This window comes from Thunnus thynnus, chromosome 17 (genome assembly GCF_963924715.1).
Source record: "Thunnus thynnus chromosome 17, fThuThy2.1, whole genome shotgun sequence".
In the NCBI taxonomy this organism is placed as follows: Eukaryota; Metazoa; Chordata; class Actinopteri; order Scombriformes; family Scombridae; genus Thunnus; species Thunnus thynnus.
In genome coordinates, this window is record NC_089533.1 from 5,818,514 (window position 1) to 5,943,635 (window position 125,122).

The following is a 125,122-nucleotide window of genomic DNA, read 5'->3' on the forward strand; positions in this document are numbered from 1 at the left end:
CCATGGAGTTCTGAAAGGGTTTCACAAGCACAAAGGGGCTGTAGAGTATTCTCAGCGCAAATAGAAAAATGTAATCACTCCACTGATGTTTCAAAACTGGAGTTACAAGGTTTTCACATGACGACACTGATATCCTCCTTTATAAAGCATTCATGAGAAGCTCTGTGTTAAGCAGTGCTCCGGCTTTACTATTCCCATTAATCGGTACTTTACAATTACATGGGTTGTGAGCGTGTCCCATTTTACTGTTTCAGTGACTGTGTGGATTTTTCTCAGTTTTCTTCGGAGCTGCCGCTCAGAGGCCCGCTGACCCACAGCCGAGTGACACAGAGGAGATAGTCATCTGGGATGAGACACCATTCATCACTCTCACGTCACAGCCCACACACGTTGACAAGCTACCTCCGACTCCACATAGCTCAAAGCTCGCCAGAGATGACCAAAACGGACATCTTGTGACCAAGGACATGGTTACCAAGGCAACAAAGGAAATAAGCCATGTGCTAATGTCTCGGCCATTCTCAAATTAAGGACACCTTCACAGGATATAAAGCAAACGAACTGAACCGAAGTGAAGCAGCGGTTGAGAGGTTTGCGTTAACCTCCACTGCACTCAGTTACAAATTGTTTAAGAAAGCCCCACCTCGATCAATAAATCACTCAGTCAGTCTGTGTGTGTGTGTGTGTGTGTGTCTTGCATGTGCACATGTCTATGTGAGTGTTCAGGTTTGATAGTGATGACAAAGAAAAACATTTGTGTGTATCTCGTCTCAAACTCCAGCAGAAGCAACATTGGAGTGTAAAAAAAAAAAAAAAAAAAAAAGAAAAAGCTCTCCATCATCTCATAACATGACTGACCAGAGTGACCCGGACATCTAGAAACTAGTACCATCAAATCTGCCTCAGACCAGTGTGACGGTGATGAAACCAGCCCCTCGCTGCCAACCGTCCAGGCACAGCGAAGCTTAGCGAGACAGGGCTGTTGCTGGAGGATGGAGGATGGAGGATAGGGGTAGTGGGGGTGGCGGGGGCCCTCGCTGACACAGTGGCACACAAAACACTGCTGCACTTAACAGAATCTCAGCTGCCATCATGTGAGGAGACAAGCTGCAACGTTTGCCTCAGCTCTTGCTTGGACCACCTTGACGGCCACGTGAAAAATAATAGCAATAACGATGCATATAAATTACAGCGGTTTGATGCTTTTGGCCTCTGCAACGGAGAGGAAATTAGCGCTGGTGCTTAAGCACATGCATCATTGACACCATGTGTATCAATAATGCATTGAGCTCTGCTGTCACTTCACTGCTATTTTTAAAGGGGGGGGGGGGGGGGTGACAAGAAAAGAAATTAAGCAGTGTGGCACTCGCACGGGGGCTTGTAGTGCTGAGGTTAACATGTGTGCAACACCGCCCTCGGGGACTGGCACGAGTGTGGCCGTGCTTTTCTAACTCCGCCGGCCACAGTGAGCAGCAGACTGAACCTGGAACATCCTCATATCTGTGATTACACAAACCTCACCCACCCATAAGAGAGCAGCCCCGAATCATTTCATCCGCATCGTTATGATTATGACTAAAAGTCAGATCATCGTCGAGGCGATTAACCATAAATACGGCCACTGAAAATGCACATTAAAAATCACTTACAGCCTCACCAACAGGTGTTCCTCTCATATACAGCTGAGCCAGGGCAAAACAATAAAAAACAAATGGCACGATCCAAAATGGAAATGCTAACCTTGATTAGCTGGTTAAAGACTTGATAAGACTTGACCCTAAAATCTCAACTCTTAAAAGAAGAAGGGAAATGTTCTACTGAAAGCAGAGACTGGACTGTTTGAAAAGACCTTTCATCAGTTGGGTTTATCCTAATATGCAGAGAGAGAGAGAGAAAGAGAGAGAGAGAGAGGGAGAGAGAAAAGGAGTGAACTGCTTAACAAAAAGAATAGAAACATGTTTTTACTTTAAGTGTCAGTGAGAGGATCATAAAAGTAGCCTGAAGCAGAGGGAGACAGACAGAGCTGGTTTAAACTGGGGATTTAAAATGGAGGTCTGACCGCCCCTCCTCCTCCTCCCTCTTTTCCTCCTTACACAACCTAGCTAGCGTAAGCCCACCTGAACACGCACACATGTGCACACACACACACACACACACACACACACACACACACAAACAGAGCAGCAGTATTGCATCAACAATGGTGAATCGTCTTTTGCCATAAACAGCGTACCGCTTCCAATGTCCTGATTTCTTTGCCTTATACAACAGTACAACAGGCATTTTATAATCCAGAGCTGCACACACAAAAAACACTCTCACACACACACATATACACACACGCACATATTTTCTGGTGTTTTTCACCTATTCCCTGAATGGGTGAACAAGCGGGTCCCTTCCTGCACAGTAAACACAGCATTTCCATTAGAGTGTTGGGAGTGTGTTCAGTGCTCTGTGACTCAGACACTGCAGCACTGTGACTGTGTGTCTCTCCAGCTCAAACGCTGCTCTCTCTAACACCGAGCCTCAATAACATGGCCTCTGGTTTGTGCCACTTAGGAGCTATAGGGGCTACACAATGCTTTCCAAAGTGATGAGCTACTACAGGCGATAGGCAGGGCATGCAGTTTCTGAGGAATTAGGGGGTAAATAGCTTTTGTAACAGTCCTTGCTTTCAGCCACTGATGTACACAATACTGACACATACACACACACACACACACACATAGCACTCGTACCCACAAGCATGCGAACATGATAATTTCTGTTATTTGCACACAAAGAGGCAGATGAATATGTAAATAACTTGTGAGGAGAATATGGATCCCTTGTGCTGGGAAAGGAATATGTTAATGACTGATGCAGGGTATGAGTGTTAATCACAAGTGTAGGGTGCATAAATGCGTTTAGCAATGGTGTGGGGCCTATGCAAATTAAATGCATAGGGGAAAGTGGCGTCTAAACCGCATGATTCACCGACAGAAAGTCAGTGGTGTAAGAAATATAGTCGCTGGTGTAAACAAATCAAAAACATTAACGAGGAACATTATGGCAAGAATTACCTGGCAGAAAAGGGGGGGGGGGGGGGGGGATGGATGTACGTGCACACACGGAGGAAATTCTATACTGTCTGCTCCCGTCAATTTAGCATTCGAAACCCAAATCAAGATGCTGTGATAAGGGCTGTCGCAGCGGCAACAGTTGCCAGGGAAACCTGATGGCAGGATGCTGAGGGTTGGAGAAGGAGGGGGGGGGGGGGGGGGGGGGGGGGGGGGGCGCTCAGGTTGATTTGCTACCATTGAAAGAACACTGGCCGGCTCGTCGAGATATGGCACCTCTGAGGAACGTGACTGACAAGGGGTGCGTTAGTCTGAAGCCCGTTTCACATGTGTACTGCAACCCTGAAGTTATCCGGATATTAGCCGGAGGAGCTGTAGGTAGGTGTAGTACGCGTCACCAGTAGGTGAGAACACGTCCGACGTGAACAATCTCCTGTTGTGTGCTACATATGTGAAAGGGCAACTCCAGACAACGTCCGGCACCTGGTTCTCCGGACATTGTCCAGAGTTCATATGTGAAAACGGCTTGAGTGTGTAGTCATGGCAACGAGGTGTTGACATAGCGCAACCGAGCACTGTGATGGTGATGACATTCAGGAAAGCACAGAAAGAGAGAGAGAGAGAGTGTGAGTGAGCTTGTAAACCAGAGCAGGGCCTTTCCTGTCCCCCTGTGCAGAAAAAAAAGGACCCAGTGCTGACCATTTCACATTCGCTATGTCTCATCTCAAGCAGAGCCAAAGGGATACAAACAGTGATACTACAATTAAAGTTGATTATAACAAAAAAAAAAACTAAAAAAAAAAGAAGAAGAAAAAAAAAATAGCCACCAAATTTCACAGACTTCAACTGCCATTTTATGTGCCAGGTTTTTTAATTTTCAAAGTGACCTCTGCTAACAGAACATCTCTCATAATTATAACCAGTGTAATTAGCTAATTATAATAACAATAACAATATTACAATAAAGATAACACTTGATTTTAAAAAAACAGAAAATAATCAAACTAGATAAAAACCCAAAATAAAAGACACTTATCATAATAGTTTTGTTTTTTAAAAGAGATCTATAAGGTTCTATATTTTTTCATTTAATTGTCTTTTTCTTTAGAAAAAAATTCACCCACCACTGTATACTGTACTGTATGTCACCTAAGTCTTTCTACTTCACTTGAACGAGCTTCGCTTACCTTTAAAAACGCTTGGCAATGCCTGTCGTCCATTTGCAGCTCCCTGCTGCCATGAAATCCACTCAAACACGATAACACTGAGATACAGTTGTGAAATAATCCTCTGCAAAGGAGCAGTCTTCATCAAAGGTTCATGTCCTGTCTTTAATGCGTGATAACATGAGGGGGGTCCTGACTGCCCGAGACATCAGAGCAGATGAGTCAGTGAGGGCTGGACTGAGGAAGCCATTTTGAGGGGCCAGGTTATTTCCCGCTGATGCATTTGGAGTTCACTTAGTGGCGAGATTGAGTCCATCCCGCCGCCGTTCAATCGCCAACAGGATCAGTCATAAAACAACTTCAGTGTCATATACAAATGAAAAAAAAAAAAGATGTACTTCTCAGCTATTTGTAGGCACAAGTAGTAATAATAATAGTCATATGAATAATAATAATGATAACACAAGAACAATAACATCATGATTGTGATCTTATATCATGTTGAAACCGAATATTTCTTAGAGCATGCTAAACTAGCAGCTTTTTAGGAATATGTGCAGTAAAATATCATTGATCATTTAAAGTTATAACTGTTAAATAACCTTTATGACAAATAAACACTTGTTATCATTATTACCATTATGATCATTATTATTAATACTATAGCTATACTGTATACCAAATGCTGACGAGCCGTAGTCGTATTTCATATTTTCGCAGTAGAGCATGAAGGTCTCCCTCCTCCCATGACCCTGTTTATGTGAATGCGACAGGGGAGGGAAAAACACTTTGTGTGGCTACAAAAAAAGTCAAGACCAAAATAAATTCACTCAAACACTTTGCCAGGTTTTTGTTTTAGCTCCTGCTTAAACTGATGCCACTCTTTCAAATGTGACCTTATGCAGCACAGTCGGAGCGGCCATCTTGTTCCGAGTTAAGAAAAGTTGTAAGGGAGGGCCGCTACAACAATTGTGTGTGTGTTTCTTTTTTAAATATATTCTTCAGATGTTGTAGTTCTCAGTCAGAAGCTTGTTAAAGATTCTTTATAATTTATTTCTTTGAATGAAAATATATTTACGGTATATATAATATGTACTTTCAGTCCTTTTTAGATCTCTCATTGTCCATTACGCCACAGGATTTTTCTTCTCCCGTGATAACTCACTCCGTGTCTTTCCTCCTTCAAGAAGACAGTAGCCAGGAAGGTGTGAAAGGGAAAAAAGTGAGAAAGTGAGAGTGAAACCACTCTGAAAAAACAATTGTTGTTGTTCTGTCTCCCTGCAAAGTACTAGTACTAGACGTGTGTCCTGGACAGAATCGCCGCACTGCTCTAATTTTGCTTTCTCTGTTCTGTTTTAGTGCTTCCTGGAAACCTGGGACCGTAGCGCTCACCCAAACCATTGTTTGTTATTCAATGTCTCTGCCAAACACTAATCTGACAACATGTTCAATGGCCAATATTATGTCTCCCTCCAAATATATACACTGAAATGTGTCTGGAAATATACGAAGCAATCTGTATAAAACCTGCACATGTATATTCATAGCTTTCCACTCTAATTGTGGACGCAAATGTAAAGAGTTGGCGTGATCTCGGACTTTGGCAAAGACTATAGCAGGTTGCACAGGCAACAGAATGATTCTGATGTTTGTGGTTTACATTTTAAGTGTCTGATTTAGTTGAAAAGTATGTGCAGATGCTACTGGTGGGACTAGTGCTGATCAGATATCGTACTCTGTCTTCTACAGTCTTCCTATCTGCTTCTCTCTGTCAACAGATTGACAACGCAAAGCAGTGACTATGTGAAATTTCATTGTCCACGAGGACGGTAGGCTACAATCAGTCTCATGTACTTGGTCACAGGCTCCTTCTGTCTCTATCCAGCATCCCCTTCCTCTTACCTCTTACTTTCACTCTCACTGTTACTCAGATTTGAGTCTCTTGCACATTTTCCTTGGAGCCGCTTTTAAAAAGCAGGGGCTCATTCTGGCCTTTACCCATTAGGCCTTTCAGAGAACTGTGGAGACCCAACTGGGGCAGGGGCACAGGGGAGGGAAGGGTGCCACCTGTGGGCGTTCCCCCACTGGTGGACGTTGGAACCTGGGAACAGGATATGGACATGTTCTGAGAGCAAGGCGACGGGTTGTTGTTGTTGTTGAGGCCCACACCAGAACCCGTGCCCACGCCTAAGCCCATCATGTTGTTGTTGAAGTGATGGGTTTTATAGTAGTGGTTGAGGTGCTCCGATCGGGCCAGGTTCGGCAGGTTGACTATCTCCGGGTGGTGCAACCTGAGGCTCTGGCCCCCTCCTATTCCACTGCTTCCGGTCTGCGTCACGGTGGAGCCTCCTGAGATACCGCTGCCCCGACCGCTGGCACCGGCACCCAGCTCATCCTCCACATTGATGATCTCGATGGCACGAGCGGGGCCGTGGTGTTTATGCAGCTGGTGTTGCTTCCTCAGCTTGTAGAACACCACCAGCATCACTGCTGCCATGAAGGTAATGGCTACGAAGCAGCCGATGATGATCTTGGTGGTCTTCATCACATCATCCAGGCCCGAGAAGCCCGGTTCAGTGATGGGCACAGTGAAGGTGGGTCGGGTGGCCCGAGGAGAGGAGGAGGACCAGCTGGCTGACAGAGAAGAGGCTGTGGTAGGAAAACCTTCTGACCAAAGGTGGCCCGAGGGAGTGGGACCAGGATGAACACGAATGGTGGTCTCATTGATGGCAACCCGTGCGGATTCTTCATTTCCTGGCGGCTCAACTGTTTCCACGGTGACTGTTGTAAAGTAGGTGTAGTTGACGCTGGCATCAGCAGCAGTGACGTTGAGGACAGCGGTTGCTGTGGTATTGCCAGCAGCGTTGGTGACCATGCAGGTGTACTGGCCTGTGTCTCGCAGGGTGACATTCGTGAAGTTGAGCGTGCCATCATGCAGGACGGATATCCGCACCCGGTAAGAGCCGTGGGTCATCAGAGTGCCGTTAGGGGTGATCCAGTTGACAGATGTTGTGGAGGTGCTTGTGCGACACTTGAGCTCAGCAGCCATACCCTCAGTGACGTTGAGGTCTGTAGGTGGTTCCACGATGACAGGCGCGTAGCAGGTGAAGTGGCTCTGGTCAAGTTCTCCGATGTACTTGCCCTTTAAGAATGGGGGAGCATGGCAGCGGGCGCAGCAGGTGGTGTTGCTAGGCACCGTCTCTTTCAACCACCAACTAAGCCAAAGCACATCACAGTTGCAGACCCAGGGGTTGTGGTTCAGGTGCACCCTCTCCAGCTGGTGAAGGGGTGTGAAGAGGTCATGGGGCAAAGAGTGTAGGGAGTTATGGGACAGGTTGAGCTCCTCCAGGTTTTTCAGGTCGTCAAAGGCGTTGCGCTCAATGACGGACACCTGTGAATGCATGAGCCACAGCTTGCGGAGAGACACCAGGCCCTGGAAGGAACCGGGTCGGATGATCTCCAGCCGGTTTCCTGACAGCTCCAGCTCCTCCAAACGCACAAGGGCAGTCAGTTTGGGAATGTCCTTCAGCCCGCACATGCCCAAGTTCAGGTACCGTAGATTGATGAGGCCCACAAAGGCTGCGTCAGAGATGAAATCCAACTTCTTGAGCTCACCGAGGTCCAGGCGACGCAGGGAGGGCACACGGTGGAAGGCATAGCCTGGCAAAGTCTCAATAGGGTTGTTGCGCAGCCACAGCTCCCGCAGCTTGCTGAGGTACTCAAAGGCATGTGATGGCACCAGTGTGAGGCGGTTGTCGAAGAGCTCCAGCGTGTTGAGGTTGGGGAGGCCATTGAATGCTCCTACTTCAATCTGACGGATCTGATTCTTGGAGAGCTGGAGGATCTCGAGGTGCCTCAAGTGCTTGAAAGTGTCTGACTTGATAACCTGGAGGGACAGATAAGGATAAAGTAACTGTACAAGAAGTAGAAGTATTACTGTAGAATACAAACAAAAGTGTCTTTAATGACAACTTGTGTGAAGGTTTTAGTTGAGGTAGAAAAAGTGGCGTCCACAAATAGAATCCTTCTTATGATAAAATATTTTTGACAAACTCAGGGACACATATCTTCTAACGTTTGCTCTCTTTCAACTTCCTCTTCTTAATCATTAATTTTCTCTTCTTAAACAACAACATTATGTTATTTTACATTATCTATATAACATACATGTTTTTATATATATATATATATATATATATATATATTAAACCAAGAGATGTATAGATGTGCAGAACATTATAAAAAAAAAAAAATCTTTTTTTTGAAACACCCAAAACATTATAAATGAATAATTCAATGGCATAAATATGGTTAAACAATGTCTATAAAATATAAATCACTTCTTTTATGTGCTCATATTTGTAACAGCTGACCCTTCCGTCTCAGTGACTGTTGCCGCTGTCTGCAGGGGAAGATGGGTTTTTCAGACACAGGACAGACACAGACTCCCACTGACTACTGACAGCAATGTGACCCGGCTCCGCAGGCCACCTTGGCCTCCCTGCTGGAGTCTCCTTGTTATTGATAAAACAACATGCATCGGGCGATGGACTGAGAGTGCACCGTTCCGCTAAAAAAGGCTGAAAATATGGGTGCAGTGTAAAAACCCAAATCCCTAACCCTAGCCTGCTAAGGAGTTGTTAGCAGGCTAAGGTTGTCTTGTTTTAAGGCTTCCTTAGCTCAGATTTAGTACTAAAATAAACAGCAAGAGTCAGAGAACTGTATAAACATGATGCTATGACACGGCATAACTTGGTGAGGTACTGATGGTAAAAGAAGGGCAAAAAATGATCACTTGATTTGAATTTCAACGCTGATAATCAGGTAACTATCGTGACAAAAAGCAGGTATTTTTGTTCTATCTCTAAGCACTGTGGTAAAGTCAGTCCTGTTCCTAATCCTGACCTTATTTCATTGCGCGCACCAGACACTGAAGTGCTTTTCACAGTGGGAAAAGTGAGACTCAGGGGGCTGACACATTATAATCCCTTGATAATAAGCTGATTATCAGTGTTGGACTATTCACATAAAGTGTCACTACAAATCACCACATCTTGTTTTTAAGATGTTTTTTTTTATGTGAAGCAACTGTCTAGCACCGTGTCTAACGCTTCCCATGTTTTTGTGATGTTTTTTTTTATTTTTTTTTTTATGTGAAGCAACAGACCGTAACACTGTGCCCAAGACGAATTTCCCCTCGGGGACAATAAAGTTTCCTCAACTCAACTGAAGACAAAACTATGAAGCTAAATTAATACACTTCTAAAGATTTCTAAATATTCCGTGTGACATTTTTAAAAAAAGCCCCTTTTTTTGCAAATGTGCAACCAGAAAGAGATGTTTTCCTGCATGAAGACATGATTCTGAAAAAAAAAACATTGGTGCCATGTGCCCTGGACAGCACACACTAGTATCGGTGCAGTCCAACTGGAGCTCGTTTGGCAAGAAGTCAAAGACACACAGCTAGCGAGCGCGACTAAAAGCCCCTTAAATCTCTGACTGTTTGAGATATGTGTGGCCAAAGCCCTCTGTGAGACACACAGAGACTCCTGGAGTCAGGCCATTGCCTCTTCTGTATGTAGAGCAGGAAGGGGGGGGGGGGTGGTAGGCAAAAAGGAGGGAGAGAGAGAGAGAAGGAGGGGTGGGGATGTTAAGAGGGGGTGGGAGCTGTCAAGGCTTTACTCTCAGGGTACTCAGTGAAGGAAAAAATAAGCCAGAGAATCTAGGATGCCTTCAGGTGTTAAAACATTTTTAGATTTTTAATCATTTCAAGTGGGGCTGCAGGATACAACAAACCGAATCGGAATTTGTAGGCTAAAAACGCAATGAATATTGTTATTATTTCTTTATATTTTATTTTCCCTCATGTGAACAGTATCTCTTAAATCCTCACATACAAAATCATGTGTCCCATTTATGCGGCGTTAATGTCCCCCATAATGTTTAAAAAGATGTTTTCTCCGAGAAGTAGGGAGATATGAAACTGCTCTGCCCGTCGTACGGAGCAGTTTGACATGATAAGAGGTGCATCGCAACGACTTTAACAATGTTTAGCAAAGTCGTTGCTTTTTCATTTGGAGGAGATAAAATGTAGTTCAAAAATCACAAAAAAGAACAAAGCACTGTCAGCAACATGAGGAGGGATCCAATTACTTCAAATGCTGCCGCAAATAGTAAAATCAAGCCGCTCTGTTTATAAATGTAGAGATTAATGCGCTTTGTATCGATGGTCTGCGGTTAAATGATCTTCCCTTGCAGCTGTAAAGCCACAAAACGCTGTCTAGGGACTCTAGATAAATTGGTAATGCATACAAAAGGCAGCACAGTGTCATGGAAATATGCCTTGCTTTCAATTCATAAAATATTCCTTCAGTTGAGCAGAGGTTTAGCAGAGGTGCCTTTTTCTATCATTATCACTGCTTACTTACTTACTTTCTCTCAGAACTTAAGTTTCCACAAGAAAAACTGTACCGAGAAGTTAATCCTGAGATCCACAACTAGCTGCAAAAGCAAAATTTCTGAGCAAAACAATGAAATACACAACTGTTACAGACACATAAATATATGAATCCATATAGTATGGGTGTACTCTGAAGGAGAAAATCCTCAATCTATTACACAGGATTTGTCTTTTCTATCAATAACTATATAAATAGCAAGAATTTGAATAAATGAAATCGATAACTGTATTAAGACGTGTCAATAAAGCTTTGTGCTGAAAAAGAATCTTTAAACTAGAAACACTGACTTGGTGAAAATGATACGATGTGCGTTTTTATCTGCGTGATTTATGCCGTGATGTGATTGTAAATAAAAATGAGAGTGAACCATGACCTCCAGTCGGTCATCATGATATGAGAAACTACACCAGCAGTAAAAAAAAAAAGACAACTATTAAATTAAATCACTTGATATGACTTACAGCAATAAATAAAGGGAATTTATTTATATTAGATATTAAAAGATGGGTTTTTATTATCTTTTCTCTCATGTAAAGTGTCCTGTTTGAAATGCACAATACAAATCAAGTTTAACATGACTCGATTTGAGCTGGAGCGACTTCCTGCGGCCGATACTTTACCTGTATCGAGTTCTCCTGCAGGTTGAGGTATCGCGTGTTGACTGATATGCTTTCGGGCACCTCCTCCAGGTTCTGCCTGGTGCAGATGACTCGGCTGGCCTGGTTGGAGCAGGTGCACAGGGAGGGGCAAGAGGAAGCGGCTCCCACCAACTCCGGCCCAGGGAGGAGGAGCCGCAGTAGCAGCTGGGCCAATAGAAAGAGGAAGGGGGAAGGGCCGGGAAGGCAGGTCAGCGTGGCGATGCGCATGGCAACTGGGACATGACCCTGCTCTTTAATCCGAAGGTACAGGTGAGGTGACTCCACGCTGGTGGATTTGCGAGAAAAGGTTTATTTTCCCTTTGGTCCTCCAGTGGCAATTTGTTCTTTCTAATTCCGCATCCTCGGAGATGTTTTCCGTCCTCTGTCGATCTCTGTGTTTTTTCCTCTTGTGTTTTGAACATAGAAATATGCAGATAAACAGATGTTATTCCCTTTTTTTTTCTCGTTGTCGTCTGGGGATTCGAGTGAGGCTTTTTGTGAAGTGAGACAAACCCAGGAGTTACTGCGGAAGAACAAAAAGAGAGAGAGACAAAGAGAAAGAGGGAGAGAGAGCAGATATTAAAGACAGAACACAGACTGCGCCTCGTGTTTTCACCAACAGAGAACGAATAGAACAAATAATAGGTAGACATCTACAGTATAGCCTATCATGGGAGGGATTGTCAAAAAATCTTTGAGAAGCATTAGAACTTGTGTGTCACTGCTCATATCAAATCCCACATAATCCCTGAGCAGACATTTTGTCAGAAATCAAATCCTTGCACCAAGGGCAGGTGGAAGCGGATTTCTGTAATTAACGGTTCAAGGAGGTGGTACAGAAATATGGAAACATGCAACCTAAAGTAGGACAACACGGTATTTCTGTCTTTTACGGGACCGCATTTAAAATGTTGACATGAATAAATCAGTAAAAGACATTAATTTTTGAAACATTGGTACAACTGTTGTAAACAAATGAGCTGTATCACAATCACACTGCGACGTTCAAGCAGTCGTGTGTTGTTTTTTTTTCTGGACCAACTCAGAAATCACTGTAGCACTAATCTGGGTCAATTAATCATTTAGTCAGTCAAGTGACTACAGGAGAAGTGATCCTTAGATACCTGTATCATACTTTGAATATATATACTGTATGTTTTAGTGACAAAGATTGATTAAAATGTAGCTATTCAATAAATTTATCATGTGTGTTGACAGCGTGTGACAGTTTTTGTTAAAAAGACTCAATAAAATGTCTAAACATTATGACAAATATCCATCAGAAGTTACACGACGCCAATGCGGTTCTTGTTTTGTCATATCGAGAGTCAAAAAACAACAAAAATAAAAGTATTTTCAATTTATGTGAGTAGCAAATCATCACATTCGTAAAGTTGTACCAGGAAACGTTCAGTATTTTAACTTCATGAATTACCAAATAGCCGCAGACTGAATGAATCTACGTTCAAAACCAATAATCGGCTCATCGTTTCAGCTTCAATTAAGTTTATGAAAGTTAAAGCAATTTATGCAACTTATACCTGACAGGAAGCAACAGGCTTTAAGAGACGAGTGGTCTCTTAAAGCCTGGTTTTTTTTATAGCCATTAATAATAACGCCGGTGTGAGATAGATGCTTCCAGTCATCTCTGGTTTGTTAACGCTAATTATAAAAAGGTACAACAATTAACACGACAATGATATATTGATTCTGGAACATATATCCTTTAATTAAACTCATACTTATATTAAAGCGATTAACAAGAAGAGACTGAATCCAGTAAGCAGCACCACTTTTTTTTTTTTTTTTTTTTTACAGCAGCATAGACATAGTGGTGGGACTAAAATGCTAATTCCAGTCCTGTATGAGCCCAGCATTGCATGCTCTGGGGACTGGAGAATGGTAGCGAATGGTGCAGTCTATATTAACACTAATAGATGGCCAGCTCAAGTCAGGCTCCACCGGTCGGGAGAAGCAGAGAGAGAGAGAGAGACTTTCCTCCCCTTCTGCAGGTTATTTAGACCTGAATAACCTTAAATAAGGGCATCGAGCAATCTAGATACGGTTATTAATGATGATGGTTGTAATGATGGGACTTTGACACGCAAACTCATTTGACACGCCGAGCATCCTCACTTGGCACAGTGAGAAAGGAGACGAGGAGGGAGAGAGAGAGAGAGACAGAGAATGAGAATGAGAGAGGGATTATTAATCTGATAGATGACTGTATGGCTGCAGGCAGAGAAGGGAATTATCAACACTACAGTAATAGATGAATACTGAGCAGCTGCAGAGAGCGGGCTGGTGAGAGAAAGAAAGAAAAAGACAAGAAAAGAAAAGAAAAAGAAAGAAAGAAAGAAAGAAAAAGTGAGAGAGGAAGTAGAGATGGAGACAGATGAAGGTAAGGTTGAGTGAAAGGGATGATGAGGGATAAATACCCGGAGAGAGAGGTATAAATAGTGGGAAGAGCAGAGAAGAGATCAGTAGTAAAACAAAGATAAAAAAAAAAAAAAAAAGTGGAAGAGGGGAAAATAAGGAGGGAGAGAAGAGGAGACACATTAATATTAATAATCTCTCTCTCAGTGAGAGAGGGGGGGTGGGGGTGGGGGGGGGGGGGGGGGTGTGGGGGTGGGATGGAGGGAGGGGGGGGCTCAATAGAGAGATGAATATAAAACAGACAGAGATGGAGGGAGGGGAATGACAACACAGAGACGCATATAAAGCAGAGAGACGACGGAGAGATGGAGGCAAAAGACAATACAGAGGGATGAATATGAAACAGGTGGAGAGAGAGAGAGAGAGAGAGAGAGAGAGAGAGAGAGAGGTTTCTCTTGAGTGAGTGGGGTTGGATGGGGGTGTGGGAGGGGAGGGGAGGGGGGGGCAAGATTGATCAATAATGCGCACACAGTAGTTCAATGACATTAAAACACACACACAAGGACACTATGATAAATCATATCGGCAGCAGCATCTGTGGTCATGCGGGCCGATGTGAGGCAGAGCGGGACGGGACACCGGTGGTCGCGGGACGGGCGGCTGCGACTGCAACACCCCGGCAACGACGCAACAGTCGTCAGGGGACGTCAGGGTCCCGCTGCCCTGCAACCACCGCTCATCGTCATCCGTATCCCGACACACACACACACACAGCGGTGGATAAAGAGGCACTCAAGTGTTATTTTTGGAATCGACTCTCACCTTTTTTTTTTACGTATTTTAATTTCCAGCCACCTTTTTTCTTTTCTTTTTTTTTCAGCTGGTGAGAACTAAGTGTCAGAGCTATTTCAGGTAGACAGCGTCTGAGCTGAGACGTAAGGTGCAAAAAAAAAAAAAGGTTAAGATGGTAGCTCAGATGTTGTGAGGGGGGTGAGAGAGTGTTGGGGGGGTGGGAGGGGGGTGGGGGGAGGAGGAGGTGGTGTTGAGCGAGAGTCCATAGAGGAGACTGAGACTAGTTGGAGCTGACAGCTGGTTAGAGGCTGGTTGATTGTGTTCTGCCTCACTGCTGTCACTATCCACATGTTACAATAGTCTCTACCTGTAACTCTCCCTCCTCATCCTCCCTCTTCTTCCTTTCTCTATATCCCTTGATATCTTCCTCCTCCTATCTCCCATCTCCTTCTATAAAAGTAGGAACACTCTCTTCCTCTCTGCGAACTCATTCAACTCCCCCCCCCCCTCCTCCTCTTCTCCCAGCTGCCTTACACCTCCTTCCTCACCGCTACTACATATTTCCTGGACCTCCCTCCCTCCTCCCCCCCCTATGTGTGGTGCACTGTAGTGTCCAGTGGTAGAAGGGGGGGAGGTGGAGGGGGGTAAACACTGCACTGACCTCGCAGTTTGATGAAAGATTAACCTGCTACAGTGATGCATATTAACCCTTAACCCCCCCTACACACACTCCCCCCCCCCACCCCCCACCCCCTTTCGTTCTCTTTCCGCCGCACACAAACACACACTGCAGCTTCCTTTCCCCCTTTTGCTCTCTCACTCTCTCTGCATTCAAATCTTAGCCAACAGGGTTACCATGGTTACCTATTCACCACAGTCTCCCACTCCGTCCAGCTGTATCCCACCGATTTCCACATCCACCCCGCTCCTCCTCCTCCTCCCTCCTCCTCCTCCCTCATTAGCACCCTATACACTCTCCTATACAAATGGCACCACGGACCAAACATGAGTGCGTTGAATGACATCAACACTCCAAAAAAGCATGAGGCTGCATTACAGCCGGCCGCATTACTGTTTTTAGCACCGCCAATGACGCTTGCTGTGATTTACAGTGAGGCAGAATACACTTTCATTTTGTCCACAGCGTCGCCACAAATGACAAGCGACCGCGGATAACGAGTGCAAAGATCAGGAGCATTTTTCCCTCTGAGTGATGATGTAGTGGTTTAAAAGGGAAGTAAACTGACATTATCGCAAGTTTAAAAAAGAACAAAACAGTGAATTAATACAAAAAAATTAAAGGACTACGCCTGCGAACATCATTTCACATGAGAGACATCTGTATTCGTGCTCATGTCTTTGCTTTTCTCACTGATTTGAAGTGGACGAAGCTCAGTTTGGTAAAAGGTGATGTCACATATTTAACTCATGTTTAGCTCTTAAAGGGGACGTATCATGCACATTTCTAGATCTATATCTTTTAGTCTGTGGCTCTACTGGAATATCTATGCATGATATACAGTTAAAAACTCCTTATTTATCTTATACTGGCTCTTTATGCAGCCCCTCAGTTCAGCCTCTGTCTGAAACAGGCTGTTTTAGCTCCTGTCTCTTTAAGGCCCGCTCCCCCCTCCTAATGAGCCCACTCTGCTCTGATTGGCCGGCTCCCAGAAGCAACAAATTACAGCAGCAGGATTTCACTTTTTCTTTTCATTCTTTACTTAAAACATTAACTTTTCGAATGGACAACGCCAACGACCTGTAGAGCAACCTTAGCAACACAGGCTATGGAACGGACGGCCACTCATTTGTGAGCATGCTCAAACGATCTGATGTCATCACTAGGAGGAAGTAGAAGTAACTTTGCAAATTAAGTGTCCAGAGCAGGTTGAAGCCCTGGCTTTTGACTTGCAGGGAGCATTTTTCACCATCTGTTCACCTCAAGTTTTGGAACTTTGACCATGTTTAACATCGACATCCAACATTATAACAGTATAAAGATAACAGAAAAACACAAAAATCATGACATGTCCCCTTTAATAAATAGTACCTTCAGATGCTTTAAGTCTTCTTCCACCAAAAAATGTGTGTGACACTCAAATTCATCTGCTGAAAGAGAAAAGTTACATACGAGGATGATTTTGTGACATCACAACTAGTTTGGAGGCCAGTGGTGGATCAGTGTTTCCCACTATAACATGCAACATATAAAAGTCAGTTTTGTGTTGATGTTGAAACGTATTGTTTATTTGTTTATTTTGGAGTTCATTTCATAAGTTTAATTAGATTTTATTTATATTTTGCATTGTTAATAGTTTAGTTTGAAGCAAACTGTCACAAATCTAGTGTTTATTTGTGGTTAATTCTGTTATTGTGATTTGTCCTCGTTTGGCCACTACATATGTGTCTCTCATCCGTCGTTAGGTCAGTTTGAGTTCTTATATTGAGTTAAGTTCTGCTTTGTTGACCTCTTTTAGGACCTAAGTTAGTTATTAATCACTTCTACATTGCTCTGTGTCATTTTTCGGTAAACAAAAACCCATTTTTTGAATCCTGCATCCTGTGACTTGCTGCTCGGTAACTAACCAGAGTTGCTTTTTGAGACACAAATATTTAATGTTACAGAGACATTTTCAGGAGATTTAATTACATTATGCATACTTTTCAACCATTTTTCAGTGAAAGCTATGCAGTTTAAAACTTTTTAATGACTTTTTTTTTTTGCTACAGTTCCGGGAAGCCATTGTTTTTCATTAATTTCTGTTTGAAAATTCAATTATCGGGCTGAAATTACCTTATTTTGTGCGCTCCATCAAGTCTCCATTAATTTTTTGCCGGTTACAGTATTGTGAATTGGTAATGTAATTTAAGTTCAGATTGTTTTGAAAAGTCTGAGCTGCATTAACTCACAACAAAAATGAAAATTAATGCAGAACATATGTTCAATGTGATGGATTGGATTCTTGTAACGAGAGACAAAATCCAAATGGTTAGTTTGGATGTAACGTATCAGTACTTGGTAGCAGATGGATTAAAACATGAAAAACTACTGGTTTGGTCCTTTAAACGTAATGGCAGGGGGGAAAAAAAGCTTCCCCCCTTTAATCATCAACACTTAAACTTAACAGTATTTCTCTTAAATTTTCCCTGGAGTGCCTTCAAAGTCAAAGAAAACATTTCCTCCCCAAACTGTTAGACAACATTACATTTACAGTATATTCTCTGTTCTATAAAATATTCAGGAGCATTTTTTTTTTTTTTTTAGCTGCACGATTACATCAAATGAAAAATTGTGGATGTCCTGTGCATCGTTTTACACATACAGTATTTCCCTGTAATTCAGCCTGACATATCTGATATCTTTCAGATCCTGACAAGAATTTAAAATAAACTTTTGTGCATCTGAGCAATGCTCGGTTTCCCGGTATGAATTTTTAATGCTTGACTTGCCAGAGGCTCCGCAGGGTTGAAAAGGTTAAAAGACCCCTATCTTCACGTTTTTGATCCGAGCTGCAATGATGTATCCTGCGAATTTTATTTCATAAAGATTTATGTCAGCCTCTAAAGGTTGGGTAATTGAGTTTGGGTAATTTTACCCTCCGCTACATCTCTGCCTGTGACCACAGAACCATAATGTAACAGTGGAGGGTTGGGAAAAGAAGCAGAATAAAAAGCTTTCTTTCTCCACCAGCCAAAAAAAAAAAGCAGCAGGTAGCAGAAGCAAGCGATCATCAGAGGAGTATACCGGCCTTGAGTGTGGACTGTAAACTTTTCTAATTGATGGAAAGATTGAGAGACGGGCGGAGAAACAACCAGAAAGACACGCTGACAGTCGACCGGGGCGGCGAGCTGAACAGACAGGAATACGCTCCTTCTCCTCAGTGTCCTGTCTGCAGAACAGCATAAAGGCCCATCAATAATGACTCGACACACACACACCAAGATGGCAGCTCAAGCAGCTACGAGAGAAAAAAAAAAAAAAACAGATGAGAAAAGCTCATCATGTTGGTTGCAGCGTGCGTCGGGAACGGAGCCATGACCTTTCCTCATCGCGATGACATCTCGGCAATCTGGGGTTGTGTCTGTGAGGCTTTGCTGACAGTCGCACGAGGAAGTAATTTTAAAATAATAACGTACAATAACAGCAACAGAGAGCATGTTTTATCTGCTGTCCCAAAGCTGCTGATACTTCTGTTCAACCGGGGACGGTATGTCTCATGGCAGCTGCTGATTCAGTCAATTTACTGAATCAATGCAATCAATTAGCTTTTTATTAAAAATTCAGTTAGCGGTGGTTCATGTCTGATATGATGGATTTGATAACGTATTTCTGATCAATATCAGTGTCGATTAACTACACTGTTACCTTACTGTACCTCCTGTTCATACTGACCATTAGATCCCTTCATAATGCACTTACTTTGTTAGTGATGGAAGACAAAATCTACCTCATTTTGAGCAAAAATGTATTTTAAAGTTTTCCTGAAGATAATATGAAGCTTCTGTCATCTGTGTTAGTCAGATAAAGTGGAAATCTTCCATAGTTACAGTCTTGTTAGTAAAAAAATACCCTCTTTGTGTCTGGTTGAACAGTGTTTTCCTGTTCAGCTGCAGAGGAAAGATCGAACAAAAAGAGAGAATTTTGAAACATATAGTCTTGATTTGGACGGTTTGGACTGTGGATTTTGTCCCCCATCATTTACATTGTAAGTGCATTATTATCTTAATGGTCAGCATGAACAGCAGGAGCGATTACAGGAAGAAAAACATGTGCCGATGTTCATTTGAGCTCCTGCCTATTGCTTTAAGACAGACTTGAAAAAATTGTGAACTTGTCCTTTAATCTGAACTGAATTTAAAGCAAGAGTCTCCGAAGAAAGCAGCAGTCAGGTTTTTTTTTGTTGTCATCTTGCATTTCAGAGCAGACTTTTAGTGCTCCGTGCTCTACAGTAACTGCTGTTTCAGAGGCTTTAGCACCCTGAGAAAAATAAAATTCTGAGGGAAATTGGCTGCTTCGATCTAAACGGCATCAATATCGGCCTTAACAGCCCACATGACAGATACCAATAAAAAACTATCCAGAAACAATCTTGCAGAAATTCGCTGCACACGAGATGTCTGTAAACAAGGACAATGTTTGTGTTCTAATTGCTTACGACTGGCAGGGAGTTCGTGTGGAGGGGTAAAACGGAGGGCAAGTGTAAAAAAACCCCAGATCCAACTCCTGCCTTGTTTCTTCCAACCCTTCTGTCTCCCACTTCAGTATGAATGCCAACAGCGACGAGTGGATGTCTCCTCACAAACTGACACAGTCTTGGCACCTCGAGGCATCGCTAGGGGGCGAAGTCTCTTGGGGGGGGAAAGTGGAGTCCTTGTGTCGAACAGAGGATCATCCATTCTCTCCCTTCTTGGTGGGGATTCTGAAGATGCTCCAGCTCCGTCTTTAATGGACTATAACACATTACTGGGTGCTTGTCCCAATGGTAAACTTACACTGAAATCATCCGTGTGTCCCACTTAAAAACACTTTGCTATGAGTGTAAGAAGGAGAGCAGCAGTAACTAATTTTAAATGCATTTGGTGATACATCAAATGCGATTAGAATATTTCCAGGTAGGAGGCTGCAGAGGTTGATGCAGATTCATTGCAACGTTTTTTTTTAAAGATATATAAAAATACTCTGCTTAGAATAATAACATGTTTGATTGTGGGTGGATTTTTTTCCACAAATAAAGTCCAAATACCTCATTAAAATCCTTCAAAAATACATCTCCACCTTCTCTCTCATTGAAAAATCCAGAATCTGTGAAAATGCAGATATTTTTCATTTCCTTCCTCTGTGTATGTACGCTGGAGGCTTTAAGTTGCCACATAACACCTGTGTAAGTTGCATACCGGACCATGATTGGCTCCACACTGGTTGTGATGTCAGATCAATCAAATCATGCTCCTAGGGACACGGCTTTAACTCGGATTGAAGGTGAGCACAGAGAAACTTTCCACTTTCAGCAGATGAATGTGAAAACAAACTCTATACATAAATCATTCTGCACAGTGAAGCTTAAACATCCAAGTGAGGTAACAGTAAGCAAAGCACATTTTGGAGTGGTGGGGGAGACTTTAAGTTTCAAAATTTGTGACTAATCAATGAAAAGCTCAGTCTTCTCAATTTGTATAAAAGCTAATGCAGAATACAGTCGTCTAGTGAACGCTTAAACCTGCGTTGATTCGTTTTTTGGTGACGTGGAAGCAGCGGAAACACAACACTGACATATCATCACCCTATAAGTTCATATATGGCGAAGGTGTTGCCTATTTCCACATCTAGCAGTTACAAAGCAACATTATTGTTCATTTGGAGTCGTGTTTTTGTCCTGTATTAACTCTCTTTTAGCTCTGTTTTTGGTCTCCACCACCTCCTGAGGGAAATATCTGGCTCTCTAGCTGCTAAATGCTCCACTATTTTCACCAGCTAACTGTGCCTGTTTGCTGTTTGGTGCTGATCAGGTAGTATACTGTGGGGCTTTTAGAGCTTTTTCTCTGATAACAGCTGCCTGCTGCAGCCAAAAACGATGCTACGAGAGCAATGAGAGTGAACCAAAACAGTAAAGTTGCAGCCAGACAGTTAAACAACAAGCTGAAACTCACTATAAAGCTCCGTAGAGCTGCAGAGTCGCTGATAATTCTCTTTAGATTCACCACTATGAGCCACATCTCTAATATTACACATTGTTATTTCGTACGTTGCTATTATTCAAAAAATGATGACAGGGGCTTTTAAAATATAATTGCATCATAAACATTAAACATCCAACACTCTGCCGGAGACACGTGACTGTTTGCAGATTTCTCATCATTGAAACGTCACCAGCAGACAAACGTCCTCTAAATACCAGACCGGCTCAATCATGATATTTTTTTTTTTTAAAAAGTGATTCAGATTTCCGAAGAGGCCGTCCACCTCCAGCGGAACAGCGTTTGAACACAAAGCGCCAAACCAAATCAGTCTCATCTCACTGCTTCTTATTAGAAGGGAATATGACGGACCACAATACAATCAAGTAAGAGGCTGCAGCGAGGTCTTTCACTTTCCCAGACGTTAATTTCTCCGGGCCTTCCCGGGGCCGAGACGGAGCTGCTGCTGCTGCTGCTGCTGCTCTATCGCAAGTGTGATCTCCGCGCTGCACAGCTCATAAGGAGCAGACAAATTTAGGATATGATAAATCAGCTCTAATATGATTACCCTCAGTGTCTGCTGGTTAACATAAAACAACCACTAAATTTTCACTTAGCAGGCGCTCCTCACTCAGCCTGCAATCTCTTGTTTGTCTCATCCGGGGAGAGAAAAAGCAGCTCATGCGGAATAACACACACACACACACACACAGAGGCCAAACTAAATATAAACCCTGCCACCTTAGCTTAAAAAAAAGTGCAATCTGAATTTAAAATATACAATATTTCACGTATCATTTGTTTCCATAGTCATGTCAGATGATAATCCTGCCACGGACACAGTTTCATCATAATCAGCCCATTATAATCCCATCCAGACTTTCCACAGTCTGCTACCGACCAGCATTAATTTTTAGCCCAGTCTGCTCATCTACCCTCATTTTTCCTTCACACTCAGCCCCGTCCTGGTCCCAGGGTAGTCTATCACACTTAAAGCTTACACTCTTCACAAGCACTTATAAACATTTAAAGCATTTGACTAACCGCCAGGCAAAATTGACTTTGGGATGAAAGACCGTGGGGCTTTTAAAAAAATGAAGAAAAAAAAGGGGGAAATTCTGCATCAGGACACAGAAGACCTGATTTAATGGAAAACAAAAAAAAAGTAAAAAAATAAAAAAAAGCAAGTCTTATTCAGCAGAAGTAGACGAGTCACACACACAGGGGTTTTCTCTTTTTAATGATGGAGGAGGTGCTTGTGAATGGTTTTTAAATGGGGAGTGGTGGCGGTGGCGGTTGTATGGAGGGGTGGGGGAGGGAATCGGGGAGGGGAAAGGGGGGAGGACGCCGCTGTGTTGCATTGTGCTGGATGGGAGAGAGGAAGCCCCGCACTCCCTCACTTTCTTCCCTCTGTCTCCTCTCATGGCCTCCTCCGCTGTGTTTACCCTCCCACCCCCCTGGCACTGAAAGAAAGCTGGACGAGCGTTGGCCTTGCTGGTGAATGAAGCCCTGACGTCACTTGCCCACACACACACACACACACACACACTGTAAGCAGTGTGACTAATAGCGTACTAATGTCCTTTGTGTTGCCTCAGTTATACCTGATTCATGTCTGGCTCCCAGGGGAAGGAGCCCCCCCCCCCCCCCCCCCCAAGTTATTGAAGTATTCAGAGACGTTAGATGTTAGTGCAGGTGAATCAATGATGCCAGTCGATAACCCCCCCGCCCCCCACGCCACCCCTCCACCCCGACAGGGATTTAAGGACAGGGGTGTGTTATGCCAACACTCTACCAGATTCAGGTGAAAACACCACCATTGTACTTGATATTGATTTTTTTTTCTCTCCCTGATATTGTTCGCAATGATTTCCCTCCCACGAGTATAAGTTTATGTAGAAACATATTTGAGTCTGTCTATTGACTCGATATGTGTTTGATAGCTGATATCGTTTAATGGCTGGTATGTTGTAATGGGACAAACTGGTGGAGGGAGAGATGGGCGAGTTTGGTTTCAAGTGTGGAAACAAGACCTGAAGACTGTAATGTTCTCATATAAGACACACACACACTCTGTCCTCTGCACAGATATGCAGTCTTATCAATCCTTATTAAGTGGAGAGCTGAAATGATTAGTCAATTAATCAATTAGTTGATTGGCTGAAGATAGCTTAAAATTCATGCTTCTCAGATGTAAACATTTGTTTGTTTTTCTTGCTTCTCTATGATATGAAACTAAATATATCTGCTGTCAGTGGGACAAAACAAGAACATTAAATTGTGTCAACTTTCCAGTCGGATCTATAAATTTGCTTACTGGGGAATCTTACAACCAATTAGTGCACAATTAAAGAACTTTCTAGAACAGGTTTTACATATAACTTTATCTCGGAAGTGTACAGTAATGACGTGAGAGTCTGATTCTCAGCTCCTCGTAGCTGGAGGAGTTTTTGGAGATGAACGGTTGTATTCTACCTGAAAAGATCAAACGTCTTCTCAGAAATCAATACGACACCTTTCTAAAGATTCTGCAATCATATTTGACCTATATGGACACCTCGCCAACGCCTGTATCAGACTCGATATGAAAATATGTATCAGGACTGATACGATCTATTAGTCCTCTATGTTTGCATTGTCTCATTTATTCTATGTTGTATGTATTTATATATATTTATATATATATTTATATAGCTATCTGCTGCTCATTCAGGTCATTTTTCAGTTTGTATGAGGGAGGAGATCTGGAGTCATGTTGGTGTATGTATGTATATGTGTGATGATGTTAAAGGCATTTTTTAAAATAATTTATGGACAAAACAACTAATCAAAAAATAATCGTTCATTGCTACACAATGAAATTCATGTCGAAGGACTTCTTACCTTTGTGATACCTAACAGTCACAAAAAAACAATCATTATCATGCTATCTTATGATAATTTATTCCAATATAACAATAAAAGTTTTATTTCTACATCAAAACCTGGAAACTTAAGATTTTTACCTCAATATTTTTTTCTGTTCTATTTATTTTATTTTAAGTCTACTAGAAAGAGCAAATGGTTAAAGAACAAGTGATGGACTGTTGATGTAAATCCAGACGGATTCAGGCATTTTTAACATTTTATAAAGGATATTTTTTTAATATGAACTTCTAACGAGCTTCATACTCATGTTTGTCACTGAGTGGTTTATGATGCGTCTCCCAGATGAGAAATTAACATTTCTACAGATACATATGTCTGACTTATACATAATTTATATATATAATTTAATTTACATATTTTAAATGTATATACAATTTATATTAAACGATGTAAATGATACGTTAAATATACATATTTTAAATTATTCAAAGCCTTGGCAGAGACATGCGCTGTCTGGTTAGTGGTTACTAGAAGACGCACCAGTAGGTGTCACATCTATATTCATCATTAACATTCAATTTTAAAAGGAAATGTGTCAAACTGCATAAACAAGATGCTCTAAAAGTCCAGTTTACTTGGAAAATTTGTCTAAATACCTGCAGATGAAATTGCATTAGGATGGATTACATGAAGATAAAACACTCATTAATATTCCCTTAAAATAAAATCATCATATAAAACAACATTAGATGGCTGCAATGATTTCTCCTATAAAACAGAACAAATTAAGAATTTAAAAAAAAAAAAGCAACTTTACTTTCAAAGCACTTTTCCAAACAGAATTACAAAGTGCTTTACATGAGAAACTCCAAGATAAAAAAAATTAAATAAATAAATACAATAAAAATCAGGCCACAGAATGAATAAAATACCCAACAATGAAATGAATGAACTGAACAGAACATATTAGAACAAAAAAAAAAAAAAGAAACATGTGGGTGAAAATTAATTAAAGGCTTGTTTTAAAAAAGAAAATGAAAGAAGTGATTTACAAGATGTTACTGATTCTGTTCAGACGGAGCTGAAAGGCCTCGACCGCAGAAGTCCAGACTTATCTTTTCTTTTCTTACATCGTTTTCATTCTATCATGCTCCACTTATAATAAATATAACATATTCCTAATGTGCTAAATGCACTTTTAATGTCTCATAATGCCTTGTTACCTCTTGAGCTAATCTGTCATTTTGTACTTCCTCAGCTAAACGTACAGAAGGTCAATTGAGCTTATGAGTGTACGATAAACTATTAATTAGACAGAAACTCCTCCCCGTTTCCTCCCTGTTTACTTATTAAGCTCTTTAATGTGATCTCATGGCAGGACATGCGGCCTCGGATACTCTTCAACTCCACGTTTTATGTCTGTTTTTTTGCTACAAACAAACTGTTCGGTTCTGATTATTGGAGCAACGTTACAATACGTGCTTATTTTTGGAAAAAAAATGATGAGGTTTCTTAAACCCCCTGAATTCAGCGTTCCACATTTTAATCACCACTCATCCTTGTCAAATAGGATATACTGCAGCCCCCCTCTGCACCGGATCCGTCTTCTACCTCGCCCTCCCACTCAAAATGTCCAAAGACACGCCGTTGCTCTCATTAGGATGCAGGATGCGGAGAGAAGCCCTGATCTATTCAGAATTGCTCCTACAGGAGCGGGGACCTCCTCCTCCTCCTCCTCCCCCCCCCCCACCCCCGCCCCCCTTCGGTGGGGGCCAAGAGAGCTGCAGATTAAAAGTCACTGTGTTCATCACCCTGCTAAAGCACTTCCATTAACAGACATTACATTACCTACCACACATGTTCAAATCCCTAACTGGGGGGGGTGGGGGGGGGGCTTCATACCACTTGTCATTACATGCTGGGATAAAAGTCTTTTAAGTGTTAACATCTTCAACGTTCACGACGCCAGCTCTCAACTTCAAATGAAATCCAGTTATTACTGTCCGTTCTGTGGCGCCGCCTGGTCGGAACGCTGATTTCTCGAACAATTAATCCGTATTTAAGGTTGTTAAGTGTGTGGATACACTCGGTTCCCGCATGCTGAGGTGGGGGTAGGGGGTTGGGGGGGGTTGGGGGGGGGGGTGGGAAGCGAAAGCCAGCAGCTAATCAAAATGTCTCTCAGCCATTTGCAGAGCAATGTAAACTGCACAGTTTTTTTGGGTTGCTCTAAAACCTTTTTTTTCCCAGTGTTTCTCGGCTGAGCATTCGTCGCTCCGAGCTGTTTTGGAGAGGAGAGCTTGCTTTTTGCATTTCAGTGTTTCAAGCTGCCCTCACTCTCCTTTCTTTTTTTATTTTTTTTCCTCTCAGGAGAAAGCATGTGAGTGTGTGTGAGTGTGTGTGTGTGTGTGTGTGATGCTTTTTGGGGGGTCAAACTATGGCGTGTATACTCTGACTCCATGTGATTGTTTGCGTGTGTGTTTGGTGACATTTCTGTGATGGGGGTCAGTCTACGCTGCCTTCACTGTGTGTACTTTGTGATAAAATAGTTTTAAGAGTACAAAATTCTTTTTTTTATTTTTTTTTTTTAGGTGTGTGTTCATGAGCAGGGATGGGTGGGTTTAAAAATGTTCTGCTTAACACTTACAGTCATCCAAACTAAAAGAATACAAGGTTCAGGCTCAAATGTAAATGTAAGGAAAGATGCATTTAAGCGTCATTTTCTGAAGTAACGTATAGATTTTTCACATGTATCTTCATTTGCATGATATTGCTTTTCTGGTAACGGGAAGCATTTATTCGGACTGGAGACGATTGTTTGTTTTTCTTTCGTTGACACTTCTTGGATTATTGATGCATTAGAGTGATTGTTCTGCGATCATGCGTGATAATACTGAAGCATAACAGCAGTATAACAACGGTCGGCTGTCAAATTGACATTATGCTTTTAACAAAATAAATGTTCGCTTCTTCTGCTTCATCTAGGACAGAGTTTCTTACTGTTGCTTGTGAATGCAGCAGGACATGTGATCTCACATTTTGGAAAGTCTCAGCAGCATTTGAACGCACCATAAGTCTATATATAAGTATATGTTTCATGAGAGTCGACACTGAATTACCTGCAATCCCTTAAACTGGTCTTAAATTATTTCACATTATTTAACATCATCTTTAGTAATTTATTCCTTGCTTTGATACAAAGTTGCATCTAATATAGTGTATTTAAATATTGTTTACTTGTTGTTTTTGTGACGTATGATGTCATATCTGAAGACAAATTTGTACTTTTTTGCAACAAAGGTGGACAATAAAGTTGTTTTAATTTTGATTATTATAAAACAATAATATATTCACTGTTATGGTTTACCTTTGGTACATTTGTGCAACTCTGAATAAGCAGATTTTTATATTATATAATGAACTGAGTGGAAGCTAATATAGACAATGTATCACGGTAGCACAGAGAATATTGAGTTTGGCAATTACAAATAATATTCAGCAACATTTTCAAATACAGTTAAAGTTTTTTGAGACTCTCTGGAGAAACATCTAAAGGATTTCGCTCCTCTATAAACATCATCTTCTGCATCTTCTTTTTTCATTTATTCATGTGGAACACACTTTAACATTTGCGCTGCTGATTTATATGCACTATTTAGGTGGTGCAAAGCCCTAGAGTGTGTATTCTTACTATTAAATATAAATCTAAGAGTTGGTGGAGGCTGGTGCGCTGCGCATCTACATACCAGTACACAGCTCGCTGGTTCTCTAATTGGAGTGGGGAAATCACTTACTTTCAACAACACCGTGCAACAGCAGCACTTTGGAATTAAGAGGTGCACTTTTTTTTTAAGTCAACATGAAGTCTCGCTCACTTCCGTCGTACGCAGCAGTCACTCCACCTGAGCACCTTTAAACGCACTCGTTCGCAATCTGAAAAAGTCGTCTCGTTACAAATACTCCTTTACTACTCAAGGTCAAGGTCAAGGTCATCGATACATGCTTCACATCTTAGAAAAGGAAATAAAAATAAAGAGCAAGAAGCTGTGAAGAATAAAGAATATTAACAAATCAAAAACTAGCGTGCTACTCTGTAAATATAAAGGGAACACATACTGAATACAGATATGACAACAATGCTGCTGGCTACAGTTATCAGGATGTATATATAGTACACAACTGTATATTTAGAGCAAAAAAAGAGGGATAATGCAAAGAATACACTTCAAGAATATAATAAAATAAATGCCATAATAGTCTGACAGCATCACAATGAATCAGAAACATCTTGTGTCATATTGCACCGAACAGACAAGATAACGTTGAAAATATGCAGAAGAAAAACAGGAGTTGTGCAACATCAGCAGTGCTCTGCAGTGTACAGCCGCAGATTTTACAGTGTAACGGGGGCTCGGTGTTTAATTAGGATTTCAGAGGTGAAAAAAAAAAAAAAGGAAATAAACAGACAGTGTGGCGCAACATGTGGAGCAGAGGTGGATACGCTTTGATTATGTTTCCATCTGTCTGTGCATCTCCACTTCCATGAGATCTTACCTTTTACTGTATAAATGACTGTCTTTTTCCAAACAAACAAACAAACAGCGTGTGCATGCATGCATGACAACAACACTCTCTTGCCCCCCCCCCCAATCCATTCAGGCCTCGCCCCAGCATTCCCTATGAGTGACACGCTGACTAATACACAGACAGATAAACACTCACACTGACAAACACGATAAGGCTTTGCCCAAGAAACACTGACACGGACTGACTGATGGACGTCTCCATGGAGACCAGTCACCAAGACTGACACAATGTCTCTTGCAGCCTAAGCACTGTGCCAACTAAATCAGAGAGGTGAGGGAGAGAAAAGAAAAGAAATGAGAGGGGGGAGAGAGAGAGGAGAGATAAAGAGTGGAAACACACTGAGCACCGGCAGAATGATTACAAAGCAGCGTTGAAATATTCCAGCGTGTGCTCGGATGCAGTGCAGATCTGGTCTAACAGGCCACGTGATCGTCTTCCCTGCCCTCCGATCTGCTCCTCTCACACCTCAGTCTCACCCCCCCCCCCCCCCCCCCCCCCCCCCGCCCCTCCCCACCGCTCACACCTCTCCATCACTTTTTTTTTCTCCTTTCCACTCCTCTCCTCTCATAACCTCTCCATCCCACCTTTCTCCTCCGCGTCTGCTCCCCTCTGCTCGCCCTCTTTTTTCCTTTGCTACACCTAAGGCATGTTTATTTCCACACCTCACCTCCTCTGCTGATTTCTCCACCCTTCTCTTCTCTGCGGGTTCTTCTCTCCACCCCTCTCTCTCTCTCTCTCCCTCTCTCCCACGCTGTGCGAAATGGAAGCTCTCACAGAGACCTGAGGTTGCCATAGTAACCTGCCATAGTAACCACTCACCATCTTGCGTGTCTCCGACACGTCGGCGGGGGCTCGGGGCGTCCGTGGCCCTGCTCTGCAGCTCCCAAAGCGGGCTGTCGGTTCAGTACACCCTGCAGTGTGATGGGGAGGGACCCATGACTGATAACTGACAGAATTATTGTTATCATCAGGTCACTTTGACTTATCATTAGACATTTTCACCAAAACGGGTGACAAATTGAAGGAAAAACCAACATAAAGTGTCTTAGTAAGGTGTTGGGCCGCCACGTGCACCTTTGCATTGATTCTACAAGTCTCTGAACTCTTCTGGAGGGATGAACGCCATCCTTCAAAAACATATTCCCTCATTTTTTTAATGACGGTGGCTAACACGTCGATCCTAAATCTCCCATAAGTGTTCAGCTGGGTTGAGATCTGGTGACTGTGAGGGTCATAGCATAAGATTCACATCATTTTCATGCTCATCAAAGCATTCAGTGACCCCTCCTGCCCTGTGCTTTGGGGCATTGTCATCCTGGAAGAGACCATCAGGATAGAAATGTTTCATCATGAGATAAAGGTGATCACTCAGAACATCTTCCTATTGATCTGCAGTGACCCTTCCCTCTAAGGGCACAAGTGGACCCGAACCATGCCAGCAAAACGCCCCCCCCACAGCATAACAAAGCAACCGGATCCCCTCACTGTAGGGGTCAAGCATTCAGACCTGTACCGTTCTCTTGGTGTACGCCACACACACACACACACACACACTCGCCCACTTGTCGAGAATATGGTGAAGGATGACTCATCTGACCATATCAGCTTTTTCCACATTTCTGTAGACCGGGTGCCTATGGTTTTTTTTTTGCACCACTGAACTCTCAAATGTGCATTCATCTTCTATAATGAGGGGTTTAAGCACTGCAACCCTACTATAATATCCCTTTCTGTGTAATTGTCGACGGACTGTTCTTGCTGACACGGTCTGATCACATCACGCATAATATCTGCAAATGAATGTGGAATCTATGGACAATGGGACAAGATTCTGGTACTGGAAGTGTTCTGGTTTCTGTTTGTAGTCTGAGTAGTATTGACCAATCAGGCTTCGGTTGCATGCAGGTAAACAGTCCATGTGGAGGGCAAAAGAGCTGAAATGCAATCTCAGAACCCATCAGCTATCGTCATAATTTAGCTTTTTATTAGCTTTTTTTTTAAAAATGTATCTGTATTATATGCATATATCTAGCTGCAATGTCTTCTGGAACACCTCAAGTTGGTAATCGGACTGTAAACAATGACCAGCTCATGGAAGAGGAAGTCTTGGGCAGGATGTCCGTTATCTGGATATCCACTGACTACACCAGGACCCCCGATATATTGGCCGTCGCCTCCAGAGGCTAAATGGTCGACTCTTGGTCAACTCTTCTGTTTTTCCTAACATATCGCACTAATGCACAAGCTTCACGCTCATCAAATGTGCGCTGTCGACCACGATTTCTGACCCTGTTTACTGATGTCTTTCCCATAGATCTAAATGCAGATGTCACTTTAGTCAGTGTTCCTACTGAGACACCAGCCAGCTGAGCTTTCTTTGTCTTTGTCCCAACAATAAACCCTCTTCCAAAGCCACTTACATCTTTTCCTGTTGCCATCTTGATACAATATCAGAGTCAACTGGCCCCGCACAGCTTTTTTTATACATGCCACATGAGTGTGATTGGATGTTAATTGCTTAATTGTAACATGCGGTGCACCTGTGTCGAAGCATCTGCATTCGTTATGTTTCTCCACTCATTTATCCAGGTATTTCCTTTCATTTATCACCCGGCTGTATGTCACCAGAGGCACACAGCTGAGAGGAAAAACTGGCTATGAGTGCGCCTGATAGGCCTTTATAGTTGTGATCTTTGCTCTCTGACCTATAAGATTAAATTCAGACAAATATTACACCTTAACTTCTCAATTAATGCCCATTGTTTCAACGGTCCACACAGGGAAATTTGAGCCTCAAGGCCTCCGCGTTGCACCACCCAATCCTACCACAAGAGAAAAATGCAAGGGGGCAAAATATATAAATAAACTAGTACAACTGAGTCAACACTCTACATATATCACAGAGAGTCCGGGGAGTTGGAAAACAAACAGTAAAAGCATGTACACGGGTTCACATGATGGCACTGAGAGTAATCGTCCTAACCATACGGCTGAATCTGTGATTTATCACAGCGATGGTGCGTAGCTTCACTAACTACCTCCTCTGTGTCTCTTAGCGGCCTCCAGGGAACACTGCTGGCATGTCTCATCGCCCTCCTCTGGAGGAACCTCACTGTGACATCAGCACCCCCCCGCCCCCCCCCTCTTTGCTTTACTGCCCCTGAAAATATGACAACCTCCAACCAGATCCAAAAAGGACGTTTGATTACGTGTCATCTTGCGCGACAGCGCACCCACGCTTCTCTCCAGGCGTCTCATCGTGATCTCTCAGAGTGCTGTGGAAACCAAACCTGTCTGTGTCAGGGTTGAATCACAAGGGGTGAAAAAAAAGACAACAACAACAACAACAAGGAGAAAAGTGTTAAACATCACACTTCGGTCATCAGGGTTATCATTTCATGTTTACTGCGCTCATGCACTATCTGTTTCTTGCCATTTACATCATCAATATTTATACTGTCATCATCATCAGCATCAGTATGCCACTACAGTTGTGCCTCCAGCCAGCGCAGCCAGTCAGTGAGGCAGACAGAGGAAAGGCCCCAGCCTGACTCTGCAATGCTGTATTGAGCTCTTATGCCGTCACTGACCCGAAACAAACTCCCTCAAGACTCTGTGCCTGGATGCAGCCAAGCCGGCAGTAGCTGCAAAGCATGAGGGTCACTGAGGCCTGACCGCCTTCATTACCCAATCACATTTACTAATACTTAATCTAACCAGAAGAAGATAATATCTCTTCTCTTTGCCAAACTCAATATCAGACACGCAGGGCTGACTGCTCTCTCTGGCCGCTTCATTTCAAACGGCATGAACTGAACTGCCTCCCGACTGTTCCTCGAGTGACCGCCGCACAACACCCCGAGCGAGCGGCCACTTTCTGACCACCTCTACCACCGCACATGATAAGATATTTGGCTGAGTCCCCGCCAGTGAGCTCTCCCAAGGCACATTCACAAACTCATGAGGAGGGAGGGAAAAGAAAATCGCCTCAGTCCATTTTTCAGGCATCCCTCTCCACTTCAGGTCATGATGAGAATATATTCCTCGGGGGAAATCTCACCATTTCTAATTATGTCAATTCAATGGATTATAGCATTCATTTTATGTCATTAACCATTGCCATTCTTCCATCTATTATTCAATAATTAATGCCTGGACAGTGATCATGATCCCCGAAGGGCCCAACACCCAGGCCTGGACGGGAGACTCAATCAAACCAATCACGGCTAATTATATCCACCCCGTCATCATAGGCGCCTTAGCATTTCTGCTGTGGATGGGTCAGTGCTCATGTACTCTCCCGGCCCTCTGGTTACTGAGATTCAAATTGTGCCATATCATGCGCAAAAAAACAGCATCTCAGATCTCCGTCCACGGGTTCAGGCATGGCGTGAGCACGTGGAGACTGGCAGCGACATGTGTGATATGATCCCAGCGTCTCAGATAGGAGGGGGGTGAGGAGGGTGGGGGGGGCCTCGTAGTGCTGCATTATTAAGGGACAGCCGGAGGTTGTTCCCACAATTTTCAGCCTCTCATGGCTGATCAGCGACTCTCTCTTCACCCTTCAACCTGTGTACATCAGCAAATCGCGCAGCCATCAATCAATGACACCCTCGCCCTATGAAGAGATCAGCGACCAGCTTGCCCTGATTAGAGCAGTTTCAGTGTCATCTATAATCTCCGTCTCTCTCTCTCTCTCTCTTGCTCTCTGCCATATGCACGGAAACGAGCGTATGTGCCTAGACACACATGTATGCACGAACGCACACCCTCGCAGACACCAAATTTAGGGCAACAGTTACTCTTTTTGCATCCTAATGTAGCAGCGGAGGAGACGTCCCTCAGAATTAATGCGGTCCTTTGTCCTTTTAGGTTACAGTAAGGGGACGAGGGAAAGGCAAACTACACTTTAACCAGATTGAAAGTATCCTGGCTTCATTTGAGAGGAAGCACAAATCTTTTGACATTGCGTAATATTTTAGGGGGTAATCTTTCATACGCCGGACTCCTCTCATGCCCTTTCCCCTCCCATCCCGTGTGTTTGTTATAGAAGGATTTGCTGTGACTTTTTTCCCCCCCAACATCTCCTCTGGAAATAATCTGCAACGTCTCCTCGGTTCCTACGGCGTCGGAGCGATAGGGGGCTGAGCATTATCTCAAAGTCACACCTTCCCTCTAGGCCAGGTGTGCCGGTGTAATTTACAGTGTCCCTGTTAACCTGCTTGCTTGTTTTCATCAAGCTCATCGGCCATGCATAAGCGGTGCGCCTCGGAAATTAAAGAGCAGCCTGGCCTGATTCCTCAAATGACTGAAATCGCTCAGCTGGTGCTTAATTTGTGACACAGGAAGGATCCGGCACTCGGGTTTTTGTGGGATAGTGTTCGCCTAATTTAACTGTTAACCTTAAATTAACGGTTAACAGTTAGAATTAGTAAGATGACCACGTGTTATATCAGGTTTGACGTCATCAGGCAGGTGAAAAAAGCTCAGGATCGCTTCGCTTTATTGTTTTTTTTGTTCTTTAGCTAATGAGAGATGAGGTATAACAAATGGATTCGCTGTATGAAAAGCTAAAAGAATGCTGGATAATTGCAGCTTTCATACTGTACAAACAACATACATACAAGAGTCAAAATGTCTTTCCTTTGATCAAGCATGATGAAGAGCTTGAAGCCAGACAGTCTACATGTGGAGCCTGTTACAAGTGCAGAATCCTTACATGGGGGGGATAAACTGAATAAAACATTCAACCTGCATCCCCATTAAGTAATCTGTGTTAACCTTTCCTTGTGATTCACGACATTGTTTCATTTTAATAACATGCATATTAGGTCAAGAGGTGTCATGACTTTGCACCTTCAGGACTTAAAAGGAGATTCAGCCCTAAGTTGGTGCGATGGATTCGCTCTACTTCCAGATCTTTTACTAATTCAGCACGCTGCATCCCTGGATTTCTTCGCCACAAAACTCCCCAAGAATGAGGCTTTTAAGAATTTATTAAACCACATCACACACGCTAGATACAGCAGACCGCTTTGTTGTTTTTCCTTTAGACGGGCCGCATCATAAATGGCTCTGCCTCTTAGTAACCTGGCCCACTTTGAATTCATTTCAGCTTAGGGTAACGCTTTGGTTTGGGGAGTAGGAGGAAGGGCAGCGACAAAGTTCAGGACGAACGGATTCCGCTGACATTTTGGCCTTGCTTTTGGAGCGGCGAGATGTCTTGATATTTTTGAAGCTCTGCCCTGAGCTGGAGGACCTTGCCTTTAAATGTGATATCATGTGACAAGCCTCTCATGAAGCCGGGGCCTCGCGGTGACTGGTGCTGTTGCATCCGGCTCTCTCTCTCTCTCTCGGATGGGCTGTGAAAGAAGACTTTCTTCTTCCTCACTGAAAGCCCCCCCCCCACGCGATACAAGTGGATAAAATACATACTTTTACAGGCGACATAAAAACTTACCATCCTCCTAAAGTTTTACGTCTGTAGACCTATTTTGGACCTAATGGAAATAATATGCAGTGAAGCGGGGGCTCGTAAATGGTATGTGTCATGGTCATTCGTTTGACGGTTTAGCTGCGATGGTGTAGAAGTTTACAGGTACTCTAACAAGCATTAAATCCAATATGGGTGAATGAATAAAAATTGCAAGACGTAAAACGCAAGCAGCAAAAACAGTGTTTCATAATCAGCCTGTGAGGATAAAAAGAGTCTATATGACACCAACCACAGTCCAGTAACTTCCCCATAACGTCCTTTAAATTCTCTTTCACCTCCTCTTCCTTCCTCACATGCAAATCTGCTAAAACTCACAGTGTTGAAGGGGACTTTCAATGCATATCCCATACACACAGCCCCCCCTTACCCCCACCCCTCTCTTGTCTAATCCTGCCCCAGTGCCCCACTTCACCTCCCAACACCCCATTAATAACTTATTCTCTCTATCATAAAACTCAGGAGATCATCCAGCTGGTCCACAGCACACACACACTGCCAACAATCTCCTCCCGCCAGTCCCAGCCCGCTCGGATTTCTCTGAAACACTGCACATTAGCATTTAAATCCTCTCATAACCGTATCATTGTGTTGCAGATAGAGGCAGTAGATCTTCATTCATCAGTCCTAATCTATCTGCTCCTTGTTCTCAGCCGGAGGGGCCCCAGGCTCTGACTCAGAGCTTAACCCACCGCGCATAAAACCACAAGGTGCCTGCGTATTTTTTTTTTTTCTTCCTCCAAATCTGGGGTCATCAGCGGGGGCCAGCGAGGGTAACTGAACCCCAAATACACGAATTAACACTGTAAACTGTTCCGATTAGGGAGGTTTAATTGAGTATATTTGAATGAAAGCTGCGCGTTAGCCGGATCAAACATTAAGCCCTGTCAACAGCTCGTGCTACACTGGATGCTCCTCTTATCGCCAAGGTTAGATTAACTTGTGTTGACAAATACGTCAAATAATAATAATAATAATAAACAAATAAACAAACAAAAAGAGAAAAGAAAAGTTGAGAATGAAAGCAAAGTTTGAATTGTGTATACGGATTAATCCCAATAATCCAAATCCATTTAATTTCCAGATGTTTCCCTTCACATATACATGTCTGTCTCGTCATACATGTAATTCCTGGATAACAGCCGCGCGGGCCTGAACCGGATCACACACGCGCGCACACACACACACACACACACACACACACACATGAGGACACTTCACACACATCATATCAGGTCATGAATGCGGATTTCCATCCATTCCGACGCTTTAGTAGTTTGTTGCGCGTGGAGCGAAAAAAAAAAAAGCACAAACTGCCCGAGACGCGCGCGCGCGCGCACACGCCACTCTCATACACACACGCGCGCGCGCACACGCACACACAATCAGACAGACAGACAGACAGACAGCTCATGAATCTGCATCTCGACTATATGAATGTCATCGACAGAGCAGAAGCAGTGATGGCAGACTCACCTTATAGATGCTGCGATCAAGTCCTGAAACACATCTCGCTCCAACACGCGCTTGCCGGTACTCCGAGAGCTCTCACCTTCCCTCAAATAACAACGTATTCCACTGCAGAGCCGCCGCCGAGGCTGTCTTCTCCCCCCCCCTCTCTCTCTCTCTCTCCCTCTCTCTCACTCCCTCTTCCTCTCTCTCTCTCTCTCTCAGATTGATTCACCCTTTCCAAGTGCTGCGCTGCCACGGCTGGTAATGAGAATTGTCACCGAAATCTTCAGGTGGATGGAACCGCTGTCCGTCGGTATAAAGGGATGGATGTTACACGGCTGCTGCTGCTGTTGGGACGTTTAACATACAACTTTGCTTATTTATTTATTTTCTTACATATATATATATATATTAAATGCAATATTGCAATAATACCGTTGCAATCTGCAGACTTATCACCATGCACGTGGCACGCAAGACCCAGACAGCCCCCTTGGCGAAAGCTTCAATTTTTAATAACCAGAAATTAGATGAAATGATAAACAAACACGTTTTTTTTTTAATAATTGTAATTAATGCTATTAGTTTTATGAACTCCTCAACAAAACACTGTTGAATTTTTGATTGTTAAAATTCACTCATGAGACATCCACACACACACACACACACACACACGTGTCCATACGGTCATATATCTCTATAATATGATGATGGTGGTGTTTACAGCTTGTTACAGGGAACATTTGCTGCTTGGCCGGTTCCCTAGGCAACGCTCAAGCACACACATACACACAAACACACACACACACACAGTGCTGAGCCCCACCTGTATAGCACTGCCTCATCGGACTTGCCTGCCATTGCGGCTCCCATCGTATATAAATAAATATATATAGCATGTATACAGGTATATTGATTGACATGCTGAGATGGAGAGAGAGGAGAGATTGAATATGTGTGTGTGTGTGTGTGTGTGTGTTTCTCCCTTAAAGAATGTGAGATTGATCTCATGTGAGAGCAGTTTATCAGGCGCTCTCTTGGGATAAAGGGAGGTTTACATCATTAAAAGGGGGGGTGAGGAGGTGGGGAGGGGGTGGGGGTGGGGGTCCGGGTTAGGTTTAAGGTCAGGTTAAGGTTACAGGTCTGGTCAGGGTTGAGTTGTCAATCATCTCAGCAGGATATTAACATGAGGACGTATGTGAGAGAGTGGGTGGGCGGTTGAGTGTGTCCATCAGATAGCAGAAGGGAAGAAGGAGGGAGGTAGAGAGCAGTGTGTGTGTGTGTGTGTGTGTTGGGGAGGGGGGGTGTTGGGGGCTGGGGGTGTTCAGACGGGTGATTAGTGCTGGATTGATAACGTTCTATATCGTGACTCAGAGGATCGCTCTTTCTCACATCCCATCCTTGCACCTCAACGCCAGCTCTCCATCAGAGGCACGTGTTCTCACACACACACACATACACACACGTGTCTTCCTTTCAGCTCCACTCCGTCACACACACACACACACAAACACACACACACACACACACACACACACAGAGGCGTGATTTAGATGGGGAACAAGGCATTGACTGACCCCTACATATTCAGTCTGGATGCAGCAACACGGTGGCCACCTGTTTCTCTCTTATTTATCATTTCACACTGCACACTCCGCATGGCCTTGGCCGCCCTTTTCCACTGTATGCACAATATGTAATCGCTCACTTGACCCCCCCCTCCCTCTTACCCCCCCCCCACCCCCCCCTTACATCCCCACAGTCTGCAGTGAGGGTCACACAGTGTCCACCAGCCTGTCCCAGTACTCTGTAATTCCAACAACAACGGCTTTCGCTCAGTGCTTTTGCATTGCATCGCCTCTTCCTCTCTCTCTCTCTCTCTCTCCTCTCTCCTCACCCTCCCCTGCTGCCTTCCTGCCTCCCTCCCTCTCTCTCTCTATTAAATTTCCAGTCACACAACAGTGCAGTGGATATCCCTCCCTCTCTCTAACTCTCACACACTCTCCACCACCTCATCCCTCCCCTCCCCTCCCCTCCCTCTCTCTCTCTCTCTCACACATACATACCTCAGTAGTCTGTGGAGGTGTTGTCTCGTCCTGAATCTCTCCCTATCGCTCGCTCTTGATATTGACTGTTCTCTCCCTCCTTTACTTTGAACCTCTCAATCTCACTCACTCTTGATACAAGGCTGCTCTCTCTTTTCACCTCCAGTTGTCTCATCTCCCCCTTTTCTCCTCCCCTCTTTGCCTCATTATTTAAAAGAGCCCCCTCACATTTCCTCCTCTTCCTCCCCAACCCACTCTGTTTGTATCTCTGTGCTGCAGTGTCTGCTCAGGCTATATGGTGTGGAGTATAACCTCCCCTCCCTCCCCTCTTTCTCTCCCTCTCTCTCTCTCTCCCTCACTGTGGTGGGTGTGCAGGGCTCGCTCCATCAGGCCAGCCTTTAACTGACTGATTGAGTGGACACCACAGGCCGATAAATGAATAAAGATGGGAGCCACTGTGAGGATTAATGCGCCGCATATGAAGACAGAAAGCTTGCCATCTAGTATTTCTGCCTCTGCCTTGCGGACCGGGCTGCTCTCTCCTCCTCCTGTGCTCTGCCTCGTGTCGCTGTGTGTTATGCCGGCATATTGGTTTAGAGACATGCAGGTGCATCCCTTTGCCCCCGGGTTATGTTCAAGGCCCGCGGCCTCGGCGGCGGTCGCTGCGCTGGGGGTGAAACCTCTGCCATGGCCGAGCTGTACTGTACCTGTGTGGTGAGAGGAAGTGGGAAGCAGATACACCGGTGGCGTTGAGAACATACCACCTGCCGTTTTTTCTGCATCTTTCCCCTCCCTCCCTTCCTTCCCTCCTTCCTTCCTCACGCGCTATCTCAAGACCGAACTCTCCACATCCTCTGAGGCCCTCACTGAGCCCTGATCCGTATCTGATGGTGAAACAGCACGCGGCGGCTGCAGAGATTCTAACCTGTGTGATACCAAATTGAACATTTGGGCCGTCGTGACTAGCAAGTAAGGCTTGAACGCTCTGACGCTCATGCTTGTGTACACCCTGAAAACACAGTTTTCACCCAGAGAGAAGGAAGAATCTCTTTTTAAACACAGAGGTAACCAAGCTTGTATCTCCACCGCTAAAGCCAATACTCCTTTCCTTATCAGAAACAGCCCTATCTGGCAACTGCATCCATTAGGGCCGATAGCGCCATTGATCTTCCCACACCCAGGCCAAGTGGACCTCAACCACAAGGCCCCTGAAGACAAATCCAATTTTAGGTGTTATATGCTCCTCCATCCTGCTGCACCCTCCTCCTCCTCCTCCTCCTCGTGCAGGCTGAACTCATCCACCACCACGACCATCACAACACATTCGCCGTCTGCGTGGTGGCGAGGCTTAATAATAAGACTGTCTCTCCTGCTCCTCCATCGCTCGCTCCTGTCAACACCTCCTCCGGCTGGGCGTAAAACAAACTCTGCCCCCGAGCCTATAAACCCCATTATGCTGAGCAGCACTTCTGCCACCAGGCTGTATAATCTTCATCTCTAGCTCATAGCCTCCTCTAACCGGCCTCCTTTAAACTGGTCCACTGCCTTCTCTCATGGTGGCAACAGGGACAGACAACAAGGAAAATGCCACACAGCCTCACACGTAGGAGGAACGTTTTAATTTTAGGCCAGCGCTGCTCTGACCCGAACCGCTTTGCAGTAAAGAGCAGTCAAGCTCAGACTCGGGTCGTATGTGGTGATGTGTTCAGTGATGTAATGGGTGAGGTTAAGTGCACTTAATGTGTTTGATCAGGTTCTTTTAATGCAAATGTCATAAATCTATATGAGGCATATTAAAAGGAATTATCCATACCCTGATGCTTTATATTGAGTTTTTAGGTGAATTATGAGAGTTATTATGTGAAACCTGCATCTTTTACTACTTTTTTTTTTAGTTAGCGGTTTTCATTTCTGTGTCTGAATTTCACAGTTTATAACAATACTTTAAAGTGTTGCCAACTACAGCTTTTGGCAGTTAGTATACAGCAAAAAAATAATGTGTTTTTTTTTTATTTTGTGCAAACGTAAACTGAAGCCTACAAGGGGAGAGATGATGGTTGTCAGTTTAACTGCAACTTAAGAGCATCTTGTTCAGCTTTAAATTTAAAGACTACTGAAAAAAAATGTCATCCAAAGTGTTTCACTGATTTATTTATTACTGAGCTTTTTTACCAGCACCATCACATTACAGTCCATTAAATATTTCAATCATAAGTAGGTCCATCATGTATGCATAGTGCTAATACTGTCTATGAACACCACATTAAAAGGGATGTGGCTGCTGATTTTCTATATTTTTCTTATTATTAACAAATCTCATGTGCAGACAAACCAACAAAGAATTGAATGAATGTGTGTGTATCTAAGCTCTGATGTATCTTATTCCTCTGTGCCGTCGACCTCCGCTGTTGTCCAAAAACTATTAAAAACACGTCAATGAGCCACATGGTTGCACTGGGTGACAGTCAAAGTCAAGAGGTTGTGTTAAACTCTTCATGATGAAGGAAAATGTCACCCAGTGCAACAATGTGGCTCATTGAGGTGTTTTTAATAGTTACGGAGGAATAAGATGATTCAGCCTTTGGATACACACATAATACTTGTAAGTAGACCAGTTCATTACTGGTTTGGCTCTGCATATGAGATTTGTTGACAGTAAGATAAATACAGAAAATCAGCAGCCATAAGAGGATGCCTGAATTTTTAAGTATACTTTAGCAATTAGCCATTTGTCCAGCAGTGTGAACTTTCTATATATGCAAAAATGTGGCTGGAATTACAGTTTACTGTACGTGGAACATTTAGCAGAACATCCCTGAACCTGTTGCATTCAGCTGCGGGGGAGGGGGGGGGGGGTTAGCATTCGAAATAGTCAGTAAGAACAGAAGAATGTTTGCTTTACTGCAATTTGGTCTCAGAGATGAAAATATCAGGTAGAATTGGTCACTATAAAAGGACTTTGGTCATAAATTTGACATCAGTATTTCAACCCTACGATGCAGATGCAGACAGAATAAGCTTTGGTAGCCAAGTTTCCACATGAATCTGCTCTTTAAAGATTAACTTGACCATATGAGGAAATGATGAGAAACTTGACAAAGTGCAGCGTATGTCTGAAAGTCTCAAAACATTCATGGCACACTTAAAATGTCCACAGTGAGCTGTGAAATATCTGATGTTTTCTTCTAAACTAACTTAAAAATGTACTTTAGTCCAAACATATCTCTTATTAGTTTAAATAGTTTGTTTTGTTTGTATTATTTGTCCTATCATGAAAAATGTAAATTTGTTTAAAATTACTGAACTCATTAGAATTGCACTTCCATAAAGTTAGGGGACTCTGAGACGTATCTTAAAAAAGACTGGTCAAAATGGAAGCAGCAGAGATCGAGATATCCTGACTTTTACTCCCCAGTATCCCAAACATGCCGGATCCTACACTCCCCATAATGCAACTGAATAGCATCTTTACATTAGCCCAATTTTAGCCTGACCCTGCTAACATCACCTGTTGAATTTAGCAACACTCCACCAGCCTAAAACGACATTATTCAACAGTTTTCACAGGCTGAGAGGTATTCCACGAGACAGATTGAACTTCATGTGTGAATTTGTTGAAGTGCCCCTTTAAGGTTCTCCTCTCAGGAAAAGCAGCACTTGCAGCTCAACTGCTTTTTCTGCTGAACTCTCAACATTAAAGGGACGCTGTTCTCACAATTCAGATTTTTAAAAATTAAGTTTGAAATAAAAAGGTCTCCTATTTGTGAGAGAGAGAGACCGCTTACAACGTTGACACAATGGCGCTTTCTGTGGGTGTACGAGGCCCAGATGGCTCATATCAACAGGCACGAGTCCCCGTATTCCCACTGTAACCTCCAAATGACACCAGAGGAGACATAATCTCAAGTCCAGTTGGATTCATTTTCTCCAGTCAACCCCATGAAGAGGGAAAAATGACTCTAGAAATGGGAGTTGAAACCCTCCTGGACCCTTGTCCATCAGACCTGATCCAACTCACCAGCAGGGTCGACCAGTTAACAGCTCTGCTCCTCTGTCCACTCAATCTTTGGCTAAAGGTGTTCTGGTACCAGCTACACCTCATTCTTGCACATGACGTTCATAAATCAGTGATTATAGCTCAGAAATCCCAAACCCTCCACCTCAAGGCTTCTCCATTGTCGCCCCTATGAGTGTTGGAAGTTCCCCAAGCAGAACTATGGAGACTTCATGTGGCTCCAAGAACGTCAAGTACTTCAAACTGCTGCCCTGTGCAAAAAGCCACACAAAAAACATTTTCCTCTCAACAACACAAAGTCACATTGGGGCAACCTCCTCTTTATCCGTGGAAAACATCCAACTCAGCGGTGTTCAGCCAGGGGCTTGTGAGTATTCCCACACTCGCCCGGCGCCAAGCACCTTCATGTCTCTGCCGGAAAACGGTGGATTGTGCCCTTTGGGTTTGGAGCGAGCTGCTGCCCGAAATTAAGAGGAGTTCAGGTATTCTTTCTTTACAGTTTTCTTTACAAGTGAAAGTAAAATGAGTTTGATGGTAGTTTGAGATTGAGATTACATACTCAACCAGGGCCTGAGATTTCCTCTTTATGTCTCAGGAGGACACAACCTTGCTTAACCTGCACTTTTTCATTGAACAGAATGGGAAGGTGTGTCCAAACTTTTGATTGGTGCTGTATTTTAGGGGAATTTTATGCCTTTATTGGATAGTGACAGTTGAGATATGACAGGAAACAAGAGGGAGAGAGACAGACGGGGGAACGACATGCAATAAAAGTCTACTGCCGGAAGCAAACCGTCGTCGCTTTTATGTGATGCGTGTTAACCAGCAGGCGACCGTGGGCTGTCGAGTTTCAGCCGAAGAAGGCTACTGGTTGAGGAGTTGACATCCCGTCCTGTAGTGATTCCTTCATGTAGATCGAGTACAAGAGTTCAGCATCGATCGGAAGTCCTAGCTTCAAAGAAGGCCTTGTTCTTTGATTTTAAGAGGCTGACTTGAAAACCACACATCGAGGTGTTGATCTCCATTGTGGTTGACGTTATGTCCCATTAAACAGCACATATATACAGTACTGTGCAGATGTTTTAGGCACTGAAAGGCAAAATAATGGCATGAATAACTTTTATTTATCAATTCACATTTATACAAAGTTCAGTAAACAGACAGATAATGGATAAGAGTCTAAAGTGCCTAAAACTTTTGCACAATACTGCATATACAACACTGCCAACTAAGGTAATAACTGATCTAATGTACTACTTAGGGAATATTTCTTTTTCAACGTACATACCCAATGGGTTTTATTAAAATGAACTGAATTTTAAAAACATTAAAGATTTCTACTAGTTTTCAGAAAATCTGATTTCCTTCTTTAATATGCAAATGTATGCAGCAAGGCCCCTTAAAAAATCTAATCAGATCACCGCACTTTGGTGGAACCGCAGGTTGTATTTATGGAGTTTCCAAGTTGTATTTTCTGCAGTAGAGAAATGTGGAAATGAGAAGAAACGTGGACACACACACACGCAGTATCACCATGATGACAACATCTACCACGGTGGAGAAAGAAAACAGATCCATGTTTCTGGAGTGAGTGTCATAAAAAGCATCAAATTGATGATTTAAAGGAAAAAAAAAGATAAAATATTGAGTTTTTAAAGTGACTATTATGGTAGATATTTGCTAAATGACCATAATAATTAAAAGGTCAGTTTATTCACCACTACAGCTCCCTCGTACGGACCTGTGAACTAAAAGAGATACTGAAAAACTTGTGAGCTCAGACAGGCGCTAATAGCTCGATGGTGAGATAGCGAGAGAGACGGAGAGAGAGAGACGGAGAGAGAAAGAGGAAGATAACTGAAGCTAAGCCGGGGCTCCGAGGGCCGGCCAGTGATTAAGGGATGGGAGGGATGAACACCAGCCACTGAGGGACTAGTGTCTATCTGTGTGAGTCCATGTGAAAGCGGGGCTGAGGAAAAAAAAAGCTCAGAAACAAGAACCCACTGTCACGGTATCTTAGCAACCGTCTCTGTCTCCCAGGTGACAGGGACTGACATCACTTCCTGTTGGTATGTGTGTGTATGTGTGTGTGTGTGAGTGTTTGTCGGTGTGCAGGGTTTGAACTGGCATGCGTCGCCGTGTATGTGCATGCGAGGGGGGGGGGGGATGCATTTTTCGAAAGCAGACCGCGGGCATGTACGCGGACTCCGTGCCATGTGCGCATGCGGTCAGCCTGATTGTGTGTTATGCCAGCGGAAACACGGCCAACTGATACCATCTGGTAGGACTACTTGGCACGAGGGGCGACTCTCTATGGTTCCACGACATATTGGAGTAGTTAAAATTAACACTGTGACACTATTTGGCAGAAAGAGACACTGAACTATCTATTACTGTTTCTATTTCAGTCTCACCTTAAGGGTCCGAGCTGCGTTCACACGGGGGTGGAGGTAGGACCCGCCGAGACTCTGGCTGACCATCATCATCATCATCATCATCATCAAAAACAAAACCTCTCGACAATGACGAACAACTTAAATTAATTCTCCTTCGTTTTATTTTATCCTCATAAAACAACTTTATCAATAATTAAAAAAAGAAAAAACTAACAGCAGAAAGTAAAATCTTATTTAAAATGGAAAAAAAACAACTATTTCAGATTACAATGATAAAATATAAAACTTATTTAAGTGTAGAGTTGCGTGACGTGTAACATAATTCGAGTGTTTCCACTGGTTTGGCTTCATCCAGTGTGTAGCATTTCTATGAGAAACTAATGCTCGCTTCGTCTGCCCCTGATTAACTTCAGCTGCTCACTCCAATATTACAAAACAAAAAAAAACTACTCATGATTTGTTCCTTAATTATGTTGAACATCTGTAGCAGTGAAGCAACAACAAAGTGAATGTAAAGTGTCCAAACTGGCGAATAGTCGCCGAGACTCGACTAGAAATCTCCGTTCGTGAGTCCACAACGAGCTCGATCAGATCAGGTCCATGAGGATCTCATCCTCCATGACGCTGGAGACTTGAGGCATCCCGGGCTGAGGGACGGCTCCTCTCTGACCTCCGGACATCAGCATCTGACCTGCACACGGGTTCGGGAGGGGAAGAGAGAGAAGAAGAGAGATTTAGAAGAGGGATTTTCTTTATGTCTTTAAGAATAATGTTAATATCAGTTTTAAAGTATTTTAAAGCAGTGAAAGTCAGTTTTTTTGTTTTTGTAAAATGTTTTGTGCTGTTTTCTGAATGTTGAGTATTTTCTATTTATGACTTCTGGAGTTTTAAGTCATTTTGACTCTTCGTCTGGACTCATTCTTCACTAGAAACTTTACTTTTTTCACGTGTTTTCTTTTTTAAACTCCAAAGCAGACATCTGCATCCATTCATTAAGTGAGGAAGATCAACTTAGAGGAAATATGATTAACACAAGTAAACATCAAGTTACCTGACTGTTGTGTTGATATGTTTATGTCAACTATGAAACAATCTGTGTGACTGTGCTGAAGATCAAACCTGAACAACAAACAATTAGCAAACAGACGTAGGATAATGTGAACGTGGATAAATTATGATCCAGTATAAATAATGGATGGATGGATGTTTCTTTCTTTGGTTTGGCCCACCTCACACCAGTTGAATGATACCACTGGTAGTGTTCGGGGGGGGGAGGGGGGTTATCAAAAGGAAATACATTTTTTCAGTGATGAAATCTTACTATTCAGAGTTGAAATCAATATAAATATAATATATATGCACCAGAAGTTCTGCAAACTTTTTCAATGAATGCATAAAATAAAGTAATATAAATATAAATATAAATTTGAGCAGTTTACTTTAAAAAGTGCAGTGTGCTTTAGAAAACAGTCAACTGTAATGTAAAGCTTGCTGTGTAGTTAATAGGATAAAATAACAAGACTTGGTCAGAACCTCATATATGGTTGGAACGTGGATGATAATGGGCTTTTAATTAGAAACCGATACAGGAAGTGGCGGCACTGGGTCGACCAACGGTGTAACTTCATCAGTCAGTCAGTGGATTTAGCGTTTACAGGCCGCGCCCCGCTGTTACAGTCCAGCCAAAAACATAATCTGATCAAACAGTTGTGTTGAGCCAAAAAGAAACCATCTCCAATAACTTAGTCAGATTCTATCAACAATTTTTGTTTTTGAAGTCTTTTTTATTTCCTTAAGACATCAATTTTATGACTCTTCTATGAGTAATGTAGTGCAGGTCTTTATACTAAAACTTTCATGTCTACTTGAGTCAAATGTCTCTGGACTCTTTCCACCTCTAGTCAGGAGGTTCTTACTGACCTGTCAATGGCTGCCTCCACTGGCCCTGCATTTGAGCCCCCCCTCCTGGTGCCGGGTGGACCAACTGCTGCCCTAAACCCTGATGAGACATCATGCCTTGCATGTGAGACACGCCGCCCTGCTGAGAGGACACAAGACACACAGAAGACACACATGTTAACCTCTGCAGAGACTTCCAGAAGAGCAGTTAAGGTTAAACTTTTTTGTTGCGCTCTTACTGGTTGCTGTTGACTGAGGAGGAGACTGCGAAGCTGTGGATTGGCTCCCGGGTTTGAGAGGCGGAGTATGGGACCTTGGGGTTGGGCTTGTCCGCCCTGTGCGATCTGGTTGGGTGGAGCTCCGCTGACCGGCGGCTGTTGGTTGGTCGGTCCGGCTGCTCTCATCGTCATCTGAGGGAATACCGCACGGTTTAAGAGCTTCTATAACTCAACTCTATCCTTCACCTCATGCTCACAAACAGTTTCTATTCAAGATATACAGACGTACGCATGCATGTTATCAATGACACATGTTTTTGTGTGTGTGTGTGTGTGTGTGTATTAATGGCATGCTACAAGAGAAGCATTCAACAAAAACTGAGAAGACATGCTGATAGAAGATTATCTGTCCACTGGTCTGATGCTGAGCAGTGGGAGTGAAAGTGTGTCAACAATACTCGGATGTCCACAAGTTTCACAAGGACGGAAATTTAATGTATCTGATCTCATTAAAAATAAATAAACAAAGCAGCTTATGACTTATTTCTTCCACTGTAAGTGTGCAACATAAAAGCAAGAACAGCATGAAATTAAATGATGTTGGAAAATGAACATTATGTTGATAAATCTATGTGTGTTTCACTATGTAGTTCGATGCATAGTGATGATTTAACACCTCAAAGCCTTTAAAATTTCAAATACCTGTGGACACCCTGAACATATGTTGCTTGAATATTAAAGAGGGCTACTGCAGGTCTCACCATGTTGTTCTGCCTCTGCTGCTCCTCCATCATAGTGACCTGACTAACAGGGGGCATGCCCACCACCACAGACTGGACACAGGAGAGATCAAGAGAGAAAGGAGGAGGAGGAGGAAGAGGAGGAGGAGGAGGGAGAGTGGTGGAGGTGTAAAACAAAACAAACAAAACAAAAAAAAAAGGACAGTGGAGGAAAGGGTTACCAGTAAGGCATGCAGAAATCAGCGGGCACCGGGGGAAGTAAAGGTGTCAACATACAGGCAAGTGAGAGAGAGGAACATGCCAGCGCAGAGGGGGTTAATATACCTGCTGCTGGACGTTGCCATGGGAGACAGGAATGGGGCCAGGAGGCCTGTTGAGGAAGTTCTGGTTCGGTGGGACTTGACCGGGTTGCATCGGACCCCCTGCTCCACCCAACTGCTGCACGGAAAACACAGACAGCAGTGAGTGTATTTTTATAAAAGTGTCACATGGGATGACAGAAAATATTTTCACCTTTATTTAGCGACTCAGTGTGCAGACTCTTCCCCAGCACCGCTCTGCATCACCTCATACTCATTAACACCTCACGGTTGCCCAGAACAAACTATTTCTTCTTCTGTTTTTTTTTATTATTTTGCTATGTTAAGGTTAAGGACTAAAATTGAGCGTGGCATCTCAACTGTACTTAAAAAAGGGGAGAGCATCCAGGTCAAGGTGTACTTAACAAAAAGGAAAATAAACACAGAACAACATTTACAAAAAAAAAAAAGACAGTTTAGTCAAAACCTGAGAAAAATATATAATAGTCTCATCTCTGCAGGAAGTGAGTTCAGACTCCCTGACACCAGAGGTGATACAGTCAAAACATAGATTCTTAAAGGGGACGTAACATGCCTTTTGTGATTCTCTGTTATTTATATACTGTTATGATGTCAGAGGTCGGCTCTGAACTGACGTCAGATTGTTCAAACACGCCCACAGACGGCCTTCTACTCCGTAGTCTTTGTTGCTAAGGTTTTTCTACGGGTTGTTCAGGTCGTCCACTCGCGTATTTCAGATCAGATTTCAGCTCCGACAAGTTGCGGATGTGTTTGAGAAGTTGACATTTTGAGTAAAGAGCGAGAAGAAGAAGTGAAATCAAACTACGACTGAGGTCTTAAAGAGACAGGAGCTAAAACGGCCTGTTTCAGAGGAGGAGCTGCATAAAGAGCCAGTAGAAGATAAATAAGGAGTTCTTTGAACTACAAATCAATGAAAGATATTCCAGTAGAGCCCCGAGTATAAAATAGAAATATAAAAAATAAGACACGTACATTCACATTATGTCCTCTTTAATTTAAAGGTTCATACTTGTTTTAATAAGCTGAACTAACGACCCTCTGAGAAGTGGACTTGTCCAAAATAAGTAAAATTCCATGACATGTGCTGATATTTGACTATTTTTGCATTGTCATAACGAATCCATCATCTATATTTAGTATTAGATATATTTGTGGCCGTATTAACGTTGCTGAGAGAGTTCATGAGTGTGCTGATGGAAAACAAACATGGAGGATAACGATATTTCAAGTACTATCAAGCTATTCTAGATTGCACGCTTTAAAACAGACTGAAGCTTAGCCAGTAAAGCTGTTAGCGAAGTCTGGAACAGCGGAAGTCATATATAATATGCATTAGGAGTCGTGCAGGAAGAAAGGAAGGCACCTGTTGCTTACACACCAAGAGATTATAGAAACTCACCTGTTTAGTGAGTTCTGATTACTCAGAAACACACTTTAAACTCTGAAGATACACAAACTCTATTATCAAAATGTATTTGTACAGTCCTGCACTGAAAAAAATCACAATATGAGACAAGTGATAAATGCTTAAAAAGGTAGAATTTGCAACTCAGCAGTGCTATGGAGTTAGCTGAGCTCTGCATGTTGTGTGCTTCTACGCTGAGGGAGAAACAAGCAGCGACGAAGGGTGTTTCATCCCGACTCTGAGCACAAATTATTAACTACACACTCTGGGTGTGATGGAAAACATCTTCATCCATCCGTCTTGCTGAATCTGAACAAATTATCCCGGGTTTTCGCGCTAACGCGTGGTGTGTTTTTTCTGACCAACGATAATAGCGCAAAACACACACATCTTCAGGTCTTTTGAAGGAACACAGTTATCTGATTTATCTCCTGTCTTTAACCCAGTAACCTGTAAAATCCTGGATAAAGATTTAAAGTCTGCATCGCTTTTAAAAAAAAAAAAGGGGAAAATATTCAATTTTGTCTGGCAGTGAACAGAACAAACTGCAATCTCATTCCTGAAGAATGCTACTCCAGGGCTTTGCACAGAGAGAAACCTTAACTGCTGGTCCAAATTGAAATTTTAATTACGTTAAGATTGCTGTAGCGCTTCCCTATTAGCAATGCAGCACTGAATATGTGATGATACACAAGAGGCAGCAGAAAAAAAAAAAAAAAAAAAAAAACCTTCATTATAATTTCATGTCTTCTGCCTTCTCTAAATGCCCTGATGCACACACACACACACACACACACAGCTTCAAGTTACATATAGGACCTCACGCACCTTAACATAAAATTAGCAGGGTGAGTAAACAAGCCGTTGATGATGAGAGCAGACGGCGAGGAGAAATGTAATCTAACTCATGTAAAAACTCTCGACATCTTCTTCTTCTTCTTCTTCTTTTTTTTTTAAAGCAGACATGCTGCTTCTCTGTGACTGCATGCTGCATTGTTTCTAGAGTTACGCAGCACCTCTCCTCCTCGCTGAACGCAATAAGCTGGAAGTGGGAACCCTGACGGAGAAGACGGCTAATCCAGAGGACACATTTTAAATCATCCTGTCTCCGGGGAAGGAGGAGGAGGAGGGGAGGAGGAGGGGGATGAAGATGAGCAATGAGTGAAATTGAAATTTCCGTGTCGTGTGGACGAGGAGGCGGCGGTGGCGGCGTTCGTAACCTGTAACGACCTCAGGAAGTGGTCTCTACCTTTAGCGAGGGAGGAAGGAAGGAGGAGGCCTTGATTTCCTTCTTCTGTCCCTAAAGATCTGTACACAGCGCTGCCACTCCGTCTCCTACAGAGTGTCTCATGTAATGTTAACATCTGAGCCGCCTGCACTGCATAATTAATACCCATCTGAGCTTTGTTTAAAGCCGAATCTCATAACTTTCATCCAGTTCTAACTATAGCAAAGATGACGGAGAGACTAGTGTACATATTTAGTTTTTATAACGTTCTTTGCAGAGCAGCAACGAGCTATTGAGTAATTCATTGCCAACTATTCTGATAATCAATTATTTTTTTACTTTTATTTTGAAAAAATGCTTATATTCTCTGGTTCCAGCTTCTTAAATGTGAATGTTTTCTTGTTTATTTAGTCTTCTGTGACACTAAACTAAATATATTTGTGTTGTGAACTGCTGGTCGGGACTAAACGAGACATTTAAAGTTGTATCTCAGGCTTTAAGGAACATTAATTGATATTTTGGACCATTTTCTGACACTTTAAAGACCAAACAACTAATCAGTTAATTGAGAAAATAATTGACAGATGACTTGATAATGAAATTGTTAGTTGCAGCTCTGGTTCTGTGATGTGTGTGTGTTCTGTGACAACTAAAAATGATTATCGATAAATCTGCACTTTATTTTTTGATTAATTGGTTAATCATTTATTGTATCTGCCCATTTTTTCTGAGCGACAATATAAAATCTAAAGATATTTAGTATCTAAATCTGAAGCTGGAACCCACAAATTTTGACATTTTTGCTTAAAAATATGACTTGACAGATGAATCAATTATCAAAATTATTAATCTGTAGTTTGACTAAATGATTGTTTCGGCTCTAAACAGGACAAACTCACCGACGCTTCTCAGTATGAAAAGTGTCTCATCACATTCCACCACACACACTGGTGTCATCATTATATTACATAAACCAGTTATAATGAAAGCTTAAATATTTGCTTTCGGTGCTGTAATTCAAACACTTTCACTTCAGTTGATATTTGAACTGTTTTATCATTATGAAACAGTGTATAAACAGTGTTGAGGACGCCATTAATCTGACATGCATTGCACCTATGTTTCCATCACTTAAGCGGAGAGATAATGAGGTGGGGAGTGCAACAGTTAACTAACGTTGCTGCAGGACTTTAGCTAACGCTAGCCCTTATTAGCCTTTAGTGAGAGTGAGAGGCGTTAGTGGCTGCTGTGTAGATACTGGGCTTGCTAAATGAAATGTCAATAACAATGCAGCTTTAATGCCTTAAACAATGCACCTCAATTCCCCCCCGGTGCTCCTCTATAATGCCTTCCTCGTTATCACCTCCTTTTAGTCCCCCCCCCTCCTACTCCGCAAACCCCCTTCCTCTCTTCCCACAAAGCTCCTCTCCCTCGTTACCCACTCACCGCTCTGTGCTGCTGGACCTGCTTGTGGTTAGTGATGACTTGCCGGATGCCGTTGACGAAGCCGCTCTGGTCGTTGGGGATGAGGCCCATGAATATTCTCTTCTTGGATGAGTAGAGCAGCATCAGCACCCGCACTTCACAGGGCGACGTGGTGTGGGGGAAGTGGACGCAGCCAGCCTGCAGAGGGGGGGGGGGGGTTCACAGGGGCAGATTAAGACCCTGACATAGGGAGCCTGTCATAATTACTGGACGGGCTTTGGGGGCTCCTGTGCCTGATCAAACATATCAGTTTTATAAATTGAATGGTATCAAGTTAATTCATACTGTCCTTTCCCTGAGCTGTAAATCAAATTCAGGCGAAGAGGCAGAGCTCAGCCGGACTGAATGCTATTAATGGCTCTGCTATTTCTTAATGGTATTACCTGATTAACAATGCACCACACTGACAAAACCCCTATCATTATGCTAGCCTTCTGGAACTGAATCAAAACTAAACAATTAATTTTTTTCTTCTTCTTCTCTCCCCCTGAACTGATGGCAAAGCATGTTTAAAATCCTATTATCTAGCTTGAAAGCAGGCTAAATGTATGGCCTGGAACCCCCTCTAGAGTCTTTACCGCGACACTGCAGCTTCATTTTCAGTCCCATCTGCTGGACGGAGACGAGACCTGCACTCATGGAAAATGTATTGAGGGGGGTGGGGGCACTGAATGATAGATAACACTTGGGACATGACGGAGGGGCAGGGAGAGTTTAAGAGTGAAAAACTTACGAAACCGTTGGCCATTATGCGGTAGAGGCCTTTCAGCGACTCCACGTCTTTATTGGTGAAGAGGAACTGAACCATTCGAGAGTTTCTGAAGAGGTGACCTAAGGTTGTCTGAGGAAAGAGAGAAGGGCTGAGTTATGCATCATTCACAGACAGAAAGTCACTGCTACGAAACACAAGTAGTCTCACCAATAGCTGCTGCGGGATCAACTGCATGATGAGCTTCTGCGGCCACTGTTCTGTGTTTCTGTTTGGAGACACAAACGGTGTAGAAATGTCAAATTATGTGTGTTAAAACAAACCATGTGTGTGTGTGCTACAGATGAGTTGTCGGCTACTCACAGGTTTTCTCCTTGGTTGACGTGCACTTGACACGGCAGAGAACGTGTGAGTTTGGTGGTTGAGTCCATTGATGAGGCTTTAGGCTTCTGTGGTAATTAATACAGCAGAGGGGGACGGGATGGGAGGGGAGGAGGGGGAAGAGGACACAAAACACAGAAGAAGAAAGAAGTTTAGGACGAACATCTTGAGAAGCTACATGGCAAATACTTTATATACTGAAGTTCTCAGGGAGCTTGATTTAAAAAAAAAGGGACACGCTGGTCTGGGAACAGTTGGAGGAAAAGGACATGTGGGGCTGCCGGGCTCACCGCTTTACCACTGTGACACATACAAGCAATTAAAAAGTGGACAGAAAGATGGAAAAAGACCTGCAATTAACCTGTTGCATTACTTTAGGTGTTCAGCACATCTCAGAAAGCCAGATTTAAAAGGTACCCTATCAATTTAAAGGTGCCCTGTCGAATTTAAAGGTGCCCCGTCAATTTAAAGGTGCCCTATAATTTTTTATTTTTTATTTATTTATTTTTTTTAAACACAGGTGTCCCCTACAGCAGTGGAAAAAACAGCTGCTGGCAAATAAACATGGATCTTAACAATTCCAGGTATCAAACTTTTAAGAAAAATCAGTTTTACAAATGTGTTATATTTCTTGAATGTATTATGGAAAATAATACATTCAAGACTACACACAGTGAGTTTTTTTGGTGAGTAACACTGAATATCAACAGTTTGTTTTTTAGGAAAACTCTACAGGGCACTTTTAAGACTTTAAGATATCTGAAACCCTGAACAAACCCTATGAGCAAACAAAAAAAAAAAGACGACTCGAGCGTTAGAACCACTACGCTTTTAAATCGCAATGTCATCGAATTTCTGGAACGTTTCATGGGGAATTTAGAGATTGTGTTTAGTAGTAATGATGTTTTACTGAGCCTGTTCAGCATTCATTTTACATTGGACATGTGGTTCAAAAGACACATTGTGCTGCATTATGAGAAAACAAACTGTACTGCTTTTAACACCATATTTTTAACTCTAAAGTGGACTAGATGTCGTGTTCCAGCTGCATTATGCAAAAGGTACAGGAAATGAGACTCCAAACAACTATCAAAACGTGAGATTCAAGGAGGTGATCAAGATTTTTTACTCCATCACAAATCACTGAAAGCGATATGGGAATGTTCTATTCACAACTGCAGAGCTGCTGCCGGATTATGACATGCACGAGTTGCTGTCGTGATCCATTTGTATCCATCACACCTTCAGCCGGAGACGCGTTCACATTCTTAGCGCTAACTGAAGCACGTTTAGCCGTGAGCGCTGGACTCCAACGAGGAGTGTGATCTGTCACCTCCCCTTGTTTTTAATATTCATGGGGCAGGATACCGAGGTGCCGCTAGCGTCTGGTGACATTGGAGCTGCACTTCTGCTATTTCTAGTTGATTTTTGTCATGACATTCACTGTTCGCTGGAGCCTTCTGGAGGAGGAACAGCACCTGCAAGTCTTGACATCCTGGTTCTCTACAGGGATAAGCTTGATTTCTCACTCTAGGCGAAGAAAGGGGAGGGGGGGCGGCTATCACAAGTGAAAAAGGACAGGTAGTCCGATTCACTAGTGGCTAGTCTATGGCTAAATGAGTGGTGCAGCTACAGATGCGTCCTGTTTGCCTGTTTTCGGAGGAGCTCTGGGAATGGCAGGAGACACCAGGGAACGGTTGGAGAATACTGCCGAGGAAAACGACATGCGGGCTCCCCGCTCGCCCCTTTTGCCACCGTGACCTCGATCGGGACAGGCAATTAAAAATGGATGGATAGATGGACTTTTAAAGACACGGTTCCTCGGGAGGAAAACGTCAAGAATGAAAGAAAAGAAGAACGGCGTTCTCTTAGCACATCAATGAGCAGATCCCACTGGGAAAACCGCCAACACTCTTCATCTTCAGGACATCAATACGGGATCAATGATGAAAATCAATCACATATTAGTCAAACCTACTGTAGTCACTCTGCTGTCTATTACAAATGTACCGTGCAGGGCGTTCTCTGCAGATTAATGAGTTATTTATTGCTAAAGCAGAAAAAGAAAAAGGAGCCTGACATGTGGACAGAAACAAAAAAAAGCCAAAATAAAAACACATCTACCTTAATTTAGTGGCGGATTTTTAAAAAAAAAAAGATGTTAGCTAACCCATTCTGGAAAGTTACCCTACATTTTTGATGACAAAAGCTTTCAGGAAATAAAAGATTGAAATTCAGCCAAAAACAGAACGTTCCATATTGATAACAACGAGCTGCAGCCAAGTGTGTTGGCATCCGCTGCGAGATTTTTTTTTTTTTTTTTTTGTATCAACAACTATTTCTTCAAATGAGTTTTCGTGTCTGTGGTGTAAATTTTTTTTCCTCAACGTTACAGATGACTCCAGAGAAGAAGAAGAAGAATCACTTATTGCAGAGCTGAAAGTCTAACGAGTGAACCGGAGGAGGAGGAAATAGCAGATTAAGAGCAATCGTTCACGCTCTTAATCTGTCCACCGCAGCTCTACGTTTTCATAGATGAGATTTAGAGTTCTTCCAACTCTTATTCCTGTCCGTTTAACTCACTCAGATAATTCTGACAAACAGAGGAGAGGAGGACGAGACTATAGTCGATAGAGGAAATTGATCCGTGTCCGTCCACCGAACGCAAACACTTGAGGGCCCCGTGAGTGTCGCATAAAGCCATTAACATCCGTTTTCCTGGCTCAGCACTGCAACTGTAAACTAAATCGATTTGACCTTGAGCTAAACCGATAGTACTAGGACGGTAAAATGATGTGCTATTAATCATATTGTAGTTCAGTGACAGGTGGTTATTAAGACTTACCACAGTGATAGTTCCCAGACAGCGGCAGGAAAGTGTTTCCTAACTCCAGACTCTCAGAGCTGTGTTTTTTTTTTTTTTTTTTATTCCAGCTGTCTAATACAGGCTGATTTACTGCTGGAACATCAGGCCAGCAAAGTTAACCAACTTCTGCCCTCTGTGAGTCTGAAAGACTGAAGATGGGAAGCGCTGAGCTTTCACCTCAGCCAAGTTTTACTCTGAAATGCTGGTTTATCCAGAAAAAACAGACCATTTAACAGCTGTCAGCAGTGTAAGTGGTTCTAATTAAAGTGCAGTCAGAGAGCTAAACAACACTTTCACTTTAACTATTCCTAACCTCACTTTATATTACAACAGAGCACAAACCGCTCTGTCAGAGTAGGAAGTCATTCATTTCCAAAAGGATATTAATTAAAAAACAAAACAACAACAGACTTTTTACTGTGTGTTACCTCTTGCCACTCCAGAACGCCGGTCCACGCTACGATCTTATTGGCCACACCTTGCTGCTGTCCGATCGGATTTGCGTTTCCTTGAGCTCCGGATACACCAGGCTGTCCAGGAAACAGAAGAAGAGGAGGGATTACATGTGGCGTACTGGTACAGATCCTTTACCAGTCAGAGATAAAAGTGCATTTGTTAATTCAAAGCGGGGAAAAAAACTCCTAAATAATAATATAAATAACTGCAGATTGGATTAAATTGCAACATCATTAAAAATTAAATCTGACTAATATTAACAAATATGTTCATTTCTATTTGTCCAAAGACAAAATAAGATTCACAAGTACGTTCTAGTAACAAGAAGAATTAATAGATGAATGAGAAAACATCACTGGCTGTACTCACAATGAGAAAAAAGGGAAGATCGTCTGGGTTTTTTTTGATCTGATAGCAGCGCTAACATTTAAAATTAATTTTGATATTAGACATCAGACGCCGTGTTACTCTGCAAACTCAGCTCTAGGGCTGCTGGTGGTACAGCACCACAGATTAAAGTCTCGGTTTCTCCCAGTTCTGACTTTGAAAAAGGGCCACTTACATTTCGCAAATACCAATATGATTTAAACATTGATAATGTTTATAAGTCTTCATCCCAGCGCCGTGAGACAGTTCAGCTCCTACGCAGAATGTAGACGAACTTACGACAAACATCCTCTCTAGACAGTTTATCTAAAAACGTGGATAAACACACGATACCACTTTTATACTGACAAGATGAGCCAAACGGAGCAGTAACCTGTACTAGCTCGTTAGTAAGTAAATGAAAACCCCTTAAGTGGGATAAAAAGGTTTTTCAAAGAACGAATTTCAATATCATGTCAAATAACAGCAGTTAATAAAATATCTAATCAACACAAGCTGAATATCTGCAGAAAATGTAAATTAAACATAAAGTGCATGTTGGGATTTTAACGACATTTACTGTAATTCTGTTCCTGATGCTAAATGCTAAAATGATTCCAGCTTCTTACATGTGAATATTATATTAGTTTCTTTCGTCCTCTATGGCAGTAAACTGAGTATCTTTGGGTTGTTGAGGACGTCACCTTGGGCTTTGGGAGACAGTGATCAACATTTTTCACCATTTACTGACATTTTATAGACCAAAAAACTGATCGTTTAATTGAGAAAGTAATAAACAGATTAATCGATAATGAAAATAATCGTTAGATGAAGCTCTAGCTCTTTTCCACAACAGGAACTTAACAACCTGTAACCAGGAGCGTCTTGTGTTTCTACTGTGTTTTACAAACCAGAACGTTTTAAATATGTCAGTAAGATACAAACTATCTACAGTGTACAAGGACAAATACATACAGACAGTGTCAGATAGAATCAGAACATTACCTGTATACTGAAACACACTATTTGGTATCATGAAATTTAGATTAGTAGTAACGCCGGCGGAGTACAGTGGAGAAAAAAAAGAAGAAGAACTTGTGACGATTTCTGCACATTAAGTTACGGGTCGTTAAGTGGAAAAGGCCTTCAAGTTTTGCTTTAATCTCATGAAATGGAAGAAAACCAGTAAAGGTATTATTGGTTGGTTGGATTCTGACTTAACATCCTTGCTGCTGCTGCTTCTTGACACTGTGGACCACAGCGTACTTCTAGACCGCTTGGAGAAGCATATTGGTATCCAGGGGACGGTGCTTTCATGGTTTCAATCATATTTATCAAATAGAACGTAACGTGTATTTTTACAACAACACAATCTCTGTATTTTCTGAAGTAAAGTTTGGTGTACCCCAGGGATCCATCCTTGGCCCCATGCTTTTTTGCTATCTACATGTTTCGCCTTGGTGACATCATTTGCAAATATAGTATTAATTTTCATTGTTACGCTGATGACACGCTGCTATATGTACCTGTAAAGCCAAATGACCTTTCCCAGCTCCTAAATTTACAGGCATGTCTATCAGAAATAAAAAAAAATGGATGGATATGAACTTTTTGCTGTTAAATGCTGATAAAACAGAGTTATTAGTTAGTTAGACCAGCAAAACATGAGCATCAGCATGAGAACCTGACTGTATTATCTCTGAAAGCTCGACCGTCAAAAACCTCGGAGTGATTTTTGATTCTCGTCTCACATTCCAGTCTCATATCAAGGCTTTTACTGAAACAGCATTCTTCCATCTTAGTAATATTACCAAAATCAGACCTATTCTATGACTGCATGATGCTGAAATCTTAATCCATGCATTTGTATCTTCCAGACTTGATTATTGTAATGTCCTTTTATTCTGGTCTTCCAGAAGAATCCAGAAAATTTGACCATATCACACCTATTCTGGCCTCTCTTCACTGGTTACCGGTGCAAGCTAGAGCTGATTTTAAGGTTCTTCTTTTAACTTATAAGGCCTTGCATGGACTTGCACCACCTTTCCTATCAGAGCTAATTACTCCATATACACCAGCACGCCCTCTGTGCTCTCTAAATGCTGGTCTCCTGGTCGTTCCTTCATTTAACAAAAAAACCAGTTGGCTTCAGAGCATTTTCCTACCGTGCTCCATATCTCTGGAATGGCCTACCTTTTAATATCTATTTAACATTGATGTTTTTAATGTGGTTGTTCCACTTTTAATTGTTATTATTGTTAACTGATTGCTGTATGTTGTTCTTTTTAACTGTAAAGTGTGTTGGGACTGAATCAGTTTTATCATAATCACCATGTTGGGCTGTGCTGAAGGCGCTGTAGGCTGACTCGCCGTGGGCTGCTGCTGAGGCGGCTGCTGCGGTTGCTGATTGGGCGCCGGTTGTCCCGGAGGTGGGACCGGCTGCTGCTGATTGGGAGCGACTTGTTGCTGCGGCATCATGGGCTGCGGGGCTGTGGTGACCGTCGATATGCTGGGCTGACTGAGCTTCACTCCGGGGACTGACGGGATGGTTGACTGACTGGTGAACGGAGGGCCTTGGTTGACCATTCCTGGGACTGGAGGAGGGAGACGGAACACGACAACGGAAATGTGACGAATCCAGAACAGGTGCCGACGATGCAACACAACTTTTATTGACAGTTAACGCTAAAATTCATTTTGCATTGTGATAAAAATCTTCTATTCTGTACACTGTGGTCTCAAGTGGAAGATTACTGTATTATTATTATTAAATTACTATAAAATGTTCTCTTGTATAATACCACAACTGGCGAGAAAATCATATATGTGCAAGTTAGGTAACAAAGCAACGGCTGCAGAGTAGCATATAATGATTCAGCATGATTTCAGGGCATCTGCACCCGTTTATCATACAAAACTGGTTTGAACCGAACTCACAGGATGTTTACCTTATGTTATAAAGTATGTAAGTGTGTATGTTTGAGTGTGTATCCAATAATCTTTTTGCAAAAGACTACAATAAAAACTGTCTGACACCAAACAGAAGTCTATTCTTGAGGGTTTTTGTTTACTAATCTAAAAGATGTCAGTATCGTAGGCCGCTCCAGGAGAGAGCATCTACTAAACACCAAAAAAGTTTAGAAAAGAACAACAACACTGTCTTTGGAAAGCTTCTTTTCTAGAAAAAAAAAAGTGAGAATAAACTTTACCGTATAAGACGTACAGACACACATACAGTATGCAGACGGCTAAAAAGCTTGGCTAACATAAAAAGGCCCCTACAGAGTCCACTGGTAACTCACAGCGACTCTTCTGGTTGTTGGCTGCCTCCACGGCCATCTGTGCAGCCACCTGAGCAGCAGTCATGGGGGTTGGATTCTGTCAGCAAGCAGATTAAAAAGGAAGACAATGCTGGGTAAAAAAAAAAAACGTTTTAGGGAAAAGAACATAAACACCGCCGCTGTCTGAAACGGAGCCAAAAACAGGCGATAGGAATTTAGTCTCCAGACAGCCTTACGCTGTGCGGCTGTGTCGTAATAAATCTTTAGACCTCGGTTGGCAGATGTTCAAAAAAAATCAGCTCAAGAAAAAAAAAAAAACTTTGGTGTCCAAAAAAAAAGAATCATCAGGAGTCAGAGTTCAGAGCGGCGAAGGAGAGCAGGTTACAGTGCACCGTAAGGTTCACCGAACTCACTCTGCTCCTTCTTTGATACTGTTTGGTTCGCATAGGTGAGACGCCTTTTGTCCAACCTCTTCTTATTAGCCAATTACACCATTAGAAACCCTTTACATCAGCTGTTGTGAGGCTGGAATCCTAAAAATAGGCCTGAGCGTGTTCTGTTCACCCAGACGTGGTTGTTCAGGTTTATTTTTACACCATTATTTCCAAATTCTCAAGTTATTCTTGCCAATTTTTCACCCTTATTTCTTGATTCTGTCTTGAGGTTATACAGACATGCTTACAATGTCATCTTCAGCTTTCTCATACTAATAACAATTAAACATACTTATGCTTAAAACTTATATTGACAATCATCCGTTTCTTTCTTTCAGCACATAATAAGTCTTGTAAAATGACACCACAGCTGCTCGCCGTTACCTGATAAGGGTGGGTTGTGTTGATGGTCGGAGGGGGCTGCGGAGCGACAAGAGGCTGACTGACAGGCAGCGACTGAGGAGGGAGGACAGGTTTCAGCGGTCCGGGTCCTCCACCTGAGGAAACTGGAGACAGACAGTAAGAGGAGGTTTTAAGTTATTCGTTAAAAGTGAAGATAAGCGCTCACTACTCGCAGAAAAATGTAGGCGTTACCTTTAAAAAGCAGCTCAAAACGAACTTAAGAGCGAATCACATCAGCGCTCGGAGAGAAATATCTTTTCTCACAGGTCTGATCCGCCGATAACATAAATAAATTCCCTAATCGATTTCTGTGATGTGATGTTCAGCTTTTATGATTTAAATTATATAGTGAGATTAGTGTGAAAACTAGTAGCTTACAACCATATTACTGAAGATGGAATTACAGGAAACTGGCCGAAATGAAATAAAAAGTAAATCAGAACCCGGAGCTCGGGAGGAAAGTCTGTGCATCTGTTAGAAGAGGAAGCAGCTCAGAGGAAAAAACAAATAATAAAAAAAGGGAGCAATTTAGTAGCAGAGACAAAAAAAAGATGCATGGAAAGAGATTATAAACAACATTAACGCCAGCTTTACTCTTGTCAGTCGCAGCCCTGAGGAAGCGGTGTAACATCCTATCAAAAGTGTGTCTGGAGATAAGAAGCTTACAAAAAAAGGCAGCTGCTACAACTGGGAAACCACCAAACTAACCTACTCTGCATATTGCTACAGATAACACCGCCATGAACAATACTACGCTGTGTGTGTGTGTGTGTGTTTGTCTCCGTCTTGACATTAAGGCTCGTCCGCTTGTTTGGGATAAGTGGATTTTTTTTTTTTTTTTTTTTTGTAGGACGAGTGGAAGAGAAATTTACTTTCCCCGCCAGATGAGTTAAAAGTCATAAAGAAAAACAATTAAAATACAGTGTTTCTTCAGGTTATATCATTAATCAGCTGTTTAGTTAAATGAATACACTCAGAATTAAAGTGAAGGAGGTTAAACCTGAAGTTAACAACCTAAATCGGACCAGTTATTCTCATCTTAGTGACAATCTGAGCTGCTTAAACAGAGAACAGAGTAATGTTGAGTCTGTGCTGGGTGTTGCTCAGCATCCCTACGCTGCATTTCCTCCTCCAGTCATTGTAACTGTAAGTGAGTCTGGCACACGTTCATCAATAAAAGCCCTCATGCAACCAGACAGTCAATAACTACTATAGATGCACATTTTACACAATCTGCTTTAACCAATAAATAATTATCACATTTACATTTTTTTTTTCAGAGCTAGCACATAAGAATCCTCACTGTAATATCACATTTATATTTCCTGTTTAACCTTGATCAATGTCGACGTCTAACAATAATATATAATATAATAATAAAAGAGCGAAGTCGGAGCAGCCTCCTCCGCCGCTCAGCTGACAGCGCTGTCAGCAGCCGGGCAGCAGCAACACTGTGTGCTGCATTTAGATTTTATAACTGAACTAACAGCAGGACGCAGGACTTTTTATTTCTCTGTGTGGAAATCTGATGTTCTCACATCACAGATGTTGAACAAAAGCATTAAAGTCCCAGTGAAACAGAAGTCAGAGCGTCTTTAGCTTCTGTACTGTGTCGTTTTTACACAGACAAGTGATTTTTGTGCCTTGATAAGTGAACGGTGAATTTAAATGTCCTGAATGCTGTAAATAATGTCAAGATTTATTTACAACAGATTTCTGCATTTACTGTAGATATCTAGGATCATAACCAGCTACTCCTAACTAACTTCAAAGACTTCTGCAGCTCTAAAAGTTAAACATAATTCAGATAGAACTCAGTCAAAAGACTTATGATGAATAGCTTCTGTATTTATGTTGCACAGATTGATTTTTTTTTGTGCCACTTGCAACTTGGAAGAAAAATTCCACAACAAGCCGCAGACTTGTTAGACTTTAAATAAGCCACTTTTAATGAATGCTCAGCTCTTAGTCTAATACTTTTAAATGAGAGCATGTCTTGTCTTCTACTTGTTTTCTTCTTTTAACACTGTTTTCCTGCAGCTCTGTTGTTGTTCTGCATCACTTCTTTTTGCCAATTTGTGCCTTTAAAAGCATCGTATAAATAAACTGTATGATTATTATCAGATTTTACATATTATCTCCTGATAAAGTTAAGATTAACCCGCTGGCGTTCAGTTGGAATCATGTTTCTGTTGAACCAACAAATATAAATCTAATTGTTACACCCAGTTTAGTACTGGTTTGGTCTCCATCAACTCCTGTGATCTGTTAGATCTTCCACATCCTTCACCAGCTGGTCACTAACTAAGTGCCTGGAGATCAGTAAAGATTGCATAATGGCTGAACCACAAAACTGCTTATTCACATAAACTGATTAAAACAAACATCTATCATACAATAAATATTCTTAACTTGTCCTCACAGTCGAGTATAATCCCTTTTCTTTAAACTGATTTTGGGTAAACTGGTCAGAGCGTCATGGCTGCCACACAGTTAAACAAACATTTCTCACCAGGAAGTGAAATGCCCCTGACCAGGACCATGTGGAAGGGGTCCTGACTGTAGTCTGGATGGGGTTCAACCGCCCCTCCAACAGGAGAGGCTCGTTCAAACAAAGCCCTCAGAGCGGGCAGTTTCCTGGGAGCCACCACAGAGAAGTGAATTCCTCTCTAAGAAATAAGAAAATGAAATATATTTAATGAAATACATAAAAGTAGCTTTTTACCAATTGAATACAGTAAATCAAATAATCACAACAACAATTCAATTTGTCTTACAAGCGCCTGATGGAGAAAATATCAGCGTTAACTTACATCTCTGATGATTTTGACCAAGTTGTCCGCGGTGCAGCCGGTGTAGCTCACACTCTCCACGGCAGGAAGCAGGTATGGAGGAGAGTTACACAGCAGCACGCACACCTTGTGGGTTTGACCTCTGGCGACGGCAGAAAGACAGAAAGCTGAATGATTTTTATGACTACCAGCAGGCCGTTAAGAGTAAAACTTGTTGTTCTATACAGGTAAAATGTGTAGAGACTGTTCCTATGAGTTGCAGTTCCTTACATTTGCTCCCTCATCTTCTTAAAGTCATCAAAGAGCTGCAAGGCCACCGAGAGGCCCTCCGCAATTAGACTACAGCTTTCTGCTCCACCTCCCATGAATCTGTGTGGAAAAACAGGCGAATACTTGACATTTACACATTCACACTGTCTGGTTTAGACATGAGACCATCAGATTCATAATAATGGAATAAATCATCTTAAAACAAGTTACTGGATGCTGTCGATCCACGAAACAAACTCAAAGGCGGAGCTGGTTGGTGCGTGGCACTGGACGTATGACTCAGGTGCACAATCCACTGTGTTGAACACCACAAGGCCATACTGTGTTCCTCCATACTAGAAGGACAAAAAGGCAGGAATGATCATTTCTATCAGCAATAATAACAAAATCTTTTCTTAGTAATAACCCACTGAAAGCGCGGGCACAGAATGTAAATGGAAACATTGGTGAAATAAAGGAGAAACACTCACATCTCCACCAAAATCTGTTTCTGCTGGAGGCCCTCCATTGAAATATCTATGGTGAAAAGAATAAAATACAAAACATCAGTATTTAGTTGTGACTACGTTAGAGAATTAACTTAGCAGGAGGAGGAGTTTCTTCATTTACTTACTCAATAGCTGGAAGGATGTAATTTTTCCTCAGAGACTCAAAGTAGGGTCCCAGGTTCGCCGTCCCCTCGATGACAAACACCACATCAGCCACCTGGTTGGTCCCAGGCTTAGTGGACGGTTCCATAAGTGCCGAACTTGCCACCGTGGATCTGGACAATGAAGGAGGGTCAGATTAATTAAGCCTTTAACGAGACTCATCTCTGGCATTAGATCCATTATGTTTTTAACTACAACAAAGCAACACAACAACAGGTAGAAATGAGCAGCATCACCGAGGCCTGACTGCATTAACAACCTGCAGTCAAACAGTCAGATGTCACAATAATTCCTCCTGTTCATACTGACCATCAGAAGATCCCTTCATAACGCACTTATAATGTAAGTGATGGGGGACAAAATCCACAAAACTCCTTCTGTGCAAAAATGTATTTATAAGTTTATCTGAAGCTAATATGAAGCTTCAGAATAAAGTTCAACTTTGACAATACAAACTCCACTTATTCCTACAATCTTCAGCGAGCAACAGCAAATACTCACCACTTAGAAAAGTTGAAATGTTATTATAGTAAGTGCTGTTTATTGAATTAGAGGACAGGTTCACATTTCTTTCAAGTCAGGAGCCAAAATAAAATTGAAATAGGTTTTTCTTGCTGTAATCATTCCTCCTGTTCATACTGACCATTAGAAGATCCCTTCATAATGCACTTATAATATATGTGATGGGGGACATAAACCTAGTTTTGAGCAAAAATATATTTAAAAGTTTATCTGAAGATAATATGAAGCGTCAGCTGTCAAAATGAGTCAAATAAAGTGGATATCTTCATCCATTCCATTATTACAGTCTTTTAAGTAATGACAGTGTTTCCCTGTTGAGCTGCGGTGGAAGTGTAATAGCAATAAGAGGGACTTTGGCACTAAAAAGCCTGCAACGCTGAAAGATTTGACTGAAGCTTCATATGAACTTTTAAATACATTTTTACACAGAAGGAGGACTGTGGATTTTGTCCTCCATCTCTTTTATTATAAATGCATTATGAAGGGATTTTCTAATAGTCAGTATGACCAGGAGGAGTGATTACAGCAAGAAAAACGTGTTTCAATATTCATTTGGGACTGTTTTGTTTTAAAGCAGACTTGAAACATTGTGAACCTACTGATGAGCATCTTTCTGTTGCAGAGAAAAGTTAGCTTCGATAAGTTAGCTATAATTACTGTGCACTGGGTTTATCCTGGCTAACAAGCTAATATTATCCAACCCAACACTCTCAACATGTCTTTCATCCTTGAGTCATACTGTTAACCCTTTACACTGCCATCAGGGGGTTAGAAACCAAAGAAACGAAAGCAAAAGCAGCCTGCACGGTGAAACTGTGCAGCGCATTTCATTGACGATAGCTCGGAAGGTAAACGTCAGTGAGCTATTTAAGCTAGCACAGTTCAATTATCCTCGACTAGCAAGCCACCGTCTGGCTAGAAAATGATGCAAACTGACCTGATGTTGTTCGTCTGCCAGTCGAATAACCGTTTATACAGTTAAACCAAAATATAAAGTAAAATCCTTTTAAATTGGGTCCGGGCACACAGCATAGCTAGCATAACCATTTGTGGTATTTTTGACGGAAGTGACGCAACGCCCCGCCCACAAACAGCGACTTCTTCTTCGTCTATTTTTCTATCTCAGTTGCTGCCCTCCGCAGGTCAATCTTTAAACAAGCTGGATTCTCACATCTCACAGCGTATTCAACACTCATAGCAGTCAAAGAAATGAAAAACAAATCTTCCTCACAAGGTCATGATTGTTATGTCTCGAGCAAGATAAGGCACATTTATTTGTATAGCACCTTTCAAAACCAAGGCATCTCTAACAACTCTGCTTTACATAAGATACAAAGCATATAAAAGAAACAAAAGGTGATATAAAAAAAGGCATATAAATAGGATAGAATAGATAAAACTAAATAAACAGAGGTATAAAGAGTGCAGTGCAGTGCGAGATATGTTTAAAAGAGTTTAAAAGAACTGAAAGTTGAAGCATACCTCAAATTTGTTCAAGATATGATGTGATGGAAACCTCGAAGAATAGACTTTACTTTGGTCTCAGACAGAGTTTCATTGTAGTCTCTTGCAAGAGGATCATTCAATACATGCTCAAAGCATTCAGAGAAGCGATAGAAAGGAGCGAATGAGCCACTTCTAGCATGGAGTGAACAAATCAGTTCTGTGAGATAAGTGAACACCGATAACCTTGAGTTTGTTTTTTTTCTGTCATACGTCTAACAGAGATAACTCTCCTGCAGCTGCTATTGCCTTAATTATCTGGCACACACACAAATATGATTTTTCTTGCTAAATATGGTCTTGTGCAATAGGTTTGAGGAACATCTGTAATTTTCCACTCAAGCGGAGAGACTCGGACGGTTCATATCACAGCAGCAGATCGGAAATGTATTTTGGCCCTAAACTGTTCAGTGTTTTATGAACTGATAGCAGTATCCTTGACACACATGCAGCCAGTGAAAAATCCTCAGAATTGGAGTGATATGTTTTACTTTCTCGGTCTGACAATCACAGTTAAATCAAACTGTCTAGATTGTTCTTAGTTGGGTCTCCAGCAGCTGCATAAGCTGCAGTTTACTGATTGACATTTTAGGGAGACTTGTTAAGACACTAAAGGTAAAAATTTGTGGGTGAGGAGAAGGATTTTAAACTCTATTCTGGATTTTACAGGGAACCTGAGCAGAGAAGCTAAAATGGGAGAAATATGATCTTTTTTTTTTCTAGTTTTTGTCAGTACATGTGCATATTCCACAGCATAAACTGGAGGCTTTCAATTTATTCTTGTGCGGCCGCTGTTTGCATTCACTTTATCCCAGTTGCATATCTATCAAGCTACCTACTTACTATAAATACTTGGAGGCATAAGGTCATCGCTGAATATTATCTTGGCTTAAACCTCTAAACCTCACTCTTTGCAAGTGCTCTGCTTGTGGCACTTCTCGTGAGAAAGGTCATCTGTTATTATATCCGCCTCATATCCATCTGAGGGGCATCCTAAGGTGGATAGAGCAACAGGGACAACAGAGTCTTCTTCAACAGTAAAGTCGAGAATCTCCTGACCTATAGGAAGACGCTTTACAAGACTTTTAAAATCCTAACTGACTGTGAAAAGACTTAGCATCACGTCGTTAACAGCAGACTTTTACAGATTACATTAACACAGACACATTTAGGACAGCAACTAATGATTATTTTCAATATCAATTAATATGCAGATTATTTTCTTTATGAATCAATGAAATGTTAAAGATAGTGAAAAAATCACATTCACTATTTCTTCGATTTGCTTGTTTTGTCAGTGCAAACCTTTAAGATGTTGAATTCTCTCATATATGACAAAGAAAAACAGTAAATCATCTCATATGAGAAACTGGAAGCAGAAGCTTTTTGAGCATTATTGCTTGAAAAATGATGCTCTGTTGACCAGCTTGTGATCATGTTCACATTTGTCCACACTGTAGTTATAAAAATCTAATTTGTCTGATGTAACTGTGATGCTCAGACAAGTCAGTCAAGCGGAAAGATTTGAATCATAAACCTGAACACGTTCTCCCGACAGCAGAATTGATGAATGCTATCGCAAGACCCGCTGGACCGTTGACTGTTTACTCTTTGACTCAACAAATCTGTGACATCTGAAACATTCATTCATTTAACAGTTGGCTCATTCTAGGTTAATCTTTTTGTAAAAGTTTTGCAAGGACCTTGATAAAATCCTGCAAGATGTGTCCAAAAGTACAGTTTAGACTCCCAGGAAACGTGAAGACATGAAGCTTCTGACGGATGTTTGTCCTGGAACTTCATGGGAGTGTTTTTCTCCAGAATACTACTAATAAACAGAAGTACTTCCAGGGTAAGTGATCATATAAGTCTTTTATTGTGTGATCATCTCTGTGATGACATTATAGCCATGTTTTAGGCTAAACTTCCCACGACAGACTGAGCGTATTGCTCTTTTATATTTGAACTAGAGCTCTCTGCAGGAACGCTGGGAGATTTCTAAGTGCTGTTGAGCCAGATCTCCAGGAGATGTCAGCAAATATCTACAGTAAAGTAAAGCAGATGGCTTTTATTTAACAGAGAGACAAGGTTACAGATTGTAACTTCAAGGGCCTTTTTCTCACTGAGAGCCAGAAAGCCTTGAGATGGTGAATCCACTGTATGTATATATTAAACTGTAGTTACATAAGAGAAAAGCTCCAAGGGAAATAGAAAAGTCTTCCTATGGGTACTATGTCCTTCAGGCCTGATATTAATGAAATATGAAATTTAAATGATATTTAAATGAACATAACATGTTTTTGATTTGATACTTGTAACATTGAACCTGGTTGTCAGGCTTAACTGGTTTTCAGGTTTTTTTCTATCCAAGTTCTTCCCCCTCCAGAACCCAAAATACTGAAAACAAATGCATATAATTAGGTCCTTACTACAGCAGCTACAGTATAGGCATACTAAACTGCTGTCAGATCAGTACAATACACCAGCGGCTAACCTGTAGTTGTAACACATCAGCACACTGTGTTCTGTGTGTCCAACAATAGCATCTACTCCCCTGAGGCAACGCCAGCCAGTCAGCTCAGCGCAGCGTTCAGCAAAGGGCTTCAGAGCTCATCAAACTCAAAACCTCCCACAGAAACAATGATCCATATCAGTTTAACCCAAATTCTTAGGGAGGGCAACAAGCAGATTTTCCTCGTGGGCTTCCAATGACGTAAGAGAATTTCATCGGGTGGGGGGGGGGGGGGGGGGGGGGAGGTGGAGAGGAGGGTTTTCTGCCCAAGGCTACCCTCTAGATGCAGACATTAAAATCCCGCCACAGAGCTTTTTATTCTGACTGAGCAACATGGCCAAATTAAACTGACAGAACGGATAGTGGATTTCTTTTTTTCTGTGCATGTATGTGTGTGTGTGTTTGTGTGTGTGTGTGTGTGAATGTGCATGCGTAGGCACCCCTTTTACTTTGCAACTCTGATGCTTTGTGCTTCTCAGAGGGATATACTGCGTGTCTCGCTGCTTTGAACTTCAACACACACAGTACCAGCAGTTGCCAAGCAATTACAGAAAGCCTGCTCTCGGGGTGTGCCTTTGGAAAACCAGACAATATTTTCTTTTTTTTTTTTTCCCCTGTTTTGTTTTTTTTTATATATTTGGTCAGAGGATGACATAATAAAATATGAATGAGAAATATGTTTGGTGCCTCGGCGCTCCACGTCTGCGAGGTCCAGGTGGTGTGGTAAAGACAATCCGTCTCCTGACCGTGGTACCCAGCTGGGATGCTGAGGGCCAGATGGTCTGCTCACAACAGGTAATCACAGCCAGCATGCTGATACACTGACATCCACACAAATGGGTTACCAGAACTACCCAATGCATTTGGGATGCCGGTCTCTGGGGATTTTTCTATTGAGTCTGGCACCGGTGCCGTTCGGTACAAGTAGTGAATAATGAAAGGAGCTTAGATATGGATTGTTACTTCCTGAAATGTTAAGCTTCCTGCTAGCATTCCTAATGATAACAGAGATGTAATGAAAAAGGATGTTGCAAAGAAGTTTCTGTTTGTAAAGGTGAATATCATCAAGTTTTACCATGGAAGTAAGTTATAAAGAAGGTCAGCTCCAGGGGCCCTGCTCTTATATTAATACACTGTTCCCCCGCAGAGTCGAGCTCCTTTAATATTCCTACCGGTTGAGGTTTCCACTTACATGCATTCTTTGAATTCATTATTTTTGAAAGGTTTCGGGTATTATTTATAGTGTAAATGTTAAAAACTGTATACGTGGCATAATAAGTGGTCCTTTAAAAAGGTCGGAGTCCCTTTGCGCAGCGCTTTCAAGATGAGAAAAAACAAAGAGTTTGGAGTCCCCGGTCATGAGGAGTGTAGGTGGTGTGCAGGTGATGTCGTGGCATTGAGTGAATTTAAACATGTTACATAAAGATGTAGATTTTGGCTACGTGCAGATGGTGCTGTCAAGAATTGTAAAAACCAAAGTATCACCCAAAGCTACTGCATTCATCTTTAATGATGCGAGGGAATTCATTATCATTATGCATAATAATCAGATATATTAGCAATAAGGGCTAATGCCTCGCTGTCAGCTTACTTTAGATAAATCCCTCCAGTGTGATACAAACAGCTTTATATTGCACACCTCCCCCAGTCTCTAACTTGCTCCCCCCCACCTCCCTCTCTGCCTCTTTCAGCTCACTGAACTGAGTGAAATGTCTTTCCGACTAAATGATTTTTTTTTTTTTTTTTGCACGGTGGGAACGTTGCCATGGAGACAGCAGTACCCCCCCCCCCCCCCTTTCCCATCACCCCTCCCTTCATCCCTCCCCTCCACCCCCAACCCCTCCTCCCCTCCCACGTTTCTCTCTCAACAGTCTACAGCATTAAAGCTTTGCTAACTGGTGCGTTGTCACGTGTGTGTGTGTGTGTGTGTGTGTGTGTGTGTGTGTGTGTGTTTCGCTGTTCTTGAACTGTTAACTGTCAGTTTGCTGCAGGTGCCCCATGATGAGTGTGTCTATATACAGAACTATCCTCCTCCACCTACTGTCTCCGCTTCTACACACAACCATACACATCCCGCATCTCCTCTCCAGGTTTTCCCATTTGTGTCCTCCTCCTCCTCCTCTTCTTCCTCCTCCTCCTCACTGGCATTCTCCCTCTCTTCATCCTCCTTCATTTGTTTAATCCTCTCCTACTCCTCCTTCTCTGTCATCCCCCTGCACATCTGAGCTGGGTCTTCCTCCTCTCTCTCTCTCTCTCTCTCTCTCTCTCTCTCTGCTCTCTGGTTTACAGCAGCCCAGGAGTTGCAGATTGCTACCGGTGGGCATCTTCGCTTTAACGGGAGATAATAACCACATGACAAATAATATGAGTGTTTTAAAAATAAAGCGAGACAAAATAGAAGTAAGGAGGCCAGATGGAGGAAAGCACACACAGGGCAAGCAGCCGTGCTCCATTTTGCATTTAGGCAAAATGCGGCCACAATAAAGAATTCATGACAAAGTGGCTGAATAATTACACACGACTTAATGTACTTTCTGCACAGGAGAAAGTCAAGAGAGCTTGGTGATAAAAAAAAAAAAAAAAAAAAAAGTTGGGTTCAGGCTTCCTCTGTCCAGGTAGAGTGTCTTACCTTCCATGCCTGAGTCAAATATAGACTGTGTATATGTGAAATGCTCAGGGCTTTCCATTTTATATATAGCATACCGCCTGGCAGTGTGTGACAGTAGCTTCCTGCCTCCCAACCCAGCGGATTCAAAGAAGTCAGAGACACACAATACTGGATGATACATATCCTTTATTTCCATTATCATTGCTTCAGTCACACTGTTACTTACACATTCACCGACATCCTGCGACCTGGTTACAGCTGTCCTGACTGAAACAATCGCCCTGACTTGAACCTCTCACTCAAATTCTCAGTGTTAACCAATAAAAAAGTAAACCTCTTGAATAAATTATATATAAAAAAAAAACCAAAAAAAAAAAACAACCCAAAATCAAAAAGAAATACCAATTCGAGAAAGATAAATACAGCATAAACAATGTTATTTCATCATTGTTGTTTTTGACCACAGAGATAAAACAATTGCTAGGTCTCCATTGAGTCATCATTAGTAGTATTAGTATCAAGTTCATTGTCAGATTTTGCTTAAAGCATCACTTATATAATTTTTCATTGCATCAAGTTGACATCATTCATGTTAATATAAGCATGCAAACATGTTTCCCCATGACCATTCAGAACTGCACTAACACGAGAAGACAGCGAGAGATAGAGAGAGAATAGAGAGGAAGGAAGGAAGGAAGGAAGGAGGAAGGGGGTGTCATACGTAAAAAAAAAAAAAAAGAAAGAAAGAATAAAAAAAAAGAGGGCAAGATGGAGGGATGTGAGATAGAAGGGGAGTTAGAGCAGTAGGAAAGGTAAGGATTGCTAGAGGAGAGAATGAGTAATCAGACGGTAATCAGACAGACAGAAACAGAGAGAGTGAGAGAGGAGGAGGAGGAGGAGGAGGAGGAGGGAGGGAGGGTGGAAGAAAAACAGGGAATGTGCTGGTTCCACTATGAGTTTTGTAATCTATCACCAGGCAGTAACACAAGGGCTAAATAGGGTAGAGAGAGAGAGAAAGAGAGGGAAAGAGAGAGAGAATTATGGGGCTTCGAGACCAATGGCTCAATACCATATCTACTTATAAAAGCTGATCAATAATCCCCCCCCGACGCTGGCAAACCACACAGAATACTTGCAGGTATAATACGGGATTGTGTGTCACCTCCCGTACATATATATATATATATATATATATATATATATATATATATATATATATATATACCCGATTAAGTACACCGGTAAGTCTCACTGCACTTCCACGGTCCAAAAGGTAAAGAGAAAGAAACTAGATCCCTCTACACAACTACACACACACACACACACACACACACACACACAAACACTCCTCCGTTAAAAGGTGAGCGTGTGTGTGTGTGTGTGTGTGTGTAATGTGTGTGTGCGTGTGAGGAGAGGATGAGAGGGAAATGGCGACGATAGCAATACAAGTAGCTGTAGTGAGGTGTTGTACTGTTGTTTTGCTGAGGTTACAGTAGTAGTCGTAGTAGCGGTGACAGACATGGCTTTATAAGTCTGTATATCAGGTTTTACACAGGAAGTGCAGAAATCCCAGGCGCTTGTTTTTCTCACAACACCTCCTCCTTTGTTTTCTTGCTTTTTAAGGGGATCTAAATTTGTCCTGATCTGTAGGCCGTTAACAAATGAGCCTCAGATGGTTTTTTTTTTCTTCTTCTTTTTCTTTTTTTTTGTGTTTCTTCCCTTAAATTTAATCAAAACACACCCAACGATTTAATTTTCAATCACTGTGCCATCTGGTTTTTTTTTTTTTTGTTGTTTTTTTTTTCTTCCCTCGGACATACAGTACACAAATTACTGAAAGAAGTACACAATCAACACAGTTACTTACATCAGGCAAAGGGTTAGAGAGGAGGGCGGAATGATTGGCAGCTGATTTCAGAGACGACATAGACAATACAAACTAATGTCTATGATAAGACAGTGTTTCCCCACCTAGTGCAATGAGGCACGTATAGTACACACACATTCTCACACACCACACACACACGCACACACACACGCACACACACACACACAATGGCTCCTTGTAAAGACACGTAGACAGAAGACACGTTTGGCTCCGAGACGAGCGTTTTTAGTCTGTGGATGCCTGGGATTTTGGGGAGCGAGGGAGGAGAAGAAGACAGAAACGTGTCACACACAAGGTCACAAGTGACACACAGGCATACACACAGGCATACACACACACACACACACACACACAGACGCACACGAATACAAAACAAACACACACCCACAAACACGGAAACACACACTAATAAAAGCGACAACGGACGTGTGTGTCCTTCTAAAGTCTCGTCAGGGACATGATGGTGGAACGATTTTTCTCAGTCGAAGCCGGACGATGATCTTCTTGAGAAAAGAAAAACAAACAAAAAAAAAAAAGTCCCGGAATGATAGAAAAATAAAACAGAACGGTGGATATCCTTCCCGTCGGGATACATCCTCCAGCGAGTGCGCTCCAAACAGATGCTGGTCCGATTCCTAAACACAGGTTTCAACCCGTGTCGTCCTATATATTAGGAAAAGTCTTCCAGTTTGGCCAGTAAGCCAGGGACGATCCAATAGTCTATGTCTCTCGCACCATCTCATCCTCAGTGGAATTTAAAAAAAAAATGGCAACTCTTTTCCTGATAGTTATATGTATGATGTATCACACAAAACGACAGAGCAAAAATAATCTGGAAAAAATTAAAAAAACTCGGATGAGCACCATGAGAATCGTGACGAAAAAGCATGAGGAAGAGGGACACATTTCAAGGTTGCGTAACATGCTTAGACTAGTGAGTCTGTCCTCATTTTTCCCGCTCCTCTGACATCAATAAAGACCACCGGACGCTTCGTCGTCTTTCCTCTGGAGAAAAATAAGCCTGATAAGTCTAAAAACCAGAGGGGGTACGGAGCCTGGAGAAGGTGGTCCAAAATGGCCAGGAGAATCCGCCATGGATGTTTTTGTCCTGCTAAATACTACATGAGATGTTTTCCTATACAGTACGGTTTATACTGTACACCAGAGTTGCAAAGAAAAATATCGACATAGTGATTTTCTTCTTTTATAGTCTGTACAAGGGCATGAACCTTTGGTCCTGGTTGAAATGACCATTCTCAGATGGCTTTCTTTTTTTTTTTATGTTTTCTTTTTTTTTTTTGTTTGTTTCTTTTCAAGAGATAAAAGTTTATCACATCACACTCCTCCTAGATGAAATACTACACTACTCTGAAGCACACATGGACTACACACATACTACAAACTCTGTGTGTGTTAGTGCGTTTGTGTGTGTGTGTGTGTGTGTGTATATGTCTGTGTGTGTGTGTGTGTGTGTGTGAGTTATATGTATGTGTCACTTGCCAGAATCCAAATTTACACCCGATATCCGTCCTGCTGTTTCGTTTAGTGTCGGCATGTGTTTGTAAATGTGTAGTCTGATGCTCAAAGTGTAGCTTGTGATGGATATTTTTAAATTTTTTTCGTAATGAATTAATTTTAACCCTGGCTCGGTAACGGCAGCAGAGGACTTGGAGGATTCATTAGCAGGAGCAAAACAGCACTAGCAGTTGGACACTAGCAGTGTCTCCGCGTCTCTCGTTTCTTTGATGGTGAGAATTATTCACAGATGAGAGGAAAGAAAGGAAAAGTCTGGAGCTGGAGAGATGATAATGACCTGAGGAAAGAGAGAATAAGGGAGAAGAGGCAGATTAAGGAAGAGAGACAGCAGGGGGGGGGGGGGGGGGTGAGAGAATACATAAACAGTATGCAGTACTGTAAGTCTGAAGGGAGGAGGGGTAGATGCATTACATAACCCATAACATCTAGATTATACAGATGCTTCTGCCTTAGAGCTCCTACATCTGACAGCTCCGCAGCCTCCACTTTATCACACACTCACAGTCAGGTCATGCTTTTAAAGAATCGACCAGTTTTCCAGTGTAAATCTGACTTGAGAGCATATGCTGCCGAGTATGTGGATGTGTACTATATTTTATTTATAGCGAGTCCTGTTTACATGCAGAAATAAGAAGGTGTTTGTCGATTGTTTGTGGAATGATGAAACCAATTCTAAAATATACTGTCACCTAGAAAAAAACAACAAACCAGTTCTACAGTGTGAAAGGAGTAAGATTTAAAGCAGAAGAGGCTCACGTTTTTAATCGGAGTGAGGACTGTCCACCACGATATGCGGCTTAGGGGAGGGTGTTGTTGCACTCTTTGACATAAATGTACCAATTGCTTTTTCCTGCAATGGAAAAGAGATTTAGGTCATGTTAATTCTTCACAACAGAACAGAAAGAAACCACTTCATATATTCACTGAAGTACATTACTGTGTTCTTTTACCACAACTAGCCTACTGTCAAGGCCAAGTTACGCTCAAGAAGAAGCATTTTTATAGTGTTTACAGTTGTTTCCGAACAGCTGCGCTCAAAAGTGGAGTGAAAAGCTGCCTGTCATAGAAACAGGGAAGACAAAATATTGCTTAAATAACGAGGATAACGGTTTCAGACTGTCTCTCCTGGAAGGCGTTCATAGTGTTGCTTCTGACACAGCGTGGCACTTCGCATAAGAAGTGACAGAAATAGTTGTGTAAAGAAAGGAGAAAAAAAAGAGGGCTTGAGAGAGAAGTTTGAGGGTCTAAAGATAGAGGATGCTGTACGGATTGTAAAGCACGTCATATTCTGTGAGTCGGGAAGGATTGTTGGTTTGGAGAAAGTTACGGATGTTGTCGGACACAACCGCTCCCAATCCGACGTCGGAAAGGTGTAAAGGAGGAAGCTATTCTACCATCTGACAAGTATTTCTGATGGCGTATATACAAGCCTTTATGCTATAGCACCACCACCACTTCCATTATTATTATTACGACCGTACTTAGTGGTGGGGGAATAAAAAGCAGTTATCAATACACATTAGGAAATATGCCAAAAGTCGGGTGAGCGTTCCCATGGAAGCGGCAGGTATCAGGCTGTCGTAAATCTGCTGAACCCTCTGACAGGTGACACCATTCTCTCATCCAAGCAAAGAGCAGATACTTGGAGGCCTGACCTTGCTTTATATCTACACTATATCTGCCCAGGTTAACCTACACTAGCTTGATAATCAGTTTAATCTGAATGTCATGGCTTTAACTAGCCACTAGCTATGTCAGAAGCTTTACACACCAATCTCTGGACCTTTACATTGTGCTTGAATCCATCCTTACCCAACAAAGGCTCAGCTACCACTACCTCTAATCATTATCTTTGGTTATCATGGCCCACAACAACAGGAGAACTAAATATAACACACATTTGCTAGGAGATTGTACTCGTGGTACACACAAACACAAATAGAGTCACGCTCACACACACATGAACATAATTGATTATATGCACATTACCTCCACAAGCTGATGCCAGTGCTCTATTGGTTTGCGTGGATTGGCCAGCATGGCCGCCCAGTGCTCCCTCCCAGGACCTTCAGCTTCACTGCCCACACGGCACATCCCTATAACCTCGTTATGACCGATACTGACACGCAGCGAGGGACGTGAGGATGGACGAAGGATGGACGAGAGAGAGCAGGAAGAGGAGGGAAGGAAAGGGAGGGAGCGGGGATACAATAAAACAGGGAGAGAGAGAGAGAGGACTTGTAAGATACAGACAGAGTGAGTCTCATTTATCAACCTTGAGTACTGGGAAAAGAGTACAACGGCTGTAGAAGGATATTGAATAGCAGCTCACAAATACACACAGTCCTGTATAAAAGCTTGTTGTCAGCGGGGGAGCAGGCACGAGCACAAACATACAAAAGCACACAGGAGATGCCAAATGGAGGGCAGACTACATAATAGGGCGGTTGTGCGTCTATACACAAACACATCAGCCAGCCAAGTGTTGCTGCGAGCGAGCAGACAGAGAAACACTGGCAGGGTTACACTTCTTCCTTCACCATTAGCATAAATCATGCTTATTCATGAGGTGCCTGTCTATGTAAAACAGGGGACGTCCACCAGGAGGCTGACTCATGAGGGGCCCCCCTTCGTCGTGTTCAACACAGGCGCGCGACATCGTCAAAAAAAGGCGTCGGCCCCAAAAGCAAACAGCAAACATCGCGCCGCATGTGCTAACACGCGTTCAATAAACAAGCGCTCTTCACAGTAATGATCGGTTCCATCTTAAAGCCCCGGGGCTGCGATATAATAACAGCCAAGCTTCCTCACCAGTCATAATCCATCACCGCGATGATGATGGATACACTTTCTATGTTTTCGTTGGGGATGTCAAACACCAGCGCCTCGTTGTACGTGGGGTTCAGCGTGTTCTTCTTAATGGAGGTCTTCCTCTTTTTTAGCCTGCGCCCGTCACATATCAGAGAGGCCTTCACGTACGGGTCTGAAAGGAGGAGATACAGAGAGAGAGAGAGAAAGATATGGAGGGAGGGAGATGCAAGGAGAGAAAATGAGGTAGGAAATGATGTAGAAGGAAATAGGAAGAGAGGGGGAAAAAAAGGAAGTGAGGGAGGTGAGATGAGAAGCAGCGAAGAAGAAAGAAAGAGAGAGAGAGAGAGAGAGAGAGAGTGGGGGAGGAAGCAGAGAGAAGAAGATAAGAGGGGGACTCCTGCGAGCGCTGTTCGGTATTATGCTCACAGGTATCCGTGTCTGTAACACATAAAAGGCATGAAAATCAAGTCACCTTGGCAAAGCTGGATTAAGAACACAAAAGGAGAAAAGCAGCACAGGTTGAATCACTTCAGTTATCCATTCAACATGTGCAGCTCGGTGACAGCAGCCAGGCAAAACACACACACACACACACAGGCATACACACACACACACACACACACACACACACACACACACACGACTCGGGGTTTATGCTGCATTTTTAAGCATCTTTCAGGCGCTGCAATCATCTTGGGATCACTGTGGTAATAATAACTGCGTGTGGTCATTATCATTTGAGATCTCGTTTAATCTGAGAGGACGTTGCAATCATCACGTCTTTAAGTGAAGGATAACTAGAGAATAAAACGCCTTTGTTAATACAATAATTAGCATCAGCAGTCACATTTCTTGATATCTGTCTCACGAGTGAAACTATTACTGTTTTTTTGTTTTTTTTATCTCTTTGCGTCGGCTCGCTTTGACATAATTGGTGCTAAAACTGCAGGTGATTTTGCTCCCAACCAAACACGCTTTAACAATTTTTTACTGGTTGTGTTTGTTAAAAATATACTTTACAGCTTCAGGTAATATATTCATTATGCATAAACTCTACCTCCACTGCTGGAAGTTAAAAATCCACCCTGAGATTCCCTTTCATGGTTAGAAATTATTAATCTGGTGATGTTTGGTGCATTCAAGGAATTATTTAGAGAAGATTTAATTTACTTTTTTTGCACGTTCCCTTTAACATGCAAGAAAATGCAACATATTTTGTCTGTTGAGGCTGCTCCTGAAGGAGAAACCTTTGCCTCTGTATTTGGTGCTACATGAAAGCTCTTGGAGGTTACTCTTTTCTTCTCAGGAACTGGCACCAAGTTTCAGTAATGATGTTTTTTTTATGAAAAATGTCTCTCCATGGCTCCATCAGAATGACATATCAGCCTAAAAGAGCCCAGGAAAGCAAAATCACCAGTAGCAGTTTCTTTTTCAGATAGTGTTAAAGGGGACATTTCATATTTTTTTCATGTTATTTTTGTTCTGTTTGGATGTTGAACGTCTATATTAAACATGATCAAAGGTCCAAAACTTGGGGTGAACATGTATAAAATGCTTCAACCTGCTCTGCACGCTTTGTTTGCCTCTACTTCCTCCCCATGATGACGCCATATTGTTCGTGCTTGCCAACAAATGGTCGTCCACTCTGTAGCCTTTGTTGCTAAGGTTGTTGCTAAGGTTGTTCACTTCTCCGCTCATGTTCCAGATCAGATTTCGGCTCGAACACGTATAGATGTATTTGATAAGTTACCATTTCAAGTAAAGAACGAGAAAAAGAAGTAAAATCTGACTACTATTGTTTGTTTACGTAGCCTCCCGGGCTTCCTGAAGCTGACCAATCAGAAGAGAGTGGGCTCATGGGGAGGCGGGCCTTAAAGAGACAGGAGCTAAAACAGCCTGTTTCAGACAGAGGCTGAACTGAGGGGCTGCATAAAGGACCAGTACAAGATAAATGAGGATTTTTTTTAATACATTTTTTCATGAATATGTTGTTGTTGTTTTTTTGCACTGTAAATCATGCAAACATATTCCAGTAGAGCCCCAGAATATAAATACAGACATGGAAATCTGCATGATACGTCCCCTTTAAAGCTGTTTTCCTGTCGTATTTTTCCTTAAATGAGTTCTCAGTCAGAGTCCTTGCTATGTGTGTTAATCCCTTACCTGAGAAGCCAGTCAGGTCCATGGCTTTGAGGTTGGTGGCCTTGATGACTGTAGCGGTGAGCCTGCCTGCGGTGGGCAGGTAACACAGCGAGAAATTAAGCTCCCCGAGATCAGCCTTCTCCTGTAAGTCACCACACACACACAAACAAGGATTAGAAATGGAGCAGGGCCACTGTGATTACACACACACACACACACACACACAGTCAGATAGGAAAAACTCAAAGATATCCTTTGGTTTGTTATGATTGACTGTGGCCAGAAAAGAGCCACATCTATGGCAGATGCCGGGTGACAGCAGGTCTCTTAATGTGGACGGGCAGAGTGTTTAGGCAGTGGGGAAGTGCCGTCACTGTAAATGAATCATATGCCAATCTGACGATGTCCCCGAGTGGAGGGAAAGTGTTAAGTAGAGGTGACGATTCTCCAGGCTTTCTTTTTTTTTTTTTTTTTTTTGTACATCTCTCCCTCCTCTCCCATCTACTGATCTTCTTTCTGCCTGTGGTCCATGCCAAAAATCTTTAAGACTTTGCTCTGTCTAATTTGCTAATAGTCTTCTATGAATATTTCATATAAATCTACTTGGACACTGCTTGATAAAAAAAAAAAGTTTGGATGTGACCAGCGGTGCCTTTCCAGCAATCTATCTGGACTCTCCTGAGCTGTTCTTCTCACATTACCAGATTCTGAATGAATCCATACTGCTTACAATTACCAATCTGCACAATAATACTCCATTTCAGATATGATGAGGAGCAACACACATCAAAACCTGCATCTTTAAACTAAATTGAACATAATATGAGCAGAGTGTTGTACTGATGTTTGCATATATGTTGTTGCATTTATATTTATCATTTAGATTCACGCTCCCATATGACGTTTCATTCATTTTCTCCTTCTTCTAGCCTGTGTTTCTGATTCATTTTCATACCGTTAATGCATGAATTTCTGCTTCACTTCTAGAATTGAAACTGTCACTTGTGTCAGCTTTGATATGCTCCATCCCTGCTTCAATCCTATTTTTCCCTACTTTGGCCCATAATTTGCAGCTGCAACGGCCTCGTATCGCCGCGAGTCTCATTGAAATTTCATCTACTCCAATCTAATCGAACGTGGGCATCTTCTCCTCCGGTTGAATGCTAGTTATTTCGGCGCCGCCGTCCTTACCGCGGTGCCCTCCACGATGTCCCTCCAGACGGGTTTGTCCCCGCTGCCCTCGCTGAAGTCCAGCAGGTTGTCCACCACTACCTGGCCGATCAGGTCGTGTCTGGAGAAGCGGTCGAAGTCGTAGACGGAGAAATGCAGCTTCCTGGAATGTAGCTCATTCAGCGGCACGCCGAACTGAAACGTCTCGTTGAACACCGGGTTCAGGGTCTTTCTGTGGACCTAAGAGAGAGAGAAAAAAAAATGAGAGACAGACTTTGAATTAATTTTTTAGCCTAGCCGCCCGTCGGTGCCTTTCATGTGAACACGGTGTTCACAGTTGAGTCTTTTACATCGATGATTCCAGTCACAGATATGAAACAAGGTTTTCTCAAAGATAAATTCAAGCAAGATTTTGAAAAAAAAAAAACCCCAGTAAGCTTTTTTGACAACACTTTCATGCTGTTTTGAAGACACTTGCAGAATATTCAAACAATCTTGTATTTTGCAAGGAAATATGCCATCTGCTGCATATAACAGGATATTTCTAGCCTTCTTTCATGAGGTGTAACTCCACATCCTCAACCAAACAAACGAAGGATATGTTTTCATACCAGCAGAACAGACACCAAGGATTCTGGACGTGTCTTCAACAAAACACTAAGTGTTGTCAAATGACCCGAGAGGCGACCTGGAGAAGTTTGTCTTGTAGCTTTTGTCTGTGGTTTTGAATGTAACCATCAATGCAAAGGTCACATAGGTGAGAACAGTGCTTAACTGAGAGGTACACAATTGAGCTACATTTGGTGGAAATACTTTAAAGGCCCTTTTCCTGCAGGATCCTTGTTTATTGTAAAAGCAGCAACTTTAACACTAATCTCCTGCTGCTGTAGTGTTTGTGTGCTTGCCAAGGATCACTTGTCAATTAGCAGCAGCATGTACAGTACTAAATCTTCTCCCTCTGATTTAAGTTTGAGTTTCAGTAAGTGGTGGTTTTTTTTTGTTTTGTTTTGGCTGTTTTTTTTGTTCCTGCAAACCACCCAGCTCTTCTTCTTCTTTTTTTTATCTCAAGCAAATTGGAAACATAAAAGGCATCATTTCCCATGAATCAAATGTCAGAGAAGGAAGAGCTACCAGAGACTTGGAGCAGTGAATTTAAAGGCTTTGATTAACTGTCTGTAGGATGAATCACATTATGCTGAAAGCAGCAAAACAAACATGTACATGTATACATCATGAATCAGGAGTTTACATTGATCTCCTTCAAAAAGGAGAAACACATCCTCGTAATTAAATGACAGTATAGGTCTAAAATTCATTCAATTCATGTTTACGCACGCAGCAGCAGTAATGCCCTCCAGAACGACCCACGCTGTTAAAAATAATGATGTTTAATGGTGTGACAACGCTGTGGTTACGGTCTGATTGGGTTTAAGCACAAAAACAACTTGGTTAAGGTTAATTAAAGATCATGGTTTGAATTGAAATGATCACTTGAAACATGTACACTTCCTTAAAGGTACACAACCTTCGTCGTCATGGCAGTAAACACCACCATGTTTGTCCTGACTCGCGGTTGGAAACATGACGCTCGTGGTTGGAGGCGGGAAGCAAACGGTGGTCTCTTGCAGCAAAATCCACTTTTTGCCATCTAGTGATCCATCCGACACACCTCCTACTAATAAGCGTGGTTGGGATGTATTATAAGAGCTGGATACCAGATCAAAAATGGCGCCCATTCAGTCAAATAAGAATTGCTCGACTGGTGCAAACGCCAAAAAAAGTTTCTAGCTTCCTTGTTTGCTTTATAGACTTTACATTGTGGTGACGTTACGGGTTTTTAAATCACTTTTCTCAGCTTTAGGAAAGTTTTACAAATATAAATCCTCCACAGATCTAAAATTCATGATAGAAAGAGTCATAATTGACCTTGTTTGCAGTGCGAGGTGTCCTGTCAACAGCTTTACAGATGTCTCTTTTACAGTGGTGGTCTAATGGGGAAAATGCTGTTTTTACTTGCAATACCGCGAGTGGCCACTGGGGAAATTGGCTGCAACGCTGAGCAGTAGCGCCCTTTCCAGCTCTTATTATACATCCATGCTAATAAGGCAAAATCAGCTTATCAAGTCACCTTATATTGACGTCATCTGAACTGCATCACTTCCTAGATGGTGTAAATGTAACTAGTTGTTTTTGCCGGCCTGGATTTTAGACCTATACTGTCATTTTTCTTGTGAGGATGGGCCGAAAAGAAGACACGTCTCGCCGAAATGTCCTTGAGCAAGATAATTAACCTCAATGGCTGACCTTGCTACTGAGCCAGAGAGAGAAAAGTGAATTTCACCTTTTCTTGTGGGATGAGGAATCAAATTGAAGCTGCAGAAATGAAATAAAGACCTTAAACTAAATTTAAAACTCAATATTTCGTCCCTGAACGCATATAAAGCTTCAGGTGTTCTTTCTTTAAATGTTCACGACACACTTCTTATATGACTGTGTGTGTGTGTTGTGTTTCCCACCTTTTTCCCCATCTGTCACCTTCATAGCGAGTCAAATAAAAACTGATTATTTGTAATCAGAGAATGCAGCCTGATGGAAAGAGATCGATTGTAATTTCCTGCTCATCATATGTTAACACGTTGCAAGGCGATGTTTGCAAATTCGTCTTCAATCTCATTCGGTCTGCAAAATGAATTTTTACAATTTGTTGATTCACTGGTGGGATTTATTTGCTATGAAAGCATTTGATATAAACGCTGCCATGCAATAAAGCCGGTGATAATTAAAATGTGACACACACTCCATTTTCCAAATCCAACTTTTGTCACTGCATGAGTGGGTCTGTCACTCTGGCTTATTGGCACTTGATGATTACTTGTTAGCTTTGGATTAAACATGCAGCTGCTGGAGATGCTGCGCCGTTAGAAACCAGAAATGTAAAGCTCTAACATTGACTCGTAGGTGATGTCTATTTTTCTCTTGGATTTAGTTGAAAAGGATAAAAGAGCGGAAAAAATATGAGTGGTGTAAAAAAAAAAAAAAAAAATCCATGTTAATGAGGATGTGATTGAAATTAAACAATCATACACTCCAAACAAAAGAGGAGCAGTATTATGCAAATGACTGAAGCGTTCGCGCTTTTCAGCCGCTGAAGGGGCTTTTGTGATATACAGGAAGACAGTCGCACAAAGAGGAAACCAAAAGGGAGAAATTTCAAACTGCTTCATTGTCACTGAAAGCATACTTTTCATACCCCCCCCCCGGCCCCCCCCGACCGTCTCTACGATCAATTCGGACCCTTTTCAACTTCGCAGTTTCTCTCCCAACACTACAAAAGTCCCGGTGATATTTATGGATGCGAAAACAGAAAGCTACAACTCACTTTTGTGAGGCAGCTGAGCTCATAGGTCTTGAGCTTCTCCACAGGGAATAAATTAGACGAGAGAGAGGAGGAATTTTTTTTTTTTGAGGGCTAAGGGTACATTTCCTGGTACAGAGCGTCCTGAAATGTTCTCAAATATTGACTCAACTGTCCTCAAACACCAGAATAACACACAGGAGTTGAGTAGCAGTGCCCTATAACCGTCTGGAGCACATTATGTTGAATAAATTATGTCCCAGATTAGATTAGATTACATTAGTGAAACTATAATGATTCCCCATGAGGAGGCAGGATCATCAGAGCGGCAGAAACAGGCTGGAATTAAATCAGTCAGAGCTGATAACGTTTAAAACATGTTGTGTTTGAATTTAAGGACAGGTTCACAATTTTTCAAGTCTTTCTTATAATAATACTCATGTGCCCATATGAACATTCAGAGCAGGTTTCTCTTGCTGTGATCATTCCTCCAAAAACTGTATCTGTAGATAATATGAGGCTTCAGACAGAATGAAGTGGATATCTTCCACATTTACAGTCTTTTTAGTGTAAAATTCCCTCTTTGTGAAGCATCGTAACAAAAAAAAAGAGTGAATTAGGCACTAAAAAGACAGTAACTCTGAAAGATATTGATTTGATTTGACTAATTCAGACGCTGGAGCTTCATATTAGCTTCAGATAAAGGCTTAAATACATTTTCGCACAGAGGGAGGACTGTAGATTTTGTTCCCCATCACTTACATTGAAAGTGTGTATTGAACTAGCAGAACTTTACTACCCTCATTTTAGGCAAACACTTTGGACAGATACCTTCTCAACAATACATACTGCAGTCTACATAAACCATCTTCACATTTACCTTCAACAACAACCTACCAACACATTCTTCCTCAACTCAACATCCATAGCTCCTCACTCTTAATCTTTGTTTTTCTTAACCTGTCTGTTTCATTTCTCTGTTATTTTTTTATTTGAGTGATGTGTAAATATTACACAAATATTGCATTTTGTTGCATCGCATGTGCAGGTGTTTGATTTTCACACAAGCAGATAACGACGGGGGGGAAAAGTGCATTATGAAGTGATCTCTGAATGGCCAGTATGAACAGGAAGACTGATTACAGCCAGAAAAATGTGTGTCAGTGTTCATTTGGTCACCTGACTTGAAGAATTGTGAACCTATCTTTCAAGATTAAAGTTCACTACTACTACGAGGATGCAAGCGAGGTGTAGTGGGAGCTGGAGGCACCTTGGTCTGGAATTTCTTCTTCCTGTCTGGCAGTAGGTAGATCTTCACATACGGGTCTGAGAAACCGTTGGCATCCTTCGCCGGCAGATCCAGAGCTTTCAGGATCTTCACCACCAACTGCTCCGTGCTAAGACACAAACACACACACACAAACACATATATATATATATACTGTATAGAGCAAATTCTTTCAGGCTTTCACATAAAAAAAGGCAGAGGTTGCACAAATTTACACATTAGACTCAGACAGGATCAGCCCACACCTGTGCAGGTTTTGCTCACATATAAGAGCGAAGGAGGTTCAGTGGCTCTGGAGTAAAGCACAGCCAGAATAGTGTGTGTGTGTGTGTGTGTGTGTGTGTGTGTGTGTGTGTGTGTGTGTGTGTGTGTCATCCCTGCAGCTGCATCGCGGTTGCACTATCAGCGATGTTAGATGTAAGCACAGTGAGCACAGATGTACAGCCAGGGAGAGAGTGTCTGGCCAAAGCCGAGCTCATTAATAATGCTTAACACAGTACCCTTTAGTCTACAGTCGGTTTGGAACACAAATAAACAACTACTGGATGTATATCAGACACGTAGAAAACACACACACACGTACAAATAAAACTAAGCCTGGCTAGTGTTTGGTCTGTTGCTGGTCTTCAAATGTCAGCGTTATCAACATCGGAACATGTTTGTTTGCATATTTATTCTACATTTTCATATGAACCGCTGACTGAAGGCCTCCGAGTTCATAAACATGCACCAGTTTTGGTCGTTAGTGGTGATACGAGACGGGGAAACCACCAAATGTCAGACATAAAATGTGAGACGATCAGACTTGTGAATATGCCCGAATAGCGAGAAAGATTTTGAATTGTGACATTTTGCACGAACGCCCCCGTCCTGATCTTTATTTTTATATTTATCTTTTCATTTGAACAAAACAGATTACTGTGTAATATTCATGATGCCCGGCGCAAACTGTTCCCCCGTGCACAAAGAGAAGAAAGATGAGATCTGTTGATGTTTTGGTACAAACTTAAATTGAGAACATATTGTCTGTCTGATGAAAAACAGTTTGGAGCTTTTAATGTGAAGTAGAATTTATCCCAAAAGATCTCAGTTACATTAACGTTTACTGCTCTCCCTGAAGAGTTGTTTTTATTTTATTGTTTATTGTGTTATTGCTCATTATATGATGATTTAAGGGCTACACTATTTAGTAAAATATCTTTAATATCTGATTCTAGATGAATTATTATAAAAGCAAACATGAGTGAGTGTTTCAGGAAGGGATTTTATTTTTTAGAGCAGATACAGAAGACAAAGCTGTTTGTTTGTAATGTAATGTAAGATGTTTGACTTGTATATGCACGATACATTAACCATCTAACTAACTAACTAACTGATTGTGTCTCTAATGGAGCATTTTTATTGGACTCCGTAGACGGATGGAGCTATTATTCCTCCTTTCCTTATAATATCCATAATTTTATTAAAGTGAATGCTCAGAAATGACACTGTATGAAATCTACATGCACTCTGTCTGGAAAGCGGGAAGACAAAGAGACAATCTGACTACTCATAACTGTAATAAATAGGATAAAAATTTTAATATCCTTTGCATTATGTAAAAGGAAGACAGTCGGAGTCATATCTGGCAGCTCGGTCTTGGTAATTCTTTCAACCATTGAGGTGCTGATCTGTGTCTGAGAGCCGCATCTTAACAGAGGTTACAGTTTCTTTACTTTTCCATATTTATTACAGACTTTTTTTTTTTTTTTTTTGCACAGCAATGATACAATAATTAAGAAATATCTGTTGGGATTGTGAGAGCTTTTGAAGTCTTTCTGATTAATTAAAAATAACCGTTTGACAGTTTGGTTTTTTATCAATGTGTGCACACGGTCTCAGACATTATATTAAATACATTATAGCAAAAACTCAAAGAGGTTCGGCTTCATCCTTCTGGCATTTGTCACATACTGTCCTGGAGATGATGTCGGGTAGATATGATGCAGCTTAGTTTTAGAGAAGTGATTTTAAAATGCATCAAACTATGCATGAACAGAGCTTTTGTGAATCTGCCTCAAAGTGTTAAAGTGCTATAATCCATCTTTTCCCACGTAGTTTTAATAGTTTAGATAGAATGATTGCTACTATTTAAAATGATTTCTATCCTTATCCTATATCTCCTTATTTATTTTTAAGGTGCAATCTGTAATCTATCTGTATTCCCGAGTCACTCCTGAATTAATTGAAATGTCTTTTAATACAGGGGCTGAAATTAAGACATCAACTTAACGTTTTCTGGTGCTGCTAAAGGTTTGTTTACATCGATATAGTTTGTAAGCAGAGCGGTGAAACAGGCCCATATTTCCAACATCAGCAAGTCAAGCTCATCAATTATGTATGTGTGAATATTTAACGTTTTTATGTGGTCAAAAAAATTGAGATTGGAGCTTTAGTGTCCCACGCTCAAGGTGCTATTTTAGTGACAAAATTATAAGATTATATAATTGCTTCCTTTTACTGATGTTGTTTAATGTTTAAAGATAGCAAACATAGTCACAATATCAGCAGCTTTGGTCTTAAAATAGCATTATTGACCCTTATATCAATAAACCCAGCAGATGCTGTACACACTCACAAATGCGCATATAAGCACTGTGGCAGGAGTGTAAGTCATTCATTGTAACGCACAAGAATGTGCAAGCGTGACCACACACGAGCACACGGATGCACAGCCTTTACATTCGAGAGCTCCATCCGTAGTCATGGCTGCGTCTCACGCGCCGTTTATTATGTATTTAATTACCAGATGAAGACGGCTCGGAGGCCTTTAATCAGACCTCGTTAGACAGTGTCTCCCCCTGTTAACCAGTGTGTCAGCACTTCATTAGCTGCTTTAGGAGAGCAGCGTGAACTTTGGGTCTGAGGAAGGATCAGCGGGGCGAACGCCGTCGGTGACCCCGGCCGGTCGTAATGTCTCCTGTCCTGTGTGTACCAATCACAAACAAGATACGCTTGTTGACGATACAACTGTGGCCAATCTGAACACGTGTTTACCTCTGAATCACATCCAATTAAGGCAATCGGATAAACATGCCCACTCTGCAATCACATCAAATCAGGGTGATGATATACGAGGCAAATTGCTGCAGGAAAACTGCATTTCCAGCACAGCCAGACAAATATTTTAACAGGGAAACCCTGACCAATTCAAATATGTATCTAATGATGTTTAATCCAGTATGATTTTGTGCCATGCTGGTGGTAGAGTGTGGCTCACGACAACGCTCAGATGTACAATAATTGGGAAACGACAGGAAGCTTGTGTACAAAAACAAAAAACCCTCTTCTCCCTGATCATCATAATTTTCCAGCGTTGGTTGTTTGTCTCAAGGAGAAGGTTGCAGCTTTTCCTGCTCTCACGTGTCTTATGAGCCTGAACCAAAAAACCAAGGTTTTTATACAATCCCCGAGGCACGCTGCAGAGAATATACCTATTACCGCTCGAGCAGAGAGAGAGAGAGAGCGGAATTCACGGCCTTATCCCTGGCAGACAATGCCCGAAAGCTAGCTGTTATTCCCACAGTGGAAATGTGTCAGCTTTTAATGGGATTGTCAATAGAAATGCGTTTCCCAGAGGATCTGAGGAAGATTGACATTGTTGTTCTGACTGTTACACCCCAAACAGCGAGGTCTCACACATTAACATACCAATCTCATCACAGTTTCTATACTAACACACCTCGGCGTGCGGATCTAGACACACATGTCCCACGCTCTCATGTGCGGCTACATCTCTAACCTTTCTTCTTTTATTCTTCAGTCACTCCCCCTCTCTTTCTCTCTCTCTTTCTCTTTCTCCTACTGGCCTCACTAAAACAATTTCCCTTCAGTGTACTGACAGGCGACTACAGCACGACATAAATTATCTTGTGACTTTATAAATGGGGGAAAAGGGACACATGAATAGTTTTCATCATTAACCTCCCTCTCCGTCCAGCTCCCTTGCTAATTCTCTGTATCTGTAACTCAAGCTATAACACAGTCGGGTGTTATTATGTGTTGACAGGAGCTGCTGTTTAAAGTGGCTCACCATATATATAATTCATGACTGAAACGGCCTCTCGCTCCTTTTCTTTTCTGACCATCAGCACTTTCACCCTGTTGTAATGTTTCTACATGTCGGGGTAGGCAGAAACGGGGGGCTACCAGCTGAGCCACAGACAACGAGCTGCACGTTCAACCCAACCATCCTCCTCCTCTCTCTCTCCTCCACTTACAGTGCAAATTCATTTACACACTCTCCCATCATCCTTACAGCATGACACCCACTAATTACATACTTCATGCATGCTACATCAAAGTCGTTAGGGTTAATAATCCTGTCATTTTAATGTGTGCAAGTACGACAATAACTTCACTTAAACCCAAATCCTCCAGCAGAGAATATTCAACACACAGTACTTGTCACTTACATTTAATGGTGCAACTTCCTTATTTTTTTAAACATTAATATTTCAGTATGATTACTGTAAACAAACTAGACCAGAGTCGAGACACCGACTGGAAACCTCTCACCCATCTCATGCTAGTGGTATGTTAGCCGGTAGTTTTGTTTGTTTTTTTTAACATAAAAATCCAACGCTCGCAGTCACAAATGCAATTTTCTCCTTGAGTTGGAGGTTGTTTTTTTGTTTTTTTTTTATCCGAAGAGGATAAACACGCTGAAAGATATTTTCCCGAGAAGCACAACCTCTCTCTGTTCTGTTCCATAAAGAAATTCAGCAAAACCAGTGTCAGTGTTTGCAGCCCTCCAACTTTGTGTTTGAAGAGCTGCACATCAAAAAGGTGCAAAAAAAAAAAAAACAGACTTATCAAAATTCACCGGAGACATGTAAAAGCATACTATGGTAGTTTCACACAGTGTTAACGTTCATCAAACAATGCTAAGGTTACATTTTTAAGGTTTAAACCCTGCAAACTGTGCACCGCCATCACAAGATTTCATAAAATACAGAAGATATCTTCTCTGTAGTTAAAGGATAGGTTCACACTTTATCAAGTTTATCTTAAACCAACACTCAGATGCACATATGTACACTGGAAGAGTTATCGCTTGCTGTAATCATTCCTCCTGTCCAAACTGTCTCTGAAGAGATTCCCTCCTAAAACAATTTCGATGTAGCGCACAAATCCATAGTCCTATTTCTGTATTAAAAATATAATCTTAAATTCAGCTGAAACTAGACAAATTAAGTGGGTATCTTCCAAATTCCCTCTTTGTGTTTCCTCATACAGTGTTTCCTTGCTGAGCTGCAGCGGAGGAACAGCAACACAAAGAGGGAATTTCGTATTACAAAGACTGGAGGATACCCAGATGATGTGCCTAATACAGACCGCCGAGGCCTCATATTAACATCCGCTGAACTTCACACTGCATTTTTTGCATAGAATGAAGTCTGTGGACATTAAAATCCCTTTAGGAACGGACTTCTTAACAGCCAATACGATCAGGAGGAGTGATTGCAGAAACCTGTCCTGTACAGTAAAACTCAGCGACATCTCTTTTGGCTCTAACTGTGACGACACAAAGCAATGAAGGATATATAACGTCCTGAAAAATGTGGACACAAAATTGTAAAAATGTGAGCTAAACATCGTTTGGTGAATCCAGCTCCACATGGAAAAGGAGAAAAATTTTGATCAAAGCAGAGAGTGTGTGCAGTTTTCCAGACAGCAATTCAATATGGAGCCCAACACAGACACTGATGCAGCATCTTGTCTGACCCGGTGGTGATGTAATGCTCTCATTGCTTATGCTTAAATATTATATCTTAGAATTACTGTGGCAGTAATTGTATATACTTTTTCACGTATACCGACAGAGCTAGTAGGTTGTTTTGGTGTAAACTTGCTGACTTACTTGAAGGCGTAGCGCAGGAGGAAGCTGATCTTGCCGCAGTTGTCGCCCTGTTTGCCGTCGCCCTGGTCGCCTTTAGGTCTGTAAAGCTCCGGTTTGATCTGCCCGATGCAGGTTACCTGCTCCTTCTCCTCGCCGTGGAAATCAGGACTGGAGAGCTGGTGAGTCATGGGCTTGGGCCTAAACAGACACATATAAGCTCAGAGGGTGAATATTAAGTGAAGTGCACGGTGCACAATCACACATATACACACAGACACATGCACCAGAAAAAAAAAGATGCTATGCAACAGTTTGAGTCAGCAGCTTAATCAGAGATGCAGCGGCGGGTAAATCATCTAAACTGAGTTTACCCACCGTTTTATATTTGCATAAGAGTTTACACACCTTTTTACACATGCATGCATCATAGTAAGTGTTATAAAATATATGAAATAAAGGCTAGATGTGTGATGATGGTGTTTTCTGGAGAGGAAACCACAAAAATATCTGTTAAAAATATAATAATAACATGTTGTGAGGGTGTTTTCTGTATTTGTAGACTTATTATCTTAACCTGCACTTTGCTAAAATCAGTTAATATCAGCCTCGGTTGCTTTTAGAGACCTGAAAGCCTTCATTAAAGGTGAGCAAGATTAAAGCCAACATCATGCAAACAATATGTTCTTCATCAGTTTGCTCAGAAAAACATTTTACAATCATGTGTTTTGTTCAGTTGATTTTCCTTTAACGTTCATTAGCTTTAAGATTTAAGTTCATTCCTGTGTTTATTTAGCATTACAACAACATTGAATAGACTTAAATGATAAATGCACACACCTGTCCACTGGTACTGACCGTGCAGTGACCTGCTGCTGGAAATGAGCGTTGGGCAGGTCTTTGGGAGGATGGGCTCCACCCTCTGAGTTGGGAACATCTGGAGACGTCTGACTCAGCTTCAGAGTTCCTAACAGAACGAGAGAACGGATAAAATAAGCCTCAATGACTCACATGTCTCTTTTGTTTATGCTGTTGCGGCGTCAAGTCGTTACACTGGCTAAGAGCAATGTTTTGTTGGTTGTTTTTTTTTTTTTTTTTTCTGTAACTCGGGGTCGGCGTCATCGATCTCATTGATTGCATCACATTGATTTAACAGGCAGTGATTTAACAGCAGAGACAAGGGAAGAAATGAGCAGACACTCCTCAGCTGAACATGAGCCAGCATGAATAGCACAGTGAAGGAGAGGAACATCTGACTGCAATGAAGGTAACCAGCAAACATTTGACTGTGAATAATGATAAATTACCTGCACCTGAGATGAAAGCCAGTGTATTTACAGCACAGAAAGTACGCTCATAGTCACCCATCACTGTTTCCAGAGCTTTCATTAAAAAAAAAAACAGGTCCTACATGTCTTTCTATTTGATCTTATCATGAAATTTTCTGCTTATTTTGGTTGGACCACCTCATTATTAAGAGAGGATATCTTGAAGCTGCATTAGTTAATATTTTTTTATACAACACTCAGCAGCTCCAGCAAGCTTTTTAACTCATTGTTTTGGTCCCATGTTACAATTAACATTTGGTTCAGTCTCACTGCTCCAATAAACACAATTTTCAACAGTTGCAAGCGGCTGTTTTCTGCAAACAAGCTCTGATAAAACTAGTGAAAAACGTGGAGCATTTAGCAGCGACTGTAAAGACACAAATATATATTTTCTGGGTCTGAGGAAGTTTGCAGAGACGAAAACTGAAAGAACTAAAAGAAAAACTGAATGTCTGACTTCTCAGCTGGCCAAAAACACGACTCCTATGGGATGATCGTTATCTGCTGGATGTGTGCGTATCTTAGCAACTGTTTGCTAAGATGTTGGTCATAACCAGCGTTGCCAGATAGGAAATGTTAAAGTATCGTATCAGAGGATTAAAATGATTGTATTTTTAGGAAAATTATCATAACAGGCGTCAATGTGTAATTTTAGAAAACATGTATTTATTGAGATGAACGACTTATTGACACCGCCTACATATCGAGCCACACTGTTTGAAAAAAAAATTAAAAATTGCTGATATATTTATATGATGTGTCTTTCAGGACTCACTTAAATAAAAATGTTCCAACAGTGAAAACAAAAGCTGTTCAATAAATAAATAACTTAACTTTCTTTACTTTTTTTGTCACATGGATGCAGCTATCTCTCGTGCGAACTCTCGCGGGAGAACGACGCCCGCTCTCGTTCGTCATCACAACAAGCGTGATTGGCTGTTAAGACGTCACATGGGAAGAGATGCATAAACACAGACGTAGGATCCATATTTTAATATCCTGATCGTGTTGGGAAATTAAGTAAAATGACATAGCCTAGACTGATTATAGCTACTAATACTAAATGTCAAAAATTTATCAAATTATCTTACATTATGGGACTTATTGATCATCTGGCAACGCTGGCTGTAACAATCATATTCGTCTTTTTATGAAGTTTCTCTGCACAGTTTTGCCAAAATCAGTTAACGCAGCTTTAAAAAATTAACAAATGAATCCTTTAATGAAAATGCAGCAGATATTTGTTGTAATTAAAGATCTCATAGTCACAGTGTACCTCTTTCTGAATTTTACTACTCTATAACTTAAGAAACTGTAATAAGAGACTAAGCCAGTAAGATGAAAAAGGTAATATTCCATCAATGTAGTATTACTGAGAGAATATCCACTTATATGTACAATAACGGGCAGCATTCATCACACCGCTGCAGCACAGATGAATAATTCTACTGTATGAAGGTAAATGTATTAAATACTCTGTGAGTTTATTAAAATGTGAAGTTATTAAGCGAGGCATTACATTACTCTTACAGTCAGACTGGGATTAAGAGTGTCTAATGTCTGTGAGATAAAACTTTTACCACTGCTTGTGCCTTCTCTCACCAGCATTGTTAGGATAGGAGTCCATATCCAGGTAGGAGTGTTCCTGGGTCTCATGTGGCCCCCCGACCACGCCTCCGACCTCGCCCCTCTCCAGCCCCACCAGATCGGAGAAATGGGGGTGATGCTGGCCCTGCTGGCCCAGAGTGGGGTAGAGTGAGGACGAGGAGTGGCCCTCCTTCCTCTGCAGCAGCGGGGGTAAGAGAGACGACCCCCCGGCACCTCCGAGGCTTCCGACGCCGGCGCTTCCGGGCAGCAACCCCGACGTCAGGCTCAGGCCTCCGCCCTCCTTGTCCCGCCATGGCAGCCAGCAGAGCTTCCAGGAGACGAAGAGGGAGACGGAGAGGAGGACGATGCCGCAGAATGTCACGATGACTGACAGCAGACTGACAGAGATCTCTATAGAGGAGAAGAGACGGAGAGGTAAAGGGAGGAAAAACAGAGCAAATAGAAGAGAGCCATGACTCCATTATTATATAGTCTGTATATAAATAGAAAGAAGTTTTTCTCCTTTTAAAGGACTAGTGTGTAAGATTTAGGGGGATCTATTGGCAGATAAGGAATATAATATTCATAAGTATGTTTTAATTAGTGTACAATCACCTGAAAATAAGAATCATTGTGTTTTCATAACCTTAGAATGAGCCTTTTATATCTACAGAGGGAGCGGGTCCTCTTCCATGGAGGCCGCCATGTTGTACCGCCATGTTTCTACAGTAGCTCAGAACCAATCACTGGCTCTAGAGAGGACCTTTTGCGTTTTCACGAGTTTCATGGCTGGTCCTTTAAAGAGGACATATCATTGGACATTCCCATGTCGTTATTTATATTGTGGGGCTCTACTGGATTATCTTTGCATGATTTAAAGTTCAAAAACTCTTAATCTATCTTATACTGGCCCTTTATGCAGCCCCTCAGTTCAGCCTCTGTCTGAAACAGGCCGTTTTAGCACCCATCTCTTTAAGGCCCGCCTCCCGATGAGCCCACTCTCTTCTGATTGGTTAGCTTACAGAAGCTGCCCTTTAGGTCAGTAGTAGTTGCTTCATTTTCACGTTCTTTATACAAAATATAAACTTCTCAAATACATCCGTAGATATTCAAACCTGAATCCAATCCGAACTATTCGAGTGGACAACGCAAACAGCCTGTGGAACAACCTTAGCAACAACCTTAGCAACAAAGACCAGACACTGACTTTGCCCTGGATTTTGACTTTCAGGAGGCATTTTTACATATGTTCATCTCAAGTTTTGACTATAGACATCTGACATCATAACAGTGTATAAATGACGTTTAAATCACAAAAAGCATGTAATGTCCTTTTTAAAAAAGTATGAAGGAAATGTAGTTTTAGGAACTACAACCTACACGTCCTGTATTTTCACCTTCACACATCATACAGATGCCTTACAGAACAGAACAGTAACCCACTGTGCAATCAACAACCCATACACTCCATCAACACACACACACGTACCGTCGCAGGCATTACCTCAACATCTACAAATCACACATCATGGAGCAGGAGAGGGAACCCGCTGTAGGCATAAATTGATATGCAACCGTTCCCTGAAACTCATATCCCAACATTTGAATCCTGAGCTTAAAATGGGGGCAAACATCGGCTGAGTGGATATTCTTAGGGGAGGAGAGGAGAGGAGACGAGGGGGAGAGAGAGGTGAGGGGTGGGGAGGTGCAAACATTTTTAAAAAAAAAAAAAAAAAAGAAAGAAAACACCAATACTCCCTGTGATGTCTCTATGCAATGTCATCATGCATTTCCTCATGGTTATGAGCTTTTTAATCTGTGACGGCTCAAGGATTGCTTCTGAGGAGTTGGTGTGTGTGTGTGTGTGTGTGTGTGTGTGGAGGGGGGTGGAGGGTGGAGGGTGGGGGTGGAAGGGGGGGGGTATGACTCATCCGAATGAAAAACTGTACAGAATACTAGAAAAGGCAGTTTCAGCACCAGACTGCCGGACAGTTCCAGCAACAGCCTCCGTCAAAGACAGCAGGAATGAGAGAAAGTCGACATGAGCTTAGGAACTTTTGTAGATCTGTTTAGCGCACGACTGCACGTGTCAGAGCCTATGATACGTAAATTCATGATGAATTCATAAATTTGTAAATACCCTATAAATATACCATGAATATTTATAAATAAATAGACTAAATATACAATGAATATTTATAATTATCCTGAACCATTTGAAGTCTTTTTATAAATAGCATGTTTTGGTCTGATGACTATCTTGACAAAAGGACCAATCAGAGCCCACAATTAACTACAGGCCCAGAGCCCTTAACATGAATATTCATGGTTTGTAAGTAGACCGAGAAGTCTCATTACGATATAGTGTGCGGAGTATATTTCCCCACATTGCAGCGTCTAACTGAAGGGTTTCGCCTCTCGCCATCTTGGGCTCCATCCAGACCAGAGGGCCACCAATTAACAATCCTTCCTGTCTTCCCTTCAGAGAAAGATGTTTCCGAAACCCCCCAGACCTCATGCTCATTCAGATCCGCACAAAGGCATTCCCTTTCTTTAACCCCCTTTTTTCCTTCAATTTACACCAATTCAGAGCGTCTTTATGGGCATGACAAAGACATAAACACTGTTAAATCACACAAAAGTATCTGTAACAGGCTGACAACGAGACTGCGAGCGAATGAGTGAAAACAAGACAACAGCAGCCAATCCTCCAGCCCTTGGGGTGCATCTTCTGGAATTCGGCTCGCCTTATGTCTCCACTCGCCCTTCCTCTTTTTTTCCTCTTTCACACTCTCCTCTATATAATCCCCTCAAACACCCCTCATTCCTCGCTGTTATTTCTTTTCCCATGCTGTCTGCCTCTGCATGCTTTGACTTTATTCCTCTCCTCAGCGGCCGTCTTTTTGTTGCTCGCCCCTACCTTCTCTCCGTCTCCCGCCTGTCTTGCCTCTCCTCTCCCGCGCTCTCTTTGGTGAATTATTCATCAGTCTGTGTATGTCATTAATCAGCACTTGTTCAAAAGATATGATTGGGGGGCCGCGGAGGTGGGGGGATGGGCGAGAGGGGCCATCGATCTGTCGCAGTGGAGAACAAGAAAAGCGGTGGGATGTGAGGAACAAGGGATGGAAAAGGGGGGGGAAAAAAAAAGATGCACGGAGAGAGCATGACGATGATGGCGAACAGGAGACAGAGAGGGAAAAGTGATGGAGAAGAGGGGAGGAAAAGAGGGCGAAGGAAGGTAGGACGAGGGAGAAAACATCAAGAAAAAAAGGACAGTACTGATTAAGGTGGATGAAAAGAGGGGAGAGAAAACGATCCGAACCACAGAACGGCCGGCAGGGCTGGGACAGACAGAGGGGGAGCATTGATAACAGATTGGTGCACATGTTGAAACAGACATATTAGCTGACTTGGTCTATTCTCCCCTTTTCGTTTTCCAGGAGGAGGAGAAGAAGAAGGAGGGAGGGGATGGAAGGAGGATTGATAAACTCGCATGCAAACACCACATCATGTGTGAAAGACTAGAAACCAAAGAGGCAATGATAGAGAGAGAAGGAGCCGGGGAAACGGAGAGATGGAGGAAAACAAGCTGACAATGATTTAGAGTGAAACCTAAAAGAGGGGAGGGGTTTAAGGATGAGAAAGGTTAATGTATTGATCCGGAGGGGGAAAAACAAAGCGTGGAGGTAAAGGAGTGTGGGAGTGTGTGAGGTTGGCAGATCTAGGTGCACCGATAAGACACGGCTGTGATCAAACGTGCGCGGGGACCGTCAGGGGCCAAAGCACTCTCCTCCTCCATTTGTCTCTCTTTAGGGCAGTCGCTGTACCTTCCCGAGCACTGATCCTGCCAAAGATCCATCGCTAATCCACAAAGCATAAAAAGCGAGTAAGCGGGCGGGTAGGTGGATGGGTAGGAGGCCTCTGAAGTACACAGTGAAGAGGGACCGAGACTCCCTGTCAATCAGCGACTGATGCAAGCCAACCGGGAGTCGTACATTGCTCCACATCAAACACATCTCTGCTGCTTACACAAGCCATTCGCTGACAGCTTGTGGCGGTCGCGGTCCTCGGAGGGCTCGGAGACTTCCGTCAGCAAACACCGAAAAATCACAGCTGGTAGGCGAGGGGGCCAATGCCTAAAACCATGGCGTGACATTTCTTCACAGAGCCATCTAAATCTCCAGAGGCAACACGCAGCTAATCCAGGCTAATCTACACTGAGCCACAAATATCCACGCTAATCTGCATAACAGCGCATTGCACTTCCAAATGCTTCAATGAGAACCCACACACAATACTCTGCGCACAATACTAGCCATGGTGCTGCATGATGCACCTACTCAATTTGGTAAAAACAAAAAAAAAAACCTGTTAAACCAGTTTAAAGATAACAATCGCGGACTTTTACCGAGACTCTTCTGGGGCTCGTAAAAAGAAATGGGATGGACTTGTACTGTAGCCATTTCAATCTAGCTGATGAATATTTCATGGTTTGTTGTTCTGAGTGCACAGTACCTCTAAACATCTTTAAACATGAGCACTTTCTTTTTAACATTTGCCTTTCACATATCTTAAATTCTAACATATGTCATGTTGCTGTACATGTCCGAAGCTGAACCGAAATTTTCTGTTTAAACCTTTAAAACACTATATTTCATGTCGATATTCTGGATGTTAAACACGTCGTGGCAAAACACACCAAACATTTTAAGTAACAGATGTCTGCCCAGTCTTTTGTTTTTGTCATTGTGTTAAGCCTTATTTAAACCATCATGGGATACCAGAGTTCTTTTTGAGTGGGTGATCAGTTCCTTTCAGCAATACCCAAATCTTTTTAGTATCAAAGGCTTACCCCCCTGTAGGCTTGAAGGATGTCTGCTAAGTTCGTACTTCCCTCCTTCACAGAATGCAGCAGCTGCGGTCTGCTTGAATACATTAAATCAAAAAAAAAAAATCGACGCCAAACGTAGTAGTTTTCATGATGGAAAACATCGAGCAGTTGGATGCACAGCGGAGGAGCTGTTTATTCCGCAGGAGATGTTTGAGAGGTTTTATGCGGATGTTCTGATGCTTTTTTTCCGCTGTGAAAGCTTGTTATCTTTTGGAGTACACTTAAACTAGCATGGATTCAAGCTGACCACAGCATCTGTTTGGCGTGAAGGAAGAAATTTCCAACTTTTACACGCCACCTTTCAAGTCTACAGGGGGTGACTCTTTGATACTGCGAGGTATTGCTTTGAAGCAGGGTGAGGTTGTGGGTTTTTACAAACTGTTGGATAGTTTGAGAACAAATGGGAGAAAAGCTGCCATTATACTGTCAATCAATCTTGACATATGAATGCAAAATTACTCATGAGAAGCTCCAGGCGTGTCAGATACCTGGGTCGAGGTGTCTGTTGCGCCCTCTCAGCAGGTAGCTGAATTCCTGGCAGCGTTCGCTCTGGCTGTAACCTCTCGGAGAGTTGAAGCACAGCTCCTCCACCAACACCAGCGCCTTCTTACACAGGTCTTCATCCCAGTCCCCCGACATCCTCCAATCCGCATCGCACTCTCACCAGCAGTCAGCCAATGACAGCGCAGCCCTCGCCGCCCTCACCTATCGGACGGCGCTCGGGTAAGCAGAGTATTGGCCCGTCCACCTTTTACAAGGTGTGAACTGAGAGAGAGGAGGCAGAGGAAGCTGAAGGGGGGGTGGAGGGGAGGGAGGGGCGCGGGAAGAACACGAGGGGCTCTGCTGGGTGTCTTGGTCTGGATCACAGAGACCAGACTGACGTGCCCATGTGTGACTGAGCGACACCCACCCCTCTCACTTTCCCTGAAAGAGATAAAGGGAGAGAAACAGTCAGTGTAGGTGTGAGGACATAAAAGTGTACAAATCAGTGTATTGGCAGATTGGTCACCTTAGCCATTAAGATAGAACACTGATGCCAAAACCATCAGTATGTCCGTGATAGATCATTGGCTCCGGTGCTACAACATATTTCTTTCGCATACAGTATGAGGAGTGACACTCCAGCAACCAGCGTCATAAAGAAAATGAAGAAAATTTGATCATGTTGCAGGATGCTAAATGCTAAATGTGTGTCAGAGTCAGATAATAAAGTTTAGAGAGATTAGTCAAAACTGATAGTTTTTACATTTTGTTTTGCTAGAAAATACTTAAAAACTGTTAACAGCGAGGCCAATGGATTATGCTGATTTACCAGGGCGTAACTTCTTGCAGGGCACATTGATGTTGAGTTTCTTAAACGTTAAATCCTCAGTGAACCACGGATTATATTTCATTCCCCTCCATTGTGAGTGGCAGCAGAAGGTGTCGGGGCAAATAAAACCACCGTAAAGTCTACGTGTACCCGGAAGAACAATAACAAAGAGCTGATGAGCCTTGAATTTCCCTTGAGGAATGAATAAAATATTATGAATTTAATTTAATTAGGCTAAAAGCTGCGTAAGGCTGCGGAGTTGCTCAGAGTTAGGTGTTGATTCTCAGTGAGCTCGACACTAAAAACAACCTTTTCATGTTAAAAAATATCACTATAATAAGATTGAGGGTGCTATAAATTTAGCATGAAATACACATGAGTACATTTACCTGCTACTTCAGGAAATGAAAGCTTTGGGTAACTTTCAACAGCTAAAATTGTGTACTTGCAGTGTTTCAAAAAGAAATATTGCTACTGTGACTCCACTGAGGTTGTATTTCATATTTGAAAATGTATAAATAGACACTCTGCATATTAAAATCCTTTTTTTTTGTTTTGTTCTGTTTCCTAAAAATCAATCTTCTTACTTTGAACGATGCCAAATGCTTCTGCACCCACTCAGCATGGTGCGTTCTTAATTGCGAGGAGTCCTACGGTTAGTGATCTCCTGGGGGGATGCAGTTATGATTTTTGGAGTCGAAAACTGACCAGCGGGTCAATCATTTCAAAACATGAAATATTTCAAAGCAAAACACTGCTTACTGTAATTACAGAGTAATTTAAATAATCGTGAGCTCTGTTTTGATGAGTGCCTTCACACAAATATATTGAAGAAACAATTATAGAGTTAAGAAGACTGGGTACAGGCTTCATCCTTGTTTGTAGTGGTATATTTTTTAAAATGTGTAGCAAAATCCACAAACGTATAAGAAAAATATCCTGCCAAGGTCACATTACTGAAAAGTTTCCTGGATGGAAGAACCATCGCTTACCTCAGATTTACAGTAGCTTCACATTTTGTTATATAAGTAGATCTATTGTGCCGAAGAAACAAATCCAAAAGAGAACATTTCATTAGATTTAATAAAGTCATAAAGCCACGGTGTGTGTGTGTGTGTGTTTTACTTTTATTGAACTTGACTCTCGAGGTTCTGGGCCATGTTGAATTTGCAAGCTGGAGCGGAGAAACTCTACATGTAGAATTTTCTTTGCAAACAGATTTGGCAGAGGAAGGCGGAGTTATGCCTGCAGTGCATGCATAACCTTTAGCTTGTTATTTTCCTAATGTTTCCAAGGCTAGCAACAGGAGCCTGCAGACAAGTGTTTTGTTTTGTTTTTTTTTTTTTTCCTTCACTGCAAATTGGGAATAGAGTTGCGCTCGTAGTCATCTAGCTCCGACATGAATCCGCTGGAACGTTTCTGTGGTCTCTGCAACACACCAGCATGGATCGGACGTCGCTGTCGGATTTTGCGGAGACTCTTTCGAAGCTCTCACCTGAAAAAACAATAAAAAAAATCAATCAATCGATAAGGTGTATGAAGACAAGCGCAGCAGAGACTAACAACAACAAGGACACCAAGAGACTGAAACCCACACCGAAGTTTGGTGGACTAAAAAAAATCTCATAAAACAACATCAGAGTAGAGGTATAATTAGCTGTATTAAATCTGGCTGCCTTATGTGTGTGCTCCTTGTCCTTTCATCCAAGAGAAAATAGACTTCTTTAGCATACTGTCTATATTTTTGAACTCATTCTGTCTAAATAAAAGGAGGTCAATGCCCAAACTCCAGTTTCTCACAGCCTGTGAGTCTCCAGGGACTCTGACTGAGGAGAGTATATGCAAAGTTGTGTCTAATAGATCTGTTGCAAAAACGCTAGTATTGAACATGTCTTGCCAAAAAAAGGTTGTACAGGCGGTGGTTTGGTTGGAGCATAAATCACTGGCAAAACAATGTTCACGGTGAGAGGTCAGCTCACTTTTCCACCGAGCCGTTTTGTCCTTGTAAAGCAGCGGACCTATTTCTCAAGCAAGGTGCCTTGTTGGACAGAGGAAGGACTATTGATCATTTGATGTATGTTGTTCTGTGAAATGTCAGCGTCAGTCTTTGTGCATTGAGTGGCACCTCCCTAGCAAAGTGCTCCTTATGTGTCCATCTGTCTCCCAGCCATCAATCAATCACCGCATTAGGCAAAGACATATTTCACTCTCAACAAGATCCAAAACAAGAAATGCTTCCACTCCCCTTTTAGTTTTTTTTTCTCTCTCTGCTCTCGAAGACAGGGGTGCACTTTTCTTCTCTTGTTCACCCTTTGTCTTCATCTATTTTGAAAAGCTGATTGTCACATTAGGAGAGTCTTTCAGTCTAAAGGAAACTCAGATAAAACAGAGTCTATTTATCTGTCCATCTCAGCTTAGCCAATTGCCGAAATGAATCCGAAATTAGCGAATCAAAACGACATCCAGACCCAACATCCCACACCAGCCCTTGTCTTGGCCCCCTCTACTCTCTCCCATTAAGATAGTAAATCTGTCTGAGTGACTTTAAAACGCAGGATATCTCATTCTGAGGAATGGCTATCTGGCACAAAACTGGCCGCCTCAAATGCCAGTGAGAGCATCAGGAAAGAGGGAGAGGCGAGGAAGAAATGGAGGAAGACAGACAGAGAGAGAAAGAACGATTGTGTACGAGTAGCAAGAGACAGAGGAAGAGGGAGAGAGAGTGGGATAAGAGAGATGCTGACATTAAATTGGAGGTGAGACAGATAAAGAGGGAGGGAAAAAAAAATTGGAGCAGAGAAGGGCAGAAAAAAAAAAAACATAGGAAGCTGGCGGCGAGGGTGACACAGCAACAATGGTAATCAAGGGTTTGGGGATGCAATTTACTACAAGCAAAATATTTACAGACGCTGGTTATTCACAGATAAATATGCCTACAGAAACATGTTGACGAATCATTTCAGATAGCACCCTGCCGAGAAACGCACATTCCTAGCGTACAGAGCAACACTAAACCTCCCACAGACCCTCCATTGACTGCTGTTCTGCCTGGGATCAATACTCTCAGGGAAGGAATACGCCACAACACAGACCAGTCGACCAGTAAGGTCACTGTCTGATTGGACAGAGGAGACAGGGCGGCATGCAAGGTCACAGTCTAATCACACTATAGAGAAAGGAGAATCAGTATACGAGGGGTCCTGTCCAATCACACAAGAGACACCGGAGGGGAACTAGAAGAGGTCAGTGCCCAATTATGGAAGACGATGGCCAATCAGATTATGAGCTAAATCCGGGGGAAAAAAGGGCCAGTTGCGCCAAAAGACGGGAGCCAGACAGCCAGTAATCCAAATTCGAGGGTAGATTACATCAGCTGAGGTGGCTAAGTGATAAAAAGGCTGCAAGTTCAACCTTGCACAGGTGTCAACAAGTCCTCCAAATTAAACGATCCGATACTTCGTTTGACCGTGTGGACTCCAGAATGACACATAGAGGCATTTTCTGATCCAGTGCTTTCCAAAACAGATACAAATCACTGTTGAAAAATAATTATGTTTTATGATGTGTCTGGTTAAGCACAAAAACCACTTGGTTAGGTTTAGGGAAAGATCATGCTTTGGGTTAAAATGATCACTTTGTTAAGGTTAGAATACATGTGGTGTGGGTTACAGTTACTACATCCTTAAAGGGGACATATCATGCACATTTCCAGGTCTATATTTTTAGATTGGAGCTTTAATAGAATATCTCTGCATGTTTTACAGTTTAAAACTCCTTATTTATCACATAGTGGCCTTTAATGCAGCCCCTCAGTTCAGCCTCTGTCTGCAACAGGCTGTTTAGGCTCCTGTCTCTTTAAGGCCCGCCTCCCGACGAGTCACTCTGTTCTGATTGGCCGGCTCTTGGAAGCTTCCGCCGACTCCGAAGGCTACGTCAACAAACCAAGCAACAAACTATAGCAGTAGGATTTCACTACTTTTTCTTTATCTTTACTTAAAATATAAACTTCTCAAATATATCCGTACATGTTCGAGCCGAAATCTGTTCCGAAATATAAGAGTAGACAACACATGGAAAAACCTTAGTCATCAACCTTAGCAACCAAGGCTACCGAACAGATGTGATGAGCAGATGTCAGCTTGTCGGCAAGGTAGAAAAAAACATTGCAAACGAAGCGTTCAGGGCAGGTTGACGCCCTGGCTTTTGACTCGCAGGTGGCATTTCTACATACGTTAACCTCTGGTTTTGGAACTTTAAACATATTTAACATAGATATCCGACATCATAACAGCATATAAATAACCAGAATACCAGAAAAGCATAATACGTCCTCTTTAAAGTTAGGCGACCTTGGCTAAAATAATAACCACCGGGTTATGGTTGGGGAGCGATCGATCATAGTTACGTTTTCCTGTTTTCTACTGTTGGGTTATAGCCTACATCCACCCAACCACCTCCGAATGTGGAAATTATATTGACATACAGTATATATATATATATATATATATATATATATATATATATATATATGTCATCTAAACCTCGCCACTGCTCCAGGTCATAATTATTACAGCCGCTAGATGGCATGTGTCACTTAAGTATAACTATGTGTTGTTTTTAGGCGACTGACATCACAACCTACTGTGTCGTTTTTCCTTGGGAGGGCAGTCTCCGGGGGTCTTTGAGCACGACTCCAAACCCCCCGCCCGTTAATCACTAGGATAAGAGCATCAGCTAAACATCTTATTTTTAATGGCTCAGTCCAGCCGTTACATCCTCTATCTAGCTTATAGGCGATAAAGCAGATGAGGCGTTCATGTTTGTATCCCCTTATAATGAAGGGATCATTCTGGTATTTGCACAAGAAGGAGGGCAGATTTGGATCCGCCCTCAGGTGCACAGAGCTGAGAGAAAAACACAAATTAGAATAAGGAAACACATACAAAATGTGAGGGAATGAAACAACTCAGCACAGACAGGGCTCCCATTTCTTATTGCTGGGACATTCACTGATAAATATTTATCTAATATCAAATGTATTCCCTCACTCTTTTTTTTTTTTTTTTTGAGTAGTCGTATTGGATTTCTTATTTTTTTGGCTCCTCATGCAAGAATTCCAGTGGTTTGCTCCCCTGCTTAGAAATTCCACCGAAAAACAGCCACAAACAAACAAAAAAACTCCCCCAAGAAGGGGGCGAATGTGAATTTGATAAAACCCAGGGGGCAGGTTTTTCAGTAACAAGGATCATGTTAGAAAGTGCGAGTGAAATGTGAAATCTGTATGTGGAATCTGTCTCTGAGGGATGAATCACACACCTCAGCTGGGTTTGGGAATTACAGTGATAAGGCATTTGAAACGCTGCTGTCTGCTGAATAAGAAGTAAGAAGAAACTCAGATACCTGCCACAAACCTGTGATCTATTGCAACCCGCTATCATCATTTGCCATCTCATTTTCCATTCAAATTACACATTTCTCTGGGTATTGAATTATTCATTACAATTCAATTCAATCTTTATTTATATAGCGCCGCATCACAACAGAAGTTATCTGAGAGCGCAGAATAAAATGCGGAAAAAATGTGAGACCACCGCATTTTTACTGTTTACTACAACTGGATCAATATTATCAGCTGTAGCAGTGGAAACAGAAGTTCTGGTATTACTTTGAGGTTTTTCAGAATAAAATTTGCATGTTTACCTGACAACAAGGCAGGTTTAAGATCATATTCTTATTAAGTTTTCATAAAACCCTCTTCCAATCTCCTTCTATTCACCTCCCCTCTATATTTATTAAGCTTGGACTAATAGGAATTAATTTGCTGCAACTATATTTATGGGTAGAAAATGAACACCTTCATAATTGCAAAATTTAACTGCACAAAATTCAGACCCATTTTTGTGTGGGAACATAATGCTCCTGTAGACAAAGGAGACTAATCCATTGGATATACCTAATAGGATGTTTCAGTTGGATCTCATTGAACCTGCTTTCAAGTCCTCCCATCTGCTGCCATGCTCTTTCTTTTGTTTTCATCTGTACCTGGAAGTCATCTTTAATTGAACCTCTCATCCTTACCCCGAATGCTTTTGTTGTTGTTTTAAAGTCTGTAAATTTGCTTGTGTTTAAGCCAATTTCCCACTCCCTATGACTGTGCCTTTATGGGAATTTGAACAGTGTTTCCTTTAAAAAAACAAAAAAAAACAAAAACAACATTGTCATCTCCAGTCAGCTGTACTATACAGACTGGCGACTTGGCCCTTTGACCTGCACCTCTCTGTTCCAGACTTTTGATGCTGTACCCTTGCTGGGCCGTATCATGTTTTGTACCACCTCAAATCGATGTACCCGTGTATCCTTAGATCATCCACCATTCGTCAGGACTCTTTCTGATTCATAGAGGTCATGACCTCTCTCCACCGGCAAACTGGAATATCCTCCTTTTTTGTTTTGCATCACTTCCTTTCGAGGCCACAAACGATGTCTGCCTCAGACAACGCTATCATCGCTCCTCTCTGCTCATTCGGCTGTGACGGATTGATGCACAAGGGTAAACAGATAGGGCTACTACAACATATCTTTTTGGTTACTCCAGTGGAGCGGTACTGTGTTTCGCCCGGGACAGAGACGGCGCCGTATGAGGCCAAGATTGAGCGTGGGGATATTAATGTCTATTGACTAGTGGTAATAGCTTTGCTGAGCCTCCGCCTCGAGGTTGTTCCAATTTAGCCTGTCCTATAATAGCTCCTGGACACCCTTTCAGCAAATAAATAACATGAGGTGGGAGAGAGTGGGCCTTAATATCTGCTTAAGACCATATATCTCTATAAACATGCAATCAAACACCCGTTCACATCCAAGCAGACACCGGCTCCTTTTATCTCCACCTATTTCTATCCCACATTCACACATTTCAAAGGTTCCCGTTCAGGCTTTCACAGCTTTCTACCACTCTGAGCCTGTTGGAGCTGCAAGTGTCTAAATTATCTATAATGTGGGACAGGAAATAGAAAGCAAGTGGCCAGCCAGGAACCCTGGGATATTGGTGCCGCTCTTCCTGTCTCTTGCACAGCCAGTGGAGCTGCAGAGCGGGACCTATTTACAGACAGGGAGTGTAATCACACACACACACACACACACACACACACACAGACAACGGGCCGCCCTCACTTCATTTTTCACCTACCGCTATGTCAGAGTCGGTGAGTCAGTGTGTCTCAGTGGTTGAGGTTTTTTTTTTTTTTCTCTTCTTCCCTCCTCATTTGCATAAATATGATTCTCTGTGTTGGGAAGCCAGAGAGCAACTGTGCCTTTGATGGTAAAGGGGAGTGGGGTGGGGTGGGGTGGAGGAGGTGTGGGTGTGGGTGGAGGGGGAATTACGCACGTCTTACGCACGTCAACCTGTCTTCTGTGTGTTTTCTGCGTGCTTGTGCGCGCACCACCCCCCCTTCTGTCTGTTCACCTTATAATAATAGCGTTCGCGTAGAAAAAAAAAAGTTAAACCCTCCTCATCAGTGAGGATAGCTGAAATTGATACACTTGTAATACAGATACGAGCCTGTTATCTCTTCTATAGGCTAGTGCAGCCTACATAGCCTGTACAGACTGCCTCCACAAAACATGCATCCCACTATATGCTCGAAACATATACCTACCGAAGCTAGAATGCAACATGGAAGAGCTAGGATGATGCACAAATAATATACATTAAACATTTATGGAAAACAGACACATGCTGCTAGATTTAGGGCATATTCAGCAGAGCCCAGTGCGGGATACAGGATCAAAGGAGATATGATGCGAATAACGCACACATCGCAGATATCACAGACCCGAAATGCATGCTGGCCACAGGAGTAACAAAAGGAATATCTTCCTACCTTGGCATTGCAGAAACCACTGTCTCCCTCTCTGTCCAATTTCCGATTTATGAGCTCCTCCGCTGTTTTAGTCAGATGCGACGCTTGTAAAGGGGCATTCCGCCCTCTTTCGCTTTGTCCACCCCCCTCCTCTCTCTCTCTCTCTCTCTCTCTCTCTCTCTCTATCTCTCTCTCTCTCCCTAAGACGCACCGAGCAATAAGCCCCGCAACCGGGATGGCAGACTGAGAGGGAGAAATGAACAATATGATATCTCTCCCCTCCCCTCTCTACCTTCCCGTTTCCTGTGTTCTTCTCTTTTATTTTTCTCCCCTCCTTGTGTATTTTCCTCCTCTCTATTTCACTATCCCCTCCCTCTCACTCTCTTTCTCTCTCTCACTCTCTCACTCTCTCTCTCTTGGTTGCTCTCTCGCTTTTTTTTTTCCTCCCTGTGCTCTGAATACTAATACTCTGTCTCTCCTGTCACTGCCTGTACAGCCTGGCCAGTGCTAAAGACATACTGATGTATGTGGGGCGTGTAGAGAGAGAAAGAGAGAGAGAGAGAGAGAGAGAGAGGCAGAGGTGGAGTGAATGTGTATGTGTTTGTGTGTGTGTGTGTGCTGGTGTGTTTGTGTGTGCTAGTGGGAACCAGGGGGGGGTGCATGGTGTGGAGGGTAATGGCCACTCTAAGCCCAGAGGGTACATGGATAGGTTAAAAGGGCCTAGGATCTTATTTGGTCTTATTAGAGCTGTGATTAGATAATAATACTCCTGCCGATGCCCCTGGAGAGGTGGTGGTAGTGTTGGTAGTAGGTGGGTGTGTTTGGGGGGCACATGAAATGTTGCTCCTTTTTATGGTAACACGCCTGGGAGGAGGTGGGGGAGTGTGAGAAAGAGGAGGAGGAGGTGGTGGAGGTGTTGCTTGGATGTCAAGACAGTCGACAGTAGGGTTGAGACGGAGGGGCCGATGTCGCTCGGCTCCGAGCCAAAAAAAGGACATGGCTGTTCGCCTGTATGTATGCGTGCGGGTGATGGTGTGTCTGTGTGTGTGCACCATGGAAACGTCCACAAGAAGAGCGAGAGTAGTATACAGATGCTGTGATCTAGTTAGAACAAGACACAGCCTTATTGGAGTTCTGATTAGATTATGATATTCCTGCAGGCCTCATTTAAGGAGAGCGGAGGCACATAAAAATGTTTCTCTGGTTTATGGTAACGTCATCAGAAGGATAATGAGGAACCTACACAGTCGCTCAGGAACAAGTTTAGACATTGTATCAAAGTTTTTACAACGGTGTCCCTCAGGGTGCGCTATTGGGTCCTTGAATTATTCGCAGAGAGCCAATTAAGAGAAACTGTAATTCAATTATCATTCGATTTGTAGATCAGGTGGTGAGAAAATGTAACTGGAATGTCAGCTTGATATCCAGATATCCAGATGTCCGGTTCTGTATCAAATAGCATCCATCAACAGAAATCTCATCAGATCTATCAGAGAAAATAATTAGGAGGTGGTCTGTCGTCAAACGGGGGATGTAATCCTTCGGGTGAACGAGTTGAAAACATGTGTGAACCCCTGCATTAGGGTTTCTAGCCTGCTGGCTGCTGACATGGTGCCAACTTTAGCAGTTATGTAAGGCAAGTCATCCCTCTGCCCCTCAAGATGTTCACTGCATGTGTGCTCGCTGCCATAATTAATTAACATAGCGAACAGTGTGTGCTTTTGATTCTTCTCCTCCGTGCGGTTCAAGATCGCCAATCATTCAATCATAGCTGTCTCCACGGTGAGTACGTTATTACTATCTATTCTATCGCTTCCTGTCACTGCAGATATTTCACTTCGTCCTGCACAAGAAAATGTGTCAGTGGTCATGTTTATGGTTAAACCGGAAGCTTGCGCATTCATCATTTTTAGTCTAAAAGAAAGTCCTCCTACTGAGAGTTCTGTTGTCGGTATGGAGGCAGGCACCTTCATATTTAAAGACATCACACTGATGAATTAATCATTCTCCCAGCTTGTGCCCAAACAACACCTAATGGGCCACACAGCACAGAGAACATCCAGGCCTTATTATAAACTTTAGTTTGGAAATTCGACATGCATTTGGCTCAAAAACTGTTCTAAATGCATACTTTTTCAAACAAAAAAAGGTATAATCAAACTGTTATTTAATCATAACAGTGCTAATTACGGGCATTAGATGGGTTTTGCAAGGGGAGGGTGGGCGGACACTTGAATTACCTTTGCTTAAGTGAATCCAAATTTGATCTGGTGCCTTTTTATCATGGTAATGGAGAGCAAAGATCAAGACAAAAGATTTCGAAATAGGTCTGGAATCCAAAGGGTCACATTAAGAGAGCGTTCAAGACTAATGTTCCTGCTGAGCATTTAGTGATCTACATCACAAGATTTTATCACACTGACAAAATAATAAAATCTTGTCACTCCTTATAGCTAACAATTTACCAAACGGACAAAAATAATGTCTCAAGAGTCCTTTTGTCCAATGATTTATTACACTGACCACTTAATAATATATCTTCTGCCCCATGACTAATACAGTAACTTGTCACACTGACAGAATGATAATATCTTGTCAGTCATCACATATTTCCCTCAGAAATTAAGCAGGACTGATATTAAACACGATGCACGTCCCACCTAGTTTAACGAACGAACACCCCGCGATTACGTGTTACTGTCTTCGTCATCATCCTGGAAACAGTGATGGTTAAAGAAGGATGCAGGATGGAAAAATAGCTGCGTTTGGAACCCTGCAGCGAGCGATGATTGACTGATAAATGAGAGTAAACAGTGACCTCTGTTAACTGTCACAGCAGAGCACAGACAGAGGCTGAGACACACAACAGAAGAGGACAGGGACGAATAGTCAGGGAACCGGGATAGAGACAGAAGACAGGAGAGGAGAGGGGAGGAGAGGAGAGGAGAGGAGAGGAGAGGAGAGGAGAAAATGAAAAGTTAAACAAACGAGACCGAGAGAGGAAACTAAAAGCTCGGCCGGCGGCGGCAGCCACTGTCAGACTAGTCCTTAAAAACAGGCCAGTGGCATGACAATATCTCACTTATATGGGCCAAATTATCCACTCCTGCAAGTGCACTGAAAACACACTGAGGCACTTGCTTTCACACATAAAATACATGCATCTAAACATCTCATATGTGCAGACATATTAAAGAAAGTAGACCGAGAAATGCCGGAGGGGAGAAGAGTCCACAGAGAGAGATTAAGAGTGACTAAGACCACGAGTGTCAACTCAGTAAGGCAAAAAGTGTCTGAGTCCAAATATTTTAATGCAATGTTGTTAAGAATAACATTAAGAATAAGGTCACAAAATGTGTTAAAAATTTATTTGACATAAAAGAAAAGAAAATGTGCTAAAGGGAGCATTCAGGGCCAGTGTTTCCTCCAAGCTTTGCACCTAATAATTCATCACATTGACCACATAATAATAATTTTTTCATGAGTCTTCGGTCCTTTTTTTCACTTTTCATTTTGTTGATAAAAGCAGGTTTGACAGTTTCTGCTGACAAATGATACTAGATGTCCTGTTCTTGTATCTTAACGGCCAACGAGTGCTGCAACAGTGTAGATCTCATGCTGACATCGATTACGGATCTCATCAGCATTTAACTTCTTTGGCAAACAGACATGATAAACCAAAATACAGAGGTTGTTTGTTGAGGTAACAGTGGTCATCAACACTTATGATCCCTCGATGTGTCGTAGACAGCGTCATTGCGTGTTTGCATGATTAGCTTGCTTCTATTGTTGTACTATACTATGCTACTATACTTATGTGATACCCTCCAAACAATAGCAAGATAAGAGACCTTTGCTCCCAGTTCATCCCTAAAGGATTTGGCTTTATTATATTTTTCCTATAGTCAACAAATCTCATGTGCAGAGCCAAACCAACAATTAATTGACCCTACTTACAAGTATTACGTGATATATCTTATTCCTCTGTGCTGTAGACCTCCGTTGTTGTCTACAAACTATTAAAAACACATCAGTGAACCACATCGCTGCACTGAGTGACACGTTCCTTCATTGTGAAGATTACAGTCGTGTTAGTTTGCTTAGAAACTGCTCCAGAGCTAGCTTGTTGTGCTACATATCACAACCCCCTTCACTTTGTACTACATTGTTAATTTGTCAACTTCAGTTAAGAGGTTGTGACATGTAGCAGAACAAGCTAGAAGCCTTAACACAGAACTACTCTCCTGAGACTGAAAACGTGATCACTGTTATTAGTCTTTGGAGACGTTTCCAAACAAACTACCATCACCATAAATCTTCGTGGTGAAGGAACATGTCACCCGGTGCAGCGGTGTGGCTCGTTGATGTGTTTTTAATAGTTTCTGGACAACAACGGAGGTCTACGACTCAGAGGAATAAGGTATATCAGGCTTTGGACACACACACGATACTTGTAAGTAGGATCAATTCGTAACTATACTACTATACTTGTTTCTTACCCCTCCAAGCAATAGCACGAGAAGGGACTTTTGCTTCCAGTTTATCCCCAAGACAGTTTCTCTTCCATCCATTTCCGGGTGGAGGCTTAGCCTTAAAGGCATAAAGTCAAGGACCAAAAGTCTCCTGTACACTGTAAACACAACAGAACATTGAAGAAGTAGCAAAAAGAAACCAAGTTACCAAGAGGTTTACTTCACATTTCTTTATGTTTAGTTAAGAAACAGTAATTTAGTTGCACTGGGAGCTTTTTGAAGGTTGTTCCAAGTAGGAGTGGAGATGAAGATCCTCAAGCTGACACCTGTTGTTGATTTAAAAGAGCTGGTTTTTGCGATTCTTTTCTTTAACCAGGACACCTTAATTGAGATTAAAAATCTTCAAGAGTGTCCTGGCCAAGATAGGCAGCGACAACAACGAGACGAACGACACAAAAATATAATGTATGTCTCAAAAACTACATCAAAATATCAAAGTGAAAATACTGCAGTGTGAATCATGGAATTTAAGATTCCTTAAAACAACCCAATAGCTGTTTTTGAAATAAAATCGGTCTGAAACAACTCAATGAGACTAATACATCAGGCTCTAAAATACACCTAAAAACACTCGACAGCCAGTTGAGAAGATGCAGCAGTGATTTAAATTCCCAAAGAGGAACCAAATTTTGCAGAAAGTTGCAGAAAGATCCAGGCAGAAGGTGGGTGCAGCATACATAATGTAAATTCATGGACAAAGGTCGAAACACCGTGATGAGCTAACCCTCTAAATCCAAGGTTGCTCGAGTGACCATTCACATACATCACATGTGTTGGCTGACATCAGCCGACTCGGGGACTCACTGCGGTTTATTAGGCACATTACCTCACCCGAGCAAGGTCAGCGGGGGGGAGTTATGAGGCACTGCCAGGCAAAAATCTGTAGCATATTAAGCTTCTTTCCAAGGACTGTAGCCATCGGTTCCTGACTCTTTAGGGCTTTTTGTGGGCCTTTTTTCCCCCCTCTCCTCTTCCTCTTCCTCTTCCTTGCATGAGTTTGTAACTTGGTAGCCACATCTCTGCTGTTAGGCAGTTAAAGAGTAAGAAAAACACAAGTTCAAATATAATAGAGATTGTAGATTCTGCTCTTGGATCCACATCCAGTCATTGTATCATCTGGGACAACTGCAGCAACTTCCTTAAGTTATAAAGAGGATCTTACTTTTATTAACTTGGCGACTAAAAAACCATTAACTCATCCTCCTCTTGGACTTAATTCTCTTACTGGTGGCAAGCAAATCCCCAGGTACATCATGGAGCTGCTAATATGTACTTTCACTGTTATATGAACTTAATGACAGATTCAGGTTGACTAAAACACAAGAGAGATCCAAACCAGTCGCCTCCTCATTGGAAAGATTTCCGTATTTATCAGCAGATTTATTTTTCACCTTTAATTTAACTACATTCCTCAACATTTAACGCTACGTCTCCCACCTAAAGTAGAGGGGGGTTGTCCCTCTTGGCAAGGCAAGACAGAGGAGACGGAGACAGACATTACTTACAAAGTTGTGTCTTTGTCTGTCTGCTCTGTTCCTGTCTTGTCTTGCCAAAGGGGAAAGACACTCAAAGTTGCCAATAGCTCGCTAAGTTTTACTTTCTCAGCAGTATCAACAAAACAGAGCATAAGTGGAATTCAACTTCAGCAAAACAAACTCCTGTGGCCAAACAAGGGACAAAGAGAGAAAGGGGAACGATAGTTTATTACTGTTTTATTTGATTTTTGGCAACTTTGGCCATCAGATCTGTTGGTTATGAAACAATTGGCATCACCGAAGCAAGTCATGAGATCTCCAAATATATACAGTCTATATACAAGATGCCACATTAGATAACTGGCTGCCACTACAACCTCCCTCCATGTATTCTTCCTCCTTTTGCAGGTTCATATAGAAGGTTTGCCTTATTAACATTAATCCCAAAGTAATTAGGGAGGAGTAGAACAGCTATATGTCCAAAGAGAGCAAACAGTTGGTGCCTAAATTGCAGGTGCACGGGACATTAAACATACTAATTTAGTAAATGTGTAAAGAGGAATTAAAGTAATTGTCAAAATATGGACCAACTGCACTCACAGACAGGAGCAAAGGTCATAGCTGAAAGCTTTTAAATATATTATATGTTGGATTGAAGTGTGACGATTCAAAGTGTGATTCATCTTTTCTATGTTAAACAGAGTCTGTCATGTGTCCTGGTAAAGGGCATCACATGACAGTACAGCTCAGTGCAGGAAGCTTGAGCAGAATCTTTTCACGATTATGCAACTCGCCCCGTTTTTTTAAAGAATTGAACATACTGTAGAGTGAATTTTTGTGTTATCATGGGACGTCACATATAGTGCCCAGTTTTACCCTGTTCCAAGTTCCCAGGCCACTTAATATGCATCCTAGTTAGTTAGTACCTTAGTTTTAACTTGTATTCCACTAAATTCAATCCCATTTGAACTCAGAGTCTTCATCAAAGACCTCGATGAAGACTGAAGATTGGTCTGCTCGATTGCCTACGCTCAAAGAATAAATTCACTAAGTTTCTTCACCTGAGTGCATTAGTTTCTTTTTCAGTGGTTGTCTGCATCACTTAAGGACAAATATTTAGCAAGACTTCCTGGATTTTGTTTTTTAACAAAAATATATATTAGCATTAGCTTTAAGAACAGAATAATAGGAAGTAAAGATAGGAAGCTATAAATAAACTGTATACTTAAATAATGTTAGAACATATAAAACGTGATAACAACAGAATCACCACATGGGTCATTAATATAAGACTTGCAGACCAGGTTTCAATTAAGGATTCTGCTCACACGTTTGATAATATACAACCTGTAACTTTATCGTCCGCACAATCTGTTTTCTGATATAATTGTATTTTATTCTGAGTGCCGCTATATCCTTTGACAATAAAGAGTAGCACAAACAAAGCATTTATTAAAACTGCCTTGGAATATTTAATAAAACAATATTTCTCTTGAGAGTTTGATTCACTGTACTTTAGCCCGAGTCGTTATTTGTTAAATTTAAAGTTTAAAACGAAACTATATCACTGAATTAGTTTAACATCACACGTAGTTCACTCTGACACATTTCCTGTAATGTAATCTAATTCTTCTATATGTATATTTGCACTTTCTCTCCAAAAATCTTTTCTGATCATTCTCATCATGATCACTTGTTACCATGACAACTCTCTCATAGGACCAATCGCCCACCTCTCTCTTTCTCTCTCTCTCTCTCTCTCTCTTCTTCTCTTTCACTCGCTGTCTCTCGCTCTTTCTTCTATCGCTCTTCATTTTCTTTGTCATGACTCCCCCTCACCCAAAAGCCACCGCCGCCGCCGCCACCGTCTTTAATTTTACTCTTCCCTCATCAGAGTATTACATTCGCTCCTTTTACCTAATGAATTTCTTTCCTTCTTTGATTCTTTCTTTCGTCTTATACCCTCAGTAGCATCACCAGCTACAGTAGCAGCATCTGGCATAGAAACCCCTCCAGCGAACTCAGCGAGGTCAGTCCAGTCTCTCGGCCAGGCTCTTTGGGGGTTTCTCCAACCTCCGTGCCCTTTTTTGCCTGGAGCAGTTTGGACAGGCCCCGTATGCAGTATGTGTTAAGGTCAGGAACCTCAAAGTCCTCTTGTGAACCCTAGTGGCAAGAGCTAATGGGCAAGGTTTAAGAGGAGTCTTACACAAGCTGCTACTTTTGAGGTCAAAAGGGGGGCTGCAGTGTGCAAGAAAGTGCACTGAGCTTTGACAACCAACTGCTTCCTGGCATTGATGGGTCCGGGGCAGCGTACTCTCTCTGAGAACTGTCAGATATGGTTGCCTGTCTATTTTTTTTTTACAATGTGATTTTTTGAGCACTGGGTGTTCTGCATGATGAGTAAGGACAGGCTTGCATTGTTGAATTTTGTATCCAAGTTGGCCATTTAAAACGAGAACATTTGGTGATGCAGCACTGAGTTCTTGTGCTCCTAAAACTGTTGGAACAGCCTCAAGGAGGATCTGAGAGGAGCTTAAAATCTTAATATGTTTACAGCTGCTAGAATCAATATTTTAATATGAACAATGGGTCAAATGGTTACACGTACATGAAAGGGGTTGTTCTTAGTTATGAACCCACAGCTCTGCGGTTCCCCTCAGCTCTGCGGAGCACTTCAGGGATGAGAGCCTTCAACTTCACCGATTTACTTCTCTTTGACCTTTCACGTGGTGTTGTTTTTTTTTTTTTCCAGCACAGCAGGCAGCTGCATGCTACCTTCCCGAAACTAGACAGCAGACAGATAAAGTTTGCGACTAGCTGGTGAACACAGTTGAGCATTTAGAAGCTAACGAGCCGGATATTTCCCTCAGGAGTTGGTGGAGACTTAAAGGGAGAGTGAATATCGGGCTTACGTTCGCCAGGTGTCCAGAAACACGACTCCACATGAATGCTAATGTCGCTTGGCATCTGCTGGAGGTGTAAATAAGCAACTGTTTGTCAGAAAGTTTGTTTAACGCAGGTTTAAACCAAACGGCGACTACCACGGCTTGAGACTGAGGTCAATACAGAAGTACTTTAAAGGGCAATGCCACTAATAACTGCTAGATGCTGGCTCCGATTGAGTCCAATTCAAAAATCAATCACTGTTTTCATCAAGTCATTATAGTCTCAATTGCAAAAGTCGGGCCCTTGAGTAAGTGTACTGGTGGTCATTTTGTAAATTATAGCCTTTTTAATAAGATTTGAAGACTTATAGTAGCTTTGATGTCTTCTATGTGGGCGTTGATTCACAGCTGTGATTGACAGTTGGCTCACCTGCTGCTCTCCCCGACTTCGAGACTCGCACTGAGTCAGACTATCGTTATCTGCCCTGTTAGCACAATTTAGCTTGCAAGTTTAGCAAGTAGCTGACACAAGCCCAAGTGTGCAGCACTCAGTGAGCTAGCATTTCGCTTCGGTCCGAAGTAGCGGGCTGTTTTTCCAGAACGTTAAAGGCAACATCTTGCACCCCTTATTTGGAAGCTCCTGGCTCCAAACAGAAAAAATGGCACCAACCAATGCAAACCACATCCTCTAACTGCTGCTGATGTATATTATATGTATACATATATTTTGCTCTCAATTATATATATAATATATAAGATGGGGGAAAAGGGTCTGACTCACTGTAGGCTATGTTGGTGGTTGGTGAAGTAGACTTCAGTGTCTTCTTTCTTTATGTCTTTCTTACTTATCATATGTACTGATCCGTCATTTCTTGCGTTGCCGTCTCCAACGTTGGTAATGTCTCGTCCCGTCCCGTCTCTCGGGGCTATAGGAACCACGGAGCCAGGAGACTAATCTAATCATTTAGGGACTGTTCTTGAGTAGTAAATAATTTTCTTGGCATATCGCAAGCTTTGTGAGTAAGTGTGTGTGTGTGTGTGTGTGTACATTTGCGAGTTTTGTGTATTTCAACTCACTCTTTCCAGTGTTTCTCACCACAATCATCCACATCCCCTGCAGACAGCAGCAGCTCCAGACCAATTTTGTTCCTTTTTCTTTTTTCTTTTTTCTTGTTCTACACTGTGACACACTATGGTCTATATTTCATGTCACTCTAACTAAACTGCTCCGCTGTTGAGATGTCCACTTTAAAGCTTGATGCACTCCTTGTGTATGGATTTGGCTGCCATGCCAGCAAAGCACTTTGCCTTGAGAGAGGAATTAAACCCCTGAGGTTTTTGTAAGATAGATTAAATAGGGAGGGGAGCTGAGAAGGCTGGGCTCATGGGAGGGGCACAACCCAAATACAGGGAACCTGCCAAATGCCAACAGGGTGTGGGCGAAGAGGTTGGCCTTTCTGATGTTTATGTCTGTACATGTGGGTGGTTGTTTTGTATGCATTGTGAGGGTTTCTACGATGTGTGTGTGTGAAACAGTAAATAAGCCTGCTCCCGTGTTTGTGTGTGCGTGTGTGCATGTCATACGCGTGCAAATGAAATACAGCGGCGGAACGTTACACAGCAAAACACTTTGATGTTGAATGGATGATGATTCACCAATTTAAAACCTTAAAAAAAAGGAACATTTGTGTGAGTTTTCAAGGTTGTTTTAATCTGATTTTTTTTTTTTTTACCATCGTATGAAATGAAATCTGTGAAAATGTTTGTGTTTATTTGGTTTGGCATTGAACTTACTCATCCCTGCCTTTCAGATGTTTTCCAGTTCAGGCTGAGCGAAGCGACAAACTGATAAATGAAGCGATAAACAAAGGTAAGTAATGCGCACAAAGCCACAGAGGCGGGGACGGGGACGACTTGGAATGGGAATTGGAAAAAAAAACACAGCGCAGCGCCGGAGGAAGGTTTTGTTTGCTGCGTCTCACATGTTTGGTTACTCAAGCTAATGAGCAGCAATTAGACAGCAGCCAATTAACTCTGGCCATCAGACTGAGACTGAGGGAAATGAAAACAGGAGGAGTGAGGAAGTGAGAGATAGAGAGAGAGAGAGAGGAGAAAAAAGGTGTTGAGGAAGGGGAAGAGAGCGGGGGATAGATGGGTAAATGACCTGGGAATCACAGGCGCTGTTATCTGCCAGAGGTGTTCATCTGTGCATTTGTGTGTGTGTGTGTGTGTGTGTGTGTGTGTGTGTGTGTGTGTGTGTGTGTGTGTGTGTGTGTTTGTGTCTTCCAGCAGGGGGAGCTGTGTAGGCCCATGTCACTGTAAGTGCTCTACATGACCATCTGGCTCTCACTGTCAGACTGGATGCTGAATTTACGGTTAACTCTCTCACAGCCAGCGTCTCCTCCACATCCACATCCATAAAAAAAAAAAGAAGAAGAAGAAGAAAACACAAACAGATGCCACACTTGTCTCACTGAGTACAGTCAGAGATAAACACATCTTCGACCGGCATGACTACTCACATCTGGGACCATTCAGTCCTCATAATAAGTGATATGAATGATTGATGATAGATCGATGGAGACGCTGTGCGACTCTGGATCTTCTCTGGCAGCCGAGCGTTGAGACCAGATTGTGTATCTGCTTCAGGCTGTGGGGGGAAGAAAGCAAATGGTTAATTTCTCATTCTGACTGCTGATGCAGTGCTCCAGCTGAACCCCTTGGAGAGCCTCTCACTCCCTCTCTCACTCACTCACTCATACACACACACACACACACACCTACAAATACACACTGCGCTGTGGTGCTTGCCATTCTTCTGAGTAGCCCGCTGCCCTCTCTTTAATTAGGCTAATTGAAATGCGAGAATAACCATTTTCTTGATTGCTCATTATTTTTGGGCAGTTTGAAATGAAAAGCATGCTTATATACACACACACGGAGGCCAAAATAGGCGGTCTCGCTTCTCTCCTTGAATGACCCTGTTGCCTGGTGTTGATAAAGCTCGGGCTCCTGCAGGCCTGGAGGCCCGAGGGTCTAGGCCCCTGGCCTCGGCCGGTCTGCGGCGTGGCCTAAAGTCTGCCTGCTCGCTGTGCTGTGTCCTTTCTCCTTTTGGCATTCTCACCGCTGACTCGCCTCTTGCTTTTCCAGAGCGGGGGGGGGGGGAAGCATCCCCCCGCCGCCGGTGGCCTTAGTGTTGTTTAAGCAAGAGAGTCGAGTGGGATTTTCCAGACATCCTTGAGACAAATTGTAAGAGATGGTTTGTGCTTAAGTGCTCTTGACAGGTCTACAGGTGGTTGGGTGGCTTTTCCTGTATTCTTGGCCGCTGTGTAACCTCCGGAGCTGGCCCACTGTTGGCCCTTAGCTGTGACAGGAGCCTCCCCAGGGCAGCCTCATCTTATGGAGAGCGAAGGGGGGGGAGAGAAACAGAAAGAGAAAAAGATAGAGAGAAAGAGAGAGAGAGAGTGAGAGACGCCGATGTACATCTGGAGAAAGGCGCTGGGGAGTGTATGTGTATGTGTGTGTGACAGCCTGAGAAAATGTTCATATGTTTTGTGTCTCCCTGACAAGGAGATGAGTCACTCCCTCAACACACACTCAAACACACAAACTAATGCATCAGCCTGAGCATGCACACACACTCTCATACACACACACACACATACACGCGTTCAGTTCCCGACTAGACTGCACGCGCGGGCAGATCACATGCACATCATTAGGCCTGCAGGAGTGGCTGCAGCAGCGTACAGCTACATTCACCTCATGATGCTACTTCAAACATCTATCCTACGTACACATTCTACACATAAGGAGTCGTTTGCCTTCGAGGAGCTACGTGATTTCCTCATTAACTTCTCGAAACGTAATGAGTCATTGAGCCAAGTTCTGTGGCTCTGTTAATTATGGCCCTGTTTCAGCAGCTCTCTCTCTCTCTCTCTCTTTCTCTCTGTTTCTCTCCATGGCAACCTAAAGTTCTGCCTGTCACCACATGAGAGATGAGGGAATAAAGACATTTTCCCATTATGCTGCCACCCCGGCGTGCATATTTCTCCTCAAGACAGGGCCTGCCAAGGGGTTCGCGCTGCTGATCTTTTAGCTCCCTCTGCTGGATGACATCGACCCGTTCGAAACACAGGCCTCCATGCTCGACAAGACAAAAAAAAAACGTGACTGTGTGAGTGAGTGTTGACATTAGCAGTTCACCTGCTGAACCGTCAATCAGAAAGTCTTACGCGTTAAATATGAGTCTAAAGGGTCAGCACTCCTACACTGAGAGCGGGTAATGATCTCAGTAGCTTGACACCGTGGAGCGGTTTGTATTTGAGAGCTGAGTGGTATCAAATTGAATATTATGGGGCTGAATGCAAATGAGATGTTTCCACGCATAATTGTTCTGACAAACAAGTGTCTGTGTATGTGTGTGTGTGTGTGATTATGTTGCACCTACGGTATGAAACGAGCTCAAACTGATGAATGTAAATGACTGAGACGTGCTGCGTTGAGGTTTTGTGAGGTGAAAAATCAAAATAGATGTCAACAGAGTGTGTTAGAAGATGTAAATTTCCAGAAAAATCTCTCTTCCAGTATTGATTTTACTCTTTCGCTGTCCCCCTTGCTACTCTTCAAACCTTCCTCTAATGTGACTGGAGAAGACAATGAGAGCTATGCAGGTCAAATTTCTCCACTGCCAATTATAAGTTTCTGTGATGTGTCTTAGTGGCCCACAGGTGGAGCAGCCACTTTGTCGATTTTTTTGCTTTCATGTATTGTTTGCATCATTTTTTACTTTTTTATCAAAGTATGAATTAAGTTCAGTTTCCTCCTGAAAGACTCAACTCCCACCGGCAAAGAAATAGCCTACTTCTTTGAAGATGAGCGCGATTACTCAGGATTGCAGTGTATTTGCTGGTAATAACCTTTTTCTTTAATAGGTTCTGTGGATTAAAGCCAAGACGAAATAGAGTCCGTATCAGAGCTGGCAGAACACTTCACTGCGGAAAACAAGCACTCAGGTCATGGTCTCAGTTTGTCATTCCCCATAAATGTACTCTCCCGCTTGTTGAAAACAAGATGAAGGATGACTCATGACAAAGTGACTTTTTTTTTTTTCCCCCCCCTACTTGCCAGCCGGCCACTGCCTGTGGCCTTTGTGCTGCGTCTCTTGCTAAAGTGGCTTTTTTTTTAGGTGTCACGAAGGGTTTATTCATTGGTCAACTTCTTCTTGATTAATTGTTTCATGTTAAATTGCCTGCTTATTCCTCACAGTGTAAATATTACTCAGTGTTGTCGGTGTGAGCTGAAGCGCTGTCTATGTTTAGTAGACGAACTGACCAGCGACAACAAGTTTATTGTCCTTGGTTACTATTTGGTTTATAAAGCTCTGAATGGTTTAAGGGCCAAAATAAATTTCCTATCTGCTGCTACGTTATGAACCATCCAGACCTCTCAGATCTGCTTTCTGTCCCCAGAGTCAAACTAAACCTGGAGAAGCAGCAGAGTTCAGTTTTTATGCTCCACATATCTGGAACAAACTCCCAGAAAATTGCAGGTCTGCTGCAACTCTCAGTTCTTTTCAATCACAGCTGAAGACTGTTTGCTGCCTTTTATTAACCTAAATTTGAGGTTTAATATCTTACACTGCACTGTAACTTTTATTCTCCTGTTTTATCCGTCTAATTCTATTTTAGCTTTATTTTTATTTCCAATTAAACACTTTTTAATTGTATTTAAATGTCTTTTTATATTGCCTTGTGTTGCTTTTATATTCTGTCTCGATGCCTTTTATGTTCTATGTAAAGCACTTTGAATCGTCTCGTTGAAATGTGCTGCACAAATAAACTTGTCTTGCCTATTTACCAAACACACGACCATGTTAAAAAAAATAAATGCATTGTTATATTGTACAACTCTTGAATTTTGTTGACATCGGCTCATTTGTTGACCCACAGACTCCACTGTTGTATGTGCAAAAATAATAATACTAATAACACTAATACTAATACTGCTAATAATAATAATAATAAGAAGAAGAAGAAGAAGAAGAAGAAGAATGATTGCATGATCAACTTTTTAAATCAAGAATACAACATGTAGAGCAGTGGTAAACCTTTTCATCGACACAAACTGAGTTGTACATTTGATGAAGTTGCCAAAATATAGAAATGTCAATAAAGTTATTGTTCTCACATCAAGTAAGGAAATATATCACGTGCTATATGTTATATGAGCTATGTATGAACAAATATATAATCACGTTTTTAGGAATATCTATTCCAAACAAAATGGATTCCCATGTTGGGAGTCAACACCAATCATAGATACGTATGAAAATCTGTTGTATTTATCCAGGTTTTACAGCCCAAACACCTACAAACTACTGCATCACTTTCTGTAGCAGACATCTAAAACATGTCATCACTTTGAAATGATGATTATAAACAACTTTCATAAAAGAAGGAAAAACTAATGAAGTTGCAAACATACTTAAAGTGATGTTAAGTGTGTTATTTTAAGCTGTTGAGGAGAGACGTAGTATAAAGTCATCAAAATTATCCTTTACAACGCTAACATAGCTAGACATAGCTCAGATAATACACATTAATACAAAGGTAAGAGTAATAGAATAGAATAGGAGACTGAAAGACAATAAACAATTATTTTCAGTATCACTTCATCGGACGATTATTTTCTTCATTAGTTGTTTAGTCTACAAAATGTCATAAAAAGGTAAAAAAATGTTCATCACTGTTTCCCGAAGCCCAAGATGCAACCCAAAGATATTCAGTTTACTGTCATATAGGACTAAATTTTCTTAGAAAATGACAAAATGATTAATCAAGTATCAAAAAAAGTTGGCGACAAATTTTCAGTGTATCAACTAATCGATTAATCAACTGATGCAGCTCTACGTTTTATACCTGTGTACATTTTTATGCATGGGCTTTGTAATCTCACTAATCAAAATCCTTGATGAAAGAGATGAAAGCGCTTGTGTTGGATATACTCTGTCTTCTCAATGTTTTCGAGGGTCTTCCCTTATTCCGTCAGAGATAAATGCATCACGGGGAAGTGGTGTCAAAACTCAACTGAGA

At 42.2% G+C, this 125,122-nt stretch overlaps 3 protein-coding genes across 8 annotated transcripts; all 3 read right to left on the reverse strand.

The window, feature by feature from the left end:
- Positions 1-3,287: 3,287 nt before the first annotated feature.
- Positions 3,288-36,726, reverse strand: lrrc4ba (leucine rich repeat containing 4Ba). The gene is made up of 3 exons (XM_067570876.1): positions 36,592-36,726; positions 11,310-11,850; positions 3,288-8,114 (listed from the first exon to the last, which is right to left on the reverse strand). Exons 2-3 carry the CDS (start codon positions 11,553-11,555, stop codon positions 6,156-6,158), a joined length of 2,205 nt encoding a protein of 734 aa, XP_067426977.1. The 5' UTR covers positions 11,556-11,850; positions 36,592-36,726; the 3' UTR covers positions 3,288-6,155.
- Positions 36,727-43,726: 7,000 nt separating this feature from the next.
- On the reverse strand, positions 43,727-66,565 carry med25 (mediator complex subunit 25). 5 transcript variants are annotated; one of them, XM_067616137.1, is made up of 20 exons: positions 66,406-66,565; positions 64,910-65,059; positions 64,767-64,812; positions 64,507-64,631; positions 64,297-64,395; positions 64,048-64,168; positions 63,747-63,903; positions 61,217-61,338; positions 60,420-60,495; positions 59,449-59,711; positions 56,724-56,825; positions 53,412-53,494; positions 53,259-53,316; positions 53,073-53,180; positions 52,301-52,477; positions 48,205-48,318; positions 47,902-47,973; positions 47,162-47,332; positions 46,944-47,064; positions 43,727-45,714 (listed from the first exon to the last, which is right to left on the reverse strand). In XM_067616137.1, the coding sequence occupies exons 2-20, from the start codon at positions 65,032-65,034 to the stop codon at positions 45,611-45,613; spliced, it is 2,244 nt and encodes a 747-aa protein (XP_067472238.1). In that variant the 5' UTR covers positions 65,035-65,059; positions 66,406-66,565; the 3' UTR covers positions 43,727-45,610. The 5 variants fall into 5 exon arrangements, with proteins under 5 accessions (XP_067472238.1, XP_067472237.1, XP_067472236.1 ...); XM_067616136.1 differs by having other exon boundaries at positions 48,205-48,315; positions 53,412-53,497; XM_067616135.1 differs by having other exon boundaries at positions 43,728-45,714; positions 53,412-53,497; positions 66,406-66,564.
- Positions 66,566-72,257: 5,692 nt separating this feature from the next.
- Positions 72,258-109,905, reverse strand: syt3 (synaptotagmin III). Of its 2 annotated transcripts, none has more exons than XM_067570518.1 (13): positions 109,158-109,905; positions 102,403-102,772; positions 100,454-100,889; positions 95,090-95,485; positions 93,018-93,126; positions 92,184-92,360; positions 86,264-86,390; positions 81,660-81,878; positions 80,490-80,610; positions 78,327-78,498; positions 77,505-77,634; positions 76,272-76,365; positions 72,258-75,792 (listed from the first exon to the last, which is right to left on the reverse strand). In XM_067570518.1, the coding sequence occupies exons 3-12, from the start codon at positions 100,602-100,604 to the stop codon at positions 76,276-76,278; spliced, it is 1,692 nt and encodes a 563-aa protein (XP_067426619.1). In that variant the 5' UTR covers positions 100,605-100,889; positions 102,403-102,772; positions 109,158-109,905; the 3' UTR covers positions 72,258-75,792; positions 76,272-76,275. The 2 variants fall into 2 exon arrangements, with proteins under 2 accessions (XP_067426619.1, XP_067426618.1); XM_067570517.1 differs by having other exon boundaries at positions 93,000-93,126.
- Between the last annotated feature and the right edge of the window lie 15,217 nt (positions 109,906-125,122).

Excerpts from the sequence above, each read along its gene's own strand:
- lrrc4ba (XM_067570876.1), bottom strand. The coding sequence starts at position 11,555 with ATGCGCATCGCCACGCTGACCTGCCTTCCCGGCCCTTCCCCCTTCCTC. Across the intron at positions 8,115-11,309 it reads TGCAGGAGAACTCGATACAG|GTTATCAAGTCAGACACTTT; the intron begins GTAAAGTATCGG and ends CTGTCCCTCCAG.
- med25 (XM_067616135.1), bottom strand. The coding sequence starts at position 65,034 with ATGGAACCGTCCACTAAGCCTGGGACCAACCAGGTGGCTGATGTGGTG. Across the intron at positions 64,396-64,506 it reads TCGTGGATCGACAGCATCCA|ATTCATGGGAGGTGGAGCAG; the intron begins GTAACTTGTTTT and ends TTTTCCACACAG. Across the intron at positions 47,333-47,901 it reads AGCAGAGGCAGAACAACATG|ATGACGATGAGAGCAGCCGG; the intron begins GTGAGACCTGCA and ends GTATTCCCTCAG.
- syt3 (XM_067570517.1), bottom strand. The coding sequence starts at position 100,604 with ATGTCGGGGGACTGGGATGAAGACCTGTGTAAGAAGGCGCTGGTGTTG. Across the intron at positions 92,361-92,999 it reads CGGTCAGTACCAGTGGACAG|GCCCAAGCCCATGACTCACC; the intron begins GTGTGTGCATTT and ends GTGTCTGTTTAG. Across the intron at positions 76,366-77,504 it reads ACTGGCATCAGCTTGTGGAG|GAAAAAGCAATTGGTACATT; the intron begins GTAATGTGCATA and ends TTTCCATTGCAG.